This window comes from Gopherus flavomarginatus, chromosome 9 (assembly GCF_025201925.1).
Source record: "Gopherus flavomarginatus isolate rGopFla2 chromosome 9, rGopFla2.mat.asm, whole genome shotgun sequence".
Lineage (NCBI taxonomy): Eukaryota > Metazoa > Chordata > Testudines > Testudinidae > Gopherus > Gopherus flavomarginatus.
The window spans coordinates 91,956,150-92,077,549 of record NC_066625.1 but is presented as its reverse complement, the minus strand read 5'-3'; the positions used below and the strand labels follow the sequence as shown (position 1 = coordinate 92,077,549).

The 121,400-nt window shown below is 57.8% G+C and overlaps 9 protein-coding genes, 1 long non-coding RNA gene and 1 pseudogene across 21 annotated transcripts; 4 read left to right on the top strand and 7 right to left on the bottom strand.

Moving 5' to 3' along the window:
• The first annotated feature begins 1,303 nt into the window (after positions 1–1,303).
• LOC127057954 (uncharacterized) lies at positions 1,304–3,215 on the top strand. Of its 3 annotated transcripts, XR_007776245.1 has the most exons (4): positions 1,304–1,848; positions 1,910–1,970; positions 2,092–2,212; positions 2,485–2,528. It is a non-coding gene; the product is annotated as an uncharacterized LOC127057954 (long non-coding RNA). The 3 variants fall into 3 exon arrangements; XR_007776246.1 differs by lacking the exons at positions 2,092–2,212; positions 2,485–2,528 and adding an exon at positions 3,078–3,215 and having other exon boundaries at positions 1,910–2,030; XR_007776244.1 differs by lacking the exon at positions 2,092–2,212 and having other exon boundaries at positions 1,910–2,030.
• Positions 3,216–11,869: 8,654 nt separating this feature from the next.
• LOC127057949 (protein shisa-like-1a) lies at positions 11,870–18,371 on the top strand. Of its 3 annotated transcripts, none has more exons than XM_050967242.1 (3): positions 11,870–13,767; positions 15,287–15,397; positions 17,463–18,371. In XM_050967242.1, the coding sequence occupies exons 1-3, from the start codon at positions 13,616–13,618 to the stop codon at positions 17,731–17,733; spliced, it is 534 nt and encodes a 177-aa protein (XP_050823199.1). In that variant the 5' UTR covers positions 11,870–13,615; the 3' UTR covers positions 17,734–18,371. The 3 variants fall into 3 exon arrangements, with proteins under 3 accessions (XP_050823199.1, XP_050823200.1, XP_050823197.1); XM_050967243.1 differs by having other exon boundaries at positions 15,184–15,397; positions 17,547–18,371; XM_050967240.1 differs by having other exon boundaries at positions 11,879–13,767; positions 15,184–15,397.
• A 2,008-nt stretch (positions 18,372–20,379) lies between these two features.
• On the top strand, positions 20,380–30,449 carry UNC45A (unc-45 myosin chaperone A). Of its 2 annotated transcripts, XM_050967216.1 has the most exons (20): positions 20,380–20,431; positions 20,936–21,094; positions 22,281–22,317; positions 22,422–22,597; positions 22,798–22,890; positions 23,458–23,625; positions 24,266–24,434; positions 24,842–25,012; positions 25,140–25,311; positions 25,565–25,865; positions 26,298–26,392; positions 26,780–26,921; positions 27,080–27,220; positions 27,378–27,505; positions 27,760–27,826; positions 28,116–28,229; positions 28,507–28,622; positions 28,749–28,866; positions 28,955–29,110; positions 29,638–30,449. In XM_050967216.1, the coding sequence occupies exons 1-20, from the start codon at positions 20,420–20,422 to the stop codon at positions 29,899–29,901; spliced, it is 2,799 nt and encodes a 932-aa protein (XP_050823173.1). In that variant the 5' UTR covers positions 20,380–20,419; the 3' UTR covers positions 29,902–30,449. The 2 variants fall into 2 exon arrangements, with proteins under 2 accessions (XP_050823173.1, XP_050823174.1); XM_050967217.1 differs by lacking the exon at positions 28,955–29,110.
• Positions 30,450–30,949: 500 nt separating this feature from the next.
• RCCD1 (RCC1 domain containing 1) lies at positions 30,950–51,746 on the top strand. 5 transcript variants are annotated; one of them, XR_007776243.1, is made up of 8 exons: positions 30,950–31,183; positions 31,569–31,911; positions 32,141–32,262; positions 32,593–32,718; positions 33,040–33,161; positions 33,753–33,782; positions 40,024–40,250; positions 51,663–51,746. XR_007776243.1 is itself a non-coding variant. In XM_050967236.1 (7 exons), exons 1-7 carry the CDS (start codon positions 31,033–31,035, stop codon positions 40,174–40,176), a joined length of 1,047 nt encoding a protein of 348 aa, XP_050823193.1. In that variant the 5' UTR covers positions 30,950–31,032; the 3' UTR covers positions 40,177–40,325. The 5 variants fall into 5 exon arrangements, 4 of the variants coding, with proteins under 4 accessions (XP_050823193.1, XP_050823192.1, XP_050823195.1 ...); XM_050967236.1 differs by lacking the exon at positions 51,663–51,746 and having other exon boundaries at positions 40,024–40,325; XM_050967235.1 differs by lacking the exon at positions 51,663–51,746 and having other exon boundaries at positions 30,951–31,183; positions 33,040–33,198; positions 40,024–40,325.
• LOC127058674 (uncharacterized) lies at positions 39,453–39,573 on the bottom strand (annotated as a pseudogene).
• Positions 42,153–56,025, bottom strand: PRC1 (protein regulator of cytokinesis 1). Of its 3 annotated transcripts, none has more exons than XM_050967226.1 (14): positions 55,935–56,025; positions 51,627–51,759; positions 49,469–49,591; positions 48,819–49,052; positions 48,543–48,713; positions 48,156–48,305; positions 47,748–47,895; positions 47,403–47,539; positions 47,058–47,153; positions 46,609–46,755; positions 46,002–46,112; positions 45,386–45,490; positions 44,576–44,764; positions 42,153–42,351 (listed from the first exon to the last, which is right to left on the bottom strand). In XM_050967226.1, the coding sequence occupies exons 1-14, from the start codon at positions 55,943–55,945 to the stop codon at positions 42,274–42,276; spliced, it is 1,833 nt and encodes a 610-aa protein (XP_050823183.1). In that variant the 5' UTR covers positions 55,946–56,025; the 3' UTR covers positions 42,153–42,273. The 3 variants fall into 3 exon arrangements, with proteins under 3 accessions (XP_050823183.1, XP_050823185.1, XP_050823184.1); XM_050967228.1 differs by having other exon boundaries at positions 44,653–44,764; XM_050967227.1 differs by lacking the exon at positions 45,386–45,490.
• A 3,758-nt stretch (positions 56,026–59,783) lies between these two features.
• VPS33B (VPS33B late endosome and lysosome associated) lies at positions 59,784–77,322 on the bottom strand. Its single transcript, XM_050966267.1, has 23 exons — positions 77,236–77,322; positions 75,789–75,869; positions 75,199–75,260; positions 74,672–74,721; positions 74,142–74,209; positions 73,462–73,507; positions 72,954–73,048; positions 72,470–72,574; positions 71,873–71,969; positions 71,605–71,682; positions 70,882–70,955; positions 70,320–70,406; positions 70,049–70,139; positions 69,740–69,814; positions 69,266–69,330; positions 69,138–69,192; positions 68,999–69,045; positions 63,277–63,409; positions 62,783–62,856; positions 61,414–61,515; positions 60,927–61,002; positions 60,740–60,856; positions 59,784–60,142 (listed from the first exon to the last, which is right to left on the bottom strand). Exons 1-23 carry the CDS (start codon positions 77,320–77,322, stop codon positions 60,063–60,065), a joined length of 1,845 nt encoding a protein of 614 aa, XP_050822224.1. The 3' UTR covers positions 59,784–60,062.
• An 845-nt stretch (positions 77,323–78,167) lies between these two features.
• Positions 78,168–82,227, bottom strand: HDDC3 (HD domain containing 3). The gene is made up of 4 exons (XM_050966273.1): positions 82,098–82,227; positions 79,971–80,026; positions 79,587–79,827; positions 78,168–78,931 (listed from the first exon to the last, which is right to left on the bottom strand). The coding sequence occupies exons 1-4, from the start codon at positions 82,225–82,227 to the stop codon at positions 78,801–78,803; spliced, it is 558 nt and encodes a 185-aa protein (XP_050822230.1). The 3' UTR covers positions 78,168–78,800.
• Positions 82,228–82,553: 326 nt separating this feature from the next.
• On the bottom strand, positions 82,554–84,202 carry NGRN (neugrin, neurite outgrowth associated). The gene is made up of 3 exons (XM_050968853.1): positions 84,109–84,202; positions 83,524–83,625; positions 82,554–83,324 (listed from the first exon to the last, which is right to left on the bottom strand). The coding sequence occupies exons 1-3, from the start codon at positions 84,195–84,197 to the stop codon at positions 82,667–82,669; spliced, it is 849 nt and encodes a 282-aa protein (XP_050824810.1). The 5' UTR covers positions 84,198–84,202; the 3' UTR covers positions 82,554–82,666.
• A 4,150-nt stretch (positions 84,203–88,352) lies between these two features.
• On the bottom strand, positions 88,353–109,786 carry TTLL13 (tubulin tyrosine ligase like 13). The gene is made up of 15 exons (XM_050967375.1): positions 109,207–109,786; positions 105,456–105,496; positions 104,170–104,288; positions 103,495–103,625; positions 101,814–101,970; positions 101,390–101,563; positions 100,476–100,561; positions 99,840–100,065; positions 99,106–99,290; positions 97,624–97,812; positions 96,919–97,102; positions 96,346–96,546; positions 91,414–91,786; positions 90,164–90,413; positions 88,353–88,719 (listed from the first exon to the last, which is right to left on the bottom strand). The coding sequence occupies exons 1-15, from the start codon at positions 109,536–109,538 to the stop codon at positions 88,707–88,709; spliced, it is 2,661 nt and encodes an 886-aa protein (XP_050823332.1). The 5' UTR covers positions 109,539–109,786; the 3' UTR covers positions 88,353–88,706.
• A 5,578-nt stretch (positions 109,787–115,364) lies between these two features.
• GDPGP1 (GDP-D-glucose phosphorylase 1) lies at positions 115,365–118,666 on the bottom strand. Its single transcript, XM_050967346.1, is given in 5 exon segments — positions 115,365–115,898; positions 115,901–117,062; positions 118,232–118,489; positions 118,491–118,542; positions 118,545–118,666. Coding segments are annotated over 5 exon segments (1,542 nt in total). The 5' UTR covers positions 118,591–118,666; the 3' UTR covers positions 115,365–115,874.
• Between the last annotated feature and the right edge of the window lie 2,734 nt (positions 118,667–121,400).

The window sequence follows — 121,400 nt, the reverse complement described above, 5'->3', positions numbered from 1 at the left end:
TAAAGTGGTTTTTCAGGTTTACTTAACATTGAAAATTAGCTAAAGGCACTGTTGCTAGGCAGACTTCAGGAGGCAACAGAGAACCTGCAGTTCAGAAGATAAACACCGGAGGGCACCCCAACACAAGAAAACAGGAACCATGACTTCTAAGGCAAAAATTGAGGCGGAAGGACAAATCAAAGAAGCTGAACCCAGGCGAGAGATGGAAAAACACAAACAGGAACTGGAAAAAACAACAAAAAGAGAATGAAGAGAAGGAAAAACAGAGAAAACATGAACTGGAGTTGGCAAAAGCTGGGCTGCATGTGCCAGCCAACCCTAACAACCCGGTGCCCATTATTGCTCCACAGCACAGGAAATTTCCCACCGCTGCCACCATATCATAACCTTAGTCCCAGATTTGGACCTTAGCGTCCAAAATATGGGGGTTAGCATGAAAACCTCCAAGCTTAGTTACCAGCTTGGACCTGGTACTTGTGGGGGTTAGCATGAAAACCTCCAAGCTTAGTTACCAGCTTGGACCTGGTACTTGCTGCCACCACCCAAAAAATTAGAGTGTTTTGGGGCACTCTGGTCCCCCTGAAAAACCTTCCCTGGGGACCCCAAGACCCAAATCCCTTGAGTCTCACAACAAAGGGAAATAATCCTTTTTCCCTTCCCCCCTCCAGGTGCTCCTGGAGAGATACACAGACACAAGCTCTGTGAATCCAAACAGAGTGAATCTCCCTCTCTGTTCCCAATCCTGGAAACAAAAAGTACTTTCCTATTCCCCCAGAGGGAATGCAAAATCAGGCTAGCAATCCAACACACAGATCTCCCCTTTTTCTTCCTCCCACCAATTCCCTGGTGAGTACAGACTCAATTTCCCTGAAGTAAAGAAAAACTTCAACCGGTCTTAAAAGAAAGCTTTATATAAAAAGAAAGAAAAATACATACAAATGGGCTCTCTGTATTAAGATGATACAATACAGGGTCGATTGCTTAAAAGAATATTGAATAAACAGCCTTATTCAAAAAGAATACAAATCAAAGCACTCCAGCACTTATATTCATGCAAATACCAAAGAAAAGAAACCATATAACTTACTATCTGATCTCTTTGTCCTTACACTTAGAAACAGAAGACTAGAAAGTAGAAACTACTTCTCCAAAGCTCAGAGAAAGCAGGCAGACAGACAAAGACTCAGACACAAAATTCCCTCCACCCAAAGTTGAAAAAATCCGGTTTCCTGATTGGTCCTCTGGTCAGGTGCTTCAGGTGAAAGAGACATTAACCCTTAGCTATCTGTTTATGACAGGGTCCGGGCTGGGGAGGCTGAAGCTGCTGGTCAGGAGCGGGGGTCGGGGGTGCGGCTCTAATGGACACTCTGTGGAACTGGAGACTGAATTTCCCTGAGTTTGTCCTGAGCTTTTAGGCAAGAAAAGGCCTGTTTGCACCTCTCACCTTGTGTCTGGTTTGTGGCTCTTGCTGCTGGTTCCAGCCTGTGGGGAGAGCCCTGACTTGGCTGGGGGGTAAGATCCCAGGGCTGAGGGTGCTGGTTCTGAGCCTGCAGGAGGCAGGATCTCCAAGAGCCTCCACCGCCTGCCCTTCAACTGATGGGATGCCCCCCCTTCCATTTTCTGCACTGTGGGGTTCTCCCACAGCTTCTATTGACTGAGCCCACAGTGTCAGAGAGGGAGACTCTCCCGCCCCGCCCCCCCAGAGCCTGCAGCCCCACCAAGCAGGGGGTGCTAGGAGCGAGTGCCCCTCCCCCAGCCCAGGCCCCTCCAGCCCCCGCCCAGCAGGGGGTGCTAGGAGCGAGTGCCCCTCCCCCAGCCCAGGCCCCTCCAGCCCCCACCCAGCAGGGGGTCCTAGGACTGAGTGCCCCTCCCCCCAGCCCGGGACCCTCCAGCCCCCGCCCAGCAGGAGGTGCTAGGACTGAGTGCCCCTCCCCCCAGCCCAGGCCCCTCCAGCCCCCGCCCAGCAGGGGGTGCTAGGAGCGAGTGCCCCTCCCCCAGCCCAGGCCCCTCCAGCCCCCACCCAGCAGGGGGTCCTAGGACTGAGTGCCCCTCCCCCCAGCCCGGGACCCTCCAGCCCCTGCCCAGCAGGAGGTGCTAGGACTGAGTGCCCCTCCCCCCAGCCCAGGCCCCTCCAGCCCCCGCCCAGCAGGGGGTGCTAGGAGGGAGTGCCCCTCCCCCAGCCCAGGCCCCTCCAGCCCCCGCCCAGCAGGAGGTGCTAGGACTGAGTGCCCCTCCCCCAGCCCAGGCCCCTCCAGCCCCCGCCCAGCAGGAGGTGCTAGGACTGAGTGCCCCTCCCCACAGCCCAGGCCCATCCAGCCCCCACCTAGCAGGGGGTCCTAGGAGGGAGTGCCCCTCCTCCAGCCCCCGCCTAGCAGGGGATCCTAGGAGGGAGTGCCCCTCCTGCAACCCCTGCCCAGCAGGGGGTCGTAGGAGTGAGTGCCCCTCCCCCCAACCCAGGACCCTCCAGCCCCCGCCCAGCAGAAGGTGCTAGGAGCGAGTGCCCCTCCCCCCAGCCCAGGCCCCTCCAGCCCCTGCCTAGCAGGGGGTCCTAGGAGTGAGTGCCCCTCCCCCCAGCCCAGGACCCTCCAGCCCCCGCCTAGCAGGGGGTGCTAGGAGGGAGTGCCCCTCCTCCAGCCTCCGCCCAGCAGGGGGTGCTAGGACTGAGTGCCCCTCCACCCAGCCCAGGCCCCTCCAGCCCCCGCCCAGCAGGGGGTGCTAGGAGCGAGTGCCCCTCCCCCAGCCCAGGCCCCTCCAGCCCCCGCCCAGCAGGGGGTGCTAGGAGTGAGGGCCCCTCTCCCCCAGCCCAGGCCCATCCATCCCCCGCCTAGCAGGGGGTGCTAGGAGTGAGGGCCCCTCCCCCCCAGCCCAGGCCCATCCAGCCCCCGCCCAGCAGAGGGTGCTAGGAGCGAGTGCCCCTCCCCCAGCCCAGCCCCTCCAGCCCCTGCCTAGCAGGGGGTGCTAGGAGGGAGTGCCCCTCCCCCCAGCCCAGGCCCCTCCAGCCCCCGCCTAGCAGGGGGTGCTAGGAGGGAGTGCCCCTCCCCCCAGCCCAGGCCCCTCCAGCCCCCGCCCAGCAGGAGGTCCTAGGAGTAAGTGCCCCTCCCCCCAGCCCAGGACCCTCCAGCCCCCGCCCAGCAGGGGGTGCTAGGAGCGAGTGCCCCTCCCCCAGCCCAGGCCCCTCCAGCCCCCACCCAGCAGGGGGTGCTAAGAGGGAGTGCCCCTCCTCCAGCCCCCGTGCAACAGGGGGTGCTAGGAGCGAGTGCCCCTCCCCCCAGCCCAGGCTCCTCCAGCCCCCACCCAGCAGGGGGTGCTAGGAGCGAGTGCCCCTCCCCCCAGCCCAGGCCCCTCCAGCCCCCGCCCAGCAGGGGGCACTAAGGACTGAGTGGTTCTCCCCACTGTTCCTGGCTGTTGTGAGCAGTGGGGGAAGGTTGGAAAGGGGAGGGTTGTGATGGTTCTTTACTAGACCTCTCCCTGCCCCTTGTTCCGGGCCCCATTGCCCCTCAGGCGGAGCTGTCTGGCCGGACTGGGTCCCCCCAGGAAGCAGTGCAGTCTGCGCTCTAAGCAACTGCTCATCTCCATTTGAGACCCAAACTCCAGTTCCACTAATCGCCACGGCCAGGCTGACAGCCCCTAACTGGCAGAGCATTATAGTGTCTGCCTTGTCAACCTGTTTTCCCTGGCAGCTGCCTCGGAGGGACGGAGCAGAACAGATAAAGCTGAGGTGTGTTAAAGAGGGATAGTGGAGACCGGGAGGGGAGGGAGAGCAGCCACTGCACTTTCCCCTGGTCACAGCACAGATACCACGGGGCACCCAAGAGAATTGACAGTCAGCAAAAGGGAATATTTTAGAGAATGCACATGCAGTCTGTGGAACTCACTGCCACTAGAATAAGAGCTGGGTAGGGTTAAAAAAGAATCCCATTTTTCTATGGAGAATGAGAACGGTACAAAGAAGCAACCTGGCTGCCTCCTGCAGGGCAGGCGCCAAGCCCAGCTGCTGTACCCGGCTGGGGGATGACATGTCAGGGCAGGCTCCTGTGCCTCCCCCAGAGGCAGTCAGTGCTAAGGAACAAGCTGCTTGAGGACACAGGGCTGCTCCAGGCTAGCAATCTCGCTGCCGTCACTGCTGCTTCTCTGGCCTGGCTGTGGGGCTGTGGGAATGGCTCTGAATGTGGTCCGCGCCTCAGCTCCTGGCCCCTGCTGGGTGCCCTCAGGAGCAGCCTCCTGAGCATCTCTGGTTGCTATGGGGCGAGTGTCATTACACAGTGCGGCACTGGGGCTGTAGAACTGCCCTGGCCTCCCCCAGGGCTAATTACTGCAAGGGGAGGGTGGGGCCAGGGGGTTGCTTGCAGCTGCCTCTGATGGTGCTGAGCACAGCTCCCTGCCCATGGGGCATGCAGGAGGCTGTGCTCTGCCGTGTTTGTCTCCGTTCCTGGCACACAGCAGGGCTGGCTGCTCTCAGTGCCCAGAACAGCCAGTGGCAAGGCCTTCCCCGCAGCAGCTGCCCCCTCTGGTTGGACCCCGTCCCTGCCAAGCTGGGCCCCACGCACTGGCAATACACCTTGCGGGCTGCTTGCCAGAGGACCCTTGCCCCAGGACTGTGAGCTTGGAGCACCAGGAGACCTGGCATGTACCAAACTGAAGGCCATGGGATGGGAGCTCAGTGACGGGGCTGTGCAGTGGCCTTGGGGTATGGGATGGTCCTGGGTACAATGCCAGGCTCAGGCTTGTGTGATGTTATGAAGATAATATAATATCTCATTGAAAGATGACAGGGCCAGAAAGAGTTAATTAACTCACCTCACCGACTGACCTGACCCATGGGTGAACCTTAAGGCCTGGTTAGGAAGTTATGCAAAAGAACAGAGCTTTGAAATGCAAGTCTGCATTGTTAGAGATCTCAAGGGTAGATGTTTGCTCAGGTCTTGGGATGCCAGCAAACAAATCTTGTCTATTGCTATACTTTTAGTTCAAAGATCAAAAAAGAAATATTAACATTTAAGATGATACTTGAGTGAAATAGTATTATTGTGTATGTGTCTCTTTGCAGGTTGTAGTAATCTGTATCTGAACTGTTTAATGGATAAATTACCCTGTGCTAATTGGCAGAATGTTTGGGAGAAGGAGTTAAGCCTATTGTTTTCTCAGGCCGAAAGGCTGCTGGAAATGTATAAGAACCCTGGGACACGATCCTGCTTTATCTCAGATCTGCTTTGGGTTTCAAGAGGGGGAAACCTTAAGCCACAAGGATTGAGATCCCCAGTCGCTGACTGGAGCCACCCTGAATATGGAAATTGGATTATAACCTATGGACTATTTCTAAAAGGACTTTTGGCAACTACAAGATCACCTCTACTATGTATCTGAACCTCAAGAATTGAATTCAAATCTGTCTGTATATTGATTTTTTAAACCAACACTCTCTCTCTCTTCTTTTTTAATAAATTTTAGCTTAGTTAATAAGAATTGGCTGTAGCATGTATTTTGGTTAAGATCTAAGTTATAATTGGACCTGGGTATGTGGCTGATCCTTTGGGATTGGAAGAACCTTTTCTTTTGTATAATGAGATAAGATTTTCAGGAATCATCATCATATCTGACAGGTGTGTCTGGATGGAGGCCTAAGGCTGGGTACTTTAAGGGAACTGTGTAGTTTGAACTCTGAGTAACCAGTGAGGTACTGCAGAAGCTGTTTTGTGCTGGCTTGGTAAATTTAAGTATTGGAGTAACTACAAGCAATTGGGGTTTGTCTGCCCTGTTTTGTTTGCAGTTCACCCTGATTGAGTGACTTCAGCTGGCTTCCATGGGCAGCACCATCACAGTGGCGTAGTTGTGCTTGGATCCACAGAACCAGGTCAATTAAGCTTTGGGTCAGAACCCCACATTATCCAAATTTTAATTTTGGTATTGAGAGTTTGGTTAGTTAAAGAGCAGTTGCAATGGATGAGCAGAGAGCATTTGAGGGTCTTGACAAAAAGGCCCTTGAAGATTTGTGTTCAGAAAAGAGGATAAGCTTTAGAAAGAAGGCTATAAATCAAGAACAGAGCTGTTAATGGCCAGTGATCAGGAGGCAGGAGCACAGCCCTTACCTGATACTGCAGAAGCAATTGGAATGCAAGAGGCAGCAAATAAACTGAGGGACAGCTTGCAATTGGAACATGAACAAAAACTGGCAGAAATTCAAATGAAAGAGAAGCAGCCTTGGCCCAGCTGGAGAAGGAAGCTGCTGAAGGAGAGGAGAGGGCTCGCAGAGGGCGCATGGAGCTGCTGAGAGAAGGGTTGCCAGACTTAGGCTCCAAGTCGAAAAAGCAATGGAAGAACAGTGGAAACTGTATCCTCTTGAAAGTCCAGTTTATAACTATGGTGATATGTTGTATTACTCTAAGCAGTTTTCTGTATTTAACCCATTATGCTATGACCAGGGGGAGGGGGACTCTAACCTGGTGGAAAATAGCTGTTTGTCTGTGCAAAAAAGCAATTTTGTCTGTGAATGAAGTTTCTGAAAGTCTGTCTACTGTCTCAGAAGTGAATCTGGAATTAGATCAAGACAAGGGAGAGGAGGACAGGGAAAGTTTGGAGGAGCCTAGGCAGCCTTGTGAGCTGATGGCTTTATCTAGTCAGCAGTTTGGGAAGGCAAGGACAGTGGAAAATGAGTGTGCCTATCCCTTACCTGTTACCTGTGTGGAGAAATGTGACAGTGAAGGGAATGTTCCTGAGTCTGTCAGGGGTATTGACTTGCCTATGAAGGGAGCTACCCTCGGTCTCCAAGCAGTTGTCTGTGAACAGCCCTGTGTGCTGGGACAAGGGAAAATGAAATCCTGAGCTGTGTGTCTGGTGAAGGAGAATGTGTGTCTGGCTTTTCTGTGTGTGTGGAGTGGACAGAAGGTGCCTCTCAGCCTGTGATGGTTGAGAGTAGTGCAGTTGTCTCAGAGTTGGTTCTGGATTCAACTAAAGCCCAGAAGGGAATGGTCCTAAGTTTGTGTCTGCTGAGGAGAATGGCACGGTGACTGGGTTGCATCCAATTAGTGTCATAACAGAATCCCAGAGACCAGACAGTTCTGGTGCTTGTAATTTGCCAGTTGCTAATGTGTGGTTGGAAAAGAGTGTAGCAACTCTGTCTAATCAAGGTGATACCCTAGCCAGGGCACAAGGAGAGCAGAAAGGTGATTTAATTGTTATCTACTAACAGTTTAACAACTTGTAACATGGAGGAAATGATTCCTAAACTTGTGTGTGTTGAGCCTGATAACCTGCAGGTTACCAGTGACTATGAGGAAAATTGCAGAGGGAAGGAGAGTACCTCTAACCTTTTATCTAGTGAGTCTATGAGGTTGCCTGAAAGGGGATTATGTAGGAATCTGCCTGATGGGCCAAAGGTGATCATGGATGTGAGTAAGACCCAGAAAGAGTCTGTTGTGGCTCAGGGAAATGTTCCTTTTAGAGCAAGCCCTGGGTGAAGAAGGTATGAGCAGAATTTCTGTGAGGGGTAAATTGTTGCTTAAAGAGGCTGCTAAGGAAAGAAATCCTGATGGTAATCTGTGTGTGCAAGCAGTTTGGTACAACTGAAGGGTGTGAAAGTGATTTAATCAAGGAAGTTTCAGTTCCTAACAGCCCAGAAATTTTCTGTTGTGACTGGATCCACTGACTTTCCTTTTGAAAGATCCAGTGTGAGTAGCTTTGAAAAGGTCTCAGATGGAGTAAAAGCTGTTAAGAAAGTTGAGCAGCCTTATAACCAAGTGGCTGGGTTTGGCAAGCTTATTGGGAAGACAATGGTGTTGGGACAGGACTGTCTCCATGCCAGTTCTGTAAGTGAGCAGCCTGTGCTTCAGGGTCTGAGGAGAGATTTGGTTACTGGTGTTTCAAAGCAAAACAGTTTTATGGCTGAATGCTTGAGGATGCAGGAAAGAGAAAGCAGACTCTCACCCTCAGACTATTTGGATTTGTGTGGTATCTCTGTAAGACAGAGTCCAGCCTTGAAATGGGTAGCAGCTGAAAATCTAAAAGCTAGTGTCTGTGTTGATGCAAATTACTTGGCTGGCAGGGAGAAGAAGGATTGCTAATAGCTGTTAGCACAGAGAGCCCACCCCATCAGCCAGTGAATTCTGTTAAGCAAGAGAAATCAGGGTTTGATTCTGCAGGACAAGGAGGAAAGAGAAAACTGAATTTTGCAAAGGGAAGCCACAGGTTAACCCTAAAATGCCAAAACTCCAATGGTATTGAGCCAAGGGTGTGGCATGACAAAGATGATTGCAAATGGGACACTTGCAATGAATTTATTGTTAATGCTGATGGTAATGTTTGTAACTACCTCTAACAATGCAGACTTGCATTTCAAAGCTCTATTCATTTACATATCTGTGAGGTGAGTTAATTAACTCTTTCTGGCCCTGTCATCTTTCAATGACGTCACACCCCAGCGCAAAATTGATGCAGGAAGGGATGTCATAAACATCACTGACTGCATCCCCATCCTGAGTTCTGTCTCATTACAGCTTGTACTGGGTTAGAAGCCATATCAATGTATAACAGAAGTGGTTTACCCAACTCATGTTAATAATATGATTGAATCTTTTTATGAACTTAAGGTAAAACTTGGTTAGCACCATAGTGGGTTGGATCTGCTCTTGCAGCATGTTTCTTGTATATTTCGTGTGATCTTGCCAAGAGCCAATTCTAACTACTTTATCTGTACAAGTTCTGGCAAATGTTTGGAACCCAACTATCATCAAATTTAACAATGTAGGTATTATGTTGTTCATAGTACAGGAATTCTGGCATTTAGCCATGGAAGCAATATGATAGTGTGCCTCAGTTTTTCCCTTTTCATACAGCACATTAAATCTGGAATGTCTTTTCTCCTGTGAAAAGTTCTAACACTGTTTACAGGCATTAACAGTGCAACATTAGCATTACAAGGCCTTTCAACATAAGAACACACCTTTATGTTTTACTTTCAACATGTTCAAGGGATTTTTCCAAAAGATTAGGCACATTGTAGATTTTTACAGTTCTTGGGAATAGCAACACATTAATTATAAACATTACCATCAGCAATAACAACAAATTCATTGTAAGCGTCCATCTACAATCATCTTTGTCATGCCACAGCCTTGGCTCAATACCATGGGAGTTTAGGCCCTGTTCTAGCAGTTGAGGTGTGAAAACTGAGAGGAGAAACTCACCTGAACTACTAGAACAGGGCCTCATCCTCCCTGATTGAACTGACCTCATTATCTCTAGCTTGCTTGCTAGCATATATGTACCTGCCCCTGGAAATTTCCATTACATGCATCTGAGGAAGCGGGTATTCACCCACGAAAGCTCATGCTCCAAAACGTCTGTTAGTCTATAAGGTGCCACAGGATTCTTTGAAGTTTAGGAATCATTTCCTCCATGTTACAAGTTGTTAAACTGTCAGTAGGTAACACAATTAAATCACCTTTCTGCTCTCCTTGTGCCCTGGCTAGGGTATCACCTTGATTAGAGAGAGTTGCTACACCCTTTTCCAACCATACATTAGCAACTGGCAAACTACAGGCACCAGAACTGTCTGGACTCTGGGATTCTGTTATGACACTAATTGGATGCAACCCAGTCATGGTGCCATTCTCCTCAGCAGACACAAACTTAGGACCATTCCCTTCTGGGCTTTAGTTGAATCCAGAACCAACTCTGAGACAACTGCACTACTCTCAACCATCACAGGCTGAGAGGCACCTTCTGTGCGTGCCAGAGACACATTCTCCTTCACCAGATACACAGCTCAGGATTTCATTTCCCTTGTCCCAGCACACAGGACTGTTCACAGACAACTGCTTGGAGACCAGGGTAGCTCCCTTCATAGGCAAATCAATACCCCTGACAGACTCAGGCGCATTCCCTTCACTGTCACATTTCTCCACACAGGTAACAGGTAAGGGATAGGGACACTCATTTTCCACTGTCCTTGCCTTCCCAAACTGCTGACTAGATTAAGCCATCAGCTCACAAGGCTGCCTAGGCTCATCCAAACTTTTCTCACCACTCCCAACAGATAAACTGCTGCTCTTTTCACTACACTGAGTTACTTCCAGCAAATCAGTTACCCTTTTCAGGTTCCCGTTTACAAGCTGTACTAGCCACCAATTCATCACCCATCACATATCTACCCTTTTTTTCCCTCAGTCAGGGCTTCAACCTGACGATTTATTTTAATCTGCTCCTGAGAAAAATTTTCCTGACCAATGATATCTTTCTGCTCTTGATCTAAGTCCTGATTCATTCCTGAGACATTAGACAGACATTCAGAAACTTCATTTACAAGCAAACCGCTCTCTTCCTCGGACAGACCTTTGGAGCAACCCTCCCCAGGCAAATCATTGCCCACAATAGACATAGGTTTAAGATCATTCCTGTCCTGTAACTGGTTACATGGACTGAACAAAGCTTTAACATTTTTCCCAATTAAAAGATCCTTAGGCAATAACATCCTTACACCAGCTATAACTTCATGCTGAACACCATTCCATTCGAGGTGGATTCTGGCTAAAGGCACACATACAGTAAACTCATAGGGGACTACAACATTCACACTGTGATTTGATAAATCATCTTCCTCTTTGACCAGATCTGCTTTAACTAGAGTGATGGTAGAAGCCATAATTTGCCCTAAACAGCTTTTACCATTGACTTTTACACTTTCTATGAATTTTTCATTATCAGTTCCATACAGAGCAATGGCACAATTTATGGGGTCACCTTCTACTGAACTCACAGTAACAGAATTGACATAAAAGGTGGCAGTGTGAGGGTACTTTGGTTACACCCAGACAACTGCTGAGAGTTATATAACATACCAACGTTGTTATAAACTGGACTTCTAAGAGGATACAGTTTCTGCTGTTCCTCCCTTGCTTCTTTGACTTGGAGCTGAAGTCTGGCAGTTTCTTGTTGCACCTTGCAAGTCTCCTGTTGCCTCTGTCAAGCTTTTTCCTCTGCAGCCAGCAGCTCCAGATGCCCCTTACGAGCTTTTTCTTCTCTCTCAGCAACTGCTTTTTCTAACTGGGCCAAGGCTTGCTTCTCTCTCATTCGAATTTCTGCCAGTTTTTGTTCATGTTTCAATTGCAGGCTGTCCATCAGGGCTTGCAGTTTCATTGCTTTTGCTGATGCTTTCTGGCTCATGGTCACTGCTCTTTAACCAACCAAACTCTCAATCCCAAATTTCAAATTTGGATAATGTGGGGTTCTGACCCAAAGCTTAATTGACCTGGTTCTATGGATCCAAGCATGACTACGACACTGCTGCCTGTGGGAGCCAACTGAGGTCACTCAATCAAGGTAAACTGCAAACAAAACGGGGCAGACAAACCCCAAATGCTTGTGGTTATTCCAATACTTAGATTTACCAAGCCAGCACAAAACAGCTTCTGTAGTACCTCACTGGTCACTTAGAAGTCCAAACCATGCAGTTCCCTTCAGGTACCTAGCCTTAGGCCTCCATCCAGACACACCTGTCATATATGATGATGATTCCTGAAAATCGTCTCACCATACGAAAGAAAAGCTTCTTCCAATCCCAAAGGATCAGCCACACACCCAGGTTCAATTGTAACTTAGATCTTATCCAAAATACATGCTACAGCTAATTCTTATTAACTAAGCTAAAATTTATTAAAAAAGAAAAGAGAGGGTGTGTTGGTTAAAAGATCAATATACAGACAGATTTGAATTCAATTCTTGAGGTTCAGATACATAGCAGAGGTGATCTTGTAGTTGCCAAAAGTTTTTAGAAATAGTCCATAGGTTATAATCCAATTTCCATATTCAGGGTGGCTCCAGTCAATGGTTGGGGATCTCAATTCTTGTGGCTTAAGGTTTCCCTCTCTTGAAACCCAAAGCAGATCTGAGATAAAGCAGGATCGTGTCCCAGGGTTCTTATACATTTCCAGCAGCCTTTCAACCTAAGAAAACAATAGGCTTAACTCCTTCTCCCAAACATCCTGGCAATTAGCACAGAGTAATTTATCCATTAAACAGTTCAGATACAGATTACCACAACCTGCAAAGAGACACATAGACAATAATACTATTTCACTCAAGTATCATCTTAAATGCTAATATTCCTTTTTTGATCTTTGAATTAAAACTATAGCAATAGACAAGACTTGTTTGCTTACATCACAAGACCTGAGCAAACATCTACCCTTGAGATCTCTAACAATGCAGACTTGCATTTCAAAGCTCTATTCATTTACATATCTTGCTAACCAGTCCTTAAGGTTCACCCATGGGTCAGGTCAGGCGGTGAGGTAAGTTAATTAACTCTTTCTGGCCCTGTCTTCTTTCAATGAGATATTATATTATACTCATAACGTCACAGGTTGTGCTCCAGAATTGGAGCTGCCCCCTAACGAACAGCTCTAGCCCCATGGCATGGGAAAACCTCCCAGACGGGCCCCCAGTAACTGGGGCAGGAGGCCTGCCTGAGTCTGCAGAGAGCCTGAAGTAGGAGGGTGGAGGGGAATGGCGGCTCTCGGCAGTGCAGATGGCTGGCAGACCTGGCAGGTTTTTGCTGGAAGCTGGGGGCAGGCTGCCGCCGTGGGAGGCTCGTCTGAGGCCTGCATGGACAGGTGAAAGGGATCCTGGCAGCTCAGTGTGCAGGGCATTCCCAGGGCTGGCTGCTCTGTGGATGGGGTGGGTGGTGAAGAGCCGGCAGGAGGAAGGGGCTGACCCTTCCCCCCCGCCCCCGCTTGCAGGGCTCCTATAAGTGCAGCAATTAGCGGCTCTGGCTCCTGAGCAGCCACTAATGGAGCTCCTGGCAGGGGCCCAAGGCCCTGCTGCTGGGTGGGGGCAGGGCAGGAGAGTGCTTCTCCTGGCAGGTGCTATCTGGGCTGGTTCTCCCTCTGCCCCACTTGGCAGAGTTCTTCTGAGAGGCCATCTTGTTGCTGCCCACCCGTTATCCCCTTCCCCTGGTGCGCCGCCATTCCCCAGGCCACACGGTAACAGCTCTCTGCCTCTGCCCCATGGGGGTTTAGACAAGGGGCCTCTCACCCTAGGCGGGAGCACGGCCACCCCATACCAGCCTCACCACCCAGAGCTGGGTACGGTTGGATTTGTGCTGGTGCAGTGACGCACAGTCCCTACTCCTCTGTGTGCCCTTTGCCACCTGCTCTCCAGCCAGAGCTGCCTTCCCCTCCTGCATAGAGTCAGAACCCCTGTCACCCCCATGTTTGCCTTTATGAACAAAACCTCCCAACCAGAGAACAGCTCAGCCCGTCTGCCCAGGCTGGGCTGCTCCAGGGCTCCTCTCTCCAGTCTACTCAGCCCGCACCCTAGATCCTCTCTCCCCAGGGAGCCACTGCCCCAGCCCTGACACCCAGTAGGGTAATGACCCTGCCTGGAGGAGTCACCAGCACCCACTTTCATGGCTGACAAGTGGGGCTCAGGAATGCCAGTGCCAGCCTCACAAGGGCCTGCAGCCTCCTGCCCCATCGGGCACTGGCTCCCAGAAAGGCTCATTAGTGATGTGCCTGCCTCTCTGGCTCAGCCGGGTCCCAGTGGAGCTGGGCAGTAAGTGCAGAAAGCTCATGTGGGAAGGTCTTAATGTCTGCGCGAGGGAAAGGCACTTGCTGGGCCTGAGATGGAGGCGGGGGCAGGAGGGGCGGTGGTTTCTGTTTCCTCAGACTGGAGCCTGAGCTGCCTCTGCCCAAGAAGCAGACAAGAAGATGCTGCACAGACTCCTGCTGGGTGGCCTCCTCTGCACCACACTTCCTACCAGCTCCCTTGGCACAGGTAGGGCACCCCTTCGTTCCCCAATCCCCTTGGCATGGGCACATTACCCTCTCTGCTCCCCAACCCCCTTGGCCCAGGTAGGACACTCCCTTGGTTCCCCAACCCCCTAGGCATGGGCACATTGCCCTTTCTGCGCCCCAACCCCCTCGGCCTGGGTAGGGCACCCCCTCGGCTCCCCAAACCCCTTGGCACAGACACGGCACCCTGGTCAGCTCCCCAAAGTGCTCTGACTCCCTCCCTGCAATGCCTCTGCTGCAGCACTGCAGCTCTGCTATTCCCGAGGCGAGTGTGCATCTGGCCCCAAGGGGTTGGTACAGGCCGAGGCACAGGTGTGATTGGCACTGCTCTGGGGTCTCTTGTGTAGGCGTGTCGGAGCGTGTCCGGGGTGGTGCACTATTCCGTGGGCTTTGGCAGGGCTGGGGAGTGTGCCTAGCTGGGTGTGAGGCTGGGCCACATTTCTCCTGCTGCATGGCTGTTCCTCAACACCCTTCTGCAGCCTGCTCACAGATTAACATAGGACACTGTCCCGCCCCCCCCACGTGGGCAGTCTCCTTTGGCCCCCGCCAAACCCTCAGCATTGGAGAGGGTGCTGACAGTGGCACCAGCTGTTCTTGCTACTAGGCCCTTTGTGCTCAGCGTAGGGGGCGGGCACCGGGCTAGCACTGCTGCAGGCAGCTGCATTCTGCACGCCAGCCGTGCTGGTGGGTGCAGTGCCAGGGCACTGTGAGATGGAGCCAGCCTGGTGTGGTGCTGCAGGCCCTCGGACACCCCTGCTGTGCTGGGCAATCAGGGTCACAGCCCATGGAGTGAGCACCCTACCCTACCATGGCCAACATTAGGGTGCCCGCAAGAAGTCACTGTCTGGCTGCCCTTGGCTCATGAGCCGCTGAAAGGGCCTGAAGCAAACCCCTCAAGCCAGTGTACGTGGGCGAGTTGCTTTTGCTTGCACAGCCCAGAGCCTGAGGGCCACAGGGTGGGGTCCCTGTGCATGGTGGGTCCTAGGCTAGGTTGGATCGTGGGACAGGACTCAGCGAGTTGCCCAGGCAAGCCTGGCTCGGAGCCCAGCTGTAGCTCCGGGCACCCAGGAGGGCTCTCCCCATCCCATCCCATCCCATCCCCACAGAGCCCTGGGAAGCTTCAGCCAGTCAGGGCATTTTGTCAGGGTTCTCCTATTGGTGGTGGTGAGAATGAGGTCACTCTTGGGTCTCCTGGGGCTGGGCTGGCCCTGCTCAGTGTCTCGCCTCCCACAAAGGTCTGTGAACATGGGCCTTCACCCCCGCACTTAGCTCAGGGGGCAGAAGGGGGGACTCCATCAGCTGGTAGCAGTTGTAGGCTGTTATCTGTTATGTGTAGGCAAAGCTCTTGTACTTGGCTCATGTTCTGAATAGTCTTTTTGGCTGCGACTCCCCCTTGCAGCCTCAGCCCATAACCTGCACCTCTGCGAGGGATATCCCAGCCCTGATGGGCGCTACCACTCCGGCTTCTACTGCCCACGCCTCACTGACCCCCCTGCACACAGGTACTGCTGCCACCACGGAGACCACACCCTCAAATCCTGCTGTCCCCAGCTGGACTTTGAGAGCCTGAGGAGGGTCAATCTGTCCAATGTGCCCACCCCAGCCAGACTCAGGTAAGCAGCAGCGCCTGGTCTGTGCCTGCACTTGGGGAGGAGAGGGGCTGCTTCAGGTTCTCATGTCAGCCATGTGTGCACCCCCTTCTGGAGGAGCAAACCCGGCATGACTCATTGTGGCCCTTCACCACACACACTGCTGCGTGAACACAGAACACTGTATGCTGATGGGCGCACCTGGCACCCTGGGAGCCACCCAGGTGAGCTGTAAGGAGGCACCTGGGGCTCTCAGGAATGGCAGAGCAGCAAGCCCCACAAGCTGGTTTTACATGAGTCAGAGAAGCCCTGGATAGATGTGCTGTGACAGGCACGAAGCTGCATTGCCACTATATAAATCCATGTTACGCCCACACCTGGAATACTGCGTGCAGTTCTGGCCACCCCAGCTCAGGACAGATACAGTAGAATTGGAAAAGGTTCAGAGAAGGGCAACAACGATGATTAGGGGAATGGAACAGCTTCTGTATGAGGAGAGATGGAAAAGACTGGGACTATTCAACTGAGAAAAGAGACGACTAAGGGGGGATTTGATAGAGTGTCACGGAGTCACCGGGCAATGCTCTGGAACTGCTCCCCACAAAGCCAGTCAGGACTTTGGGGAGCCTCCTCGCCCTTGGAGCAGACTTGTTCAGGGCAAGAAGCTCACACGGCTTCACCTCCTGGGTCTCTCCTTGGAGCATTCAGCGTCCTCTACCCCTCTGTGCTCTTCCCACAGCGAGCCCGCCCTAGCGGGGTCCTGGGGAAGCCACAGGGTCCTGCACCCCCACTTTGCAGTCAGACGTGACTCTCAGCCAGCCAGTAACACAGAGGTTTATTTGATGACAGGAACAGGGTCTAAAACAGAGATTGTAGGTACCACGAGCCGGACCCCTCAGCCGGGTCCATTCTGGGGGGCAGTGAGCCAGACCCCCACATCTGCACTTCACTCCTCGTCCCCAGCCAGCTCCAGACTGAAACCCCCTCCAGCCCCTCCTCTCTGCTCAGTTCCTTTCCCGGGCCAGGAGGTCACCTGATCTCTTTGTCTCCAACACCTTCAGCTGGCACCTTTGCAGGGGAGGGGCCCAGGCCATAAGTTGCTAGGAGACAGAGTGCCAGGCATTTAGGGGCACTGGCCCTTGCTCTGCGAGATACTTAAGAACTGCCATGGGGACACTGAGGCACCAACACAGTATTCAGAGAAAACATTAAGAACATTCCCAGTTCGTCACATAGAGGTCTATAAAATCAGGACTCATGTGGAGATAGTAAATGAGGATGTGTTATTTACTCATAACACAAGAACTAGGGGTCACCCAATGAAATCAATGAGCAGCAGGTTTAAAACAAAGACAAGGAAGTATTTCTTCACACAATGCATAGTCAGGCTGGGGAACTCCTTGCCAGAGGATGTTGTGAAGGCCAAGACTATAACAGGGTCCAAAAGAGAACTAGAGAAGTTCCTGCAGGAACTTATGGCTATTCCATCAATGGCTATTAGCCAAGACAGTCAGGGATGCACTCCATGCTCTGGATGTCCGTAAACCTCTGACTGCCTGAAGCTGGGGCTGGATGAGGGATGGATCACTTGATAACTGCCCTGTTCTGTTCATTCCCTCTGAAGCATGTCGCACCAGCCATTGCCAGAAGATACTGGGCTCGATGGATCATTGGCCTGACCCAGTGTGGTCATTCTTATGTTGTAAAGGAAAATCATGTCTCTCTAATCCACTCAAGTGGCTGGAGTTGGTTAATGGGCATTAGTGAGCCATGCCCAGCCCCGTTTTCCAGCAGCAGCTGCAAAGCAGCGACTCTCCATTTGCAAGGTGTCCATGGGCAGCGCCTCTGCTGAGCACCATGGTCCATACATTTCCCTAGCAGCACCGGACTCCCCAGGAGGGGGACAAGGCCCCCTGGCATCGAGCTGGGGAACATGTACAAGTAGGATGGGTCTGCCTGGGGGCTCCCAATAGTGCCCAGTGGGGGACACTGCCTGGCATCTGGGTCCCCCCGGGAGAGTGGAACCACCCTGCTGTAGCAGTATCGTGCCCAGTGTAACACAGCTGTTGCCTTGTACCTTCCCCCCTAGGAACCCACTGCCCCTGCTGGCTGTGGGGCTCTACGGCCTCCTCGTCCTCACGCTCATGACCCTCGACTTCCTCCACTTCTGCAGACTCAACCAGTGCCGTGTCTACAGCCTCCTGAGCAGCAGCCGCCTGGGCAAGCGCCTGGCCAACTCCTTCCCACACCGCTGCCCACGGCCCGGCCTGGCGCGAGGAGGGACCCAGCGGCAGGTGCTGGCTGTGACCACGGCCCGGCCCAGCCAGGACAGCAAGTGTGAAGAGCAGGCACCGCAGTGACTGGGGGTGATACTTGGGGCAGAGGGCATGTCAGCTGTAGGTATTACGGGGCATCGTTAGCAGAGCCTGGCGCGCTGCCACTGCGATAAAGCGAGCCCACACCTCAGCCCCGCACTGTTTGGCCTGGCCTGGCCCGGCCCTTATAAAGTGCCTAAGCTGCTTGACAGGCCAAGCCCTGTCCCCGAGTGCTCTGTCTGGGATGTGACCTCTGGAGAGAGAGGAACCCTGGGGTGTGGGTAGGGGGGTGGAGTCGCATGATGACACAAGCTGGGCAGGGCTGGGGTCTCCTGGCCCTTGCCCTCTTCATCCTGCCCATGGCTCATCTGTGCTCAGGGTCCCTGGGGCTGCCTGCAGCTCCTCGTTCACTGGATGCACTCGTCAATTCCCTTTTAGTGCTGGTTGTGCCTTGATCCCCACCCTGGGCACGAGGGCTGCGGTTAGGGTCCTTGCTCCTCCGTGGCCAGCCCAGCTGCTGTGCACCTGTTCAAGGGAGCATGGGAGGGTCCACAGGGTTATGTGTGATGGGCATCAGCATGGGGGTGCACGTGTGGGTGTGGGGTGTGCATGTGTCGGGTATGAGTGTGGGGTGCACGTATGGGTTGTGGACATGGGGGTGTGCATGTGTGGGTGTGGGGTGTGCACATGTGGGTGTGAGGGGTATGGACTTGTCGGTGTGAGGGGATGTGTATGTGTGGGCTGTGGGGCATGGACGTGCGGTGGTGTGTGCATGGGTGTATGTATGGGGGTCTATGTATGTAGGTGGGTCTAGGGGTGTGGACATGTGCGGGTGTACGGTGTACACTTCTGCATTGCCTGAGTGAACGCTCACTGCACAACTGTGGCACCATCCCACCTGGTCACCTCTGCAGCATCCGCTCCTGATCCCAGCCGCTGGGTCTGTGGCGAATGGGCTGCAGGTTGTGCCATTTGAGGACGTAGCCACACAGCAAATTGGAACTGGAGCCTGATATTTGCCCAGGGTCTAGCCAGCCAGTGCCACATGCCTGAGCCCTAGATTTGCCAGGCATCCAGTTTTCAACCGGAACGCCCAGTCAAAAAGGGACCCTGGCAGCTCCAGTTGGCATCACCAATTGGGCCATTAAAAGTCCAGGCAGTGGAGGGTGACCAGATGTCCCGGTAAAATCAGGGCTATCCCGATATTTCGCTCCGCCTGCAGCACTCGGGTTTTTTTTGTTTGTTTTTTTGCTCCTCCGCCGGTGGATCCCCCTCCCAATCATGTGTCCCGATATTTCTTCCCTCTCATCTGGCCACCCTAAGGCAGGGGCCCAGTGGGGACCCGGGGCTAAGGCAGGCACCCTGCCTGCTCTATCTCTATGCATCTCCTGGAAGTGGTGCACATCCCTGCAGACCCTAGACACATGGGCATGGGCGGCCATAGAGGCTGCATGTGCTGCTTCCGCCCTGAGGGCCGAGTCTGCAGCTCCCATTGGCTGGGATCCGTGACCAGGGGTGGCTCTAGGTATTTTGCTGCCCCAAGCACTGCAGGTAGGCTGCCTTTGGTGGCTTGCCTGTGGGAGGTCCCCGGTCCTGCAGATTTGGCAGTGCGCCTGCTGGAGGTGCGGGAGCAGCGGACCCTCCGTAGGCATGCTGCCGAAGGCAGCCAGCCTGCCACCCTCGCGGCAACCGGCCGAGCACCCCCCCGTGGCTTGCTGCCCCAGGCAAGCACTTGGCGTGCTGGGGCCTGGAGCCGTCCCTACTGTGACCAATGGGAGCTGTGGGGGCAGTGGCTGCGGGCGCGAGGGCAGCACATGGAGCCTCCCTGACCACTCATGCCCATGCATCTAGGTTCTGCAGGGGCCTGGCGGACGATTCACAGTAAGCACCGCCAAGACCCTGCACCCCCAACACCCTGCCCAGCCTTGAGCCCCCTCCTGCACCCCAAACCCCTCATCCTTGGCCCCATTCCAGACCCAACACCCCCAGCTGAAGTCTGCATACCTCCAACACCCTGCCACACCCCCCTCCTGCACCCAAAACCTCTCATCCCCGATCCCACCCCAGAGCCTGCACCCCCCGCTGGCATCCTCACCCCCTGCCACCATCACCCCAAGCCCCTGCCCTAGCCTAGTGAAACTGAGTGAGGGTGGGGAAGAGCACTCGACAGAGGAAAGGTGGATGGAGTGAGTGGCAGTGGAGACTGGGAGAAGGGGTGGGGCCTGGGGCAGGCTTGTTCGGTTTTGTGCAATTACAAACTTGGCAACCCTAGTGAGCCATCCACTGGCTCCTGCTCATGTCCTACGTGCACGTCCCACCATCCCCCTGGGCACCTGCCTAGGGCACAGCTGCTCGTAGCAGCCCGTCTAGCTTCCTTGGCTGGGGGCTCAGACACCCCTCCAGCTCCGCTGGTTGGGTGGAGGGCCTGCATGCTCGGCTGCCCAGCCCCTGGACAGGCACGTGGTCATCGTTAGGTTCCAGAGTCAACAGGTGGTGCCGCCTTGGCCGATGCCGCGCAGGACGGGGCGGGGTTCCAGACCTCCAGGTTATGCCCCGCCCCAGCCCTGTGCCTATCACGTGACGCCGGCCTCAACGCCAGCGGCGTCCTAGTGACGCCGACTGGAGGCGGCGCTGACATATGACGTCACACCGCTGGGCGGGGCCTCGGTGAGCTGGGGGCGGGGCGAATCGCTGAGTGGAGGGAGTGGCCGACTCGGTGCTCGGACTCAGGATGGAGGGGGCCGTGAGTGACGCGGGGGGACCGAGGGCCGGGCGGGGGGGGGGTCCCGGCTCGCCGGGGGGGGGGCCGAGGGCCGGGGGGGGGGGGTCCCGGCTCGCGGGGGGGCCGAGGGCCGGGCGGGGGGGGGGTCCCGGCTCGCGCGGGGGCCGAGGGCCGGGCGGGGGGGGTCCCGGCTCGCCGGGGGGTCCCGGGGCGGGGGGGTCCCGGCTCGCGGGGGGGCCGAGGGCCGGGCGGGGGGGTCCCGGGGCGGGGCGGTGTCCCTGCTCGCGGGGGGGGTCCCGGCTCGCCGGGGGGGGCCGAGGGCCGGGCGGGGAGGGGTCCCGGCTCGCGGGGGGGGGGTCCCGGCTCGCCGGGGGGTCCCGGGGCGGGGGGGGTCCCGGCTCGCGGGGGGGCCGAGGGCCGGGCGGGGCGGTGTCCCGGCTCGCGGGGGAGTCCCGGGGCGGGGAGGGGTCCCGGCTCGCGGGGGCACTCCGGGGCTCCGGCCCCCCTGACGGTCTCTTTCCCCAGGGGGCGGCGGGGCAGCTGCGGCAGGAGGGGAACCGGCTCTTCCAGGCCGGGGACTACGCGGCGGCGCTGGCCGCCTACACGCGCGCCCTGGAGCTGTGCGCGGGGCCCCCGGAGCGCGCCGTGCTGCACCGCAACCGGGCCGCCTGCCACCTGAAGCTGGTGAGCGGAGGGGGGGCGAACTCCGGGGCTCTGGCGTGGCGCTCGGTGACCCGCCCGTGCCGGGGGCTGCTTGGAGCCAGGCCCCCGGACCCCTGTGCAGCTCTCCGGCCCAGCTCCCGCTGCCCTGCCGGCCTGGGGCACTGACCCAGCCTGTCTGCCCTTGGCTGAGTGGGGCTGCGTGTTAGTGGCACCTGCTGCCCCCCACGAGGGCACGACCCCTGGGCAAGCGGGCACGGGGGAAGGGCAACTTGCCCAGGCTCTTTTGGCAAATCAGTGGCAAGCAAAAGGCACTTGGGTGGTGGAGTGATCGGTGCAGGGTGAGACCTAGACGGGTCGATAACAGGGGCCCTTTCTCTTCCCCCAAGCCACTGGCCTCGTCCCTGCCCTGGCTCTCAGGGCTCCCTCCTGGGCTCGAAGGGTTAGTGAGGATTTGCCCGGTGCTATCACCCTGGCACCTGCCCTGGCTCTGGAGCATTATGCCTGTGCCAGCGGGAGCAGCAGGGAGGCTGGGCTGTGCCAAGTGTGACCCCAGCCAGGGACTGGCGTGAAGCCCAATGATCCACCCTGGGAGTCACAGCCTCTGCGCCCTCTGACAGGTCTCAGGAATGAATCGAGCAGCTGGCTGCTGAGCCAGGGGCAAGGGGTGGGGGTTCTCTGGCCCAGCAGCCTGCTGGGACTCCCCACTTTTTGGGTTCCTCCTTATCTGCTCTTATGCAGCAACGTGTGACCCTGCTCCCCAGGGAGCCCCGAGCTGCTCTGGGCAGGAGGGTCAGTGCCAGTGATTGTGTGGCTGGGATGTGGGTTGAGCCCCTCGAGCTGGGGGGAGGGGGGATCCGAAGACCCCCCAAACAGGTGGCACCACCACGGCAGTGGGAGTTCCTGCATTGTGAGGCCAGCAGGACGCATGGCACTGGGCTTGTCTGATGAGGGATGCCTAGGGCAGGGTGGGCTGAGCAGCTGGGAATATGTCTGTTGCCATGGCAACTCCTCACAACATCTACTTAGTGATATCTGAAAATCCAGGAACCTCCCCCTGTGGACAGGTCAGTCTCTCCTCCTCTGATCTGGGCTTCTGTCACCTCCCGTGTGAATGAGGAGCCTGGGGGCTAGTGGGACCTAGCCCGGCAGTCCTGTGCTTCTAATGCCATGGCGACGTGCCTCTCTCACCTGCCTCCCTTCTTTGCAGGAAGATTACGCCAATGCAGAAGCTGATGCGTCTAAAGGTATGGCAGGGCTGGGGTTGTGGGTCAGTTTGCTATTTCCCCAGTTGGGTATAGAGGGAGCTGGCCCAAAGGCCCCCTCTGACTGTTCTCTGGTCTCTGGTCAGCCATCGAAGCCGATGGCCACGACGTGAAGGCGCTGTTCCGCCGCAGCCAGGCACTGCAGAAGCTGGGCCGCCTGGACCAGGCAGTCTACGACCTGCGCAGATGTGTGAGCCTGGAGCCCAGGAACAAGGCTTTCCAGGAGGCATTGCACGATCTGGGGAGCAGCATGCAGGAGAAGGTAAGCACCAGCGGAGCAGGAGCAAGGCCTTGGCGAGGGCTCTGGAGGGCCAATATTCCCAGCGCTGCTGGCCTCTGAGAGGCCTTGTGCTCCCAGCCTCGTGGCTCAGGCTAGGCCGGGTCACTGACCCATCTGCAGGACGAAGCTCCCACTGCAGGGTGATAGAGGCTGTCGCTAACCTGTTCCTCCATCTGTCTCAGATGAAGCTCATGTCCTGCACAGACTCCAAAGTAGAGCAGATGTTTCAGATCTTACTGGACCCCAAAGAGACAGACACAGACAAAAAACAGAAGGTACCAGCTCTGAGCAGCCCCATGGCAAGGTGGAGGTGGGAGTGACTGTGACCAGGGGAGGGAATATTGTGGTAGTCGGGGGAATGCCTGGGCCGGGGTCTGGAGCAGCTGGGCAGGTGCTGACAGGGGAGTGAATGTGGTAGTGGTGAGGGGAATGCCTGGGCTGAGGGCTGGAGCGGCTGGGCAGGTGCTGGGGGGAATTATGGTGGGGAAGGAGGGGCTGTCGGGGGAGCTGGAGTAGCTGGGCAGGTGCTGATGGGGGCGGGGGGCTTCCAGTCCCCAGGCGGAAGGTGTGAGCTGCGGGGCCGGGGGACAAGCCATTGTGGCTCTGGGCATGGGGACTCGTGTTCATGCTGCAGGAGGTTCTGGCTTGGCAGGTCTGAGCTGCTGGAAGACAAAGGGGTGCCTCTCACTGGCTGCCTGGGCAGTGATCCCACCCAGGGCCCCTTGGTGTCCTGCGTGCTGGTGCCAGTGAGATTCCTTGCTCCCTGGCTTGTGCCCAGCCCCGCGGCCGCTCCTGCTGAGTGCGGCTTGCCAACCTGCACCCGAACGACTCTTGTCTCCCAGGCAGCGCAGAACCTGATTGTGCTGGCCCGGGAAGAGGCTGGGGCGGAGAAGATCTTCCAGAGTGACGGCGTGCGGCTGCTGCTGCGCATGCTGGACACGGGCAGAGAGGACGCGATGCTGGCGGCTCTGCGCACCCTAGCTGGCCTGTGCTCTGGGCACCGTTCGCGGGTAAGTGTGGGCTGCTCCCACAGCTTGGGGCCTGTGCCCCATGCGGACGCATACCCCGCACGCACCTAGCGGATTGGGTTGCAGGGAGTGCAGGTGGGAGACTCACCCTGGGGGTTGCTGCCTGCAGTGACTGACGCTGCTAAGTGGCGCAGTAACCGAGGCTGCTGCCTGCCCTGGTCTGGGCTCTGTCTCCCTGTGTGGGCTGTGCTGGGAGAGAGAAGCCTGCCTGGCTCCACTTCTGTAGCTGAGCTCAAGGACTGCAGCAAGGGGGGGCCGTCAGTGCTGATCCTGTTGTCCCCGCCCAGCACAGACTGGCCACCCCGGCGTGAAGCCTCTTCCTGCCTCACTCTCCTCTGACGCTGACTCCGCAGCCTGTCTCCCATGGGGCCAGCTCCTAGGCTGCTGTGCCCGTCTGTCCCCACCCTGCTGTCTAGCTGGCAAGATCTCTCCCTTCCCTCTGCCAGGGTGGCTAGCGCCCACCCGAGAGCATTTTGGGAGTGTGGGCCCCTGGCCCAGGCAGGCACTGCTGGGTATCTGGACAGGGCAGCTGGGACTTGCTGGTGTGTGGTGAAGGGGGAGGGCTGGGCGGGCTTGGGGCTTCTCTGCAATTTTCTAGCAGGCTGCTCCCCTGTGCTCACAGACCATGGCCATCCTTGCGGAGCTGGGGGCACCACGTGTCTCAGCCATGCTGGGAGTGGAGCACGAGCAGGTGTCTCTGGCGGCCTGTAACCTGCTGCAGGTCATGTTCGATGCGCTGAAGGAGGGGCTGCAGAGGGACTTCCGTGGCAAGGAGGAAGCCCTTGTACTGGGTGAGTGACCCCTTCCCTTCCCTCTGCTCAGCAGCAGGTGCCAGAGAGGCCGTGTCCTGGCCAGACCTACCCTGTGCCCCTGGCTTTCCAGTGGCAGGTGGTGGGTTGCCTGGCACAAGCCTCTCTGGAGTCCCCCTCTGGAGTCGTGGGCACCCATTGTGTGATGGGAGGAATGGAGAAGGGGTCCGTGTGGGACACCTGGGGCTGTGATTGGGGTATCCTGGGCTCTGTGCCTCATCTCACCATTTCCTGCTATGGAGTCCAGCCGCGTCTCCACAAGGCTGGCCCCACTGCTAGGGAGCAAGAGGCAGGAGCCCCCTCAGCCAGCCCCACGTTGTGCTCCCAATTGCCTGTGAGGGGCCATGGGGCTGGGCGGAGGGGCAAACTCAGCGTTTGCTGTCTGCCAGATCCCTCGAAGGAGCTGAAGCTGCTGATCGGGCACCTCTTGGAAATGCTGAACCGGGAGGGGACCTCGGCCCACGGCCGCGACAACACCCTTAACCTCCTCATCAAAGTGGTGCCACGGAAATCACTGCGGGACCCCAACAACAGCCTGACCCTCTGGGTCATCGACCAGGGTAAGAGCCACTCGGGGCCCCCCAGACCCCTGCTGCCCTGGGTCCCTCGCTCAGCCAGAGTCGCCTGCTCCCTGAGAGCTCGTGAGTCTGCTGCTGAGGGCAGCATCTGAGCGCCCTGCCCTTGCAGGCCTGAAGAAGATCCTGGAGGTGGGCGGCACGGTGTGTCAGGCCCCCGGCAGCCTGCCTGCGACGGAGAACAGCCGGATGAGTGCCGCCGTCCTGCTCAGCAAGCTGTACGGTGACCTGAAGTGCGACGCCGAGAGAGAGAACTTCCACCGGCTGTGTGAAGACTATGTCAGGTGAGGAGCGATCCTGTTCCCTGGGCACAGCCTGGGCACCAGCTCTCCTTGGCCAGGCAGTTCCCTGAGAGCTGGCAGGAATGTCCAGCAGGGGTCGGCAGCTCAAGGAAGAAAGGGGCTGCAGGCCTTGCTGTTTGTGGGGGTGGGACCGATGGAGCTGGGCCTGTGCTGGTGCTCTGCCTGCAGGGCGGGTGGGGGGTTCAGCTGGTGCCCCCGGGCAGGGTTAGCCTTTCTTGCTGCTCTTCCCCTCCAGGAGCTGGTTTGAGGGGCATGGGTTGGCTGGGAAGCTCCGTGCCATCCAGACGGTGTCGTGCCTGCTGCAGGGTCCCTCAGAGGCTGGAAACCAGGTGCTGGAGCTGGAGGGGATCATGGAGAGTGTGCTGGCTCTGTGTGCCTCCGTGCGGGAGGTTGACCAGCTGGTGGCCGTGGAGGCTCTGATCCATGCTGCTGACAAGGCCAAGCGGGCGTCTTTCATCACGGCCAACGGTGTGACCCTGCTCAAGAACATCTATAAGTGCAGCGGGAGGGACAGCATCCGCATCCGGGCCTTGGTGGTGAGGAGTCCAGCGAGGGGGGCTGTCCCTGAAGGGTAGAACATCTTGCTGGAGGCTGAGCTGCTGCCTCTGGGCACAGGGGGAGATGCTCTCTCAGGGCTGGAAGTGCTCAGGGGCTGCGTGAGCAGCTGCAGGGCACATGGCAGGCCTGCTCGTTTGCCCCACGTCCCGGCGGGTGTATGGTCCTGGTATTCTGCCTTGGAGCTTTTCCGCTTTGGCAGCGCTCTGGACCTGCCCCTCCGATGTGTCCCGATATTTTGTCCATGTAATCTGGTCACTCTACCATGGGCTGATGTTTGTGTGCAGCCCGGGGAGGGTGGGGGGTTCCCGTCAGCAGGCCCACCCCCCCAGGCATGCTGAGTGGCTGGCGGCTGCCAGAGATGCTTGGGGGCAGAGTGGGGGGCTGGCCTGATGTGCTGTTCTTTGCTGCAGGGGCTCTGCAAGCTGGGCTCTGCTGGAGGCACTGATTTCAGCATGAAGCAGTTCGCTGAGGGCTCCACCCTGAAACTGGCCAAGCAGTGCCGCAAGTGAGGGCCTAGGGCCGTCGGGCGGGGAGGGGGGCCATCTGGGCGTGGGGTGGAGTCTGGTAGACAGGGAGGGGGGGGAATGTTCAGGCGTGGGGGGAGGTGGAGTCTGGTAGAGGGGGGGACAGGATGTCCAGGTGTGGCGGGGGGTGGTGTCCGGGCGTGGGGGGAGGTGGAGTCTGGTGGGCGGGGCGGGTGTTCAGGCGTGGAGGGGGGTGTCCAGGCGTGGGGGGAGGTGGAGTCTGGTGTGCGGGGGGCTGTCCGGGCATGGGGGGGGGTCCCAGGGGAGCATTTGAGGTCAGGTGCCAGGGGGTGTGTCCAGGCGACTCCGGTACCACCCAGCCCCCCTGCTGCAGTGGGGCGCAGGCTCATGGCTGCTCCCCCCCACAGGTGGCTGTGTAATGAGGCGATCGACGCAGGCACACGGCGCTGGGCGGTGGAGGGCCTGGCCTACCTCACCTTTGACGCGGATGTCAAGGAGGAGTTTGTGGAGGACAAGGCAGCTGTGCAGGCCATGTTCCAGCTGGCCAAGGTGCTGCTGCTGGGGCGGGTGTCGGGGGCTGTGTCGGGGTCTGGGAGGGGGACAGTGGGGCAGAACTGGGAGCTGCTTGCAGTCGATTGCTCCGTGGTGTCTGCTGGCCTAGCCCATGTGCAGCCCACACTTTGCTGACCCCCCACTGTTCCCTGCAGTCAGAGGACAGGAGTGTGCTGTTCGCAGTGGCCTCCACGCTGGTGAACTGCACCAACAGCTACGACCACGAGGAGCCAGACCCCCAGATGCTGGAGCTGGCCAAGTACGCCAAGCAGCACGTCCCAGAGCAGCACCCCAAGGTCAGGAGAGGGGCTGGGCTGCACTCCAAGGGATTTCTGCATCCCGCCGAAGCAGCACTGTGTTGTGCTGGGGCCCCTGGGAGGGTGTCTGGGGGGTGGGGCCTGGGGGGGCAGAGCCTTGTGTGCACTGTGTAGGATTTTGTCCTTTCCTGCACAGGATGAGCCAGGCTGTGTGAGGCAGCGGGTGCGCAAGCTGCTGGCTGCTGGCGTGGTGTCAGCTCTCACCTGCATGGTGAAGAGCGAAAACCCGGCGCTGACCAACTCCTGCCGGGAGCTGATCTCCAGGTGAGGCTGTGTCTGTGGGGGTGGCTGGCCGGCCCTCTGAGCCAGATGCCCAGCAGGATGGGGGGTTCTGGGTTCCCCTGTGCATGGGAGGCAGGGCGGTGTGGGGTCCTGCCCAGTGCGGGGAGCTGCAGAGTCCCACTGAAGGCGCCCCAGGGTACGAGCATGGATCTGCACCCCGGCAAGGGGGCTGGGCGCTCGCACCCTCCCTGTCCGTGCCTGTGCTGACTGCGGCTGCTGCCGCTCTTTGCCCCCAGGGTGTTCCTGGCCGTGGTGGAGGAAGCAGCGGACAGAGGCAGCGTGGTGGCCCAGGGAGGGGGAAAGGTGAGATGCCAGGGCTCCCAGCTTCTCCCCTCCAGAGTCTCTACAGCGCCCCCCTGTGGGCATAGCACGAGGGGGGGAGGGAAGCAAATGGCTCTGTGGGGGTTGGGGGTTTCTGCCAAAGGCCCTAAGCATGTGGACCTGACAGAGTCCCTGGGCTGGGGTGTCCCTGCTTGGCAGGGCTCTCACTGCCGGGGGGAGAGCCGCTTTCCTTGCGCACCCTGTGGCCGAGCTGGGTGTTGGGAGGGCTACTGGGCCCTGGCTCTGGTACTGACTGTCCTGCCGCCCGCAGGCGCTCATCCCGCTGTCCCTGGAGGGTACCGAGGTGGGGCAGGCCAAAGCAGCGCAGGCACTGGCGAAGATCACCATCACCTCCAACCCCGACATGGCGTTCCCCGGAGAGCGGGTCAGTGCAGCCTGGCATGTGCTGTTCTGGGGGCAGAGGGACTGCCCCACAGGGAGCCCATGAGCTGCGCCCAGCAGCCCACACCCAGGCAATTTTCCCCTGAGACTTTCCTCATGCTGGGGGGGTCTCGGGGAGGGTGGGGGTCTCACTCTCCAGGGGAGGCAGTGACTCATGTCGGCTTGGTCTGCTGCCTTCGCAGCGGAGTCCCTGCTCCGTCGGGTGTCTGGGGTTCTGCAGCCACGGTCTGAGCCCCTCTGACTGCTGCCTTGCTCCCTAGATCTACGAGGTGGTCAGACCCCTGGTGAGTCTCCTGCACGTGCACCGCACCGGCCTGGAGAACTTTGAGGGGCTGATGGCATTAACCAATCTGGCCGGGATCAGCGAGAGGCTGAGGTAGGAGGAACAGCCTTGTGCCTGGCAATCAAAGCCGGGTCCTGCTGCTAGGAGACCCTCTCACCAGCGCTAAGGCCACCATCTGCCCTGGGCGGGAGCAGGGTGCTCACTTGTGCCTTGTTGCAGGCAGAAGATCCTGAAGGAGAAAGCAGTGCCCATGATTGAGGGCTACATGTTTGAGGAGCACGAGCTGCTCCGCCTGGCGGCCACCGAGTGTATGTGCAACATGGCCATGAGCACAGAGGTGAGGGCCGGGTGGGCAGGGCATGGGTCTGGGGCAGGGGCCTGCCCTCTGGCTGGAGGGCACTCCACTGTCTGGCTCTGGGTTGCAGGTGCAGGAGCTCTTCCTGGCCGAGGGCAGCGACCGGCTGAAGCTGCTGGTCCTGTACAGTGGGGAGGACGACGAGAAGCTGCGGCGAGCAGCCTCCGGCACCTTGGCCATGCTGACCTCACTGCTGCCCCAGATCTGCGGGAAGATCACCCAAGTGGTGAGACAGCCTCTGCCCCTCCCTTACACTGACACGTGAGGGACAGAACGAGCTCTGTCCTGCTCAGACTCCTGCCCCGGCTGCTCTACACTGGGGCTGGCACAAGCTGCTCTGCGGCAGCACCATGTTCCACCCCAGAGGCAGCTGGCTTGGTGGAGTGGGGGTACAGAATGTGGGATCTTGTGCCTTTGCAGTGAGTGCTGGAAGGGTGACCTAGCCCAGTGGCCTCCTGACTGGGCCTGTGCTGGGACCCTGGGGCAGGCGTGGGGAGCCAGCACGTGTGCGGGGCAGAGCAGGAAGTAGCAGCATGTCCCAGCTGCAGCAGGCAGCCAGCTCCATTTGTCTGGCGTTGTCGGAAGGGGGACGGCAGGCAGACGGGGCAGCAGCAGCTGGTCTGTCCAGGGCTCAGGGCAGAGGGTCTCTGTTCCGAGAGTAGCCAGGGTGTGCTGGAGGGCTCCCTGCCCAGGTTCTGTGTCCGTACAGGCACTCAGGGCCTGGCTCAAGCCCGTTTCCCTGTCTCCCCACAGACAGCTCACTGGCTGGAGATCCTGCAGGCCCTGCTGCTCAGCCCCAATGTGGAGCTGCAGCACCGCGGTGCTGTGATCGTGCTGAACATGATGGTGGCAGACCGGGAGATTGCAGCCAAGCTCATGGAGAGTGAGATGCTGGAGATCCTGTCCGTGCTCGCCAAAGAGGAGCGCAACAAGCCCCGTGTGGCCCAAGCTGCCAAGGAGTGCCTGGCGCAGGCTGTGGCATGGGGGCTGATCAAACCCAACGTGAATGGAGAGTGACTGGTCACCCTGGCAGGGTTCTCCTTCCTCTGTGCACACACTGCTCTGGGCTTGTAACACCCCCAGCTGCGGCTAGGGAAAGACACTGCCTTTGGAGGCTGGAGCCCCTGGGGTGCCAGGGGCCATGGTGGGGGAGGGAAGGAGTGTGGGCTGAGCTTGCCTCTTGTATCTTGTCTTAAGCTAGGAGTGTATGCAAGGCTCTCAGGTACGTTTCTTCTCTGCACCCCCCTGCTGCAGGGTCCCATTGACGCACTCCCATCTATCCTGGAGCTGACAGCCTCCCCTCACAGCCTTTGCTGGGAGCTCTCTGCAGGCATCCATGTCCTGCTGCACCCTGTGCTTGTCTCTGCTTGTCTGAGCAATACGCTCAGCTGTGCGCTCCCCGGTGCCGATGGATGCTGGGCTGGGGGACAGATGGCACCTACTGCCCCCCAGGCAGGGCCTTTGCACCCGCACCTCTTCTTGTGCCTAACACACATGTGTCTCCTCCAAGTGCTTTGACATTCATAGCTCTGTTCCGGGCGGGCAGAGAGGGCAGGTTTCAATCACAGCGGCTCTGCGGCCATGGGGTGCCTGGGCTGGAGGGGTGATCCCCTCACGCGGTGCTGTCCTGCGGGTGGCTGAATGCAGCAGCTGGCTGACCCCGTTCTCCGGGCTGGAGGGCGCTGCTGAATGCCTTGTGCAGGAGCCGGGGCTGAGCCTGCCCCTCCCCTGCGGGTGTATTTACTCTGCGGGTGTAGGCGTGGGACGCTGATAAAGGAAAACCTGCCTCCTACCGCCCTGGCTGAGCCGCGTGGACTGAACGTGCCAAAGGGCCGCGCTGGGGGGGGGGGGGGGGGCTGGGGGGCAGGGAGCCAGGCCGAGCGCTTGGGGGGGGGGGCGGCGGGGCCGGGCCGAGCGCGGGGGGGGGGGGGCAGGGAGCCAGGCTGGGGGGGAGCCCCCCGGGGGAGGGGACCTGGCACCTGGGGCTGTTCCCGCCGGGGGGGGGGGGGGGGGCGGGGCGGTGTCACGTCACCTACACCGGGAGGGGGAGGGGGAGGGGGAGCCTCCCCCTGTCAAAGGGGCGGGGACTTGCCCTGCGCCGTGTGACCGGAAGTCCCGCCCACTCCATGTGGTTGGCTGCGGCGCCGGATGGCGGAACCGAGGTCTCAGCGCGGCTGGTTCGTTTTCGGGTTCCGGGGCTTCGCGGAGCCTCGCGGCGGCGGGGCCCGGCGGCTGGAGCCGGAGCCGGGCGGGATCCGCGTGGTGCGGCCCGCGTGGAGCTACACGGGCCTGGTGACGGGTGAGACCCGCGGGGGGGGGGCGCCCGGTACCGCCCCCCCCAGCTCAGTACCAGCCCGGTACCGCTCCCCCCGCTCAGTACCAGCCCGGTACCGCTCCCCCCGGTACCACACCCCCCCCAGCTCAGTACCAGCCCGGTACCACACCCCCCCCAGCTCAGTACCAGCCCGGTACCACACCCCCCCCGCTCGGTACCAGCCCGGTACCACCCCCCCCAGCTCAGTACCAGCCCGGTACCGCTCCCCCCGGTACCGCCCCCCCCGCTCGGTACCAGCCCTGTAACCCCCCCCAGCTCAGTACCAGCCCTGTAACCCCCACCCCGGTACCAATTTCCTCCATCCCCTCTCTGCTCCTTTCAGTGCTGCCCCTGACTGCTCTCTCTGCAGGGCGCGGCCGCTTGGTGCTGCGGGGGTGGCTGGCGGGGGCACTGCCCGGGCACTGCCAGGACCTGCTCCCCTCCGAGAGCCACGTGCTGCTGCTGCGTGGGACAGCGCTGGAGGCCTGGGCACGGGGCGCAGGGCTGTGTCAGGGGCCCTCCTGGCAGCAGCAGCTGCACCCAGGGGAGGAGGCCAGGCCCCTGCCCCTGGCCCCCCGTGGCTACATGATCCCGCGGCCGCCCTTCCTGTGCCCACTGCCACCGGCGCTGCGGGCCCAGAAGCTGGTGCTGGGCCATGAGCATGTGGTGCTGCTGGGCCAGGACGGTACCATCTACACCTGGGGCTGCGGCAGGTGGGTGTGGAAGGAGATGCGATGGTGGCTGGTCCCTATGGGGAGAGGAGGATGCATGGCGGAGGGGTGGCTGGTCCCTACAGAGGATTGGGCTGGTGGTGGCTGGTCCCTATGGGTAGAGGGGAGGACACAGGGTCGGGGTGGTGGTGGCTGGTCCCTGTGGGGAGGGGCAGCAAGGCAATGACATGGAGAACAGTGATATGCCCTGTCTCCTGTGTGTTTCCTGCAGGCATGGGCAGCTGGGGCATGGGGGGCTGGAGCCTGCGTTGGAGCCCCGGCTCGTGGAGGTCTTGCATGGCGTGCCCATGGGGGATGTGGCAGCTGGAGGCTGGCATTCTGTCAGTGTCAGCGGTAAGGGCCAAGAGTGGGGGCTTGGTCAAGGGGGAGCACTGGTGCCAAAGGGGGCTAGGTTGTCATATGGGAGAGGGAGTTGGTGCTATTTACACCCCTGCTCCTGGGGAATGCCCGGTTGAGCCGAAGTGCAGCATGCCTTGCCCAGCCTGAACTACCTGAGTGGTTATGGTGGATTAGCTCCTGGGCTAGACTCAACAGCTATGCACAAAGTTCGGATGGGGAGAGAAAGAGGGCTCTAGGACCCCTGCTGCTGGGCTGTGCAGCTCTGAATGCTTATGGAGAAATACCATGTTCTTCACCATTGCGTCTCTCTTGCTCTTTCCCCAGAGGGAGGTGATCTCTATGTCTGGGGCTGGAATGAATCAGGGCAGCTGGCACTGCCTTCCAAAGCACTGGCAGAGAAAAGGGCACCAGCCACAGCCTCTGTCTCCCAGCATGAAGAACCCTGCCCAGGTGAGGAACCCTGCAAGGTGGCACAGGTTTGAAGGCTGCCCTTAGGCAGTTGGAAGTTAGCCCTGGCTGGTGGGTAGAAAGCGGAGGGTTAGAGAGCTGCTGGTGCCAGAAGCTGCTAGTGGCCTTTCCTGTGACTGTTCACAGGTGAGGCATTTGGGAACATTTCAGCAAAAGGCCTTTATTTAACCCCTGGAGGCCCCACACTTTTCACAGGGGTAGCTCTAGCCTGCTGCTTGCCACAGCCTGGTTGCTCTTGCATCTTGGAGGGTCAGACCCTCCCCAGCCACAGCACCTGAGGTGGATTTTGAATCTATTTTCTAGGAGAGGCAGAGCTGAAATTGGTCAAGCACGAGGCAGCACTGGGTGCTGAAGCAGCTGACTTCATTTCAATCCAGGCCTTCCCTGCTTTGCTGGATCTACCTGAGGGGTCAGAGGTCAGCAAGGTCAGTTGTGGCTCCCGCCACACTGCTGCTGTGACCCGTAAGTCCAGGGGCTTGGGTCTGGTCAGTAAGGAGGGGAGTGAAGTGTTGATTGCAAAGCTGTGATGGCACTAAAGCCTTGTAACCTTCAGCAATTCCCACGTGGCCTAGAGAAGAAGGCTGAGGTTGTTTAAGGGGCCTGGATACTGGCTGCACTCCAGGCACTGGGGAAGGATGGGGACTTGGCTACAGGAGCGGGGCCTGGACAGAGGCCACCACTAATGTATATTTATTAGCTTGCTTCGCTCAACTCAAGGTGATGTTCCAATGAGAAACCTCAGGAGGAAAGATGCCCTGAATTAACCACGCTGCCGTGGGAGCTGTTTGAACTGACTGCCCCAGTGCAGGTCTGCAGCATTCAGCCCCATGGTCTGACTAAGTGCCTAAAGCAGCATGAGTAACATCGAGTATGTGCCAGGGTGAAGCATACATAGAAGAAGGTTCTGCTGTTCCCCAGTGTGGTTTGTTGGACAAGATGTGGCCCAAAAGGGGGGAGGGGGGAAGAGATTCTCTCTCCTGTGGCCCCCACAGCTGACTCTTGCTCTTTGCTTACAGGGACTGGGGAGCTCTACACCTGGGGCTGGGGTAAGTGAGGACAGTGCACAGCTTTTCAGGCTTATAAATACTCCTACACCAGAAAAAAGGCTAAAAAAAGATGGTTACTCACCTTTGTAACTGTTGTTCTTCAAGATATGTTGCTCATATCCATTCCAAACCCACCCTCCTTCCCCACTGTTGGAGTAGCCAGCAAGAAGGAACTGAAGGGTGACTGGGTCGGCTGGGGTATATATTTGGCGCCATAGCGGCGCCATGCCAGGGGGCACCCAGCCAACCCGCCAGGTGTTGCTAGGGTAAAAATCTTGTGACTAACGTGCACGCGACGTGCGCATACCTAATTGGAATGGATATGAGCAACACATCTCAAAAGAACAACAGTTACAAAGGTGAGTAACCATCTTTTCTTCTTCGCGTGCTTGCTCATATCGATTCCAATTAGGTGACTCCCAAGCCTTACCTAGGCGGTGGGGTTGGAGTGGGATGTTGCGGAACACAAAACTGCTGAGCCAAAGGCTGCATCGTCTCTGGACTGCTGAATCAATGCATAGTGCAAGGCAAAGGTGTGAATGGAAGACCAGGTAGCAGCGCAACAGATTTCCTGGATGGGGACATGGGCCAGGAAAGCGGCAGACAAGGCTTGCACCCTCGTAGAATGGGCGGTGAGATGGCTAGCCGAAATGTGAGCCAATTCATAGCATGTTCAGATGCAGGATGTCGTCACCCAAGCTGGAATTCTTTGGGAAGAGACCGGCATGGCTTTCATCCGGTCTGCCACGGCTACAAGGAGCTGGGGTGACCTTCGGAAGGGTTTGGTTCTCTCAATATAAAAGGCGAGAGCCCTGCGGACATCCAAGGTATGTAGTTGTTGTTCCCGATGCGGTGAATGCGGCTTCGGGAAAAAAAACTGGGAGAAACATGTCCGTTTTCCATGTTAATCAAGACACCACCTTAGGGAAGAATGCCAGGTGTGGTCGCAGCTGTACCTTGTCCTTGTGGAATACCGTATACGGGGGATCCACTGTCAAGGCTCGAAGCTCTGATACTCGTCTTGCTGAGGTGATAGTGACAAGGAAGGCTGTCTTCCAGGAGAAGTACAGCAGCGAGCAGGTGGCTAGAGGCTCGAAAGGGGAACCCATGAGTTTGGCTAGCACCAGGTTGAGATCCCAGGTGGGGGTCGGGCATCTGACTTGGGGGTACAACCGCTCCAATTCCTTAAGGAACCTGGAAACTATGGGGTGAGAAAAGATTGAGCTGCCATTTTCCCATGGGTGGAAGGCTGAAATAGCTGCGAGATGCACCCACATAGAAGAGACTGCCAGGCCCTGCTCTTTGAGGGACCATAGGTAATCCAGGACAATGGGAACAGAAACCTGTCCGGGGATTAAGTTACTCTGAGCACACCAGTGGGAGAAACGCTTCCACTTGGTGAGATATGTCGTCCTCAGGGAAGGCTTCTTCCTGCCCACTAGCACCTGTTGTACCGAGACGGAACAATGCAATTCCGACTGGCTCAACCACGTAGCAGCCATGCTGTCAGATGAAGGGACTGCAGATCCGGATGGTGAAGCCTGCAGAAGTCTTGTGTTATGAGGTCCGGCCAGAGTGGCAAGGGGATTGGGTCTGCCACAGAGAGGTCGAACAACAGGGTGTACCAGTGTTGCCTCAGCCATGCTGGGGCAATGAGGATCAGGTGGGTGCTGTCCCTGCGGAGTTTGAGTAGGACTCTGTGGACGAGCGGAAAGGCATAAAGTAGGTGCATCTTCCACGGGATCAGAAATGCAGCTGAGAGGGAGTCCGGGGAGCGTCCTTGGAAGGAGCAGAACACCTGGCATTTCCTGTTCTCTCGAAAGGCAAAGAGGTCTATGTGGGGAAAGCCCCACCTCCGGAAAACAGAATGGATGACGTCTGGGCGTATCGACCACTTGTGAGACAGGAAGGGTTTGCTGAGGTGATCTGCCAGAGTGTTCTGGACTCCTGGGAGAAAAGACACTACCAAATCGATAGAGAGGGCTATGCAAAATTCCCAGAGGTGGATGGCTTCTAAACAGAGGAGAGAGGAGCGTGCTCCACCCTGCTTGTTTATGTAAAACATGGCCGTTGTGTTGTCCGTGAATTCTGATACACAATGGCCTTGGAGATGGTCCCAAAACACCTGGCAGACTAGACGGACTGCTCTCAGTTCCCTCACATTGATGTGCAGGGACAGCTCTTGGGGTGACCAGAGGCCTTAAGTGTGTCGACTCCCAAAATGGGCACCCCAACCCAGAGATGACGCGTCTGTGGTTAGGGCTACCAAGGGTTGTGGTAGGTGGAAAGGCATCCCTGTGCAGACCAGAGAGAGGTCTAACCACCAAGTGAGGGAGTCAAGAACTTTCCTGGGGACAGTGAGCACAGAATCCAGACTGTCTCTGTGAGGACGGTATATTGACGCCAGCCAGGTTTGGAAGGGATGGAGACGTAGCCTCGCGTACTTGGTCACGAAGGTGCAGGCGGCTATGTGACCTACCAGGCCGAGGCAAAACCACACCGATGTTGTCAGAAAGGATTGAAGACTGTGAATTAATGAAGCCATTGCTTGAAAATGAGACCAGGGGAGGCAGGCAGGCTCTGGCCAAAGTAGAGTCCAGAACGGCTCCGATGAAGTCTATTCTCTGCGTGGGCGTGAGAGTAGACGTTCCTGTGTTGATCATGAGACCTAAGCTGCCGAAGAGGTCTCTGACGATGCACAGGTGCTGCGGTACTTGTAAGCGAGAAGTCCCTTGAATAAGCCAATCATTGAGATACGGGAAGATGTGTATTCAACGACACCGGAGGGAGGCAGCTACTATAGCCATGCATTTGGTGAAGACCCTTGGAGCTGTAGAAAGGCCAAAGGGAAGTACCATGAACTGAAAGTGTTGGTGGTTGACCACAAAACGGAGGTACTGTCTGTGTGGTGGATAGATGGCGATGTGGAAGTAAGCGTCCTTCATATCGAGGGCAGTTTACCAGTCTCCCGGATCCAGGGATGGGATGATGGTCCCCAGGGATACCATGCGGAACTTCAACTTTATCAGGAATTTGTTGAGTTCTCGCAGGTCTAGGATTGGTCTCAGACCTCCCTTTGCCTTGGGGATTAAAAAGTAATGGGAATAGAACCCCTTGCCCCTCATGTCTTTTGGCACCTCCTCTATGGCTCCCAGCTTTAGGAGCGCCTGAAGAGTGATGGATAGGGAGGGTGGGAGGGAGGGGTTGACACAAACTGTAGATGGTATCCCGTTTCCACCGTGTGAAGGACCCAACAATTGGAGGTTAGTTGGGACCAGGCAGGGAGGAAATGGGAGAGGCGGTTGAAAAAAAGAGGGAGAAGGATCCGGTAGGATAACTGGTGGGCCGTCCTCGGGCGTCCCATCAAAAGTTTTGCTTAGGCCCCGCTGGTGGTTTAGGAGGCACTTGACTTTGGGATCCTTGAGGGCTAGACTGTCTGCGCCGATGCCGCCTGGTAGCGTCCTGACGCTGCCTAGACTGGTTGTATGGGCGGTATGGGTGGGTCCGGAAGGACCTTTGCTGGGTCACTGGCGTGTGCATACCCAGCGAGCGCATAATGACACGATTGTCCTTGAGGCTTTGCAGCCTGGGGTTGGTTTTGTCTGAGAAGAGGCCCTGTCCCTTGAAAGGTAAATCCTGAATGGTCTGCTGCAATTCAGGGGGGAAGGCCTGAAGCCAGGAAATACGCCTCATCGTCACTCTGGTTGCCAAAGTTCTGGCCGCCGAGTCCGTGGCATCCAGAGAGACCTAGAGGGAGGTTCTTGCCACCTTTTTACCCTCTTCGAGCAGGGCCGTAAACTCTGGACGGGAGTCCTGGGGAAGAAGCTCCGTAAACTTCCCCACTGACACCCAGATATTAAAATTGTACCGACTTAGGAGGGCCTGTTGATTTGCCACCCTAAGTTGAAGGCCCCCAGCCGAGTATATTTTGCGGCCTAGGAGGTCCATGCATCTAGCCTCCTTCACCTTAGGAGCTGATGCTTGCTGGTCGTGACGCTCCCGTTCATTCACTGATTGGACAACTTGAGAGCAGGGAGGTGGATGGGTGTAGAGGTATTCGTACCCCTTTAAGGGGACCATATATTTCCTCTCCACTCCCCTAGCTGTAGGTAGAATTGAAGCTGGGGATTGCCAAATGGTGTCCGCATTGGCTTGTATAGTGCGGATGAACGGGAGCACCACTATGGTAGGTGCATCAGCTGATAAGGTGTCCACGACTGGGTCCTCTATCTCCTCCATCTGCAAATTCATATTGTTGGCCACCCGCCGCAGAAGGTCTCGATGGGCTCTGAGATCGATTGGCGGAGGGCCTGAGGATGTTCCTGCTACTGCCTCATCAGGTGAGGAAGAGGAGGAGAGGCCCGGGACCAACGGGTCCTGGGGTGGGTTGTGTACAGGAGGAGCATCAGTTGGATCAGGTGGAACCTCTGTGCCCCCCGATGGAATTGGACCCTCATCCGTGCCCGTAGGGGGAGGGCGGCTCACTGTTGCCTCTGGTACCCAGTGTTCTGAGGGGGCCGAGCGTTGAGCCACTGACAGGGCACCTTGGGCCTGATGGTATGCCCTGGTGTCCAGAAGGACCAGTGATGAGGCCCTTGTTCATGGCCTTGTCTCTCTGGATAGTGGCTGGGGATGTCAGAGTCACCCTCCGGATGGTATGATGCACTTCTGGCCTGAGACGATACTGAAGCGTGTCTTGAAGGCCACGGTGGTGCCGAGAGGCCTTGTGAGGACGGCACTGTCCTGGACGCTTGATCCCGGGGTGGTACCGGGGAGTGGTGCCGCGATCGAGAACGGGACCTTCTACCGTAACGGTGCCGGGAGGTCAACTGGGATCTCGAGCCCCGTCGCCTGGAGCGACTGCGGGATACACGGTACCGAGATGCCGATCGGTACCGGGAGTATCTATCCCGTGAGCGTGATGCCGAGCGGCGCCACGAGTCGACCGGTACCGCAATAGAGAGCAGTGCCGGGATCGGAAGCGTCTGCGAGAACGCGATCTGGAACGTCTCTCTGGTGGGTCGACGGACGGAGGCCTTACCAGGGCCGGCTTGCCGATGGATTGAATAACCCGCACCGGCGGTGCTGGGGGTTGAGGATACATCGGCTCCGTCATCGAAACGAGCTCCCTTGCCGTAGAGAAGGTCTCCGGCGTAGAAGGGAGGACAAGCTCAACCACAGCAGGAGGCAGGGAGCTGTCTGGCACCGGACTCAACGGCCCTTGTGGGACCGGAATCAACGGTGCCGTCCCAGGTGGAGCAGCTATCTGCGGTGCCGCTGCGGAAGACAGTGCCCAGCGAATTGTCTTCGAGGAGTGCTCCTTCTGGGAGGCTGAAGTTGTAGCAGCATGTCGTTTCCCAGTCGGGGAAAGGGAGCAGTGCTGAGGAGTCGGCGCCGAAGGCGCGCTCCTTACCAAGGCAGTCTGTTGGGCGCCGATGCTGCAGGAGTAAGTGCCGACTCCATGAGGAGCTGCTTCAGTCGAAAGTCCTGCTCCTTCTTCGTCCTTGGTTTAAAGGACTTGTAAATGCGGCACTTGTCAACAAGGTGGGATTCCCCATGGCACTTGAGGCAGGAGTCATGGGGATCCCCTATTGGCATCGGCTTCTGGCATGCCGAGCACGGTTTGAATCCCGGTGCCTTGGGCATGGGCCTGCACCAGGGCGGAGGAAAGGGGCTAATCCCCAATCCCCCTTTCAACTATGTACACTAACTATAAAACTCAGTTTTCAACTAGCAATAATTATGCCTTGGATTAACCTCATTGGCGATGATACTGCCACTGCGCAAACACACAAAAACTCAAACTATATACGCAGTGAGAAGTAGAGAACTACGAGTAGCTGGGGATGTGGAGGTCAGCAAAGCCACACTCCACAGTTCCAATGACCGACACGGGCAGTAAGAAGGAACTGAGGGGCGGTTGGGCCAGCAGGCGTATATATTTGGCACCATAGTGGCGCCATGCCAGGGGGTGCCCAGCCGGCCTACCAAGTGTTGCTAGGATAAAAATCTTCTGATGAACGTGCACGTGCACACCTAATTGGAATCGATATGAGCAAGCACTTGAAGAACCAGTAGAGTCCTCCCAGGACCAGGGCCAAGTATGGCTCCAGCTGCTCAGGGCTCTGCATGAGAGAAGGCAGCCCCCTCCCTGGTGTGGGGCTGCAGAATTTCTGCTGCATGTTGTGGGGAAGAGCTGGCTGCACCTGCCTACTGTAAGCAGCTCTGTTTTTGTTGGCAGGCAAATATGGCCAACTTGGCCACAATGACACAGCCAGCTCTGACCAGCCACGACAGGTTGGCTATTTCTCTGCAAATGGACTCACGGTGGAGGATGTGGTCTGTGGCCCATGGAACACTTACGTCGGTGCTGTGGAGAAATGAGAGCAGCTGAAACGGTAGAGAAAGGCCCCACCTGTGGCACTGACCTGTACAGAGACTCAGCCACCCCTGGGCCTGGAGCCGAAGGTGATTTCCTTCACCGGGGTGCGTGTTCATGGTCAAGTGCCCCAGCCAGAGAACGCCAATTAATCAGCCTTCCTTTGCTAAAAGGCTTGTGCATTTTTCCCCCAGCCCCGCTGCTGCTGCCTCTTCTAAATGCTGCTGGGGGGTTGCAAAGGCACAGGGCCTCACGTAGGGTCTTGCAGGCAGACTGGCCTGAGGGAGTGGAAGTGAACTCAACACACACACAGTCAGGAGACAGTACACCTTGCTGCTGAATATATTTCCTCCAGAGCTGAGCTGTACACTTAGAAGGCACCATGAGTAACAAATTCATTCCACACTGTTCCCTCCTTACCAGAAGGGGCGCGGCCCAGGAGGTTAAAATAGGCACTAAACAAATGCCTGAGTAGTGAGATGCTTCCCCCATGCTGCAGTCAAACCATACCATGCAGTTCTCCTGTAATACTAACTAGCAGAGAGCTGCCTAGGACCCTTCACCCCCTGTGGAGAAGCGCTGGGTCACAGCTGTGTACAGAGAGCCCCAGCAGGTGAGGCCAGCATGAGAATAAATAACCAAGCCCAGGGAGCCGTAGTGATAAGGTGCACATGATCAGAGACAAGAACACTATTTACAGAGCATCACTCAGTGATGGGAACAGGTTCAAACAGGCACAGCCCCAGCTCCAGCATGCGCAGAGCAGTGGAAAGGTGCAGCTTGCATGGGGAACAGTCCCTAGGGGGGTACTTTCTAACCCCTGCTCTAGAGGGCAGGAGCTGGCCGAGGGGATTACTGCCACACGGCCTGGGGAAGCTGAGCTGCTGCTCAATTCATAACCCCAAGAGGCCTCAAGACTCAGGCTAGGCTCCACTCCCCACTTGTGTCAGTAATCCACCCACTGAGCAACATAGCTACACCCCCCTAATACCCCCTCTAGACAGCGGTTGCCATAGGGACTGCTGCTGACCAAGGTGGAGTGCCCTTGCTGGCAGGCCAAGCTGGCCCAGTAGCATAGGTACAAGGCACTAACCTGGGGGTTTCTATATTTAGAGTGCTGCCAAGTTAGTCTAGCAGGTAGGAGGTGAAAGCAGCTAAGTCTTGCCCCAGCTCAGCTGCCTTTGTCTTTAGAAGGGCAGGTTGTGCTCAGAAAGGGCCAGGCTGCCTGGCCCCAAGTCAATGCTGGTGAATGGATCCTGGTAGGGAATGCTTGGTCCCCCAGGCCTGGCTGGAACAGGCCCGCCAGCCGGGGGTGGGAATGGGGGCTTGAGTACCCTAGCCACTTTTTATGGATCATGGCTGAGACCGTCTCCCTTTATGCCCATGCCTTGGGCCAGCAGGACAGTTGTACCCTCAGGGCAGGGCAAGGCATGGCCCTCGATCAGCTAGTCCAAGGCACTAGCTTCACCCCACACAGCATATTGGCAGCAGGCTAAGAGGTCAGTGCTGTCCTGGAGCCCTCGGCTGCCTGGGCGCCAGCCAGCCCCAGGCCCCGCTGCTGGGAAATGCTCAGGTGAAGAGGTAAGTATGCAGGGGAACAGATGCTGAGTAAGCTGCTATGGGCTCCAGCACCTCAGACAGCAGCCCAGCCTGAGCGCCAAAGAATTAACCAGTCACAGCCCAGGCAGGCGAAGCAGAGGGGCAGCTGGGGGGCACAGGAGAGGTTGCCATTGGAGGCTCTGGCTGCCCCACTCCAGGGGTCCATGGGCCATGCAGTAGTGTTTGAAGAGCAGGGAATCCTGGGCAGGAGTAGCCCAGCGCTTTTTAAAACATTGCATCTAACATAAAAACCTGAAAGTCACCGTAGTAAAAACAATTAAAAAAAAAAAAAAAAAGTCTCCCTCCCCCCACTGCATGCTCCTGCCTCTCCCCATGGAGATGGCTACGTGCAGGGCAGCATGTAAGGCCCAGCTAAAAATCCAGTGTGGGGCACTTGTCATTTTCACCTCCAGCTGAAGGGACGTACACTCAGGCGCTGCATATCCAGTCATGCTGTGCCAGACCAGCGACCGAGCAAGTCTAAAGAGCTGGAACCCTCTGGCTGTGGCCTCCTCAACAATGGATGTTGGTGGTTGTGGAGTTCACGATCCGGGAGCTCATGTCAGATTTGGAAGCCTTTGAAAGTTCGCGCTGTTAAAGGGTAGGAAAAAAAAATGCAAATGAAGCGCCAGCTGAGGGGAGGGCAACACAGTGAAAGGCAGCAGGGCTGGGCTGTGCCCCTGGGGCCGTGAAGCTGAGTTGCTCTTCAGCAACCTGGCCAAGGTGGCTGCCTCAGCAGCATGTGCTACCACCACCTGCGGTCATTCAAGGGGCAGGAGAAGGCAGCTTACAGTCAAGCCAGGAGGCATTTAGGGGCAGTAGACCCGAACAGGCCAAGCTAGAGCAGTGCCAGGTTAGTGCAGGCCTGGGGACATAAGAACAAACCATCTCCGCTCACAGCGGGTGGGCTTCACTCAGTGATACTGGGACTTCCTACATGGATAACAGCTGCCCCTGCCCCCCAAGAAGTCAGCTCCTACTACAGCAAGCAGCACCCATCCCTGCGCGGCAGGCAGCACTCCAGTTTGCTGAGAATTTGGGCTCCGTTGGAGCATCTGGAAAACAAGCTGGCTTGTAAGACCAAGGGGAGGCAGGGAGGAGTTGGTGTCAGTCACATGGGACTGTCACAATTCTGCCAGAGGGAACCCTGCTTCCTTTTGGTCCAACCACAAGTTCCTGGTCCCAGTGACCACAGATGCCTCGATCCCTGTGTCCCAGACCCTTGGGGGAAGCCACGACACTGGAGTCAGGAGCCGTTCTGGAGTCTGGCCATGAATGCAGCCTTTGGGCCGGAGTGCTCAGCAAGAAGGCTGGACACGTGGAACTCTGCTCCATGGCAGGGGCCCTGGCTTTTGCTGCCATGAGTTAGGGATGCTGCTGGCCTTCCTGCTGATTAGACAAGGCCAGGCCAGAGGGAGCTTGCAGGAGCAGTTGGTTGTTGCAGCAGGGATGATTCCCAGCCCAGCAGGAGGAGAGCTGCGATGAGCCTTCTCAGCAGCAAACCCAGCAGGCCACTCCAGCAGAGTGCCCAGTAGCTGGGGCGTGGGAGGGGTTTGCAGCTCAGCGATTCACAGAGCTCTGTTTACTCTGCCTAGCCAAGAACCTTCACCCACCCCAGGCCTCTCACCAGCACTCTGTTGGGAAGCTTAGGCGGGGTTATTAATTCAGACCTCCACAAGCCATGGACACTGAGGCCCCTGGGGTCAGCATAACTCCCTGCCTCAGGGCTTGCTGTGAGTGGGGTCAGGCTCAGGCTCAGGCTCAGGCAGGCCAGCACAAAGTGACACAGGCAACAGTCAGGCGCTCTCCCCTGACAGCATCTCCTGCCCTGTGCCAGCCAGCAGAAAGTCAGTGCCACAAGCTGGCTTTAGCCAGAGGGCTGACTGATCCCAGACAGGAGCGCTGAGCTGCCGTGTGCTTTGCAACCAAGGTAAGGAAGACTGGTCTGAGGAGCTCGGCCCACCTAACGCACTTCGGAGAGGCCAGGCAGAGAAGGAACAAGGATGCAGCAGGCTCCCCCTAGAGCCCTGAGCTGAGCAGACTGTGCTCCTAGACAGGAGCATCAGGGCACTACCACCAACTCCCTCTGGCACTTCCTCTGCAGCTGATCAATGCTTCTGCCATGGCTGGGTTTTCTATGGAGACTGCCTCCTGCTCTTAGTCAGCCTTACTCACTTCTCTCTCGGCTGTTCAGTCTCTGTCCCACTTGCATCCAACTGCTCCTCTGGATGCTGAGGACAGGTGAACGGCATGAAAGAGGTGGCAGCCCCAGGCCAGTGGCAGGCAGGCAGTAAGTGGACAGCCAGCTGAAGCCCCCTGCCACTATAGACACCACCAAAGCTGCACAGAGCTTTTGAAGCTGCGGCCCTGCGCAGGAACTCGGGCGACCTGGCTACAAAGCCAGACTCTACTGCCAACTCTTCAGACACCGTGGATAAGCCAGTGACTGTGCCTCAGTTCCCCATCTGTACCATGAGGCTAACACGTCTCCTCTGGGGCTGGCTACCAGGGAATGGCGAGGCTCCTGCACACAGAGCCAGGCCAGGCAAGTTCTTAGTGTGAGATCAGAGCAAGCATTCATTGCCAGATGTGTGGGTCCCTCAGCCGGAAACAAGAGTGAGGCATTAGTGGAACCACACAGAATGGCTGGAGTCAGAGGCCATGCTGGCTTCCTAAGGCAGCTCTGGATGACTGGCGGGCTCTGAACACAGCAGGGGTGAGGCATGCTGTGCCTCCTGGAGTGTATGAGGTGCACAGGGATCCCCTCCCTGACTGTGCCACCCAGACTGGATTGGGTTTAGAAGAGGTGATTTACCGCAAACTCAGAATAGGTGCTGGCAACAGAGTTAATGCTGTAGTTACGCTGGGCAGGGGCTGTGGGGGTGCACCCACCGCTCAGGGTGGTTCCATTCAACTGGGATATGTTCTCCTTGTTCCGTTCTGTGTGCGTCGTGCGAGGGGTCTTCATGGCCACGCGGCTGGGGGTTCGAGCAGGCTGGTCGAGCTAGAGAGAAGGCAGACACCAGTAGGACATGGCAATACAGTGGTGCTGGCTTTGTTTCCCTCCCTTGCATCACCAAACCCGAGGAATCCCCAGTGTCAGGGCTTGGAGCTCTGTGCTAGAACTCAGCTTTAAGTTCTGCCTTTCCCAGCTTCAACCAGTCCCGGGGGCACCCTCCTGGGGCAGAGCCCATCATGCCTGGAATCTGAGCTAAGGTATCTGGGGCCAGCTACCAAACAACGCGGAGTGATGGAAATGCGCCAGAAGGGCTGCAGATGTGTTTTCTGAAGGCTCCTGGCGCTCTCACTGCCAAGAGCAATGCCCTGCACACCCACCTGCAGCAGGCTCTACGCGAGCTTTACCCGTCGCACTGGCAGCTTGCAGCTGACCACCGAATAAAAAAGCCCCTCCCCCAGCGGGAGCACCATGGAGCTTGGTACGTATATTGAGGGGAGCGACAGTCACGGAGGCAGCCAGAACTGCACGTGGGAGAAGCTATTTTATACCTGCCTCCTCCACCCCAAGCTCACACCCCCTCCACCCTGTCAGTAACCCTATCCTGGGAGCTAGAAGGGTCGAGTTCCCTGGGGCACAGCCCTGGAGCTAGAGGCAGCATGCACCTACCTTGCCTCCGGAGGGCAGTGGGCGGGACACCGGGGAGTGGAAGAGCACCCCCCCGAAGGCCGAACGAAGTGTGCTGTTGGGAGTGGCACAGGAAGTTGCATTGAGCTGAAGGCAAAGTAGAAGAAGTTAGTGGTGGAGGCTCAGAGACCAGCCATGCAGGGAAGCCCTTGGAAAGGGGGCCATTGCTAGGTTCTCTTTAGTGGCTCCCCCGATGTGGGAACCAGGGTGGCAATAGGGGGCAAGTCTCAGGTCAGCAACAGCCATTGGGAGAATCCCAGCGCACATGGCTGCTTTCTGGGGGAGGCTGTGGACAGAACAGGAGGGCTCCAGTCACTCCCCGGGGCAGGAGGGTGTGGACAGCTCTCTGGCTGCCATCAGAGAGGTCCTGCTCCCCTGGCCCCTTTCTGGAGCCATGGTATTCCCCAGGGGCCTGACATGGGCAGGGCTCAGTGCCGTGGCTCTGGTGATGCTAACCACTGGCAGCTCAGCAAGCACTGCTTTACTCCTCCCACCTGACGATGCCCAAGAACTGGGCTCCTTTAAGGAACACCAAGCTTGACACTTCTCCCAGCAAAGCTTTTCCTGCTGTGCCAAGCTGGCAGCACATCTCGTTTACCTTCCTCACTTTGCCAGGCGTGTTGGCGCCTAGGACCCGGCGCTTGCTGGGTGTCCTCGGGACGCTGCCATACATCATCTCTTCCTCAATCTGACGACTCTTCTTCAGTTGCTACACAAGAGACACGTAGAGCCGGGCCTGGGTGAGGGCCCACTGGAGAGGCGTGCACCAGCCCCATGGATTCAGTTATCGAGGGGCATCGAGGGCCAATTAAATCCCAGCCACGGCGCACAGCACAGGGCCAGCTAGTGGAAATCACTGAGCAAGCCCCATGCAGCAGCGATTCACCCCTGCTTGCTGGAAGGCAGTGGCAGGATGGGAGGACAGACGTCAGGCACAGGTATGAATTAGTGCGGTCAAATCCCAGCTTACTGGCATCCAGGGAGAAGCACAGTACGTGCTGGCCGAGGCCTGCAGGATATGCTGATGCCATTGCAGAAGAAGTGGCAAAGCTCTCTCCTCCCAGAAGAGCAGTGAGAGGTTTGCCCATCTGTATCCCACAGCTCAACCTGGCTCAGGCAGCAGGAAAGGGCCTGGCCCAGTGGCAATAGAGAACACACCTGGCCCCCTCCTGGTGGGACTTCACTCAGTTCGGCTCTGCACTCACCCGTTCCTGCTTCTCCTTCTCTTTCTCCAGCCGATGCAGCTGCCATTGCTCTCTCACATATTCCATGAACCGCTGCCCATTCACCAAGAAGGCCTCCAAGTGCTCCCGTTCCCAGGCCTCAGTCCGAACTTTCAGCTCCTCCTCCAGCTAGGCAGGGGGAGGGAGGGGGAGAGGGAGAGAGAGAGAATGAATACTGCAGCAGCGCAGGTCAGGCTGCAGTGATCCTGGCAGGCTGTCCCATGCAGCCTGGGATTTCTCTGAGCCTGTGACCTGCTTGGTCAGCACCCAGACCCCTCAGAGAGCCCTGCTTTATGCTGCCAACCAACCCACAGGGCTAGGAGCCTGAGTGATGGCATACCAAGCCCACGAGCTCTTGTGTTCAAAGTCTGGCTGTGGAGTTCAGCTCCCAGGTGCTGGCAGGTGGGCCACCACCCCAGAGCAGCATGTACCTTGGGGAGAGTCTTCTGCAGTTTCGCTCGCTGCTTTTCTTCCTTCAGGAGGTTGCCCCCTCGGTTAGCAAAGCGACTTGGGTCCGCTGCTTTTCTCTAACGCACAAAAGGCCAAGCAGAAGTTCATATCCTGACATGCCCCCCTACGTCCCCGAGATGTCCTCCTGCCCTGCACTCAATCTGTTTGCCAGGCCACCCTCCAGTGATATCCTCACATGCCCCCACCCCCCAGATCATACTACCCACCTCCCCAACTTCTACTTCGTGGGCACATTGGCCTTCCTCAGCCCCCAGCACTCCCCAGAGCTAGGGTCACAGTTGGTATGCTCCCTGCAGGGAAAGTACCTCCAGCTCCAGGAAAAGCCTCCAATTTTCCTCCCATTTCTGAACAGCTTCAAAGAGCTCTTTGTGTGTCTCATAGTAACGCTTCACACGCCCCACCTCAGCGTCGTGGAGCTGCAGCAGGGCCTCAGTGCAGTCCTCTGCAAAGGGATGGAGAGCAGTCATCAGGGCACAGACAGCAGGGATCCCAAACTCAGAGCAATGGGGCAGCAGCAGGCCAGGCTGCTGAATGGGAAGCTCCACTGGAGAGCACCGTGCATGCCTCCAGCTGGCCTGCACAGTTTCCTATGGGGCAGACAGAAAAACTAAGGCCCAGCCCCAAGCCCAACCTGGAAATCCCATACGCACCCTCATAATAAGGGACGAAAGCTTGTCTCTGCTCAGTGCCATAAAAGCATTTGTCCCAGTAAGCGGCCAGCTCTGCTCTGATTGCTTCAATCACTGTCTTCATGTTCTGCAGCTTCAGCTCCTCCAGACGGTCCACCTCGAACTGCAGCTAGAGACCAGAAGAGAGCAGGCAAAGCCCTGGGCGTCAGGGCACAGCAGTACAGGGAAGTGCTTACTGTTACTGGGTGCTTCAGAGAGAACCAGCCTGGAGCGGCTGGGGATCGTTCCTGGCCCCACGCAGCACAAGCCACCGTAGAACACGAGCTGCCAGGCACTAGTGCTCATGGCCAGCACTCAGAGGCAAGGCTCATGTCCCTCCCTTTACAAGGGCCAGCCCCCTATGGCTCAGGCCGGGCAAGGTTTCCTTACGGCTTTCCTGGTTTTGGCTCTGGATCCAGTCATATATGTGGCAAAGGCTTCTCTCTCCTCTGCAGGCACCTTCAGCCTGTCCCAGAGCGCCACAATTCTGGAGCGCAGCTCACTGCAAACAGCTTCACTGAAAGCTCTCCGGGTCTCCAGCTAGAGCGAGGAAAGCACAGGGTCAGCATTCCGGCAGCTAGCAGGGGTAGCTCACTTCTGTTCAATGGGGACCATCAGACGTACCTGCTCGCTGCAAAGGCAAGAGCCCTCACGTCCCTTCATCTGCCCTTATTACAAACCCTCTTCACCAGTGCCAGGACCCTTTTACTGGAGCCACAGCACTAAGTCTCCTTGCAAACTACAGCATGGAAGACTTCAGACCACTGTGCCCCATACCTGCTGCAGCAGCTCTTTAAGAGCAGCAATGTTCTCCGTAGATAGGCAGAAGGCGTCCTCATCCTCACACACCACATCCCGCTCGAAGCTGGTGTCAGGGACATGATCCAACTCCTCCATGCACAGAATTATCTGCCGCTTGACGCTGATGAACTCCTCTCTCCTGCGCTCCTGGAGGCAGAAAGCAACAGCGCTAGAGGCCAGGAAGCATCCTGCCACACAGGTTTCTCTCGTGCTCTCTCACACACATACATTCCCCACCCACCCACAAAAGACCTTCTCAGCAGCCAGCGCTGCCAGGTGGCGTCTGAAGCAGTCGAGCTCCTCCAGGCTGGGCACAGAGTTGCTGTCGATGCTGTAGGGGGTCATGCAGAGAAGATCACACAAGTCTTGGTCACGTTCTTGCAGAGTTTTCAGCTCCTGCTTCCTCTCTCTCTTCTGCTTCAGCATCACTTCCAGGCGGGTGCGCAAGTCCTTCTCCAGCTGCAGGATGGTGCTCTCCTCCTCCTCCTGAGAGAGCACAAGACATCAGCACTGCTCTCTAAAGCAGCTCTAGCCAAGGTGCATTGAGCTGGTTAGTTTCCAGCTGATGGGGCGAGACACAAGGCCTTGATCCTCCTGAGTTCAGTTCAGAGCTAGTCAGCCCACGAGCAGGCACCCCAGCAGAACAGCCCTTCCACAGACAAAGTGGATTGGCTGTGAGAAGCCAGGTCTGTAGCCTGAGCCTGTGCCACCTCCACTTAGCCTGAAAGCCCCCATTGGTGGTCCAGAGCTCTGTGATGAGCTCTCAGGAGACAGACTTTGGGAAAGAGTCAGTTTGTCCTGTGAGCTGGGGCCCTGCGTGAGGCACCGGGGTAAGGACTAAGCCAGTAGAAGACAGAGTTACTAGACTGGATGGAGTCTCAGGGCCAGGCACCAGAACTCACCTCAAATGGATCCAGCTGGAGCTCCTTGCAGAGAGTGTCCAGTTCCTTGCGACACATAGCAATGCTTTTCAGGAGACGCTCCTTCAGGTTCTCCTCCTCAGCCACCATCATGTCCAGCAGACCCTGCAGCAGAGTGACCGTTAGTGTTGGCCAGTGAGGAGGAGCAGCAGAGGATGGGTGGGAGAGCCAGAGGTGGGAATACCCTAAGCCTGGTGTCAGGAGGTTTGGAGCAGAGCCCACTTACACCCCTGAAAGGCTTTGCAGTGCTAAAGAGTAGCCTCTGGGCATGCTGGGCAGAGAGCACAGTGCCCACCGCATGGACTGGAGTGAGATGTTTTATACTGGGCACAGGAGACACAGAAGGGCAATGCCAGGGCACAGCCCGATCTCTATGCCCTGGTGAGGCAAAGCAGGAAATACTGGGTCGGGCTAGATCAGCAGCCTGGTAGGGAAGGCTGCCTCAGGGGTCGAGAGACAGGACTGTTAGTCTGCAGGGACCCGATAGGGGCTTCAAGGCACCCAGGCCACGAAGATCAGCACGTGAGGGCAACAGAAGTTGTGCAACGGGGGTCTGGGCCTCTCCCCCAAGAGCGGGACCGGAGAGGTGAACAATCTGCAATGTGATGGAGCAGGCACACAGCCCTAGGGGAGACACTCTCTGTCCTGCTCTCCCACAACCCAGAATGGATCATGCCTGCCCTCGCTCAGAGCCCTGTGTCCTGGGGAGCAGGTCCATTTCCCCACTGGGCACTCGGCCAACTCAGTAACCCGGGGGAGGGGTGCTGGAGTCACCAAGTGTCACTCCTGGACCTCAGAATGATCATCTGTGAAATGGGAATGCCCCAGGGGAGAGTATCTGGAGCAGTCGAGTGGGCCTGGAAGCAGAGCAGCAGAAGCAAAGCAGAAAGGGGCAGTGGCTAACAAGAGAAGCAGGAAAGGAAGACTATCTGAGGGGAGAAGAAGGGAGGGGAGGGGAGAACTCCATGCAAGGGGAAGCCAGGGTGAGAGGGAAGAGGTACAGCCTGTGGCAGGAGAGGAGGAAGCAGAGTTCAGACAGAAGATCCAAGAGCCAGGAAATGAGAAAGCGGTCCAGGTAACTCCAAGGAATAGACTGTTGTGTGCCTCTTTTGCAGGGGGCGGGGGCTAGGGCTGTGCAGGAGTTTGGACCCTGCCCAGTAGGCCTAGCAGGCACAGAGTACATTTTTCAAGCGTTGGACTTAACACCTTTGTGAAGGGTTTTCAGAGTTTTGGATGAAGACAATTGTAGGGGCCAGGGCATAGCTACAGGAGGACAAGCGCCGTGGGCACATTAGAGAAGCTGGCTATCCCGGGAGCAATGCACACCTTTGGATTGCATGGCCCTGGGACCTAGCACAAGAGAAGCCAGTGGAGACAGCTTCTGAGTGCTCTGGATCCTTCCTGGATGCTAGCCAGCTGTTTCCACTGCCACCCCAACCAGGCCTGTGGATGGCATGGGTACATGTTTAGCACATGCATGATTAGAAATAGATGGCCAGCAGGAGGAGGAAAATTAGTCATCTGTAGGCCAGGGAGATAAGAGGGCTGGAACGGTTAGGTCCTATACACTGCTGAAGACAGAACTGGAAGGGACTCAAACAGATCTGCTGGCCACACTAGAGCCCACACCCCGGATTGGACATGATTGGGCAGGGCTCCCCTGTATCATGCTGAGGAATACAGGGAGGCTGAAAGCCTGACACAATGACCTCTGGGCCATGCCAGTGGAGCACAGCTGGCCAGCAGGAACTGTTTAGTCCAGGGTAGGTTCTTCCTAGTTGGCACAGTCAATACCCTTTCTAGACTGGCCAGTGCTGACCGCCTCTTTGCTAAGTAGCTGCAGTTAGGAGCACATATTGGGGAAGTCAACAGATTTTCTGCAATATCCATTGTATTTCTCCAGGCTCGTGATTCGGAGGAGAGGCAGCGTAAGTCTAGCAGGGATAGAGCTCCCCTGAGCTGCCAGGAAAGGCCCTAAAGAGAAAGCACTAGTTTTGCCCTCCTTCCCCACCAGTGCCTCCCTGCCCAAGGCAGAGCAGCTGCTTCCCTGCAGGGCGCTGGGGTCAGATGTACACTCCTCGAGTTCATTCATCCCCTACGGTGTCTGGATACAAAGGGCGCTAGAGGGAAAAGTACTCACCTTGATGTGCTTCTTCACCACTTCTGTTCGTTGCAGTCGCTGCTCCTCAGGGATCCCAATCTCTTCCCAGATATCCCGAAGGTGACCCAGCGCTTTGTTCAGACATGCCACAGACTCTGCAGCCAGCACCTCGCTGAGGGAGGCAGGAGGGACAGTTGTAAGACAACACTTCCATCACAATCACTTCTAGATTTTAGTCTCCGCTCATGAGATGGAATAGAGGGTTGAATTTTAAAACATCTATTTGGACAAACTTGTTTGCATTCCTTTGGACAAGTTGCAAAGAGAGCTGCTCTATTGCTGATGCGGCTGGACTTTGAAAAGACCCACCCAACAAAAACTCAGGCTGTGAGGAAGCGGAGGGATCGAGCACTTACTGTGCCTCATTTTCTCGCCAATATTCTCGACACAAAGTACACCACTACCTCAATATAACGCTGTCCTCGGGAGCCAAAAATCTTACCACATTATAGGTGAAACTGCGTTCTATTGAACTTGCTTTGATCCACCGGAGCATGCAGCCCCCGCCCCCCTGGAGCACTGCTTTACCGTGTCATATCGGGTCATGTTCTATCGAGGTAGAGGTGTACTAGGATATTATTCTTTAGTGTTGGTATTACCATAGCACCCAGAAGCCCATTGGGCCAGGCACTGTACAAACACACAAAGAGACACTCCCTGCCCCAAGAAGCTTTAAGATGCCTAACGGATGAAGATGCTGTTATGACATGCACATATAACAATCATCCATTGGTCATTGCCAGCCATAATAAAATGTCAGGGCTGGAAGCAAACCACTCAGGTAGTTATGCATTTGCTGCAAAAGCATTGAAGAAATTCACGTGACCGAGTTTGCTGAAATGCTAAATCAGCTTTTGACAGCACTATCCTCTCCTGCAGAAGCAGAGAGAATACTTTCTTCATTTGCAGGAGTTTGTTCAAAGTTGAGAAACTGACAGAATTGAAAGTTTGTTATTCAATCTATGAATAAAAATGGAGGTGAGAAGATTAGATCTATCGGTTCTAAGAATTTGAAGGACATGGTGTCCAGAAACAGTCAGTTCAATTCATTAACTACAATGAATACCTCCTTTGGTCATAGAGTCAGAGTTTATAGCCAGAAGCAACCATTAGATCATCTAGTCTGACCTCCTGTTTAACGTAGGTCCTTACATTTCACCCAGTCACCCCGATTGGCCCAGTAATTTGTGTTTGGCAAATGTATGTTCCAGAAAGGCTCCAGTACGGATTGGAAGCCATCAAGAGATAAGAGAATCCAATGCCAGTGGTGGACTCTTGAGTTTTGACCAAGGATTAATCACCCTCCCTGTTGAACATCTGTATCTAATTTGAATTCAGCTTCCAGCCATGGGCTCTTCTTTGATGGGTGTTCCACTAGGGGGAAACATCTCAAAGAACTAGTTACTGCACAGCGCGAGTAACCATTTCTTCTCATGCATCTGAGGAAGTGGGTATTCACCACGAAAGCTCATGCTCCAATACGTCTGTTAGTCTATAAGATGCCACAGGACTCTGTCACTTTTTACAGGTACAGACTAACATGGCTACCCCTCTGATACATTTCTTATCTTGTTCTGCTTGTCTCCTCGAGATGAAAGACTTCTTCAGTACTCAGTATTTTCTCCCAGGGAAAGTACTTACACTTAGTAATCAAGTCACCTCTCAGACTTTTTGATAAACTAAACATATTGACCTCTAAGTCTCTCAATGAAGGGCATTTTCTACAGCCCTGAAATAATTTTTCTGGTTCTTTACACACCCTGTCCCATTTTTCAACACCTCTTTAAAAATGTGGAAGCGCACGTAATATTCCAGTAGTGGTCTCACCGATGCTGTACACAGAGGTAAAAATCACCTCCCTGTTCGTACGCCCAATGATCGCATTAACCCTTTTTGCGCTGGTAGCTCATGTTGAGTTGTTCATCCAGTAGGACCCCAAATCCTTTTCAGAATTACTGCTGTCCAGGAGACAGGTCCCATTCTGTAGGTATGCCTGGGATTCCTTGTTCCTGGATGGATAACTTTACATTTGGCTGTATTAACACACATTTTGTTTGCAGATTACTGTTTGGCTGCCCTGTTCTCATCATTAGTTATCACTCTGCCAATCTGTCTCATCTGCAAATTTTATCAGCAGTGATTTTATATTTACCTCCAGATCACTGATCAAAGTACTGAATAGTATTGGGCTTAGTACTTATCCGCATGGAACCCCATTAGAAACATCCCCATTCAAGGATGGATTTCCCATTGACTACTTTGAGATGTCCGTTCGACAGTTCTTAATCCATTTAATATATGCTTTATTGATATTGCATAGTGTTATTTATTTATTTTGAAATCAGGATGTTGTATGGTATTAGCTTAGTGTCTTCAAAAGTCTAAATTGATAAGTTACTTTTATCAACCAAATTTGTAACCTCAAAGAATGAAATCAAGTGTGTTTGGCAAGGACTACTTTTTTCATAAAACCATGTTGACTAGCATTATAGAATCATAGGACTGGAGGGACCTCGAGAGGTCATTTAGTTCAGTCCCCTGCACTCATTGCAGGACTAAATATTATCTAGCCCATCCGTGACAGGTGTTTGTCTAACCTGCTCTTAAAAATCTTCAGTGATGGAGATTCTACAACCTCCCTAGGCCATTTATTCTAGTGCTTAACCACCCTGACAGTTAGGAAGTTTTCCCTAATGTCCAACCTAAATCACCCTTGCAGCAATTTAAGCCCATTGCTTCTTCTCCCTTCTCCTTGAAACCACCTTTTATGTACTCAAAAACTTACGTCCCTTCTCTTCTCTTCGCCAGAAGAAACAAACCCAGTTTTTTCAATTTTCCCTCATAGCTCACGTTTTCTAGACTTTTAATCATTTTTGTTGCTCTTCTCTGGACTTCCTCCAATTTGTCCACATCTTTCCTGAAATGTGGCACCCAGAACTGGACACAATGCTCCAGTTGAGGCGTAATCAGTGCAGAGTGGAAGAATTACTTCTCGTGTCTTGCTTACAACACTCCTGCTAATACATCCAGAATGATGTTTGCTTTTTTTGCCTTTAGTTACCAATAGACTGAAAAGTTCTATTTCATCCTCATAGTATACTAGTATATCATTGTGCTTCATGAAAAGTATACTTCATCATCCTGCAGATCCTGTGCTTGAAGATAAAAGGGACTTGCTGAGTATCTGATAATTCAACATTTCTATCCATGAATGTGTGTCTCTTCCCCCTCTTGGTCACAAATTGCCAGTCCACTTCTTTGGTTCCTTCTTCCACAGATGATTCTTCTCATGGTGGCAATTATTTCTGAATCCGGTTGTCTAGGAAGTCTTTGCTTGGATGCTATGCAGCATTGAAATTTGCTCTCTCATACCATGTTTTCTCCACCATTACAGCCACCACCAGAACTCTTTCTGGCAGAAAGAGCAGAGCACATCCAAGGCATGTCACAGCAGCTTTGCCTTCATTGTCCATTAGTGTGGAGCCATACCTCTCCCCAACCCCCTTATTTACTGCTCCTGTTCTGCTCAGGAGTGTGCCTGGAAACTGACAAATCCTGAACCTCCCTGCTCAGCTCCATGCCCTTGCTACCAGGGAGGGATAAACCACTTAGACTTCAAAAACCAGGGCTGGTCATACATCCAAGGGTCCCAGACACAAGTAAAACTCACAGCTTGCCTAGGGCCCCAGAGGCCAGCCACAATTCCCTCCTGGAGAAGAAAATAGACCAAACACCATTCACCAAATCTCTTTATCTTCAAGTACAGGATTTGTAGCGATACCCCCCCAACACCCTTATTTATTAAATCAGTTTTAAATGCGAAACATGTTTTGATAAACTTCTTATGTTCCCGATACATGTAAGGTAATTTCTTTTAATTAACAAAAAGCCATTTTAAAACGCGGTTTCGTGCATTTCTAACTGGATTCTAGTTTTCATCCAGATGTCAAGCGGGTCAGTGCCACTCGCCATTTTCTAACATACGAAACCCACAGACGCGGGTGTCCCCGCCCAAGTGTCTGCAGAGCTCCGGGAACCCCGGGCTCGGAGCACAGGCTCAGCCAGCCCGGCTCCCAGCTCCCCGGCGGGACCCGTCCGGCGGTTCCTCCCCCCGCAGCCTCCGAGCCCGGCGCCGGGAGCCCACAGCCGCGGAGGGGCCCTATGAGCGGCCGGGACCCTCGCTCCCCCTCAGCCCGCCGCCGCCCTCGGGCCCGGCCCGCCTGAGGCGCCCCGGCTCGCGGCTTGGGAACGGGGCCGCGGCGGCACCAGGCAGCGCCCCCACCTCACCTCTTCCTCATGGCGGCTCCGCTCCGCGCCGCTCCCCGACTCCGGCCGTCCCGATTCAAACTCCCCTCGCTGGGCTGCCCATTGGCCGCGGCGATGCCTTACGTCACGCCAAGCCCCGCCTAAAACCGCCGCTTCGGCCCCGCCCCCGGCCGGGAAGATTGTCCCTTCTCCCTTCAAACCGCGGCCCCCGACGCCCCGCCCCACGGTTATGCCAACCAATAACAAGCGAGCTCCCCGGCGCCGTCAGCCAATGAAGAGAAGGTGATGAAGGCAGGCGAGGCGGGCCTGCTGCACCTGGGAGCCGTCAGCGAACGCGGTCACGTGGCCATGCAGTCCCGCCCCCACCCGGCGTCCAGATTCGTTCCCAGGCCGCACAGCCCCTCCCCCAGCAGCGCCCTGCTGCACGGACCGTGCCAGCTTCGTAGTGCAGGCCACGCCCCCTCACTACACCGCGTGCGAGGGGATGGGGTGGGGCGCAGGCTCTGGGGGAGGGTGGGCGGTGCAGGGAGGGGGATGGGGTGGGGCGCAGGCTCTGCGAGAGGGTGGGCGGTGCAGGGAGGGGGATGGGGTGGGGCGCAGGCTCTAAGGGGAGTGTGGGCGGTGTAGGAGGGGGGATGGGGTGGGGCGCAGGCTCAGGGAGCATGGGCGGTGCAGGGAGGGGGGATGGGGTGGGGCGGTGCAGGGAGGGGGGATGGGGTGGGGCGCAGGCTCTGGGGGAGCATGGGCGGTGCAGGGAGGGGGGATAGGGTGGGGCACAGGCTCTAGGGGGAGTGTGGGCGGTGCAGGAGGGGGATGGGGTGGGGTGCAGGCTCTAGGGGGAGCGTGGGCGGTGCAGGGAGGGGGGATGAGGTGGGGCGCAGGCTCTGGGGGAGGGTGGGCGGTGCAGGGAGGGGGATGGGGTGGGGCGCAGGCTCTGGGGGAGGGTGGGCGGTGCAGGAGGGGGGATGGGGTGGGGCGCAGGCTCTGGGGGAGCATGGGCGGTGCAGGAGGGGGATGGGGTGGGGTGCAGGCTCTAGGGCGAGCGTGGGCGGTGCAGGGAGGGGGGATGGGGTGGGGCGCAGGCTCTAGGGGGAGTGTGGGCGGTGCAGGGAGCTTGGATGGGGTGGGGCGCAGGCTCTAAGGGGAGTGTGGGCGGTGCAGGGAGGGGGGATGGGGTGGGGCGCAGGCTCTGCGAGAGGGTGGGCGGTGCAGGGAGGGGGATGGGGTGGGGCGCAGGCTCTGCGAGAGGGACGGGGCAGGGACAGGGATGGGGTGGGGTGCAGGCTCTGGGGGAGGGTGGGCGGTGCAGGGAGGGGGATGGGGTGGGGCGCAGGCTCTGCGAGAGGGTGGGCGGTGCAGGGAGGGGGATGGGGTGGGGTGCAGGCTCTGAGGGAGCATGGGCGGTGCAGGGAGGGGGATGTGTTGGGGTGCAGGCTCTAGGGGGAGCATGGGCAGTGCAGGATGGGCAATGGGGTGGGGTGCAGGCTCTGGGGGAGGTTGGGTAAGCTGCGGTGGAGGGGGGGCTCTGGGTTAGGGCCAGGGATGAGGGGTTTGGGGTGCAGGAGGCAGCTCAGGGCTGGGGCAGGGAGTTGAGGTGCAGGGCCAGGGATGACGGATTTAGGATGCAGGAGGGGGCTCTGGGCTGGGTCCAAGAGGTTTGGAATGTGGGAGGGGGCTCAGGTGGAGGGTTAAGGTGCAGGCTCTGGGGGAGGGCCAGGGATGAGGGGTTTGGGGTGCAGGAGGGGGCTCAGGGCTGGGGTAGGGCCAGGGATGAGGGGTTTGGAGTGTGGGCAGGGGCTCAGGGCTGGGGTGGGGGCTGAGGTGCAGGCTCTGGGGTAGGGCCAGGGATGAGGGGTTTGGGGTCCAGGAGCGGGCTCAGGGCTGGGTCTGAGGGGTTTGGAATGTGGGAGGGGGGCTCAGGGCTGGGTCTGAGGGGTTTGGGGTGCAGGAGCAGGCTCAGGGCTGGGTCTGAGGGGTTTGGGGTGCAGGAGCGGGCTCAGGGCTGGGTCCAAGGGGTTTGGAATGTGGGAGGGGGCTCAGGGCTGGGGTAGGGCCAGGGATGAGGGATTTGGGGTGCAGGAGCGGGCTCAGGGCTGGGTCTGAGGGGTTTGGAATGTGGGAGGGGGCTCGGGGCTGGGTCTGAGGGGTTTGGGGTGCAGGAGTGGGCTTAGGGCTGGGTCTGAGGGGTTTGGAGTGTGGGCAGAGGCTCAGGGCTGGGGTGGGGGGTTGAGGTGCAGGCTCTGGGGTAGGGCCAGGGATGAGGGGTTTGGGGTTCAGGAGCGGGCTCAGGGCTGGGTCTGAGGGGTTTGGGGTGCAGGAGCGGGCTCAGGGCTGGGTCTGAGGGGTTTGGGGTGCAGGAGCGGGCTCAGGGCTGGGTCTGAGGGGTTTGGAATGTGGGAGAGGGCTCAGGGCTGGGTCTGAGGGGTCTGGCCGGGAGTTAGAGTACAGGAGGGAATTCAGACCTGGGGCAGGGGCTCCGGCCAGGCGATGCTGACCTCAGGCAGCTCCTGGGCAGCAGGGCTGCGGGAGACCCCCTAGCTCGCAGAAGCAGCTGCCAGTGGGAGCTGCGCAGCCAGCGCTCGGAGCAGAGGCAGGGGCAGCTCACGGAGCTACCTTGATCGCCCCTGGACCTAGGGACTGCAGGGACATGCCAGCCACTTCCAGGAGCTGCAAGGAGCCTGCCCTAGCCCCACTCCACCTCTAACCGGACTTTTAATGGCCCGGTCAACATCAGAGTCTCTTTTCGAGCGGGCATACTGGTCAAAAACTGGATGCCTGGTAACCCTACTACACGGCCAGGACTGCCCCCCACCTTAGCGCCAGCTCAGCCCCTTGTCTGGCATCTGCCCATAACCCCCCTCCTGCCAGAAAGCCAGCACTTCCTGAGGGCCTGAAGCAGCAGGGCTGGGGCACTCCCCTCCAGGCTAAATGCAGGTTTAACCACCCTCCCTCCCCTCCTCCACTCTAAGTTAGGTCTCACTCTAGCTTCTCCCCTACTCACTGCAGCAGTAAGTCCACCCCCCCTCTCCAGCTGGAATCACAAGAGGGGAAGAGAGCTGGAGTGGTCACCTAGTCCAGGCCCCTGCACTCATGGTAGGGCTAAGCATTATCTAGCCCATGCTGACTGGAACTGCAGAGAATTCCAACTCAGGGACCTTCCAACAGTGGCTTCAAAGGCTCTGTGCAAGAGGATGCTGGGTAGTAAGCGGCCCCAGGGACAAGAACCACAGCCCATTCGAGACTAGCCTATTCCCACCTCCCTCCCGTGGTTAGATAAAGACGTGCTAAAGGCTGACCAAATATATTTTATATGGTACAGATCAATGTACCACTATTACACACTTCTGCCAGCGCAATCCTATGCTATTCAAATCCCAGCCCGAACTCCACTCATACTCTCTGTTGCTGCACCTCCAGCCTACCCCTAAGCACCCCTGCTGGTCCATCAATCCAGATTGTGTTTGGTGCCAGAACAGGCAGTTCTGTGAAGTGAATGAACATGCATTTAAAATTCAGGTAACAATGCAATTCATTTTCATTTGTGACTCCAGTAGAAGCCAGCTCCCTCTGCCTATTCACATCTGCAGGTGAACAGGCCTCGGTGGGGGAAGAAAGCAGTGCTGCTAACAGCTTGGCATCGCCCCTGGCTTCACCTGTGGCCCCAAGTACTGACACATCTGTCCAGGGACGAGAAGGCAGCCAAGGGTGGGAGCCAGGGCACAAAACCCAAAATAAGAACCCAAAAGGAGAGTGAGGTCCCTTAACAAGCCACTGACCCAATGATAGAAGCACCAATACACCAAGCACAGGGACTTGCCTGGATAGTGGCCCCACGGGCCTAAAGCATGACAGAGACTCAAACACCCTGGGTTTGGATTGGAGAAACAACAGATTCTTCCCTCTTCCAGCCTCCCCAGAGACACTCCCCTCGCACCCATCGAAGGTCTTTTCATCCATTTAAACCCCAATCTGCAGCCTTCGGGAAACCCACTGAGAGGCTCATGGCAGGATGGGCTCCATGTCTGCCCTGCTCCGGCTGCTGATGTACAGCACTCCAGCGTCATGTGTGCAGTGCCGGGCAGTGTCCACTGTGGAATGTGACCCTGGCTGGCACAAGCTGTTCTGCCAGGGCCGTGGCTCAGCCCTGCCTCACACCTTCGCCTCTAACATGGCGTCCATCAGCCTGGCGCTGCTTGTGATGGCTGTTGTCAGGAATATAAACTTGTATCCTGAGAAATCCAAAGAGGTGAAAGGAAAATGGGTGAGGCCAAAGGTCAGAGAGAAGTGGGGCTGCCAGGCAGCAGCTGAACCCCTGCTAGCGCCTAGCACTGCCACCAACCCAAAAACAGCAGAAGCATCACTATGCCAAGTACAAGGGAGATGATCCGAGTGCTGCTGTGAGCAGATGGGGGGAAGTGGGTGTTCACTCCACCAGGCAGGGAGAAGCTGGGGGAGCCCAGAGCAGGCATCTGGCCAGGCAAAAGGCATGTGATGGGTGCTTCCCTAACAATCACAAGCTGGTTTGCATGCCCCATAAGGGAGGCCTGTAGCCCTCAGCACATGGACCCAAGGCAGGACGACTGGGGGGACGGTCCAAGGCTTAACAACCCCCCCCCTTTACTATGTCACAGCCTGGCAATTAGCCTCTGTGGCTGCAGCAGGTCCGGTTTCAGTAGCCAAAGGCACAGGCAGGGCTAACTCATTGAGTCTGTGCCATAGGGTTATACCGTGGGTCTCTTTCCAAGAGGGAGGGGGGCAGTTTCTGGCTGCCAGATCCTTCCTCCCCAGCAGTGGAGGAGACAGTAACCCAGTGCACTGGATGGTACCTTTCTCCTTCCCCAGGAATCGGAGAGCAGAGATCTCAGAAAAGGTGCAGCCTCCCAGGAAGACTGCTAGGATGACACGCTGCGCCTCCCAGGCGGGATTCTCCTCCATGACCGGTTCTGGAAGGAGCAGAGGATGAAGTGGAGCGCCCCCCGAGCCTCCCTCCGCGATCCCAGGAGCAAGTATTACCTGTAGGAGCAAACTCATTGCCGTTCAGCAGGCGCACCACCTCCTCCAGGCCCAGCCAGCCCTTGCGCTCCAGTACCTGAGGGAGACGAGCAGGGACAGTCCGTCAAAGCAGGGGAAGCAGACGAGCACTGCAGGCCCAAAGCAGAGCAAGAGATCAGCTGCCAGCCCAGGGCACTGGGCAGGAATCAAGGGCAGACGAGCAGGTAGGTGCCTCACCTCTCCAGGAGCAGGTTAGACATTTCTAGCCCATGCAGCCCCAGCCAGGGCCATAGTCCCAACTAGAGGCACCTGTGGCCTATGCAGCGGGGGGATCTGCAGGGCAGCATAGCAGGACCCACAAGGGCACCACGGAGCAGGGGGCACTTGCACAAACCTGACTGCTCCCAAGGAAGACGGAACCCCATGTGCCAAGTGACAGGAGTTCCCTGTACCACACAGCATGGGCAGCTCTTGTCCCCTGGGGTCAGGTGCCCACAGATAGACTCACCTGTTCAATGATCTTGCAGCTCAGGGGGACATAGGCCCCACTGAAGACATAAGCCATGTCTCGGGGCACCTTCAGGTTATATTCACCATCAACACGGGGGATCTGCAGAGACAGGCATGTGACACCTCCCAGCAGTCAGTGAGCTATTAGTGCCCTCTGGGAGCAGAAGCTCTGGGTTTGAAGCACCCATGGGTGCAACCTCTGGGGTGCGCAAATACATGAGCCACTGACCTGGCTGCTCTGGGCAGGACACAGTCCCCAGCCAGCTAGCGAAGATCCAGTGCCAAGCAGGCGAGCTTTGCACTGCTGTGAACGCAGCAAACTTGGGCCCTGGCAGCCAGCCGGAAGGTGCAAGTTCCACTGCCAGGGACCGCCAGGACACGCCTCTCTGTTGCTCTCAGAGCACCAGCCTCCAGCCACACGGGCCCTTTGCAGACTACAGCTGCAGCCTGGAATTCTCTCCCAAGCCCACGGGAAGCCAGGCCAACTCCTGGAGTGCAGGCGCAGTGTGTTCACACTGACCCACTCCGCTATACAGGGGCCTTTGCATTCTGCCAAGCAGCATCTTCCGGGGACGCAGCCCCAAACACTGCACAGGGCATCACGCTGCCTGGATGCGGGGGCCAGGTCCACAGCAGAGAGGAAAGGCCACAGCCTCCCTTAACCCTGGAAGGGAGAAAGGGACCCAGCAACCATTGCTACCCAGATCCCCAAGGGCAGTGGTCCCCAGTGTGGTGCCCGTGGGCACCATGGCACCCACTGGGGCATTTATGTGCACCTGCCTAGTGCCCAGCAGGGGACCTGCCGGGGACAGAGAACTCAGGCTGTGGGCGCAGTGTTCTCTGTTCCTGGCAGGTGCAGGGCCTGCCTAGTTCCCAGCAGGGGAAAGAAGCCGCGGCCCCGCGCCTGCTGGGGTCAGAGAACTCTGGGGCTGGAGACGCTGGTGTTCTTGGCCCCACCTAGTGCCCAGCAGAGAAGAGAATCTGGGGCCCTGCGCCTGCTGGGGACAGAGTACTCCAGGGCTGCGGGCACCAGTGTTCTCTGTCCTTGCGGCTTTTCTCTGGCTTCTCTCTGGATTGATATATTATGTAATCATTAAATATGTTTTTTGTATTATTTAATATACAAATACAAAATAAGCCATGAAAAATTGTTGGCGCCCGCCATACTCTTCTGAAAACATGAATGTGCTGCTTGCTGGTCACAAAAAGGTTGGGGACCACTGCCCAAGGGTAACACTCTCTGGCTCCCCTGCTGCCCTGCACAGGGATGGCCACGGCCGGGGCTGGAAGGGGGCAGCCAAGGACATCTACAGCCAGCGATGTTACCCACCCCACCAAACCCCATCCTAGCAACAGTGGAGACCTACCAAGCCCAGCTTCTTGCTTATGCCTCGGAAATTGCTCTTCCTGGCCAGAGAATTAAAAGCGTCCGTGAGTTTCCCTGGAAAACAAGGCAAAGAGGCGGTTTGGACCCAAGACCCTCAGGATCCCCGACTTAGCTCACCTGGCCTCAGCAAATTCTCTCCGGCTGGCAAGAGCTGGCGTGAGGTGAGCCTACCGGGAGCGTTGCTACGGGGCAGAGGATACAGGGAGCGAGTTTTATTTCCCTTGGGGCTGCCCTGCAGGGTCTCCACACTTTCCCTCGCAACCTTCCACTCCAGAGCACAGCCAGCTCCCTCTGTGCTCAGCCTGAGCTGGGAGAGACTAGAGCATGACCTGGACAGAGACACTGAGCACCCCCCGCCAGCTCTGGGAGCAGGGACCATGGGGAAGTGCCCCAAGATCCTCACACAATTCAGAGGCAGGCAGGGCTCGGCACTCATAACTGCCCCAGAGCGCTGTAGGCAGAATTGCCCCATACCTGCTGCTCGGTCGGTCACCAGCTTGCTGACTTTGCTCTCCACGGCAGTCAGGGTCTCCCCTGGGGCCTGCTCTGTCAGCAGCCCGATGCGCTTGAGGTTATGAAAGGTCAGCAGGTGCTCAGGCCCATAACTCTGGGGGGCAAGGGGAGATGAGTGTCAGGCCAGAACTCTGGTGCCCAGGGCAAGTGGGCACAGGACAGAGCCCCAGCCTGGGGAACGTGCAGTCTGCCAGCCTGGCACACACTGCCCCGGGGCGGGTGGGCACTCGGTATCCTGGAAAGGGAGTCAGGCCCGCTGCAGCCTGACGAGATGGCACAGCAAGGGACAGCGTGAACACAACATGCAAAGAAGCATGCCGTGAGGTGCGTGGAGCTGACAGTCAGACCTGGGACGAACTGGCCCAGTATCTGCACTCTAATAGCCTCCCCGGCTCTTGGGCCAGGCCACAGCCTTCCAGCAACGCAGGAGAGGAGAGCATGCAGAAGGGTTACCGCACGCCCGCCTGTTAGCATGCTCCAGCCTTCCTCCCAACCCCACACACACGCACGCTCCCCCCGGTACTCCCATGACACACACACGCTCCCCCCAGTACCTTCTGCCCCCCCCCAACACACGCGCTCCTCCTCGGTACCTCCCCTACACACACACACGGTCCCCCCCTCGGTACCTCCCCCACACACACACGCTCCCCCCCCTCGGTACCTCCCCTACACACACACACACTCACTTCTCCTCAGTACCTCCCCTACACACACACACACACACACACACACGCTCCCCCCCCTCGGTACCCCCCCCACACTCACTCACTCCCCCTCGGTACCTCCCCTACACACACACAAGCTTTACCCCCCCCCCCGTACCTCCTCTACACACATGCTCCCTCCGGTACCTCACACACACACACACACGCTCCCCCCCTCGGTACCTCCTCAACACACACACACACGCTCCCCCCCTCGGTACCTCCTCAACACACACATATACACACACTCCCACCCCTACCTCCTCCACACACACACACACACACACGCTCCCCCTCGGTACCTCCCCTACACACATACACGCTTCCCCCCCCCGGTACCTCCTCTACACACACGCTCCCCCTCTGTACCTGCTCCACACACACACACGCTCCCCCTCTGTACCTGCTCCACACACACACACGCTCCCCCCCTCTGTACCTCCTCCACACACACACACGCTCCCCCCCTCTGTACCTCCTCCACACACACACACGCTCCCCCCCTCTGTACCTGCTCCACACACACACACGCTCCCCCCCTCTGTACCTGCTCCACACACACACACGCTCCCCCCCTCTGTACCTGCTCCACACACACACACGCTCCCCCCCTCTGTACCTGCTCCACACACACACACGCTCCCCCCCTCTGTACCTGCTCCACACACACACACGCTCCCCCCCTCTGTACCTCCTCCACACACACACACGCTCCCCCCCTCTGTACCTCCTCCACACACACACACGCTCCCCCCCTCTGTACCTCCTCCACACACACACACGCACGCTCCCCCCCTCTGTACCTCCTCCACACACACACACGCACGCTCCCCCCCCGTACCTCCTCCACACACACACACGCACGCTCCCCCCCCGTACCTCCTCCACACACACACACGCACGCTCCCCCCCGTACCTCCTCCACACACACACACACGCACGCTCCTCCCCTCTGTACCTCCTCCACACACACACACGCACGCTCCTCCCCCTCAGTACCTCCTCCACACACACACACACGCTCCCCCCCGTAGTACCTCCTTCACACACACACACACGCTCCCCCTCGTACCTCCACCACAGACACACACACACACGCTCCCCCCCCGTACCTCCTACATACACACACGCCCGCTCCCCCCCGTACCTCCTACACACGCACACACGCCCGCTCCCCCCCGTACCTCCTCCACACGCACACACACACGCTCCCCCCCCGGTACCTCCTCCACACACACACACACACACACACGCTCCCCCCTCCCCGTACCTCCTCCACACACACACACACACACACGCTCCCCCCCCCGGTACCTCCTCCACACACACACACACACGCTCCCCCCCCTGGTACCTCCTCCACACACACACACACACACACGCTCCCCCCCCCCGGTACCTCCTCCACACACACACACACACACACGCTCCCCCCCCCCGGTACCTCCTCCACACACACACACACACACACACACGCTCCCCCCCCGGTACCTCCTCCACACACACACACAAACACACACACACGCTCCCCCCCCCCGGTACCTCCTCCACACACACACACACACACGCTCCCCCCCCCGGTACCTCCTCCACACACACACACACACACACACACACACACACACGCTCCCCCCCCCGGTACCTCCTCCACACACACACACACACACGCTCCCCCCCCCGGTACCTCCTCCACACACACACACACACACACACACGCTCCCCCCTCCCCGTACCTCCTCCACACACACACACACGCTCCCCCCTCCCCGTACCTCCTCCACACACACACACACACACACACACGCTCCCCCCTCCCCGTACCTCCTCCACACACACACACACACGCTCCCCCCTCCCCGTACCTCCTCCACACACACACACACACACACACGCTCCCCCCTCCCCGGTACCTCCTCCACACACACACACACACACACACACGCTCCCCCCCCGGTACCTCCTCCACACACACACACACACACACACACACACGCTCCCCCCCCCCGGTACCTCCTCCACACACACACACACACACACACACACACACGCTCCCCCCCCCCGGTACCTCCTCCACACACACACACACACACACACACACACGCTCCCCCCCCCCCCGGTACCTCCTCCACACACACACACACACACGCTCCCCCCCCCGGTACCTCCTCCACACACACACACACACACGCTCCCCCCCCCGGTACCTCCTCCACACACACACACACACACACACACACACGCTCCCCCCCCCGGTACCTCCTCCACACACACACACACACACACACACACACGCTCCCCCCCCCGGTACCTCCTCCACACACACACACACACACGCTCCCCCCCCCGGTACCTCCTCCACACACACACACACACACGCTCCCCCCCCCGGTACCTCCTCCACACACACACACACACACACGCTTCCCCCTCCCCGTACCTCCTCCACACACACACACACGCTCCCCCCTCCCCGTACCTCCTCCACACACACACACACACACACACACGCTCCCCCCTCCCCGTACCTCCTCCACACACACACACACACACACACGCTCCCCCCTCCCCGTACCTCCTCCACACACACACACACACGCTCCCCCCTCCCCGTACCTCCTCCACACACACACACACACACACACGCTCCCCCCTCCCCGTACCTCCTCCACACACACACACACACACACACGCTCCCCCCTCCCCGTACCTCCTCCACACACACACACACACGCTCCCCCCTCCCCGTACCTCCTCCACACACACACACACACGCTCCCCCCCCCCGGTACCTCCTCCACACACACACACACACACGCTCCCCCCTCCCGGTACCTCCTCCACACACACACACACACACGCTCCCCCCTCCCCGTACCTCCTCCACACACACACACACACACACACGCTTCCCCCTCCCCGTACCTCCTCCACACACACACACACACACACACACACACACGCTCCCCCCTCCCCGTACCTCCTCCACACACACACACACACACACACGCTCCCCCCTCCCCGTACCTCCTCCACACACACACACACACACACACACGCTCCCCCCTCCCCGTACCTCCTCCACACACACACACACACACACACGCTCCCCCCTCCCCGTACCTCCTACACACACACACACACACACGCTCCCCCCCCGGTACCTCCTCCACACACACACACACACGCTCCCCCCCCCGGTACCTCCTCCACACACACACACACACACACGCTCCCCCCCCGGTACCTCCTCCACACACACACACACACACACACACACACACGCTCCCCCCCCGGTACCTCCTCCACACACACACACACACGCTCCCCCCCCGGTACCTCCTCCACACACACACACACACGCTCCCCCCCCCGGTACCTCCTCCACACACACACACACACGCTCCCCCCCCCGGTACCTCCTCCACACACACACACACGCTCCCCCCTCCCCGTACCTCCTCCACACACACACGCTCCCCCCCCGGTACCTCCTCCACACACACACACACACACACACACACGCTCCCCCCCCGGTACCTCCTCCACACACACACACACACACACACACGCTCCCCCCCCCGGTACCTCCTCCACACACACACACACACACACACACGCTCCCCCCCCGGTACCTCCTCCACACACACACACACACACACACACACGCTCCCCCCCCCGGTACCTCCTCCACACACACACACACACACACACACACGCTCCCCCCTCCCCGTACCTCCTCCACACACACACACACACACACACACACGCTCCCCCCTCCCCGTACCTCCTCCACACACACACACACACACACACACACGCTCCCCCCTCCCCGTACCTCCTCCACACACACACACACACGCTCCCCCCTCCCCGTACCTCCTCCACACACACACACACACGCTCCCCCCTCCCCGTACCTCCTCCACACACACACACACACGCTCCCCCCTCCCCGTACCTCCTCCACACACACACACACACACGCTCCCTCCTCCCCCCGGTACCTCCTCCACACACACACACACACACGCTCCCTCCTCCCCCCGGTACCTCCTCCACACACACACGCTCCCTCCTCCCCCCGGTACCTCCTCCACACACACACGCTCCCTCCTCCCCCCGGTACCTCCTCCACACACACACGCTCCCTCCTCCCCCCGGTACCTCCTCCACACACACACGCTCCCTCCTCCCCCCGGTACCTCCTCCACACACACACGCTCCCTCCTCCCCCCGGTACCTCCTCCACACACACACGCTCCCTCCTCCCCCCGGTACCTCCTCCACACACACACGCTCCCTCCTCCCCCCGGTACCTCCTCCACACACACACACACACACACACACGCTCCCCCCTCCCCCCGGTACCTCCTCCACACACACACACACACACACACGCTCCCCCCTCCCCCCGGTACCTCCTCCACACACACACACACACGCTCCCCCCTCCCCCCGGTACCTCCTCCACACACACACACACACGCTCCCCCCTCCCCCGGTACCTCCTCCACACACACACACGCTCCCCCCTCCCCCGGTACCTCCTCCACACACACACACGCTCCCCCCTCCCCCGGTACCTCCTCCACACACACACACGCTCCCCCCTCCCCCGGTACCTCCTCCACACACACACACGCTCCCCCCTCCCCCGGTACCTCCTCCACACACACACACGCTCCCCCCTCCCCCGGTACCTCCTCCACACACACAAACGCTCCCCCCTCCCCCGGTACCTCCTCCACACACATACACACACTCCCACCGGTAACCCCCATACACACACACACGCTGCTCTCCCCGGTACCTCCTCTACACAGAGGCACACGCTCCCCCCAGTATGCCCTCCCCTCCCACCCGCCCACACGTTCCCCTCCCAGTACTCTCCCATCCCACATGCACGCTCCCCCTAGTACTCCTCCCCGCATCCCACACACATGCTCTCCCTTCCACACACACACACACACACTCACCTGGAGGTACTGGGTTTTCAGGGAGCGATAATCCTTAGGGATCAGCCCTGTGGGGGTTTAACACACAGGGAGAGCTGAGTGAAAAGCCCCATAACCATGTCCCCCCACTGCGGCCCCCCTTCTCCAGCAAGGAGCTCACCATTTTCCGTGACCGACAGGAGGCACATTAGGCGCAGACTCTCGCTGGGGGAGACCTGCACAGAAATTGGGGAGGGTGAGCGAGTGGCCAGCCCAGCCCAGCTGTCCCCACCCAGGCGCAGCACTCACCTGCCGGTCGATGTGCTCTTCTATGTAGCTGGTGCTCTCGCGGATGTCAAACCCCTCCAGGAGAGCTAAGAGGGGAAAGGAAACAGTCACCTGGGCCCAGAGCCTGCAGGAGCCCTAGGCCTGGGGATTGCCAGCCTCCTGGGCTTGTGGGAGGAGGGGCTCGGGAATCAGGATCATCGCCAGCTCTGTCCACTCTGCCAACTCTGGGAGGTGCATGGTGCTGCTCAGCTCCAGACGGCAACGCCTGGTAGTCCTCACTGAGCCCCTTGGGGAAAGGGAGCACCCTGCAATGCCCTGTCCCCAGGCTAGAGCAGCACATTTAACCCTTCAGGGACCTGCCTGCCAGCTCCCACCAGGTCCAAAGCACAAGCACCTGTCTCTGACGGTGGCCATCTGGAGCGCTGGTGGCCCAGGACGGGAATGGCACACAGCCCCAGGAGGAGCCCAGGCTGGGCTGGCAAGTGTCTCACTCACCGTGCTCAGTCTTCAGCAGCTCCTGGAAGTCCTGCTTGGTTTTCTTCTTCATGATGGACTCGCAGGCGCCAATATCTGCACACCCCAGACAGACGAAATCAGTGCGGAGTCTCTGCACAAGAACACCGGGGCCACACTCTGTCCATGCAGCCTGGGGCTGCCAGAGAGGGGAGAGAGAGAGAGAGACGCCCCCACATGCCAACAGCCCCTAGCCTGGCTGGGGCAGCTTGCACTGCTTTCCCAGCCCGTCCGGTTCAGGGCAATATCTTCAGGCACCCTCCCTTTTCCCCAGTCTTCACCAGTACCTACGCAGGCTCAGCAGACGGTGCTCCTGCTTTAACCCCTTCAGCTCCTGGGAGACAAAGTTCTTCATTTGCTTGATGTCCATCCCACGACGGCGCTGCAGGATGAGAGAGTGTCTGAGCACTGGGCTGAAGGGAAGAGAAGAGAGGGCCCCTCCCCACCCCCAACAAGGTAAGGGAGAGCCAGGGTGAGGAGCAAAGGGCCCGGCAGTTGGTGGGGCTGCTCCAAGGCAGGATGCCTCTCAGGGCCACGCCCAGGGCGACCCTGGCACACTCACATCGTACTGCGTCTGCAGGTTCCGTGCCTTCTGACTCAGAAAGCCGAAGACGTTGGAGAAGTGTTCGTTCCGGATCTCGCTGAAGACCTGTGCCAGAACAGCCCCAAAGGGGTCAGCCACCCGGCCAGGGCCTAGCATGGGCTTCCCAAGAGAGCGCCCTCATGCCAGGCACAGACACGCTAGTAGCCAAGCACTCGCTTTGCAAGCTCCCTGCAGCCCAGCAGATTAACAGAGGGCGCTGTGGCTAAGGGGGGCCAAGCTGCACCCACAGCCGGAGGAGCAGTCAGAAAACCTCCAGTGACCAGGCCTCTGAAGGCCACAGTCTGTGAGTTGGGGCTGCACGTGGTCAGGCAAAGGGATCAGCCCCACAGGGCGGATGCCAGGATGCTGAGGACTGCGGTTCTATAGGGCAAACGAGCTGGTACCAAAGCCCCATTTCTACAATCTCTGGACTGGGCTTTGCCTCCACACCACACCCCAATCAATCCAACTACCCCAGCGCCACTCTGCCCACCAGGCTGGCACTCGCCAGGTTAGCAGGGCCCTGGTGGGTAGGGCTCACCTTGTCCTGGGCATTGAGCAGCACTTTGAAGCTCCTGTCAGAGGAGGTGACGTCTGGCCCGAAATCCACGCTCCCTGCCGAGAGCAGCGGGAACAGTTACGGTGCCCAGGCCACTGCCTCATGCTCTGCGGCGCTTCCAGTGCCCCGGGACAGGCTGTTCCATTAACCACCCACCCGGCCAGCGGGATATCAGCCAGGCTCAGCAGCCCCAGAGCTGGGTGCCATCTGCGCTCTGAGGGGAATCCCTAGGAATGGGTCCTTGGGGCCTGCGCTGTGCCCACCCTGTAATGCTGGCTTATGCCTCCCTCAGGGTCGTCTGCAACAGCTCTGCTGAAGAGAGGGCACCAGGCAGGTGGGCCGCTGGTCTGACATGTGCCATGCGTCCTGCCGCTTGGCATGGAGCATCCTGTCTGTGCTCAGAGGGGACACAGGCAGCAAAGCTGCCAAAGGAACTGCCCCAGAGCACAACACAGCTCATGTGCCAACCGCCACGCCCCCATCAAAGGGCTTGGGAGGCCATCTGCAATGGCCAACATTAGGTAGCCCCCACCCCCATCCCAGCCTCCCTGGCCCCCTCCCCCACCTTGGGGAGCTGCTGAGGAAGATGGTCTGGGGCAGAGATCTGCAGGCACTTTCATCTCCCTGCTATCACCCCCACGATGCCACAGGCAGGGCCCCCTTGCCCAGCCCCGCTGCCATCTCTTCCAGCCACCCACAACTTACCACATTTGATGCGGAACGTGTCATCCACCAGCCCCTCATACACCACCTGGGAGCAGAGCGCCGTGACGTAATCCACATCTGCAACGAGAAGCACAGGGGCACATGTTGCGCCTCCCCACCCCGCCCCCACCTGCCAGTGTTGGCTGCCCCCAGCTCACTACCTCAAGCCCAAGAACAAGCCCCTCAGCAGCCCCTAGAAGGAACCCACTACCCCACCCCACAGAAGCCCCCAGCAGCAGCCTGCGCCTGTGACCGCAGCAGCCCCTACCTCGGTCCATGAGGAAGACATGGCTGATCTCAGGCCTCCTGGCTTGGCTGTCACCCTCGCTCTCCTCCACCAGCTCTCGCCACACCTCATAGACCATCTGGGAGGTAGTGGAGGCAGCACATCAGTGCCCATAGACGCTGGCCCCAGGCCAGGAGCCCCACAGGCTCCCAGAGCTGGGAGCACATCAGCAAGCCCCCAACACCAGAGAACAGGCCAGGACAGCCTGCCAGCTGCGAGTCCTGGGACCAGGAGCAGGTGGTTGGGTCCCCCACAATCACATCAGCTGACCGATTCCCCCTCGCTCCTGCCTTGATAGGAGGCAGGCGTCTCCCTGGCCCCCGTCTATGCAACGCTCCCTGCTGGACACATTTATAACAACCAGCAGTCCCTCGCAGGGGGAGCCCCTATTCCACGGGCCCCACCTGGAAACTCAGAGGTGGGATGTTTGTACGTGTCTCCCTGCCCCCCATATTCGTACAAGTCCCCACATCCCTGAAGGGATTCAAATGAAAAAGCTCCCACTTCCAGCAAAGAGCCCTGACCCCAGAGCAGGGGGACCCCACCAGGCCAAGCCTCCCAACCGTACAGCTCTTGTACCTTGGCACACCTGCCAATCCCATAGGTGTTAGCGAAAGGCCCAAAGAGGGAGTTCAGCAACTGCAGAGCTCGTGCGACTGTGCTGATCCAGCGCTGATCCCCTTCCTGCAGGGCCCACGAGAGCAACAGTCTGCAAACACTGACCCCCCCAGGACGCCACCAGCCAGGGCAGGATGGCCCCCAAGAACCCCCTCAGTATCTAAGCAGGGACATGGACCTTGCCCAGGGTGCAGTCCCAAGGCTCTCAGCTCTCCAAGGTGCTGACAGGGGGCATGGGAATCTGTTCAGCCCAGTGGACACCTACCCACACCTCCCAAACCAGCACAGCACTGGCAGTCTGCACAGGCCAGCCCACCAGGCTGTGGGTGGGGCAGCAGGTGAGGGGCGGGTGTGTGCGCGCACACAGCTTTGAAAGCCCTGCCCCCACCCTGGCTCACTCTCCCGATGGCTTTGCTGTGATGCTGCAGGGAACTGTGCCACTGACCAGGAAGTAATCCCGGAAGAACTCAGGCAGCTCCATGCTGAGGAGATCATCATCCAGGGGGAGCAGGTAGAAGGCCCACTCATCACAGGTCACATCTGAGGTGGGGACAGAAGAGAGCAGAGGCAATGTAGTCCTAGACCCGCTGTAGCGATGGCCTGAGGGCTCTAACACACAGGCCCTGCCGGCACTGGCCTTTCAGGAGGGGCCTATTTGCTGTGGTGCTGGAGCCGTACGACGGGTCCCAGAGGAGGCCCAGCCTCTCCCGCATCGATGGTGGGGTCTGTGTACCCCTCCCCTCTGCCTCCATCGGGGGATGTTCCGGAGCACTGTAATTTGCGTTCCCGTCCCCATGCCCCAGGCCAGGACAGCATATGGATACCTACTCTGTAGGGGACAAGCCCCGGTGTTCTGCTGTCTGAGCTTCCCCACCAAGCTGGATCCAGGCAATGGGCTGAACGACATCCCCTTGTGGTCCCACAGTGCCTGTCACATCACCTTCCCCACTTACCACCATAGATTCCCTCTTCTTCCAGCACCAGCTCACAGATGTAAAACTGCAAGAGAGGAAGAGGCTGGTTAGTGCTCAGGCATCTCCCGCACTGTGTGACCAAGAGTTCCATGGCAGTGGATCGGGCTGGCCCTCTTAGCTGCGCCTTGTCAGACATGGCAACATTTGGGTTTGAGGTCAAACTTTGGGACAGGAAACTGGGAATTGGTTATTCTGACTCTGTGGGGAAGGGAAGGTGGGCGGGACAGGAGGGTTGGGGCAGGTGGGGACTGGATGTTTGGCAGGCATAAAGGAGGAAGGGAAGGTTGCGTGTAGGAGATGTGAAGGAGGAGGGGAGGAGGTCGGACACAGGCCAGGTGTGAAGAGGGGGAAGGCTCGGGGGGCAGGACAGCAGGGCGGGGTAAATGGGGAGGGGGCTGGACATAGGCCAGGTGTGAAGGGATGGGGGGAAGGCTGGGTGAGCAGGAGAGCAGGATGGGGTAGATGGGGAGGGGGTCACACACAGGCCAGGTGTGTGTGGGGCGGGAAGCTGGGTGGGCAGAAGAGCAGGGGCCTGAGGTTACTGCAGTTCCTCTGGGTTCAAGGCTCTCACAGGGTTAGTAAATTAGCCCCAGTTCCCAAAACCCCATTAAGAGGATGCTTGGGCTGGTGCCTGGCACGGAGAGGACAGTCACACTGACCTTCTGGGGGCTGAAGATAATCTTGTACTTCCGGCTCCTCCCCATCGCCTTGTCAGCATTGACAATATCTGCAGACACAAGACTCTGGTTAACTAGAGCCACTAAAAACCCTACGGTTAAACCCGTGCAAGGTCTCTTGTGTAGACAAACCCGAAGCCCTGTGATCTAACAGGGCATGTGACACACCAGACGGACAAGACAGCAGACTTCAGGGTGTGCACTCAGCCTCTGGCCCTGAGCTCCAAGTCACCCTATCCCAGGATGCTAGCACTCGCCTCTCGAGATTGCCCAGCACTCACCTCTCGAGATTGCCCAGCACTCACCTCTCGAGAGCCCAACTTCACCCCACCCAAGGATTACCCAGAGCCTGACAGTCCAGGACAGTAGCGGTCCCCCTCACACAATCACCAATATCCCTGGCACCAGACACTGGAATCTGCTAGCCAGCTCTACACAGAAGCCACCCCATACTACAGGCCCTATATAAGTAACTGCTGATATCTGCATGGCGAGCAACAGCTCCCACTCACCAGCAACGTACTTCATGTTCTTGATCCGTGGCCGGACTAAGAAGCACAACCTGGAGTGAGGAAGACAGAGATTCACCAACCGGGGGGTGGGGCAGGGAAGGACACAGCGAAAGCAGGCCCAGCGAGGCAGGCAGCTTCCTGAGCTGAAGGTAGGAGATGGGAACACAGCCCCCAGACTAGCTGCCTGAGCTCTGCTTGTCACTTCACCAAACCCCCAAGTATAGCCCTGCTCCCAAGTCCCACAGCAGCTTCTCCTGCCTCTCAGCTCACTCCCTGCAGTGCTGGCAGCTAGCACCAGGCCCACACCCTTCAGCTCACTCGGAGTCTGTGCCATTTCAGCCTGGCCCATGAGAAGAGGCTCCTGGGAGAGGGCATGAGCCTGACACAGCACTGCGGAGAGGCAGGCCCGGGGCAGAGGGCAGTGCCGTGTGTCTGGTCAAGCCTGTGGAGGTGCAGAGTACAGCTGCAACTGGGCAGGCTCCAGGAATGACCCACACAGACCCATGGGGATCAGGTAAGAGACTCACTGGTCACTAGAGCTAACGATGGGTTTGTTCTCCACTTTGTACAGCTTGTCCACTTCATGTTGCTAGAAACAGAAATAGGAAGAGAGGAAAATGTTAACTTACAAACCCCACACAGACTGTAGTAGCTTTCGTAGCTGATTCCAGAGGCCCCCTTCACAGGCCTCCGGCTGCTGCACAAAGCCAGATCCCCCTTCTGTGTGTCTGCGCCCCACAGCTGCTTGATCAACAGGGCAGCCACCTGGTGATGTGAGGTGTGAAGCGATCACCACACATGGCACTGTAGACACAGACGTGGACCAAGAGGTTTCCACTATGGGCTAATACAGGAAACTCCCTACACGCAGCTCTGCCAACCTCTCTCAGGCCTTACCCGCAGCCCCCAGAACTGCAGTTGATCTAGTCCTGGGCTCCCTATGCAGAGCAACACAGTTCTGTGAACCAAGACAGCCTCGTGGACAACGGCGATGAGGTTGAAGTCACTGCATTTGCAAAACCACCTGAACAGTTGCCTATGGCCCGCAACCAGCCACCCTGCCCAGTAGCAATGCCTTGGTTTAGTACTGCCCTGGCCAGGACACAGCTGCGGGTACCTTGAGAATGGAGACATTGGCAATTCGGTCCAGGGGACTCATCAGATCTGCCTCAATGAACAGGTCCTTCTTCCCAGGGAGCTGGGGGAGGAACAAACAGAGCAGCACAGGTGCCAGGGGTACAACTCCCTGCTGCGAAAAGCCCACCGCAGCCATTAGCCGAGCCTTGGAGCAGGCTGTCTCAGAGGCATCTCTCCCCTGCCTGCTGGCTTTGCACTCCCCGCTGCACCACACAAGTGCAGCTACCCGGACAGGAGCGGCGAGCGCCCAAGAACCTCCCGCTAGCAGAGGTTGCTGCAGTAACACAAGCTACTGGCCGCATCCAGCCGCCTTCCCACAGCAGCTGTTCCAGGGCCAGGACCTGAGAGACCATCCACGGGCCAGGGGCTCCTCCGCCCGTTGGGACCGTGCGTCTGGGCAGGAAGCAGCGCCTCCTCCAGGACAGAACATGGCATGCCGAACCCCGCCCCATGGTGACAGGCACGGAGCAGGCCCAGCCCGGCGGTGATGAGCACGGAGTAGGCCCCTAGGTGACAGGCGCGGGGAAATCTCAGGGCAGGCCCGGCACGGCAGTGACAGGCATGGGGTAGGCCCAGCGCAGCTGTGATGGGTGCGGGGCATGCCCGGCGCGGCGGTGATGGGTGCGGGGCAGGCCCGGCGCGGCGGTGATGGGCGCAGGGCAGGCCCCGACATGACGGGCGTGGGGCAGGCCTGGCGAGGCAGTGATGGGCGCGGGGTGGGCCCGGGGCAGTGGTGACGGGCGTGGGGCAGGCCCCGAGATGACGGGTGCGGGGCAGGCCCGGCGCGGCGGTGACGGGCGCGGGACAGGCCCTGAGATGATGGGTGCGGGGCAGGCCCGGCGAGGCAGTGATGGGCGCGGGGCAGGCCCCGGGCAGTGGTGACGGGCGTGGGGCAGGCCTGGCGAGGCAGTGATGGGCGCGGGGTGGGCCCGGGGCAGTGGTGACGGGCGCGGGACAGGCCCCGAGATGACGGGTGCGGGGCAGGCCCGGCGAGGCAGTGATGGGCGCGGGGCAGGCCCGGGGCAGTGGTGACGGGCGCGGGGCAGGCCCCAAGATGAGGGGCCCGGGGCAGAGGGCCGGGCCCGGGCCGGGCCCAGGGTAGGTGCAGGGCAGCAGTGACGGGCGCACGGCGGGCCCGAGGCGGGGGTGACGGGCCCAGGGCAGGCCCCGAGATGACGGGCGAGGGGCGCCGGTGACAGGCATGGGGCAGGCCCCGAGATGACAGGCACGGCAGTGACGGGAGCGGGGAAGGCTCGGGGTGGCGGTGACGGGCACGGGGCATGCTCGGGACAGGCCCAGCACGGCAGTGAAGGACGCAGGGCGGGCACGGGGAAGGCCCAGAGGTGACAGGCACGGAGCAGGCTCGGGCAGGCGGGGACGGCTCGGGGAGGGCGCGGGGCAGGGGGCGGGCCGGGCCCGGCGCTCACCTGCTCCAGCAGGTAGATGAGCTGGTCTCGCGCCAGCCGCTTGAGCACGGTGAAATCCGGCCCGTCGCGGCGGCCCGCGAACGCCATGCTGGGGCTGGGCCCGGCCCCTGCGGCGAGAGGGACCGGCCGGCCGCCGCCACCAGCCACGAACGGGCCCGGCAGCCGGTCCAGCTCCTGCCGACCTGCGCCCACTTCCGCTTTCGGCGGAAGTGCCGGGAGCCATGGAGACCAGGCCCGCCCCCCGGTGCAGAGGCCGGGACCTGTGTGCGCCAGGCCTGGGGGGCGGGGGGGCGCGGTTCTCTGGGGGGAGGGGCAGAGGAGCTCTCCGGGGGGAGGGGCAGAGGGCGCAGGAAAGGCTCTCCAGGGGGAGGGGCAGAGGGCATGGGAAGGGGCTTTCTGGGGGGAGGGGCAGAGGGGCTCTCTTGGGGGGAGGGGCAGAGGGCACGGGAGGGGCTCTCCAGGGGGAGGGGCAGAGGAGCTCTCCAGGGGGAGGGGCAGAGGGGCTCTCTTGGGGGGAGGGGCAGAGGGCACAGGAAGGGGCTCTCTGGGGGGAGGAGCAGAGGGGCTCTCTTGGGGGGAGGGGCAGAGGGCGCGGGAAGGGCTCTCCAGGGGGAGGGGCAGAGGGCATGGGAAGGGGCTTTCTGGGGGGAGGGGCAGAGGAGCTCTCTGGGGAGAGGAGTGGAGGGCGTGGGGAGGGGGGGGCTCTCCAGGGAGAAGGGGCCCAGAAGGCACTAGGAGGGGCTGTGCACACCCACACCCAGGGCCCCCAGCCTCCAGCCCTCCCAGGCAGCTCCACCCCACCCTGCCGCCAAGTCAAGCCTGCCCCAGTCCAGCTCCTCCGTCCATGGGCTTGGCAGTGCTGCTTCCCCCCAGCCCCATTGGAGCTCCTAGGCTCTGCCCAGACCTTGGGGCGAGAGAGAGAGACACCAGGCTCATGGCACCCAGGGCTTTTATTTAGAGAGAGTCACTCGGTTCGGTCCCGGAGCTGGGCAGGCTGCACTCAGAGCCTAGACCCTGACCCCCAGTTAGGGTGTGACCTCCCCAGAGCCTTAGGGCCCCCACCCCACCTGGGCTAGGGACAGGAAACACTAGCTGAGGGGGTCTGTCTACCTACCCCCACTTCTCCTCCCCCGCTGAGCCCCAGGGAGAGGGTTATGAGAGTCTTTTCGAGGTGCATATGCCCTGCTCTCTCTGGAGGGGGAAGTTCAGTGCTGGAGGCCAGAGGAGGAGGAGAGAAGCAGTGGAAATGAGAGCTCCCGCCCCCCCAGGAGAGTGTGGGTTTTCTGTAGCAGGTGACCACTTGGGCTTTAATCACCTGTCCAATTCTGTGCTGCCCTTTATCTAGCCCCCATCTCTGCACCCTCCCTTGCCCAGGGGGCAGGAGTGCCTGAATAGGTCAGCTTGTGAGCAGAGTCCATGCAGATATCACTGGCTCGCTGCTCTGATCCAGGCGGGGCTGAGGGCGCTGGCCTGTGGAAGGCACGCTGTGGGAGTCAGTAGTTAACATCAGTGCTTGACTCAGCAGCATTTGCTGGCAAGTGTCACAGGGCAGGCACCCCGCACAGTCACTCCGGCAGCCCTCGCTCCCTGAACAGCTGCTGCAACTTCTCCTCCAGCGCAGGGCTTGTCTCACGCAGACCCTTCACCACCTGGGAGGCCCAGAGGAAGTACTCCTGGACCCGCTGCTCAGACCAGCCTAGGGCAGAGAGCACCATGTGTGTCAAGAGACAGACCAACACAAGTAGGGCCGCACACACAGTGACAGGCTGTGACCCAAGAGGCGTAGGCTGCTAGAGCCAGGGCCCATGGGGAGGGGGGCGAGGAGGTACCAGGCAAAGGAAAGGAAAGAGTCCCGTTTACTTTCATGGAGTAATGAGTTACAATGAGGGGCAAAGCACCTGCCCTCTGCTCAGCTTCGGTACGCACAACCTCCTGAGGCACATGGTGGTCGGCCAAAGGCAGGGTGCCTGACAGAGCGCTCTGCTCTTGGGGTAAGCTTGGCCTCAGCACAGAGCTCAGTACACAGAGATGCTGGAGCTGTGCGTGGGCACATGCAGACACCAGGCTGGGTGCCAGGACTTTCAGCTCTCGATAATGCCCTGCCTCTCCTACTGCGGCTGGAGGAGGCTCCCTGGCACAAACCATCCCCCCAGCACACTCCCTCATCAGCTCAGCCCCTTCCATCGGCTCGCACCCCCCACCCCCGGCACATTGCCTCTTTCCAGAGCTCCCAGCGCTGAGGCAGACACCAGATGCATGGGTGGCTGTGACACTATGCAGCAGAGGGCAGCTCCAGCACTTCCCATGCCCACGGCTAGCCCGTCAGCGGCAGGGCGCCCCGGCATGCTAACCTGCCGGCGTGCAGCGATTCAGGTCCCGCAGGTTGTACAGCTTGTCTGCCAGCTTGACCAGCTTGGCTCCCCGGCTGCTGTGGGGCGCACGCTCTATCTGCAGGCGCTTCCGCTCCATCTTGGGCAACATCTTGTCGTCTGTCACCTCCTCCACGATCCGCCTCACCTCCTCCCCAAACTGCTCCTCGATCTCCAAGAAGGTGGTGTCTGTGTCCTCCACTGTGTCGTGGAGCAGAGCAGCCTGCGGGAGAGGGGACAGGCTGAGCAGCACTCAGGGGTCCATGAAAACGAGGGCCAGGCTGGCTCTCTAAGCCGGAGCCCAGCAGGGTCCCCAGGGCGAGGGGCTTGTTACAGCCCTCCTCCTGCCTCGAGTGCGGGATTTACCTGCAGCACCGCAATGTCCATTACTCCAGCCTCCTGAGACAGGATCCTGGCCACACCTAGACACGGGGTGGGGGGGGTGTCAGCAGGCAGCCAGGCCCCGGATAGGCCATCAGAGGGGGGGACCTGGCGCTTCCCGCTGGCAAAGCCCGGTGAGGACTGCATCCCAGCCAGGACGGGCTGGAACGAGCCCAGCTCCCGCGCACCTCGTGGATAGCACCACTCTGGGGTAGGACGCGGGGCCCCAGGCATCTCCCTAGGGCAGCTGCTCTGCATGGGGGGAGCCCGTGCTGCCGCTCGCCCAGCTGGGTTACAAGCCCCCCCCCAGCATACACACACCCCATCGGCTCACCCCCCACCCAGCACATCCCCTCCCATCAGCCATCCCCCCGGCACACACTCCTCGATCGGCTTGCCCCCCAGCATCCCCACAAAAGGCTCGCCCCCCCAGCCCAACCCCCCCATCGGATATCCCCCCTGGCACACACCAACCCCGATTACCCCCCCCATCGGCTTGCCCCCCCCAACACCCCCCGGATTGGCTCACCCCCCCCGGGGAAAACTCCACCATTGGCTCGCCCCCTGGCACATCCCCTCATTGGCCAGCCCCCTGGGCACACCCCCCCCCGATCGGCTCACCCCCCGGCACAACCCCCCCATCAGATAGCCCCCCGGCACAACCCCCCCATCCACCAGCCCCCCGGCACACCCCGCTCCTCTGATTACCCCACCATCAGCTTGCCCCCCCCGATCGGCTCAACCCCCCGGCACAACCCCCCCATCAGATAGCCCCCCGGCACACACTGACCCCCTGATTACCCCCCCCATCGGTTCAGCCCCCCTGGCACAACCCCCCCATCCAGCAGCCCCCCGGCACACACCGCTCCTCTGATTACCCCCCCATCAGCTTGCCCCTCCCGATCGGCTCACCCCCCCCAGCACACATTGCCCCCCGGAACACCCCCCGGCACACACACCCATCAGCTCCCCCCCCGGCACACCCCCCCCGGCACACCCCCACATTGGCTAGCCACCCCGGTCGGCTAGCCTCCCCCGGCACACACACCCCCGTCAGCTTGCCCTCCCGAACACCCCCCGGCAAACCCTGCCCCCCCGGCACACACCCCCCGATCGGCTCATCCTACCCCTGGTACACATCGCCCCCCCGGCACTTATCCCCATTGGCTCGCCTCCGCAAACACCCCCCGGCACACCCTGCCCCCCGGTGAACACCCCCTGGCAAACACACCCCGATCAGCTCATCCCACCCTGGCACATCCTGCCCCCCCAGCGAAACCCCCGGCACACCCCGCCCCCCCAATCGGCTCACACACACCCCCCGGCACACCCCGCCCCTCGAACACCCCCCAGCACACCCTGCCCCCCCAGCGAAACCCCCGGCACACCCCGCCCCCCCAATCGGCTCACCCCCCCAGCACACCCCGCCCCCCCGAACACCCCCCGGCACACCTCGCCCCCCCGGATCGGCTCACCCCTCTGGCACACCCCGCCCCCCCCAACACTGCCCCCCCATCGGCTCACACCCCCCCCCGGCACCCCCCGCCCCCCGGGGCGAACAGCCCCCGGCACCCCCCGCCCCCCGAACACCCCCCAGCACACCCTGCCCCCCCAGCGAAACCCCCGGCACACCCCGCCCCTCGAACACCCCCCAGCACACCCCGCCCCCCCGAACACCCCCCGGCACACCTCGCCCCCCCGGATCGGCTCACCCCCCTGGCACACCCCGCCCCCCCCAACACTGCCCCCCCCATCGGCTCACACCCCCCCCGGCACACCCCGCCCCCCCAATCGGCTCACACCCCCCCCGGCACACCCCGCCCCTCGAACACCCCCCAGCACACCCTGCCCCCCCAGCGAAACCCCCGGCACACCCCGCCCCCCCAACACTGCCCCCCCCATCGGCTCACACCCCCCCGGCACACCCCGCCCCCCGGGGCGAACAGCCCCCGGCACCCCCCGCCCCCCGAACACCCCCGGGCACACCCCGCCCCCCCGAACACTCCGCCCCCCCATCGGCTCACCCCCCCAGCACCCCCCGCCCCCCCATCGGCTCACCGCCCCCGGCAGGCCCTGCCCCCCCCCGAACACCCGCGGCACCCCGCCCCCCACCGATGGGGTGGTTGATGTACGGGGTCCCCTCGGGGTCCCGCCGCCGCTGCCGCTTGTGCTTCCGGGCTGCGAAGTCGGCGGCCTCCAGCAGCCGGGCGGCCTCGGAGCCCATGGCCGGGCCGCAGAGCATGTCGGGAAGGGCCGCAGGCAGCCCCGCCCCCTCCCCCTCCCCCCACCGGCAGTGTCCCGGGCCAGGCGGGAGCAGCGCCAGCGCTGCAGTGAGTGGGCGGGGCCAGGCCTCCAGGGGCCCCGTGCACCCCCACCCCGGCCTGAAACACCTGCCCCGCAGCCCCCGCCAGCTCAGCACCCGGGGCAGCGCCCGCTGCACAGCCAGCGTGGGTGGCCTTGGCGGGGCACACGCTGGGCAGGAGGTGCCGCAGGACTCCGCAGCGAAGGGACAGAAGCAGCACACACAGCTGTGACCAAGTCCAGGACAGGGTCACACGAGGCAGCAGGGACTTTGTAACATTTTATTTTTCCCTGGGTGGAAAGGACAGCAACATGGGCCAACCCCACGCCCTGGGCGGGCCAACAGTAACAGAGGCCAACCCACACCCTACCCACTCTTTTCACCACCCAACTGGGGAAAGGGGCTGCATCTTGTCCCCCTCCCCATGGGCTAGTCTAGCAGGGATCCGATACAAGAAATTCCCATTGCCGTCAAAATATTCCTGTCCTCTCTGCACCACTTTGGTGCGGGTGTCCCAGCCTTCTGCGACTAGCTCCTCCAGCTCTTCCTCACTCAGGACCTTGCCATCCCACTCTTCAGTGTCTCCTTCCGCCAAAGAGCTTCTCATGAGGGTGGCTTCCATCCCAGCCACAGGCTTGGTTCCATCCTCCTGACGAGGCTCCGGTTGGACATTCCTTCTGTTTTGCCTCTCCCCAGCTCTCCAAAATTGCCGATTTCTCTGGGGCTTTGAGCTGCTGGACTGGCCCCCAGGCATGATAAAGGCTCCAGACTGAGGTATGTCCTTGGGCCTGGCAGGTAGCAGCTGCTGAGCTGCTTCTCCTGCAGAGATGGCCACCAGCTCAGCTTTCCGGTCTGGGCCAGCCTGCTGCTCCCAGCTCCCCTGTTTACCCAACACCTTTGCATCCTGCTTCATCCTTCGCTCCAGTGGGGGAGAGAACTTGCTCCTCAGCACCCTCTGGATGACATCCGTGCTGACACAGAAACCTTGGGCCAGACGGGCCACGGGCCACTCCTCGGGGAAGGCCTGCCTTAGATACCTGCCAGGAGAGGGCACAACGGAGACAGTCACTGCCAGCCCAGAGCCTGGCAAGCCCAGCGATGCCTCAGTCCCAGCCACACCGGGCTCAGGGGGACACCTGCTGCAACAGCAGCCCGCACCAGGGTCAGTGGCCAGGACCTGCCCTGCCCACTCTGCAGGGCCGGGCTGCCAGCCGCACCCCCTCCCGCCCTGCTCACCGGATCTGCTCCATGGCCTGCCAGCTCAGGCTGCGCTGGGGGGAGCCCGCAGGCTCCAGCTCCTTCTGCAGCCTCATCGCCTTCCTCTGCTGCTGAAGCGCCCTGGGGAGGGAAGGAAAAGAAAGTGGGGGGCTGAGTGCACTCTGCCCTCCCATCCTGCCCTTGCCCCCAGCCCAGCCATCCTGCCCCACCCCCAGCCCGGCCACTCTGCCCCCCCATCCTGCCCTCGCCCCGAGCCCGGCCACTCTGCCCCTCCCCATCCTGGCCACTCTGCGCCCCCATCCTGCCCCACTCCCAGCCCAGCCACTCTACCCCTCCCCATCCTGCCCTCACCCCCAGCCTGGCCACTCTGCCCCTCCCCATCCTGCCCCACCCCCAGCCCGGCCACTCTGCCCCCCCATCCTGCCCTCGCCCGAGCCCGGCCACTCTGCCCCTCCCCATCCTGGCCACTCTTCGCCCCCATCCTGCCCCACCCTCAGCCCAGCCACTCTACCCCTCCCCATCCTGCCCTCACCCCCAGCCTGGCCACTCTGCCCCTCCCCATCCTGCCCTCGCCCCCAGCCCGGCCACTCTGCCCCCCGTCACCTGTCCACCTCCTGCGGCGCCGGCCCCGCCGCCCCCCGGGCCAGCAGGCGGCTCAGCCCAGCAGCCCGCGGCAGCAGCGGCCCCGCCATGGCCGGCGCAGACACCGCGAGACACCGGGGACGGGGGCGGGGCGGGGCGGGGCGGGGTCTGGGGAGCTAGGGCCGCCCCTGAGGCTGAGAGCGAGGGATCCGGGGGGGCAGGCGCTGCAGGGGGTCTGGGGGGTGCTGGGGCAGGGCGCTGCAGGGGAGATGTGGAGGTGCTGGGGGTGCTGGGGCAGGGTGCTGCAGGGGATATCTGGGGGTGCTGGGGGAGATCTGGGGGTGCTGGGTCAGGGAGCTGCAGGGGAGATCTGGGGGCGCTGGAGGTGTTGGGGCAGGGCATTGCAGGGGAGATCTGGGGGCACTGGGGCAGGGTGCTGCAGGGGAGATCTGGGGGCGCTGGAGGTGTTGGGGCAGGGCATTGCAGGGGAGATCTGGGGGCACTGGGGCAGGGTGCTGCAGGGGATATCTGGGGGTGCTGGGCCAGGGTGCTGCAGGGGAGATCTCAGGGTGCTGGGACAGAGCGCTGCAGGGGAGATGTGGGGGCACTGGAGCATGGTGCTGCAGGGGAGATCTGGGCGAGGTGGGGCAGGGCATTGCAGGGGAGATCTGAGATTGCTGGGGCAGGGTGCTGCAGGGGAGATCTGGGGCTGCTAGGGGAGGTGGGGCAGGGCGTTGCAGGGGAGATCTGGGGGTGCTGGGGCAGGGCACTGCAGGGGAGATCTCGAGGTGCTGGGGGAGGTGGGGCAGGATGCTTCAGGGGAGATGTGGGGGCACTGAGGCATGGTGCGGCAGGAGAGATCTGGGGGTACTGAGGAAGGGCGCTGCAGGGGAGATCTAGGGGTGCTGGGGCAGGGTGCTGCAGGGGAGAACTGGGGGCACTGGGGAGGGTGCTGCAGGGGAGATCTGGGGGTGCTGGGGCAGGATGTTGCAAGTAAGCTCTAGGGGTGCTGGGGCAGGGTGCTGCAGGAGAGATCTGGGGGTGCTGGGGCAGGGCGTTGCAGGGGAAATCTGGGGGCACTGGGGCAGGTGGAGTAGGGCATTGCAGGGGAGATCTGGGGGCACTGGGGAGGGTGCTGCAGGGGAGATCTGGGGGTGCTGGGGCAGGGTGTTGCAGGGGAGCTCTAGGGGTGCTGGGGCAGGATGCTGCAGGAGAGATCTGGGGGCACTGGGGCAGGGCATTGCAGGGTGATCTGGGGGCACAGACAGGGTGCTGCAGGAGAGATCTGGGGGAGGCGGGGCAGGGCGTTGCAGGGGACATCTTGGGGCAGGTGGGGCAGGGTGTTGCAGGGGAGATCTGGGGGCACTGGGGCAGGGTGCTGCAGGGGAGATCTCAGGGTGCTGGGGGAGGTGGGGCAGGGTGTTGCAGGGGAGATCTGGGGGCACGGGGGCAGGTGGGGCAGGGCATTGCAGGGGAGATCTGGGGGCACTGGGGCAGGGCGCTGCAGGGGAGATCTCGGTGCTGGGGCAGGGCGCTGCAGGGGAGATGTGGAGGTGCTGGGGGAAATGGAGCAGGACATTGCAGGGGAGATGTGGGGAAGGTGGGGCAGGGTGCTGCAGGGGAGATCTGGGGGCACTGGGGCAGGGCACTGCAGGAGAGATGGGGTGCTGGGGGAGGTGGGGCAGGGCGTTGCAGGGGAGATCTCAGGGTGCTGGGGCAGGGTGCTGCAGGGGAGATGTGGGGGTGCTGGGGGAGGTGGGGCAGGGCATTGCAGAGGAGATCTGGGGGCACTGAGGCAGGGCGCTGCAGGAGAGATGGGGTGCTGGGGAAGTGGGGCAGGGCGTTGCAGGGGAGATCTGGGGGTGCTGGGGCAGGGTGCTGCAGGGAAGATGTGGGGGTGCTGGGGGAGGTGGGGCAGGGCATTGCAGAGGAGATCTGGGGGCACTGAGGCAGGGCGCTGCAGGAGAGATGGGGTGCTGGGGAAGTGGGGCAGGGCGTTGCAGGGGAGATGTGGGGGAGGTGGGGCAGGGCGCTGCAGGGGAGATGTGGGGGTGCTGGGGGAGGTGGGGCAGGGCATTGCAGGGGAGATCTGGGGGCACTGGGGCAGGGCATTGCAGGGGAGATCTCAGAGTGCTGGGGCAGGGCGCTGCAGGGGAGATCTCAGGGTGCTGGGGCAGGGCGCTGCAGGGGAGATCTGGGGGCATTGGGGCAGGGCGTTGCAGGGGAGATCTCAGGGTGCTGGGGCAGGGCACTGCAGGGGAGATCTGGGGGCACTGGGGCAAAGCGTTGCAGGGGAGATCTCAGGGTGCTGGGGCAGGGCACTGCAGGGGAGATGTGGAGGTGCTGGGGGAGGTGGGGCAGGGCATTGCAGGGGAGATGTGAGGGAGGTGGGGCAGGGCGCTGCAGGGGAGATGGGGTGCTGGGGGAGGTGGGGCAGGGTGTTGCAGGGGAGATCTGGGGGCACTGGGGCAGGGCGTTGCAGGGGAGATCTCAGGGTGCTGGGGCAGGGCGCTGCAGGGGAGATCTGGGGGCACTGGGGCAGGGTGCTGCAGGGGAGATGTGGAGGTGCTGGGGGAGGTGGGGCAGGGCATTGCAGGGGAGATGTGGGGGAGGTGGGGCAGGGCGCTGCAGGGGAGATGTAGGGGTGCTGGGGGAGGTGTGGCAGGGCGTTGCAGGGGAGATCTGGGGGCATTGGGGCAAGGCGTTGCAGGGGAGATCTCAGGGTGCTGGGGCAGGGCGCTGCAGGGGAGATGTGGGGGTGCTGGGGGAGGTGGGGCTGGGCATTGCAGGGGAGATGTGGGGGAGGTGGGGCAGGATGCTGCAGGGGAGATGTGGGGGTGCTGGGGGAAGCGTGGCAGGGCGTTGCAGGGGAGATCGGGGGGCACTGGGGCAGGGCGCTGCAGGGGAGATGTGGAGGTGCTGGGGGAGGTGGGGCAGGGGAGATCTGGGGTTGCTGGGGCAGGTGTGGCAGGGTGCTGCAGGGGAGATCTCGGGCACTGGGGAGATCTGGGGGTGCTGAGGCAGAGCCCTGCAGCGGAGATGTGGGGGTGCTGGGGCAGAGCGCTGCAGGAGAGATGGAGGGCGCTATGAGAGGGGGCAAGGTGTTGCGAGCGAGGGGAAACACCATGAAGGTGGCCTATAGGGAAGGGGACCGAGGCATCACTGTGCACAGCTAGGCTCGGTGTGCAGGCGCAGGCAAAGAGCCTACGAAATATTAGGTGCCATTGTACAAACGAACAAGGTAGCCTCACTTGGATCCTGTGCCAGCAGGGTTCACCTCACCCCTGTCAGCAGGGAGCTGGCAGGATGAGAGAGGCTCCCAGAAGTGTCACAGGAACAGTTAGGGGCCTGGAGAAACTCTCCTGTGAAGACAGATTCTTGCCCCAGAGAGGAAGCCCATAAAAGGGGACGTGATAAAGGTCTATAAAGTAGGTACTGGTTTAGGGCAGGGAGATCGACAGCATCTGGTCACAAAATGGGGACACGATGACATTGCAGGGTGGGCAGTTCAAAGCCAATCAAAGGAAACACTTTTCACACAACCGCTGATCAGAATATCCTATTATCATTAACAACTATTTTGGCAGGGAAATTAAACCTTGTGCTTCATAGTTTAAAACAACCTTTCATGACCAGGGATTAGACTAAAACTTAGATGGGGCAGATTACCCTACATCTGCCTCCTGCGGGGTTCTTCACCTTCTCAAGCATCTGGTACTAGTCACTCTTGGAAACAGGATCCTGGACTAGCTGGATTGTGGGTCTGAGGCAGTCTGATATTTGTCAGTTCCTGTGAACTCACTGAGTGCCTGTTGCTACGTGCTCACTCAGCCCCTCGCCCCAGGAGGGAATGAAAGGATTTAGTAGAACAAGCAACTGCTTTGTTTTGATCCTCATATGCTGCTTCCTGCAGCTAGGCACTGTGAGAGCCCTGAACAACATATAGGCCAGCAGGTTCCTTTGCTAAGGTCTGTGGGCTCTAGGCCCATGAGGGAGGAATCAGACAGCACCTCCCAGAGCCAGGGCTTGCTAGGGAAAACCAGTCTCCATCTGCTGCAATGCTGCAGGGGTCACAGGCAGAAGGACAGACTGACAGGGAATTGTAAAACCATATAAAACTTTACTAAGACAGATACAAAAGAACAAACTCTTGCAGCCCTGAAAGAAACAAGCCCTGCCCTCCTGTTGCAGTTGATCAGTAGGTGTAGGGGAGAGGCTGCAGTTACAGGTTGGGGATCCCAGCTACAGGACAAAGTTGGCTGGAGAGGATGGTGCCAAATACTATTAACAAAATCCCTTGCGCAGCATTGTTGGAAAACAGCTCTGTCCAGTGGAGATGTGACTCTAGAGCGCTCACTAAATAGTGTCTGAAGTGCTCAGCCCTCACTGAGAAGGCTCCTTATCTGCAGCAGACACTGGCGTCCTCATCGCTAGCCGCCAGGTCACCACAGCAGGCCTGGGGTCACTGTCTCCCTTGTCTCCCCCTCTGCCTGGCCCCTTGGAGGTTTTTCTCCCTTCCACGCAGAAGAAAGCAAGTCTTTTGGCACAGCCTTCACCTGTGGCTGCAGGATTCCCAAGGCCGTTGTCCCTTTCTTCCCCAGAGACTGTTTGGCCAAGGTTCAGGTCCATTTCCTGTGGGAGAAGCAAGCAATCACTGATGAGAGAAGGTCTGGGTTTGCTTAGGGGACACAAACAGAGCAGACTGGAGAAGCCAGAGAGCTGGGGAGCAAAGGATCAATATGCTTCTCCCCCATCCACAGCTCAGGTGAACCGGGCTGGGGAGAGAGGAAACTACAGAGCAAAAACAGGTTCCAGCACCTAAGCCTATGGGCCTCTGCAAGCTTATTGGTGCAACCAGTGGACATTGCAGGCAGAGGGGATGCTGGGATACTGTTCATACCTGAGTGCAGACAAATTGTAGTGGAGAATGCTCCTGTGTGGCTTGTAGTGGGAGCAAAGGGCAAGGTACCCACCAGTTACCCAAACCTGGTGCACTCTGACAAAATCTATTTGCTCAGCCCTAGTTTCTGAACATTTGCCAGACCCTTTGGCAAATACTTCCCGCTTCACAGGAAACCCCAAGAGATGGAAACCTTCTTCTTTCAAATGGCAAATAAGGGTTAAACAGAGACATTCTGGGTGAGGACAGAATTCTATCCCAGCTCCTGAGGGCAGGGCCCATGGGCAATGGTGAGCGGCAATTCACCTCTCGTTTCATATCGATTTAATGGTATCCTCACTCCTGCAGGTTGCATGGTGACCCCAGGTTAGCTTCCTTTGTACACTCAGATATGAACAAGCAAAACTGGGTTTAGACATGTGGCTTGACCTCCCACTCATCAAGCCAATCAATTCCCCTGGGCAGTCCCTTCCAATGCAAGCTGCCCCGAGATGGCAGCTCTGGCAGCTGTAGGACAGCAGCATCGCGGGAGCGTGGATTTCCATTATTTACCAGTGCCTAGAGGCCAGCCCCCTGTGGTGCTGGGCACCATGCACACACACAGTGACAGCCCCCACCCCAAAGAGTTTACAATCTAGGAAGGCCAAGTTATAGCCCATTTGGGAAGAGCTCGGTAAAGGAGTCTGTGGAGTTGCTCCTGCATGGCAGCAGGGATGTTCCAAGGTGACAGAGGGGTAAGGAGCTTTTCTCTGCTGAATCAGGACTGGGAAGAGCTCTCAGCAGATTTACAGCATTGCTCACTGCAGGTAATGCAACCCATGGAGAACGAAGTAAGGGCCTGGAAAGGTGGCTCCAGTGGGCGAAAATACCAGCTGATCATTTAGATTTCATTCCCGATGGTCTCCAGCCATTTGACAGTGTTTATACAGGGCTGGCCTAAGCTGCCGTGGCTCTGAAATGCAGCCATCCCTGGGGTGGGACAAACCTGCTGTTAACAGAACATGCTACTCCACAAGAGGAGTTTGTCAGCAAGGGTGGGGAGGTGAAGAATAATGTACTCTAGCTGGAATCAGGCCAGGAAAGCAGGGCAAACCTCCTCCTCTGGAGACACCAGCTCCTCAGTGAGCCCCAGTGATGAGGAGCTCACTGGAAGCCAGCTGCAGGCAGGGCCGTTACCTGTGGTGGTTGAAGTTGAGAATGGACATGGCATTGGCACGGTGTGAGGTGTCTGAGCGCTGGACGATGGGAGCAGAGGCAGAGTTGATGGCTAGCTCATGGACTGCAGCACGGCTGAGGGAGTCTGTCACCGAGGGGAAGGTGTAGTCACTATACGTGTGATTTGGAGCCTTGCCAGCATGAGCCAGGTAGCTCAGAGAGTCGGCGTAACCACTGGCCACGTGGAGGGGCTGCCTGGGGGCATGGGCATCTGAAACGAGAGCACAGGAGGGACACAATGCAGGGCTGGAGCACCCCAGGAGGAACCCCAAAGGTGCCCCTTGGTGACTGGCTGGAAGCTGAGGCAGTGCTCCAAAGACTGAGGGGATAAATACTCTGCCCCTCAACTCCTCTCTTCTGCCAGAAGCCCTGACCGCAGCAGGGCGCAGGAAGGGCAGTGTGGCTCTGGGGAGGGGACAGTGAGAGAACTAGAGTTACTGCAGGTGACAGTGTGTGTGTGCAACCCCCTCCAATGGCGCAGGACCCCCGGTAGTGGCACTCCTTCGGGAGGCTGGTTGGGAATACGCAGGATTATTGACTGACACCCTGGAGCCATGTCACTCACTGGGACCCCTAAGATACTCTTGGGCCATAGATCTCGAAAGGGACATTATGGCACCCCCAGTCCACTCCCATTTCTAAAACATCTGCTCTCCTCAGACATTACTGTGGCCACTGCCTGCTGTGCCCCACCTCCCAAGCACTATTGAACTTACACCCTGCTCACTTTGCCTGAGCTCCAGCACGCCCAATGCAGCAGCCGGTCTCATGTGCAGGTGCAGGGGAGGAGAACACATCTCCCCAGCGACAGAGCTCTTCACTGGCTTCCAGCCCTTAGAGTCCAGCACAGACTCACCCTCTACAGGTCTCTGAGGGTCTTCATTGATTCTCAGCTTGATTTCCCTGCCTACTCCCTGAATATGAGACTAGAGACTAATGGCGTCCCAGGGCTCTGAGAGTCTCCGGGCTGGAAATCAGACTAATTGAATAAGATGGAACACTTCTAGCATGTCACCAGCTGTGCCAGAGGAGAATGCCCTGGGAATCCAGTCAGGCAAGGGAAGGTCGCCTGCTAACCAAACTATACTATTGTGGGGAACAGGAGAGCCACAGAGGCCTGGAAGGCAACTCAGAGTTGGGTTATGTCTCCCAAAAGAGTTATGTCTCCCAACTGACACCAGCAGTATGCCAGGCCGCGACTCTGTACTCACGGCTTTCGACCTTGTTTCTGGCGCTGGAGAATCTCCGGCCTCCCACCTTCAGTATCTTTGCCAGAGCACAGGGCTTGCTGACCATCGGTGTCCCCAGAGCGTGGTTTCCTAACCAGCTCATGTTCTTCTGCGGCTGCAGGCCATGATGTGACTTATATTGTGCAGGGTAGGGGATGCTCTGGCCCATGCCTGACAGGGTACCCAGGAGGGTGGGAATGAAGCCCTGGTTGCCCAGCATCCGGGCCCTGGCCGCAGGCTGCTGCATGATCTGCTGTCCTAACTCCCGGACTGTGCCTCCCAGGAGCGAGAGGGGGACGAGGGTCATTAAACTCTGTGTCTCCCGGTTCCCAAACACGTCCTGAAGGAATCGCGGCTGGAAAAAAAGAAGAGCAGCGACTTATGTTTTAATTCCTGTGGGGCATGGTTAGGGAGCAGAGAAGGGCTGTCCTCCTCATAGACTTTATGGTCAGAACAGAAGGGATCATCCTGCCGCCTTCACATCACAGGCCACAGAACATCCCCCGCCCACTCCTGTAACAGACCCTGAACCTCTGGCAGAGTCACTAAATTCCTCAAGTCATGAGTTCAAGTCACAGAGAATCCACCACTTCTACTAGTTTAAACCTGCAAGTGATCCATGCCCCATGCTGCAGAGGAAGGTGAAAAACCGCCAAAGACTCTGCCAATCTGACCAGGTGAGAATTTCTTCCGAACCCCGCTATTTAACCTGTTACTGTTACACCCCTGAGAATCCTCCCTGCGTTTTCACCCTGTCATAAACAGATGGTTAAGGGTTAATGCCTCTTTTACCTGTAAAGGGTTAAGATGCTCAGTAAACCTGGCTGACACCTGACCAGAGGACCAATAGGGGACAAGATACTTTCAAATCTTAGTGGGGGGAAGTCTTTTGTTTGTGCTCTTTGTTTTGGGGGTTGTTCGCTCTTGGGACTAAGAGGGACCAGACATCAATCCAGGCTCCCCAAATCTTTCTGAACCAGTCTCTCATTTTTCAAACTTGTAAGTAATAGCCAGGCAAGGCGGGTTAGTCTTATTTTTGTTTTCTCAACTTGTAAATGTTCCTTTTTTTGCTGAGAGGATTTTACCTTTGCTTGCTGTAACTTTGAACCTAAAGCTAGAGGGGGTTCCTCTGGGCTATATAAATCTGATTACCCTTTAAAGTATTTTCCATCCTGATTTTACAGAAATGATTTTTTTTACTGTTCTTTCTTTAATTAAAAGCTTTCCTTTTAAGAACCTGATTGATTTTTCCTTGTTTTAAGATCCAAAGTGATTGGATCTGAACTCACCAGGAATTGGTGGGGGGAAAGGAGGGGGGATGGTTAATTTCTCCTTGTTTTAAGATCCAAGGGGTTTGGATCTGTGTTCACCAGGGAATTGGTGAAGCCTCTCAAGGCTGCCCAGGGAGGGGAAGGTTTTGGGGGGGACAAGAAGTGATCCAGACACTGAAATTTCTGGATGGTGGCAGAGTTACCAGATCTAAGCTAGTAATTAAGCTTAGAAGTGTCCATGCAGGTCCCCACATTTGTACCCTAAAGTTCAGAGTGGGGAAGGAACCTTAACACATCCCATTTACCTCTCACACTTGCAGTAAGAGATTCTGAGGCCAGAAGGGACCAATGTGATTCTCTAGTCTGACCTCCTGTTACAACACAGACCAGAAAATTGTACCCAGCAATTGTTGCCTGCAGCCCATCACTTCTGGCTCAGCTAGAGTGGCTGTGTTACACAGTCACACCCACCCTGGATTTCAAGACACCAAAAGATGGAGAATCCACCATGTCCCTTGGTAATTTGCTCCAATGGTTATTCATCCTGACTATCAAAAAAAAATCTTATTTCTAACCTGAATTTGCATCACTTCAGCTTCCAGCCACTACAACTTGTTAGGTATTAGTCTGCAAGATTACAAGGCTCTTTACTCAGAAATCTTTGTTCCACGTAGGTACTTCAAGATAGTGATCACCCTTCGATTGGTTACGCTAAATAGATTGCGCTTCTTTGGTCTCTCACCATAAAGCAGGTTTTCCACATCTCAAACCATTCTTGCTGCTCTTTTCTGAACCCTTTCTAATGTATCACCCTCCTTTCTGACATGTGTCCAGCAAAGGACTGGACAGGATGCGCCTGTCAATGCCAGAGATGTGATGCTGATCCCCGAGAAATTTCTCATTCATCACTGGCACAAGAACAGATGTTAGTTCTCCAGCATGGCAGGTAACAGCCAAGCCTCACAGCCCTTTACAGCCATCATGGCTAACAGAGACAGTGACTAGTGGACTACTGGCTTCACTCCCTCCTGGATTTTGGACCAAGCATCTCTGCAGCTGCATAGCATGTTGCATGTTTTGGAAGCCACCAGCCGACCCAAGAAAACCCAACAAGCCTCTCATCTCACTCGGATGTTCCCCAGTTCCGGATTCCATTGGAGCAGTCATTTGAAGTGTCCGGTGTTCTGTTGCAGCACTGTCTGCTGACACACGGGAGTCCAGGGAGTGCACTGGATATGGCAGCAGCATCTGTACTGCAGCAACGCTCTGGGCTTGATACTGGGACACCCATCCAGAGTGGGCCAGTAGCTTTGCAGGTAGAAGCCCACACAACAAAAACACTAACCCAGGAACCTATACATGCCACAAAGCCTGTTGCCAATTCTGTCCACATATCTATTCAAAGGACACCATCATAGGACCTAATCACATCAGCCACACCATCCAGGGCTCGTTCACCTGCACATCTACCAATGTGATATATGCCATCATGTGCCAGCAATGCCCCTCTGCCATGTACATTGGCCAAACCGGACAGTGTCTACGCAAAAGAATTAGTGGACACAAATCAGACGTCAAGAATTATAATATTTAAAAACCAGTTGGAGAACACTTCAACCTCCCTGGTCACCCAATTACAGACCTAAAAGTCACAATTCTTCAACAAAATAAACTTCAAAAACAGACTCCAGCGAGAAACTGCAGAACTAGAATTAATTTGCAAACTGGACACCATCAGATTAGGCTTGAATAAAGACTGGGAGTGGACGGGTCATTACATAAATTAAAAACTATTTCCCCGTGCTATTTTTCCCCTACTGTTACTCACACCTTCTTGTCAACTGTTGGAAATAGGCCATCTTGATTATCACTATAAAAAGTTTTTTTCTCCTACTGATAACAGCCCACCTTAATAGATTTGTCTCATTAGAGTTGGTATGGCAACCCTCATCTTTTCATGTTCTCTGTGTATATATATCTTCCTACTGTATTTTCCACTCCATGCATCTGATGAAGTGGGTTTTAGCCCATGAAAGCTTATGCCCAAATAAATGTGTTAGTCTCTAAGGTGCCATAAGTACTCCTCATTCTTTCAGTCTCCTGAGTGACCTGCTTTATGCCGAGAACAGGGAATTACTAATTATCCTTAGCACAGTGCATGTTTCTAAAGCACTCAAGCTATGTGACATGCACTGTGTGCGCAGTTAGTAAACGTGCTGCAGACTGCTGTCACATTCCCTGGGAGGGACCAGCCCCACAGAATGCCAAGAGATCAGGGATGGGCATTTGCCAGAGTGCAATTTTTAGACAAATCTTTGTTGCTCCTTTCAGCCCCACTTTGTTAAAGGGCTCCCTTTACATAGGTCTCCCAGCTGCTAGACAGCTACTCCAGAGTTCACTTTCTTCAGCCAGTAAAACTGTTACTGAAATGGAGAAATAGCCCCCATATCTAAAGGTGATCTGATCTTTATGGGATGTCTAATGGTCCAGCATTGCAGGTCCCCATTCTCTTGCTGCTGCTCGTTGGTATATGAAGATTGGCACTAGGACAGGGAGTGCAGCAGAACATCACACTCATGGCCATACGTTTTCCCTGACAAAGGCTTGGTGTCTGACAGAGACTCTGGCTTCCCCAAACTTGTTGTTTTCCCTACAGATGACAGTAATTTTTTTCACTGCAGGAGGAAGGGGCATTCAAGGCATTTCCAGTGCCTACAGGAGCTCACGTGGGCAGTAATACCAGCCATCCTGTGGCATGTGACTGGAACCCTCTCCCCACATCCTGCACTTGATCACTGGAAATATACCACAAGTGCAGTTCAAGTCTGACGAGTGACTATATGGGCTAGTCTACACGACACAGGCTCTGCCCATGCAGCCATGCCAGCAGAGCATATGTCAACAGGAGGAATATTTTGGCCCCTGTAGAAAGGCCACCTCCCCAAATGACGCTAGCTAAGCCAGCAGAGAGCTCGTCTGTGGGCACAGCTGTGTCTACACCGGGGTTCTGCCAGCAGAGCCTGTGGGTTGTGTGTGTCTTCACATCCCTCAACAACACAGCTGTGCTGACAAAACTGTAGTGTAGAGCTGGCCGAGAACAACAGCCCCTTCTTCTCCAGCAGAGCAGCTCCTCTTCTTCACAAGGCTTTTACTCCTGTTAGCTATCTCAGGTGAGGAACACACCTGTGTTCCCTAGTGAAGACAAGGGCACTGAGACCAGATATTCCAGTATGCACAGCTCAGCCTCGAGCCAGGACAGCAGGCTGTACTGCACATTGGGACTTGTGGGGTCCAGAGGCAGCACTTCCATATTCAGAGAGCAGGCTCCTCTGTTCTGTTCCATGGGATGCTGATAAGATGAGACCCCTCAGGTCAGGAGCCTGGACCCTCCTCTGAGCTCTTGAGGTGTCCCTAAGGAATCATTTTTTGACCCTTTTGAACACAGGAAAAATTACCATAAAAACAGGCCAACCCAAGGACCCAGCCCCAGCCCTCATTTCTCACTTAACCCAGCGAGAGGAACTTCTCCAGGCCGGCGGTGCCCAGTGTCCTCAGCTCCTCCTGCTCCTGTGTGTGCAGGATCACCAAGAACACTAACTACTGCACTAGCCCTGGGAGATGCCTCTAAGCAGCCCACCTTTACCTGGCTCTCGGAGATATTGATGTGGGGCCTGTGGACATCCACAGGCCTGGGCTCAGTTGTGTGGAGCAGCCGAGAGAGCTGATCCACGATGCCAAGACCCCGTATGAGGTTTTCGCGCTGCAGAAGAGCCTTGAGCCTCTCTACTTCCTCATCTTCCACTATCTCCTGGGGCCGCATGGAGTCAAACACCATCTGCTGCACCTTAGGACAGAAATACACCTCGAATTACAGCATGGTCTGGGGGGCTGGGCCACAGATTAACAGAGGGAGGAGAGCGACTGCGGCCACAAACTATGCTGGGGTCAGGAACAGGGCCTGGGCCACAAGTTCCAGTGTGGAGCAGGAAGAAGACTCCGGCCACAGACTCCAGGCAGGGGTAAGGGGGTGGGGGGGCCATAGACTTCCATGGGCTGGCTGTTCCCAGCACAGGTCAGCAGCAATACAAACTCCATGAAGACGAGCTCAGTCCTTGGCTGGGGTGGGAGATGTCAGTGCCTCCAGCTCTCCTTCTAATGCCAGGTGGCTCCATCTGACCCGCTCCATGGAGCTGCATGCTGGTTGGAGCAGTGGTACCTTCCTGTCGCAGGTCCTGGCGCTGTTGTAGGTGAGGCGAGTGGGAGGAGCCTTGGCCTTGCTGCGGATGCGGGATTTCTCCCCAGCGGACTTTCCCTGCAGGTTCTCCTTTCGCTCCTTTTTCTTCTTCCCAGTAGTAGCCTCTCGTTGCTCTTGCTTCAAGCGAATTTCCTCCAGCTGCTGCCTGGCACGAACCAACAATCTTGGTCACTGATGCTCAGTGTGAGATCTTGTGCCAGGCTGTGCTGACCCCAATGGAGGGGACATACAGCACAGCCAAGGGTTGCTATCAGGAGCAGGATCCGGGATGACAAATGTGCTGGGAAATGGCCCCGGGCCTTCAAAAGCTGTTACCATCCCCATAAGGAAATGCCCTTTGCACCAGGTTGTGCCACCTAGATAGGGTGGAGACGGGGCCTACTCAGATGCAGCAGGACGCATGCTATAAACCACTTCCAGAATCCATAAACAATGGACTCTGGCATGTCTCCCTCTCAGATCCAGAGGCAGGGCAGAGAGGTTATGTGGAGGACGCAGTGCCTTCCCCATCCCCTGGCAATGGAGCCAGGGCTCCTCTCCTAGGCACTCCTCACCCATAGCCCATGCTTTAGGCAGCAGCAGGTGTTCCCAGCAGAGAGACCAGCGGTGAACACTCTCTGCCCCATGGCATCCAATGAGGAGGGCTTTTCCACAGGAGCAATGTACCTGGCACACTCCTCTCTTGCCTTGGAAGCCACCGTCTCCTGGAAGAGGGAGCCACTGTGCTTGAAGAATGGCTCATACTTGTCTGTCTCGCGCGTGGGGTAAATGCGCCGGTACCCTCCCAGGTGCGTGTTCTCATACTTCTCCGCTTGGGCCAGCCAGGCCGCCTGGCTGCTCTCTAACTTCTCACGTCTGCCATCAGAAAACAAAGATGAAAGCAGGAGGAGCCATGGAGACACATCCCTGGAGACTGTTGTACAGGCAGCAGGCTGGGACAAGTTCCAGACGCTGCCCTGTCCAAGACTCTAGCTGTCCTTTCTCCCCTTCCCTTCCCCTCCCGATCTGGGAACCCCGGCGTGCATTCACTGCACCAAGCCAATGCATCTCCCGGTCGGGGTCGGTATCTCCTCCAGCTGGGCCGTACAGGCAAAGCAGGGAGGCTCAGAGCTCCTCTCACTGTCCCCACCCTTCTCAGCCAAGAGTACCAGTTCACAAGAGCTCAGGTGTCTCAGCTGGGCCTGCCATCTTTCATCCAGCTCTGAGCACTCCAGCCTGGGAGAGGGGGCAGCCCAGCCCCATGCAGTGGGGTTGGAGCAGTTTTTATAGTGGGGGGCTGAGAGCCCTTGAACATAACTGTAACCCCTGGATATGATGGAAACCACTTCAATCCAGGGGTGCAGCAGCTCCCCCAGCACCCTAGTTTGAGCACCTCTGGACCCAGGGGCAGCAGAGCACAGCACAGGTCCAAGCTTTAGTTACCTAATGTAATTAATTGAAACTGGTGTGTGGGAGGGAGCTCCTGCCTACCCTGCCTCAATAGGCGGCCAATCCAAACTGGCCTCAACAGTTGTGCATTGGCTTTAGCTGTGAGTAGACACGTCTGCACGAGTGGGCAAGGAGGCAATGCTGCTTTGTGGAGAAGTAGGGTTGTCAACCCTCCAGGACTGGCTGGGAGTCTCCCGGAATCGGCATCGATCTCCCAGAGACTATTGAAAGCAATCTGGGAGATTTTAATAGGATATTTTAAGAAAACGACATTACATCATGTTGGGGTGGGGGGGAATATCTCCCTGAATAGCTTCAGTCAGAGTTGGCAACCCTATGGAGAAGTTGGAGTCTCAAAGCATTTGTGGGAAAAAGGCCACGTGTCACCAGGTAGGGTGCTCCAGGATGGCCAGGGAGGGCCTTGTGACCAAAGCAGATGCAACTGAATGGGAGAGGTAGGACTCAGCCCCGTCCCAGGCTGCTTACAGAGTCCCAGGAATCAGATACGTCCCAGAGGCTGGGAGCCTCAATCATGGGTCTCCCGTGGAATGATGAAAGTCTGGGCCCACTCCCCTTGCTACAGGTGACAATGTTCTCGACAGTGCCACAACCTCAGAGGGATTTCAAATGGCCACAAAGCAGCCTTTGGCCTCTCATGCTTGTTCCTCTGTTCTCTTCTCCCCAAAGACCTGCAGCACTCCTCCTTGGGGGGAGCAGTACCTGGCTTCACGAGGTGGCTGGTGGGCCTGGAAGAGTCGCTCCTTCACCCGTCGCTTGTCCTCTTCCAGCACCTTCCTCTTGTCACAGGCTTGCAGGTTTATCAGCTTGATGGCGTCACAGAGCAAAGCGTCCTTCACCTCTCGGTCCAAGCGCGAGTCTGTGGTGAAACTGGGCGAGTGATTCACCTGCCAAGACAAGTGGCACATGCGCAGCTCTACAAATCTGCTGAAGGCAGCCAGATTGCTGGCCTAAAACCCTTCTTTCCTCTCAGGCAGCCCCTTGTCCTACAGTTGCACTCTTTCCTACCATGGTAACAGCAGTAAGCATTGTGCTGCTGCGTGGGGTTGCTGTTGGCTGTTGCTGCTTTCCTGGCACAAACTGCCATCTAAAGATCAGCCACTGGCCTCTCACTGACCACCAAGGACACTGAGGAGGTCTGACTGGTGCTGCAGAGAGCCACGCAGCCCTGTGACTCAGGGAAGTCCCCGTTATTACCCCAGGAACTTGGGCAAGACATTTCCTTGTGCACTGGAGATTACTTGGCTATTTGCCTCCAGAGCTCCTCATTGAACGGAGAGCTGCAGAGATTGCAGGTGGCAGCATCAATCAAACTAAAACTGTCTGCAACTTGCCCCAGGTTTTAGTTCTACTTCTCTCCTTGGGCGACAAAAGCCCCCAACCATCTGCTGTGCAGAGGGGGAGAGTTCCAGGCCACCGGAGGGGTTCACACTCACCTCCAGCAGCCAGGGTTTCAGCTTTCTGTCTAGCAGGATGTCAAAGCCCAGAATCTCAAAGCAGGCACAGCCAGTGATGTGGTTGGGGAAGCAGGTGCGGTAGTTGTGCTTCAGAACAGGGTGGGCTGAGATAAGGGTCTTTATAATGATGTCCTCAATGTCTTCCCAGAGTTCTGTTGTGTTGCAGCTGTTGTCCATCATCCAGGCATTCAAGGTAGACAGTTTCCTGTTTGGGGAACAAGGTGGTGATCAGACCTGTCCAAGTCAAAGTGCTTCTGCAGCAGTAGCAAGCAATGTCACCACACTGGCTCCATGGGTCAGAAAGGCGTGGGGAACTCAGGGGACTGAGCCCTGGTGCTGTTTCTTACAAAGCCAGCCAGCCCCAGAGGCACTCCAGATACAGGAGCCCCTGAGGGGGCAGTTCTGTGCTCAGAATTAACAAGCAAAGAGACAGTTGGCCTAGGAGCCCAAGACACTGACGCAGGTGACCTCCACCTGTGACCTTAAAAGAGAACGTTGACACGGGGTGAGCCTCTACAGCATGCTGCCCCAGTGAAGGAAGCATGCCAGCCCCATCAATAGGGCCTCCCAGCAGGAGGTGAATGAGGGGATCTGGTGGCATAGGCAGGATGGTACCTCTTACTGCCCATCATGTCGTCTCGGATGAAGTTTTCATTATGTTTGTTGATAGCATAGTTGGTTAGGTGCATGCAGATATCATCCTGAGAGAGGGACAGCAAGAGACCTTCACACTCAATCTCCAAGTGCCAGTGAGAGACAAAAGGCCCCAGATGCCCAGCAATGCTTAGCCTTCTATCCAGCAACTGCTGTTCACCTCTGCCCCAGCACCACCACCTCCTCCCCTCCCCAAGGCCATTCCTTCACCCCAGGCCTAAATTCTTCGCCCCTTCACTCTGAGATGCCTGATTTCAGGTCAGCATCAAAACCACACAAACCTATGAACAGGTGGTCAGGGCCCGCTGTGGCTGAAATCTGCTTGGTGCAGCAGCAGCCAGCTGGTCCTGGATGCATCTCTCAGATTGTCCACCCCAGCACAAATTAGAGCTGCATGGGGACTGGTGTCATCTAAGCCACTGGCAATGGCTTCTGAGGAACCATCTGCCAAAATCAGTACTTGGTCCTGCTAGTGAAGGCCGGGGGCTGGACTCAATGACCCTTCAGGGTCCCTTCCAGTTCTAGGAGACAGGTATATCTCCATTTATTATTTCTCCCTTTCCCTTCCCATCTCCCCATTCTCCATTTGGCCTCCTGCCATCTCTGGATGCTGCCAGGGGGATAATCACCCTGCTCCCTGTTCTGCCCCTGAAGCCTGGGCAAAGCAGGGAGCAGAGCAGACCGGAGGGAATGGGGGCTGTGCACCGGGGGGATCCTGGAGTTCCTGAAATAACCATCCTGACATGGAGCAAAAGGAATGGGGGAAAGGCAGAACAGAGCAGGAAGCAGAGGAGAGAGAAGAAGAGAACGAGGCCCTGACTTCCCAGGGTCTGCGTGCCCTTAGGACAAGTGTGTGTTAATCCTATTGACGCTACGCCAGTTGCTTGGAAACGTCCCTTCTTTACCAGGTTGCTGCTGCTGGGCTCGATGTACCTCATGGTGGCAAACCGGGCCAGCCCTTCCTCATAGACAAAAATCTTCAGGGGGTCACAGGATGTGACCAGGACGTAGATTCGCAGGTCAAATTTGAAGCCATCAATAAGGAAGGGCTGTGAGAGAAAAGGGAGGAGTGCCCGTGAGATACAATAGCATTGCTAACTGCATGGCTCAGGCTCTGCATTCCCAGCTGGGAAGAAGTGCTGAGGGCAGACTGAGGATGGCCCTGCTGGGAGGTGGCAACCTCAATGCTGCTGGCTGAGCTTTCACAGTGGCAGGCTGGCGGGAGTGGGGCACAGGACACTGGAAGGACATGGGAGGCCAGCTCACACCTTTTTTCCAGGACAGTGGGAGCCCTGTTACCTTGGATATGTACTGCTGGCAGATCAGGTGCTCCCCGTGTTTAATCTCCTTTGGGTTGCGGGTTATGAAGATGCCCCTCCCCTGGCAGCCACTGTCTGGCTTGCAGATGTACGTCCTGTTTTTCCTCATGCGCCCGTAGGCCTGGAAATCCCCATAGCTATGTAATGAAGAAGCAGTGACTGTTAGAGCTGCAGGACTCATGGCTGTTTGGAGCACTGCATGCTGGGCCATGCAGGGCTCAGCACTGGTGGGGCAGTCAGAAGAGCAGTCCTGCACCACACTGGGCTACTCCTGAAGAACATTATTTATCACTGTCTCATCACAGCCTGGGGGAGAAAGCCTTTATGGCTCTCAGCACCGCCTCCGCCACAGAGAAAGGGTAACAGAACAGCAGCTGCTGCCTAGTCAGGACCCAGCAAGGTTTTAGCTCTACTACTGTGGAGGGAGCAGGGGGAAAGTAACCAACCCTGGCCACAAAGGAGAATGAAACAATAAACTACAACGGCAGCTTTCCTGCGGGCTCTCCTGAAAACACATTTGCCAAACTGGACAGAGATGGATGTGACAGGAGGCCGGAGGCCCAGGCCAGGGTGTTCTGACCTGGGGCATAGCCAGGACAGGGATGGACATGAGAGGAGGACAGAGGCCCAGGCCAGGGTGCTCTGACCTGGGGCATAGCCAGGACAGGGATGGATGAGAGAGGAGGCCGGAGGCCCAGGCCAGGGTGCTTTGACCTGGGGCATAGCCAGGACAGGGATGGACATGAGAGGAGGCCGGAGGCCCAGGCCAGGGTGCTCTGACCTGGGGCATAGCCAGGACAGGGATGGACATGAGAGGAGGCCAGAGATGGCCTAATCTCCAACAGTGCTGCACACTGATTGGTTCCAATGCCAGCTGCTGGGCACTTCAATTTTGAAAGTCAGGCCACTTATTTAGATGCCTAAATATGAAGCTAGGAGTGTGCTTCAGGCCCCAGTTTGAACGCCCTGTCCACAGGTTATTGATCCCTCTGCCTGTGAACTGACGCCTCACCACATGTTGCTGTGATCCCTTCTAGCCCTCTTCTGGATTGTGTGCTGAAAGCCTCCCGCCCCTGCAAAGGACAAAGCCAAGGGTGCTTGTGTGCTGGGAGGCAGCCAGCTGAGACCATGGCACCACGGCAGACACATGGCTAGCAATGAGCCTTGCGCTCCACCCAGGAGCGGCCAGGTCCTGCATACCACCCTGAAGGATCCCTCCAGCTGACCAAGGAGGGGTGCTCATGGACTGTCAGGGGAAAGCCCACAGAATCACAGAAGTCAGAAACAAAAACGACCTTTTAGGCTCATCCCTCTGCACACTGAGGGCCAGGGCAGGATTCCTTTGCAGTCTATTTCCCGAGGCTTAGTCCAATTCAGATTTAAATCCCTCTAGGGATGGGGCTCCTACCCCTTCCCTGAGGAGAACGATTCCACAACCTAATACAGTGTGATTACAATCCGAGATCTGGGACTCTTTAAATATAGAGCCCCATCGTCTTACATCCCAAGGAAGGCTACTGAGGCCCAGAGTCAGCAGCGGATCCTCCAGAAAGCACCTTCCCCACGGAAGCTAAGTCCAGTGGTTCCCACTACTCTGACCTCCCTTCCCTGCAGACAGCATCCATCTGTCCTGCTGCTGGCTGGCAGTGCTGGTCACTCACTCAGCAGGCAGGCACCAGGTGCGGGGGAAGATGCTGTACTCTTTGGGGAAGAGTTTGAGCATGCGGTTGAGGTTGCGGGCCAGCAGGTCCTTCCGGCAGATCTCTGTCATCCCCGGGAAATGGTTGATTTTCTGAAACAATGTGTAGCAGAAAGGAGAAGTCGGCAAAAGGAGCAGAAGTGATAACCCTTCAGAGCCAATGTGAGTCAGTTCAGGGAAGAACAGGACAGGAAGACAGCTGCTCTGCTAGGTGTGCTTGCTCTGAGCCCCATCAGCGGGAGATGAGTTCACTCTTCTCTCAAACCTGTGGCTTCCCCTCTCCAAGAACAGCATGATTCACGGAGAGGAGCAGCTGATCAACCAGAACCATGTGCTGAACAAGGACTCAGCAACAGAGAGGAAGGCAGCTCTCCAGCTGTCCTTCAACCTGTGGCTGATGGCTCCACCTCAGGGGTACTAATGGGGTAAAGGCTCAGAGTGCTGCAGGGATCCTGCTCTCCCTGGTACAGACATTGACAGGCTGTGGGGATTGTCCCATAGGTAACAGAAGGGTAGCACCGATGCTGACCTTGGATACTCTACTTCACGGCACTGCATGACATCCAACCAACTCCTCCCTTCCTCGTCCTTGCCTGAGCTCCTCCCACTCGCGGCCTGTCCATGGAGGGGTCTTTACCTGAAACCTCTTCATTTCCATGACGCGCTCCAGAGAGACCGAGTAGTCAGTCCAGTACACCGTCCACTCCTCATCCTCCCCCACTTCTTTTAGACCACAGTGTCGGGCAGCACGCCTCACTGTAGCAAAGCAAGCACATGGCAAGAGGCATCTCCAAGTGGGATCGGGAGATGAGCCCCAAGCGTTCACACATCTCTCAGCTGAAGTAGATGGGAAGAGGCAGGCAAAGGAAAGAACACCCCAGGACTTCCACCTACACCTCCAAAGGGGACAAAAAACCCGGTGGGATCCTGGAGAAAGCAGCAGGAACATACCCCTCCCTTAGCTGAACTGTCCACTGGATCTCACTCCTGGACTAATGAAATATGTCAACCCTGGAAGCGCATTTGTCTGGCGGTCCCAGGAAAGGGGCAGGGGCCTGACCCCAGCTCTTTGGAGATACCCAGTTCACCTCAGCTTCTTAGAAGGTGCCCATCATCATAGTATCTGGCACCTCCCGGGGGGAGGTATCCAGTGTCCATCATTCCATCTAGAAACTCTGTGGTCTCTCCACAGCAGATGAGACTGTAACTTTCAGTATAGCAATTGTGCTCCATAATATGGAACTTGTGTATAATTGGCATTAACCAATACCTGCCAATAGCCACCTGGACAGAGATGCTGTCATATGTATTCTAATACCACTCCCTCCCACAGAGAGGAGTAAGGTGAGAATCCTAAACCACCTGCCCAAAGTTCATTCCTGGAGGCATTGGCAGGAGGGGAGGGGTCTCCTGCACAGATCCAGCCCAGGCAAGTAATATATGCAAATCACTGCCATCCCAGGCTGCTCAGTGTCCTACTGTAAGTGAAAGGAGTGCATAGTTTTCAGCGCACGAGTGTCAACACTGCAAACACCTGCCTCACAACTGGCAGTACCTGAGCCCCTGTTGCCAATCTTGATAGAGAATGTGCTATGGAGACTAAACTCCCTTCTCATCCCTAGAGGGGTAGGGCTCTCCAGACCAGGGGTGAGTGAGACGCACTGGCAGGGGCAGTGTGGGTGGGAAGCTCCCAGTGCTGTGACCAGAGCTGCACTCACTAAGTGCAGAGAGAGCTTCAGCCCAAAGTCTGGGCAAGCTGGCCCAGGGCAAAAGTCACCTCCAAAACAGCAATCAATCCATTAAAGCCATTGCACAGCCCAAACCCAGTGCTAACAGCCTTCTCCAGCCAGGTGTGGGAGCTCCACAGCACTTGCCACAGTGAGATATGGTCTGAACAGGAGTCCTGGCTTGCCTTCAACTCACCGCTCTCATACTTGCAGTTGGTCAGGTTGATAGACAGCAGCCTGGAATGGAGAGAGAGGAGAAAGCAATGGCTCAGTGCAGACATGCCCTGGTTACCAGAGTGGGCAGGCTGCAAGGAGCTATTCCTAGCCAGCTTTACTGAAGGGCCCTGTCATAAACAGATAAGAAAAGTTAATAGAACAGAAGTGCTTCATATCTCTTTGCCTGGAAAGGGTTAACAAGAACAGTGAGCCAGGCTGTCACCTGACCAGAGGACCAATCAGAGGACAGGATACTTCAAATCTTGAGGGAGGGAAGTTTTTGTGCTGTGCTGTTAGTTTGCGTTGTTGTTCACTCTGGGGGCTCAGAGGGAGCAGATGGGCAACCAGGTTTCTCTCCAATCTCTCCAATACAGGCTCTTATAAGTTCAGACTAGTGAGTACTAGGTAGATAAAGCGAGTTAGGTTTATGGTTGTTTTCTTTATTTGCAAATGTGTATTTGGTTGGAAGGAGTTCAAATTGGTATTTTGCTAAAAGGATTTTAATTTGTACTTGTATACTTAGGCTGGGAGGGTGTTCCCAGTGTCTACAGCTGGAAGACCCTGTACATATTCCATCTTCAATTTACAAGATCATTTTTACTGTTTTTCTCTCTTTAATTAAAAGCTTTTCTTGTTTAAGAACTTGATTGTTTTTTTTATTCTGGTGAGACCCCAGGGGACTGGGTCTGGATTCACCAGGGAATTGGTGGGGAGAAAGGAGGGAAGAGGGAGAGAGAGGCTGATTTCTCTCTGTGCCAGGATTACTTTCTCTCAGGAAGAATCTGGGAGGGGAAGAGAGAAGGAGGGGGGAGGTGCATTTTCCTCTCTGTTTCAGGATTCAAGGGGTTTGAATCACAGTGATCTTCCAGGGTAACCCAGGGAGGGGAAGCCTGGGAGGGGCAACGGTGAGGGAAAGGGTTTACTTTCCTTGTGTTGAGATCCAGAGGATCTGGGTCTTGGAGGTCCCCAGGCAAGGTTTTTCGGGGGACCAGAGTGTACCAGGCACTGGATTTCCTGGTTGGTGGCAACGCTACAGGTTCTAAGCTGGTAATTGAGCTTAGAGGAATTCATGCTGGTACCCCATCTTTTGGACGCTAAGGTTCAGAGTGGGGAATTGTACCATGACAGGCCCCATCCCTTGTCCTCCTAGGCTGGGCAGCCCTTGTGCTGCCATTAGATGGCAGCTCCCAGGCCAGCTAGGATGACAGAACTAAAGAAACATTTTGCAGATTTTGTTTTGTGAATTCTAGATCCCGGAGACATGATGTCATCACAGCCCAAACTTCCCTACTATGTGCATTTGGTTTCCCATACACAGCGACTTGTGCAACCATGGTGACTGAACGATGTCTATCTGCACAGGAGCACTCAACAAACCTGCTCTGGTCCCAGCACAGGGCGGACAGGCCTGGAGCAAGGAATGGAAGGTGGGTTCCCATTTGGAATTCCTCATTAGGGGAATCTGAGTGACTCGAGATTCCTTCTCTGATTTTGAACATCCTCCAAAGACCCTAATAAGTTCCAGGCCCCAAAATTCAGAGCTGCCCATTATTCATTCTACTTTTGTCTGACCTTTTTTGAAGGGTGTTTGATGGTAAGTGGCTGAGACCTGGCACACATGTTCTCCCTGGCCACTACTCACCAAATGCTTGTTTTTCATATGAATAAACAAGCTAACTGAACATTTCTGACAAGGGATAATATCTGTTTCTCCCTTTGCATTTGAGGACAGAAGTTCTAGAATAAATTAGGTAAAAATTGTTCCCTGATGCCCCAGTGGTAATGCGCAAACTTTGCCCACTTCAGACTCAGATTTTCAGAACTGCTTGTGCAAAAACACATCGGCATAATTCACGCGTACCAATTGTCAGTCAAGCAGGTAACTGGTTAGTTGTTCATACACTTCTGTGTGCACCATTTTTGCAATCTGGCCTTTGATGTGCATAAAATAGAGCAGATTGCAACTGCCCTCATCTTCAGCATAGAGGTGGCAGCCAGAGCCTTGACAGGTCACAACATGCATGCAATGGTCCATCCAGAGCTGACTGGATGCAGATCCATCACACAGGCTTCCCAAAGAAGGAAACAACAATTCCCATCAGCCCCCTCCCACTGCACTTCCCTTTCCCCTAGGCAGGTCCTGAACCAGGATGTGGCCAGGTTCTGTTTTGGGAATGGGAGCTGCACAGCAGCAGGAGAGAAGCCCCAGACTCTGTGGACAGAGACGTGTGTGGAACAGTCTGAGACTGCCAGATGATACACATGTGTGCAGGTCTGTATGGTACTCATGGAGGAACAGCAGCTGGGCAGGAACCCAAGGCACTGGAGCCCCAGTAAGAGCCATTAACTGAGCTTGACTTGGAACCCTGCAAGCACCTATTTGACTGGAACAGAGACTGGACTCTAGGGGGCACCCCACAGGCATTAAGTTGGAGTCATGAATCAGCATTCATGACGCACTCCCCGTCAGTACCCAGCCCAAGCCAGGGAAGCTAATGGTCCAATCAGTGGCCCAAACTGATGATGAGTGCTGGTCATGGGCCACCTGAGGCATGTTGTGCATATGCTAAGAAGAAGATAGAAATGTGGGGCTGGAGCCAACCTCAAACAGTCATCTAGTCCAACCCCTTGTGCTGAGGCAGGACCAAGTAAACCTAGACCAGCCCTGACAGGTGTTTGTCCAACCTGCTCTTCAAACCCTCCAGTGATGGAGATTCTACAACTTCCCTTGGAAGCCTGATCTGGAGCTTAACTACCCTTACAGTTAGAAAGTTTTTCCTACAATCTACCGTAAATCTCCCTGGCTGCAGATTAAGCCCATTATTTCTTGTCCTATCTCCAGTGAACATGGAGAACAATTGATCATCATCCTCTTTATAACAGCTCTTAACATAATTGAAGCCTGTGATCAGATCCCCCCCTCCTCACACACACACTCTCTTTCTCTCTCTCTTCTTTTCTCAGGACTAAACATACATTGTTTAACCTTTCCCCATAGGTCAGTTTTTCTAAACCTTTTATCACTTTTGTTGCTCTCCTGTGGAGTCACTCCAACTTGTCCACTTCTTTCTTAATGTTTGGTGCCCAGAACTGGACACAGTGCTCCAGCTGAGGCCTCAACAGTGCTGAGCAGAGAAAGTGAACTAACATAAACTAACTGCTGCACACAATTACCTCGTGTGTCTTACTGTCATACTGATGAGTCTTGACGCCTGACTGGACAGCCCCAGGGCCCAAACAATACCCGCTACCAGACACTTTGCATTCTAATGGCCCAAGTCTCTATAGATAGGGTATCTGCAAACTTTCCTGCCAGCCCTAGAAACATACCCTTTCACATTAGCCATGTCTCTGAGTGGTTATTGGGACCACCAGGTCTAGTGCCTACAAGGCCCAGATGCTGAAGTATCTACGCTGAAGTATCTACAGTGTTTGCCTCTGAGCTGTGGTACATCTGGCACCCGACTGGAAGCCTAGAGGTGTGGGGCACTGGGCAGCCACAGTAATGACACCTGAAAAGGTAACATTCTCAGCATGTCACGTTCCAGCCTGAGATAAGGGGCCTTTGAGTGCCCCTGAAACAGTCAATCAAAAAGCAATGGGCAGCTGGCCACACAGCCTCTGATGGCTCCTCTTTGGGTCCAGTGGGACAGTGAGGTCCAGTAGGTCTAGACGACAGCCTGAGGAACACAAGAAAGTAGAAGGCAGAGGAGGTCGATCAGGAAACTCACCTGTGTTTTCTCTTTTTCTTTCTTGGAGTGGTCTCTGCTTCATAATCTTCTGCCATTTGTTCTTCCAGATCGATCAGTGAGACCGTCGCCAGATCACTTTTCCCACCTGAACTGTGTTTACTCTTGTGCCCTAGGCATGTGTCCTCTGTCTCAAAAGCTCCCTCCTGAAGTGTGCCATCCTGCCGCATATCTTTACTTCCTCCACCCAGTCTCTTAATGTGTTCATTTGCAAACTCTTCTTCCTCCTCCTCCTCTTCCTCAGTATCATTCTCTGATTCGCTGCTGTCATTGGAGTTCATTTTCATTCTGTTAGCTGCTCTTACAAGTTGCATATCAAGGAACTAGTCAGTATGTCATGTGCAAGACAACCTGAACTACAGCTTGTACCAGCTTAAACTACCAGCGCCAGCTAACATCAGAGTGTCCCAACCCCAGCCAAGGCCCAGGCATAGGCAAGTCCTTTCTCTTTTACCTGTCTGCCCTTTTCTCCTGGCCTACCCTGGCAATGACCCAGGGAGTCAGCCTTGTCTCTCTCTGCCCTGGTTCCCCAGCAAGCCTTCCACCCACAGCAGCTGTTCTTTTTCCCTTTCCTTTCCCTCTATGCCAGGTAACAGAGATCACACTGAAGTGCCTCACTAGTGCACACTGAAGATCAGATTAGACTCTTTCAGGAGCTCTACCTGGGGCTATTTCTAGGGAAGACTCACCTGTGTGATTAATCTAAGAAGCAGCCCCAGGAGACCTTTCTAGCTCCACAACAGAACTCCTGTACCTCCAAAATACCTAAGAGGCTTGACTGTGTTGTCCCTCTCTTTAGAAACTACTGCATGTAGGCAGCGTATAGGGCAAAGGGTGACCCTTTATACCAGGGTTTCTCAAACAGGAGTCGCCACTTCTGTAGGGAAAGCCCCTGGTGGGCCAGGCCAGTGAGTTTACCTGCCCTATCTGCAGGTCCGGCCAATCACGGCTCCCACTGGCCATGGATCGCTGCTCCAGGCCAACGGAAGCTGCAGGAAGCAGCATGGGCTGAGGGATGTTCAGGCTGCTGCTTCCAGCAGCTCCATTGGCCCAGAGCAGCGAACTGCGGCCAGTGGGAGCTGCAATTGGCCGGACCCACGGATGGGGCAGGTAAACATGCCGGCTGGGCCCGCCAGGGGCTTTCCCTACACAAGCGGCGACCCATTTGAGAAACCCTGCTTAATACCGTGTCACTAATTATGTTTATACACCGTTAAATTGCCACACACAAACTGACAGGCTTAGAGTCATGTCGTCTAACGTTTGGCCCCCATTGCCCTCCCAGTTAACAGTTTTTGGCACAATAGCTTTCCAGTGCAAACATCTGCGCCAGTCACCATCCATTCTTCTACAGCTTCCATGGCTCCACACTCGCACTCACTCCCTTGGATGAGGGATGTGTCTACCCACAGCCACCTGATCTTTACTTTCCCCTTTTTCAGGAAGTTTCCTAAGATCCCAAGAATACCGCTGAATGCTTAGCCAGAGGCACTGTCGGATGGGAATGTGTTATGGTCAGTGAGCTGCTGCTTGGACAAGCCACACATGCAAGTCCCAGCCCCACCCTCCATTCAAGTCCAAGGTAATTGGAATGATTTATGTGGAAATAAATGACCTTTATAATGACCAGCAATGCCTATGAGGCCAGTCTGGCATGGTGTGACATGGGGCTCTGAGTTCAGGTTATGCTTACACATAAGCATCTTTAACATATCTGGGAGTGTAGTGGTGCACACAAGCCAGCTTACTGCATTGTTCACTGGCAGAAGGTCAGTGGGGATTTAGGACAAGGCTGACTGCTTGCAGCTCCTTACACTTAGAATGCCAGCATGTGCTGGCTGACAGGCAGCAATGTCAGTCATGGGCAAGGAAAATCTGCCATTACAATAGCCTGGGCACGCACAAAGGAAACAGTGTAACATAGGGTTATGAGGCCTATGCTGTCATTTGAACACGGTTCGTAGGTACGACAGCAATGGGCACCCTGGAAATATAACAGAAAGACAGACTGGCTTCCCTCTGCAGCACCCTGGGACTATGCAGGTACTTCCTCTGTGATGGGCCAGCCGCCAGTCCTAATGCACCCCAGGCCTCGCTTGTCATACGGAAGGTAACTGCACAGCTCCAGTGTGCTTCCTAGAACTATGTGACGGAGCCACTGGAGGGCACCCCAGCCTCCCAGGTGAGGCAGATGGGTGTGCCAGGTGTATGGGTAAGGCCTAACATCAGTGACCAGCAGCACCACAGGAGACTGACTGCTAGGACAGCCCAGGAGTGTGGCTCCAGCTGGGGAGTGGGCCAGGGAAGAAGGGCCCCGTCCCCTCATCAAGGCCCATCACCCTACTCTTCCCTGAGATGATCCACTGCACCCAGAAGGGAGATCTAACTCCTGCAATGCCCTGCCCCCCATCCCCTGCTCCCCCAGGATGGGCTCCTCCCCCCAGGGGGCCCTGCTCCTTCCCCTGCTCTCCCAGGATGGGGTCCTCCCCACCCCAGGGAGGCCCTGCCCCACCCCCTGCTCCTGCAGGATGGGGTCCTCCCCCCTCCAGGGGGCCCTGCCCCACCCCCTGCTCCCCCAGGATGGGATCCTGCCCCGCCCGGGCAGTCCTGCCCCTCCCACGCTCCCCCAGGATGAGATCCTCCCCCCCTGGGCACCTGCCCCACTCCCTGTCCCCCAGGATGGGATCCTCCCCTCCCAGGGGGCCCTGCCCCACCCCCTGCTCCCCCAGGATGGGATCCTCCCCCCCCAGGGGGGCCCTGCCCCACCCCCTGCTCCCCCAGGATGGGATCCTCCCCCCCCAGGGGGGCCCTGCCCCACCCCCTGCTCCCCCAGGATGGGATCCTCCCCCCCCAGGGGGGCCCTGCCCCACCCCCTGCTCCCCCAGGATGGGATCCTCCCCCCCAGGGGGCCCTGCCCCACCCCCTGCTCCCCCAGGATGGGATCCTCCCCCCCAGGGGGGCCCTGCCCCACCCCCTGCTCCCCCAGGATGGGATCCTCCCCCCCAGGGGGGCCCTGCCCCACCCCCTGCTCCCCCAGGATGGGATCCTCCCCCCCAGGGGGGCCCTGCCCCACCCCCTGCTCCCCCAGGATGGGATCCTCCCCCCCAGGGGGGCCCTGCCCCACCCCCTGCTCCCCCAGGATGGGATGCTCCCCCCCCAGGGGGCCCTGCCCCACCCCCTGCTCCCCCAGGATGGGATCCTGCCCCGCCCGGGCAGTCCTGCCCCTCCCACGCTCCCCCAGGATGAGATCCTCCCCCCCTGGGCACCTGCCCCACTCCCTGTCCCCCAGGATGGGATCCTCCCCCCCAGGGGGGCCCTGCCCCACCCTCTGCTCCCCCAGGATGGGATCCTCCCCCCCCAGGGGGGCCCTGCCCCACCCCCTGCTCCCCCAGGATGGGATCCTCCCCCCCAGGGGGGCCCTGCCCCACCCCCTGCTCCCCCAGGATGGGATCCTCCCCCCCCAGGGGGCCCTGCCCCACCCCCTGCTCCCCCAGGATGGGATCCTCCCCCCCCAGGGGGGCCCTGCCCCACCCCCTGCTCCCCCAGGATGGGATCCTCCCCCCCAGGGGGGCCCTGCCCCACCCCCTGCTCCCCCAGGATGGGATCCTCCCCCCCCAGGGGGCCCTGCCCAAGGGGAGCTGCTCCGCCCCCTGCTCTCTCCTCCCTCCGTCCCCCAAGGGTGGGACCTGCCCAAGGCGTCGTCCCTGTTCGGCCCCGGCGGCTGGGCCCCGCCCGGTTACCAGGCCGCCCTGCTCCACATCCGGGCGGGGCGAGGGCCCCCTGCGGCAACCGCGCCTCCTCCGGCTCCCACAGGCCCTGACGCTGTCTCCATGGCGACGGAAGACCCCACCCCTACTGGGAAACCAAGCACTGGGGGCGGGGTCAGAATACAGCCCGCCTCCGCCACGCTATAGAGAGGGAGCCGCCGGTCACGTGATCGATTGGCTGGCCTGGCTCGGATAGGCTCCAGGGGAGGGTGAACTGGCCTTTGATTGGCTGAGGTAAGGGGGCAACACTTAAGGGCGGAAATAACAGCTCCCAGCATGCCTTGCAGCAAGGAATGGTCTGTTTTCACAAGGGAGACTGGTGACTAGTGAGGCCCCCCAAGGCTCTGTCCTGGGACCAGCGCTGTGCAGCACATTCAGCAATAACCTGGGCAAGGGGGTAAACAGTGAGGTGGCAACGTTTGCAGGCGACACAAAATCACTCAGGCTAGTTAAGCCCAATGCCGATTATCGCACAAAACTGGGTGAGGAGCAAGAAAACGGCAGATGAAATGCAATGGTGATAAATGCAAAGTAATGCACATTAGAAAATACAATCCCAACTATACAGATAAAATGATGGAGTCTCAATTAGCTGTTACCGCTCTGCAAGGAGAGGCCTGGACTTGACATAATTTATAGCCGCCTTGTGTATGGACTTAGCATAATAACGAGAGAAAGAGAGAGAGAGAGAGCTTGGAGTCATTGTGGATAGTTTCCTGATGACATCCACTCAATGTGAAGCAGCCGTCAAAAAAGTGAACAGAATATTGGGAATCATTAGGAGAGGAATCTCTCTAGCTAAATCCATGGTATGCCCACATTTCAAACAGGGTGTGCAGTTCTGGTCGCCCCATCTCAAAAAAAGATACCTTAGAATTGGAAAAGGTTCAGAGAAGGGCAACAAAAATGATTAGGGGGATGGAACAGTTTCTGTATGAGGAGAGATTGAAAAGACTGCGACTATTTGCCTTCTAAAAGAGACGGATAATGGGGGATATGATAGACTTCCACCACCCCCTGCAACACGCCTGCAGTCTCTTGGAACCTCGACCCCTGTCAACACCTCCAGCATGCCCCCAGCCACTGGCAGCCCCAACCCCCACAATGCCCCCCCCCAACATGTCCCCAGTTGCCCATCCCGTTGGAAGCCCCAAGCCCCCCAACACCCCCTGACCGCTGCCCTTCACTAGGAGCCCTGACCCCACCCCCTGACCGCTGCCCCTCACTGGGAGGCCCGACCCCACCAATGCCCCCCCAACAGCCACCTGTCCCGCTGGGACCCCTGACCCCAACTCCCCCCATCACTGCCCCTCACTGGGATCCTCGACTCCACCAATCCCCCTGACCACTGCCCCTCACTGGGATCCCCAACCCCACCAATGCCCCCCCACACACACACAACCACCTGTCCCGCTGGGACCCCTGACCCCAACTCCCCCCAATCACTGCCCCTCACTGGGATCCCCGACTCCACCAATGCCCCCTGACCACCGCCCCTCACTGGGAGCCCTGACCCCACCAACGCAGCCACTACAGAACTAAATTGACTTAAGTTGCATCAACATACATCGGTTTGGCACGTCCACACTGGCTCCTTCTGTTGGCATGCGTGTCCTCACCAGGAGCACTTGCACCAATTTAAATGTCGGAGCGGCACTGATATCCTGAGCCCCACCGCCTGGGGGACCAACAGCCTGAGCCCTGCCACCTGGGACTGACAGCCAGAACAGTCTGATGTAAGCAGTGGAGTGTCTACCCAAACACTGCATCAACCTAACTGCATTGACTGAAGCAGTACACCTCATGGAGGTGGAGTTTTTAGGTCGGTATACTTGGCGACTCACATCAGTGGGAGAACGGCTGTAGTGTAGACTTTGACCGAGCTAGGTGGACGTAAGCCAACCTAACTCTGCGGTGTAGACGAGGCCTTAGCTTCCAAGTGAAAGGCTGATTCTACCAGCTGCTTGCCCCACATTCCCTGGGGCCCTGAGCGCTAGCATGGATTCCCTTGAACTCATTTCTGTCATAAAGATTCTGCAGTCAGATTAGCTGCCGGTTCTGTGGATGATGTACAAGCCAGTGTAGCCTCCTGTACCCAAACTGGGGGTCTCTGCAAGGTTAGGGTAGACTCAAGCCCCATCCCTCTGAGCTGGGGGGCCCTGCAGGGCTACCTATCTATGGTGTTTTCAGGGTGTCTGTCATAGTGGCATCTAAGCACTGGAATAAAGTGATAAGCTATGACTGGTTCATGCTGGGAGCTGCTCTGTGGAATAGAAAGAGGTCACTGGGACGCAGGCACATTCTGATCAAACTGCCCCTTTACCATGTGCTATTGGAAAGAGAGCGGACAGGAAGTTGCATGATGCTGCAGCATTTCCAAAGGTGGGGGTTTATTGGCTGATTCACCAGAAACAAGCCAACAGTTCAAACATTAACTAGATTAAGAACTTGGGGGTCACACTCAGTGCTTTATCTCCCACTCCCAGCACACCGCAGAGCCCCACTTAAACACACATGGGGCAAGTGAGGTTAAGGACAAAGCCCGCCATGGAGATCTTCCTTCATTTGTTGCCAATGATGGTACAACAGGCCAGTCGGTGTCCCAGAGGATCCAGTCTGCAGTGCCCGCGGAGACAGTGGTTCAAACAGCAAGGTTGCCTCCGTGCTGGATCCTGGAGGCAAATCCAGTCACTCCCTGCTCCCCGACTGCCCCAATGAACGATTCTACAGCAGTTACAAAATACGCAAGAGTGAGACTTGTCCCCAGAAAGTGCGACGCCATGTGCAATGCAGAGCCCATGTAGTTACTCTGTGAGAAGTGTCACCAGCTGGCCTCGGAGCTGTGACAGCTGTGGCTCAGGAAGGAGGTATCTCTGGATGATGTTAATGGCTGCTGTCTCCGTAAGGCTCTGGAAGTCCTCGGCAGTTTTGATGGGCAAGTGCCCAGCCAGCTCACAAAGTGCCACATTAAATGCAGCTTCCCCTTTGGACCCAAAGCAGGACCTCCTGGGCCAGATGAGCACCCGGATTCCAGAGCGGGTCTCTGAGTGGGATGACTCCCCAGGAGCAGTTCCCCGAGTCACAAACACGTTGTGTGCAATCTCTTTATCCACCAGGTAGTCAGTGACTCGGCAGACATTGTGCGCCAGGGCCCCCAGGCCCTCCCCTTCACTGTAGAACAGGAACCCTGGGGCTGGGACCCCCCGCAGGAAGTGGAAGTTGAGTGTAGGGCACAGGGGTTCGCCTGGGGCAGTCTCAATCAGGAGCTCCCAATCCAGGTAAAACCCATGTAGGTGCAAGTGGTTGACCGAGGCGAAGGCTCCCAGGCTGTTAAACCCAACGCGGAAGCCTAGGTGGGCACTGAGAAGAACCGACTCCAGCCCGAACTGGAGCAGCTCCTGGGTGAGAATCTGAGGTAGGCAGAGAGCGGGGGCTGGAATAAAGAGCACATGTCCAAACTCCAAGGGGCTGATATTAATCACCACTAGGATGCAGTCAGGTGTCCCTGGGAGTTTCGACTCCAGCGGGCCCCCTTGGAACTGAGAGCAACCCCTGCTAGGAGGGTGGGGAGTTGGGGCCCTGACCATATGGAAGAGGATTTCCTCTGGTTTGATCTTATTGAAGTGGAATTGCTGGGGGTCGAATTTCTGCCTGACACTCTGGATGTCCTGTGGTTTCCTTCTCTCCAGACCTCTCTGGATGTTCAGCTGGGCCACAAACTGGACTTTCCCTGGCAATATACGGGTCTGCAGCTCCCCCAGGTGATACCTGAACAAACCAAGCTTCATCCTCTCCTCCCAACCGGACTGCAAAGCTCTGTCAAAGCGAGACATGGTGCGGGTTGCTGGCCCCTCTGACCTGCTTCTCCACCACCCAACCCCATACAGAACAAAATCCTCTTCTCCATAAACAAAGTCCTCCCAGCAGGACACAGCATGGCACTCCGGCTGCTCCTGGGATGGCAACCCCAAAGTTTCATGACGGGCTTGGCTGGCACCCAGGGACATTGCCATGTTAGATGAGCAGCAGCACCTACTCAGGGCTCCTTTGCAGGCAGCATCTCCAGCTGATCTGAAACAGACAATGGAATAAGCAGAGGCAGTTATGGGGACATGGACAAAGCAAAGAGAAACAGCCCGTCTGTACATAACGCCAGGACTCCAGTGCCAGTTTTACTGTCGCAGAGCGGGGGAGTGCTGACAGCACAGGTCTGGGAATCAGGCTGCTTGGTCCTTTAAGTCACTGTGTGCACTTAGGCAAGTCCCTTCCCCACCCATCACATGGGGACAATACTGACCTCCCAGGGGGCTGAGAGGGTTAGGTAGTGTTAGAAGGTGTGTGAGATCCTCTGGCGGAAGGGCAAAGTATTGCAAATTATTGTAGCATTGTTACAGGGAGTACTAGGAACGCAGCCACACCAGCTGAGAAAACTCCAGCAGTGCAGGTCTTGGAGAGCAGAGCGCCACAGGCCTCTGTGCTCTTGGCAGTGGCACTGAGCCCCAGTCCTATCGAATACAGTCTAGTGCAGGATCTCTGTCCTGCTGTCACACACTGCCTGGGATCATTCTAGCTACCCCAGAGATCACCCCTCCCTGCAAGATTTCCCAAGCCAGCGACATAGCACGGGGCCAAGGAAACTACTGGAAGGTTTGTGAGGGCAGGAAACAGAATCTTCATCAGAGATGGAGCTGGACAATGGAACTCACTGCTGTGGGCCTTATTGCCCTCAGAACGAAAGCAAAACCTGTCTGGCTTCCCGCACACCCCACCCCACACATGGACCCAAACAACCCTGTCAGCTGATCACCAGGCGTCTCCTAAGGCCTGAGACAGAACCCTGGAGACAATTACTGTTAGTAGGGGCTGGCAGGCTGCAAGACGGGGGCTGTGAGCCCCACGCAGAGACACTCACCATGGTCATGCAGAGGCCAGGGCAGTAGTGACAGGGAGCCTGTCCCCAGTGATCCAGGAGCCCCGTGTGTAGACTCGGGAAGTGCAGGGGGCTCCCATGACCACACACGTGCTAACAGGTACAGACTCAGGCCCTGCCCACGGCACCTCTGCCCCCGCCCAGCGCTCCGAACTGACCCCCAGCGCGGGGCGGCTCTCCAGCTCCCCGCGGCCCGTCCCACCGCTTCGCTAGCGGCGGCTCAGGCTCCTGGAGCCCAGCTCCGGCCAGCCGGGAGCAGTGTCCGCCACCAGCCCGGCCCGGAGCCGCCCGCCTCAGACACAGCCCGCACTCACCGGCCGGCCGCCTGCCCGGGCTTGGTCTGCAGAGCCCTCGGGAGCGCGGCGGAGCTCCCGCGGCCCGGCCCCGGGGGACCCGTGAGCTGTCTGCGCTGCCGCGCCGGGTTCCCAGGCTGGGCCCGGAGGAGGAGACGCTGGAGCTGGTCTCCGCAGCAGCAGGATTTGCTGGGGGAGGGACTCGCCCTGCACCTGCAGGCCACTCCCCGCTGCTGCCCCTGGGCTCCGCCAAGGCCGGGCCGGGCCTGGCTGAGCAGCGGAGCCGGAGCGCGATGGCTCTGCAGAAAGGGGAGGAAGTTGTGTTTAACCCGCGGTTTGCCTTAGGGCGCTGCTTTAGCGCCGGAATCTCCCCCATCCCGGGCAGGCAGCGCCAGCTCAACAAGAACCCTGGGGGGCAGTGCTGTTGGGAGCCTGGCACTGCCCAGTGAGCCTGGCAGCACCTGGAGAACAGCACCGCCCCGCAGCTGAGGGAACTGGGCTTATTTAGTCTGCAGAAGAGAAAAGACGGTTACTCACCTTTGTAACTGTTGTTCTTCGAGATGTGCTGCTCATATCCATTCCAGTTAGGTGTGCGCGCCGCGTGCGCGTTCGTCGGAGATCTTTACCCTAGCAACACTCGGTGGGCCGGCTGGGCGCCCCCTGGCATGGCGCTGCTATGGCACCGGATATATACCCCAGCCGGCCCAACCGCCCCTCAGTTCCTTCTTGCTGGCTACTCCGACAAAGGGGAAGGAGGGCGGGTGTGGAATGGATATGAGCAACACATCTCGAAGAACAACAGTTACAAAGGTGAGTAACTGTCTTTTCTTCTTCGAGTGATTGCTCATATCCATGCCAGTTAGGTGAGTCCCAAGCCTTACCTAGGCGGTGGGGTCGGAGTGAGATGTGGCAGTATGCAGAACCGCTGCGCCAAAGGCTGCATCATCTCTAGATTGCTGGACCAGCGCGTAGTGCGAGGTGAAGGTTTGGACCGATGACCAGGTCGCTGCACTGCATATCTCCTGGATAGGTACGTGCGCCAGGAAGGCGGCTGATGACGCTTGAGCTCTAGTGGAATGCACTGTGAGGTGGCCAGAAGGGACATGAGCTAGGTCATAGCATGTGCGAATGCATGCAGTCACCCAGGAGGAAACCCTCTGAGAGGAGATTGGCATGCCTTTCATCTGCTCCGCGACCGCCACAAACAGTTGGGGAGACTTTCGGAACGGCTTTGTTCGCTCAATGTAGAAAGCAAGTGCTTTGCGTACATCTAAGGAGTGTAGCTGCTGCTCCCTCCGAGAAGAGTGGGTCTTTGGGAAGAAGACCGGGAGGAAGATGTCCTGGTTGATATGGAAGGCAGACACAACCTTAGGGAGGAATGCCGGGTGGGGTCGCAGCTGTACCTTGTCTTTATGGAAAACAGCGTAGGGTGGGTCCACTGTGAGAGCTCTCAGCTCGGAGACCCGCCTGGCCGATGTAATGGCCACCAGGAAGACTGTTTTCCATGATAGGTACAGGAGTGAGCAAGTCACTAGTGGCTCAAATGGTGGGAGCATGAGCCTGTTTAGGACCAAGTTAAGGTCCCAGGTAGGGGCAGGGCGACGTACGGGGGGATAGAGATGCTCTAGGCCTTTAATGAACCGAGCGACCAATGGGTGGGAGAACACAGAGTGGCCACCTTCTCCTGGTCGGAAAGTGGATATAGCCGTTAAGTGTACCTTCAGGGAGGATGTCGCCAGGCCCTGCTGCTTAAGGTACCAGAGGTAGTCTAGGACCGTGGGGATCGGAGGCTCCAAAGGGGTAACGCCCTGAGTTTCACACCAGCAAGAGAAGCGTTTCCACTTCGCCGAGTACGTTAAGCGGGTGGAAGGCTTCCTGCTGCTAAGGAGAACATGCTGAACCGGCGCGGAGCAGCTCAACTCCGCCGCGTTCAGCCATGTAGGAGCCACGCCGTGAGGTGGAGGGCTCGTAGGTCCGGGTGACGGAGCCTGCCGTGGTCCTGTGTGATCAGGTCTGGATGGAGAGGGAGGGGGACTGGAGAGTCCACCGACAGATCCAGCAGTGTGGTGAACCAATACCGTCTGGGCCACGCAGGTGCGATCAGGATTAGACACGCTTTGTCCCTGCGGAGTTTCAACAGGACTTTGTGCACTAGGGGAAACGGAGGGAAGGCATACAATAGGTGGTGCCTCCACGACAGGAGGAATGCGTCCGTGATCGACCCGGGAGAGAGACCCTGAAAGGAGCAAAACTCCTGGTACTTCCTGTTCGAGCGGGAAGCGAACAGGTCTATGCGGGGAAATCCTCACCTCTGGAAGAGGGAATGTATGACGTCCGGTCTGATCGACCATTTGTGGCAGAGAAAGGACTGGCTGAGCCTGTCCGCCAGTGCGTTCCGGACCCCTGGAGAAAGGACGCCACAAGATCTATCGACTGGGCTATACAGAAGTCCCAGAGTCGAACGGCTTCCTGACATAGGGGAGACGAATGGGTCCCCCTCGTTTGTTGATGTAGTACATGGCCGTTGTGTTGTCCGTGAATACCGAAACACAACGGCTGTGTAGGTGTTATTGGAACGCCTGGCAGGCGAGGCGGACTGCCCTCAACTCCCGGACGTTTATGTGAAGTGTCAACTCCTGGGACGATCAGAGACCCTGGGTACGCAGGTGCCCTAAGTGGGCCCCCCAACCCAGGGATGATGCATCCGTTGTCAAAGTCATCGACGGTGGCTGTGGATGGAACGGCATCCCCGCGCATACGAGGGATGGAGTTAGCCACCAGTCGAGGGAGCGGAGGGGGCCGGGGGGGACTGTCACCAGGACGTCTAGGTGGTCCCTGCCCGGGCGGAATACCAAATGAAGCCACGTTTGGAAGGGTCTCATGCGGAGTCTGGCATACTTTGTCACATAAGTACATGCGGCCATATGTCCCAGGAGTGCGAGACAGGTGCGAGCTGAGGTGATCGTGGAGGCCTGCAAGCTCCGTATGATCGAGACAATCGTCTGGAAGCGGGGCTGAGGTAAGTAGGCCCTGACTTGAGTGGAATCCAGCGTTGCCCCTATGAAGTCCAGCCTTTGTGTGGGGACCAGGGTGGATTTCTCGGTGTTGAGGAGTAGGCCTAACTGGGAGAATAGGTCCACGATTATGCCGACATACTGTCGGACCTGAGTCTGAGAGGTCCCCTTG

Bases quoted from the DNA above. Each gene is read 5' to 3' on its own strand.
- LOC127057949 (XM_050967240.1), top strand. From the start codon at position 13,701: ATGCTGCACAGACTCCTGCTGGGTGGCCTCCTCTGCACCACACTTCCT. The intron at 13,768-15,183 runs GTAGGGCACCCC...TCCCCCTTGCAG, and splicing joins TACCAGCTCCCTTGGCACAG to CCTCAGCCCATAACCTGCAC. The intron at 15,398-17,462 runs GTAAGCAGCAGC...CTTCCCCCCTAG, and splicing joins CCCACCCCAGCCAGACTCAG to GAACCCACTGCCCCTGCTGG.
- TTLL13 (XM_050967375.1), bottom strand. From the start codon at position 109,538: ATGCAACTTGTAAGAGCAGCTAACAGAATGAAAATGAACTCCAATGAC. The intron at 97,103-97,623 runs GTACATTGCTCC...GGTTCGTGCCAG, and splicing joins GCAAGAGAGGAGTGTGCCAG to GCAGCAGCTGGAGGAAATTC. The intron at 96,547-96,918 runs GTACCACTGCTC...TTCTGTCCTAAG, and splicing joins CCAGGACCTGCGACAGGAAG to GTGCAGCAGATGGTGTTTGA.
- NGRN (XM_050968853.1), bottom strand. From the start codon at position 84,197: ATGGCGGGGCCGCTGCTGCCGCGGGCTGCTGGGCTGAGCCGCCTGCTG. The intron at 83,626-84,108 runs GTGACGGGGGGC...TTCCCTCCCCAG, and splicing joins GCGCCGCAGGAGGTGGACAG to GGCGCTTCAGCAGCAGAGGA. The intron at 83,325-83,523 runs GTGAGCAGGGCG...CTCTCCTGGCAG, and splicing joins CAGGCCATGGAGCAGATCCG to GTATCTAAGGCAGGCCTTCC.
- RCCD1 (XM_050967235.1), top strand. From the start codon at position 31,033: ATGGCGGAACCGAGGTCTCAGCGCGGCTGGTTCGTTTTCGGGTTCCGG. The intron at 31,184-31,568 runs GTGAGACCCGCG...CTCTCTCTGCAG, and splicing joins CTACACGGGCCTGGTGACGG to GGCGCGGCCGCTTGGTGCTG. The intron at 32,719-33,039 runs GTGAGGAACCCT...TCTATTTTCTAG, and splicing joins GCATGAAGAACCCTGCCCAG to GAGAGGCAGAGCTGAAATTG.
- UNC45A (XM_050967216.1), top strand. The intron at 22,891-23,457 runs GTACCAGCTCTG...CTTGTCTCCCAG, and splicing joins ACACAGACAAAAAACAGAAG to GCAGCGCAGAACCTGATTGT. The intron at 28,230-28,506 runs GTCAGTGCAGCC...CTTGCTCCCTAG, and splicing joins TGGCGTTCCCCGGAGAGCGG to ATCTACGAGGTGGTCAGACC.
- PRC1 (XM_050967226.1), bottom strand. The intron at 48,306-48,542 runs GTATGGGGCACA...TCCTCGCTCTAG, and splicing joins TTAAAGAGCTGCTGCAGCAG to CTGGAGACCCGGAGAGCTTT. The intron at 47,154-47,402 runs GTACTTTCCCTG...TTTGTGCGTTAG, and splicing joins GGCTTTTCCTGGAGCTGGAG to AGAAAAGCAGCGGACCCAAG.
- VPS33B (XM_050966267.1), bottom strand. From the start codon at position 77,322: ATGGCGTTCGCGGGCCGCCGCGACGGGCCGGATTTCACCGTGCTCAAG. The intron at 75,261-75,788 runs GTACCCGCAGCT...TTCTGTTTCTAG, and splicing joins CCAATGTCTCCATTCTCAAG to CAACATGAAGTGGACAAGCT. The intron at 71,970-72,469 runs GTACAAGAGCTG...ACTACCTCCCAG, and splicing joins GGATTGGCAGGTGTGCCAAG to ATGGTCTATGAGGTGTGGCG.
- HDDC3 (XM_050966273.1), bottom strand. From the start codon at position 82,227: ATGCTCTGCGGCCCGGCCATGGGCTCCGAGGCCGCCCGGCTGCTGGAG. The intron at 80,027-82,097 runs GTGGGGGGCGGG...CCCCGTGTCTAG, and splicing joins GTACATCAACCACCCCATCG to GTGTGGCCAGGATCCTGTCT. The intron at 78,932-79,586 runs GTTAGCATGCCG...TCTCTGCCCTAG, and splicing joins GAATCGCTGCACGCCGGCAG to GCTGGTCTGAGCAGCGGGTC.